The sequence below is a fragment of the Zootermopsis nevadensis genome, unplaced genomic scaffold, assembly GCF_977971745.1.
Source record: "Zootermopsis nevadensis isolate Lab colony 2312 unplaced genomic scaffold, Znev_1.0 Znev_ptg000001l, whole genome shotgun sequence".
Classification (NCBI taxonomy): domain Eukaryota; kingdom Metazoa; phylum Arthropoda; class Insecta; order Blattodea; family Termopsidae; genus Zootermopsis; species Zootermopsis nevadensis.
The window spans coordinates 6230894-6352789 of NW_028259133.1; the positions used below are offsets into that span (position 1 = coordinate 6230894).

The following is a 121896-nucleotide window of genomic DNA, read 5'->3' on the forward strand; positions in this document are numbered from 1 at the left end:
ATATGTCATGTTTCTCTACACGTTTAATATTTAGAGTGTATAATGTCTATTGGCAATTTTATGGGCTGCTGCAATATTGTTGCTGACATTATGAATTCTGGTAAAGACCTGATTCATAACAATAGGTTCTGAGGCTCTTGGTGGAGATCGTAAAAGGTGAGTTGTATTTTAAAGTATATTAAAGTATATCGAACATTCCACGAGAACTGTCGATCATGATAGGTTGTATTTTTGACATGTGTGTAGATAAAGAATTTGTAATATTTATGTCGTCTGGCAACTGAGGTTGAATCGGTATCTGTACAGGAAATACTGAGTTGGAATGAAGAGAGGGAAGAGTTCGAATGGTTCTTGAGATTCGTCGGGTTTAATGCTTTCAGTGGTGCTAAGTTATAAAGTACCTGAATACAATAATTCAGAATCTTATAAGTCTTCATTTAATACACGAAACCGGTATGTTATTACAATGTTATGATTGTTGTTGTGAGAGAAACTGGTTCATTTAAATCATGATTTGGTTCGGTGATATAAATCTGTCTACGTCACAGATATTTTCAGGTCACGACTTTCTAATTGAAGGATACACATTATGTTGTTCCCTTCATTATGTAGTATTACCGAATTCATATTATGTGCAGTTTATCTCGAAGGATGCTAAGTTCAGCTTTGTTGTTTAAGTTCTGAGAAAATACCTCACTAACATGTGTGTCGGCTTGTGTATGTATAAATTCCGTAAATTCTGTTGGTCGAAATTTTATTAATTTAATTCAGTCTACAGAATTAATTTTCTAATAGCGTAATGTTTTAAGGATTTCTTCCCCATTAATGTGATACAGCTTCATAATTCAGGAAATAAGAAACTGTACATAAACGAATATAAGAAAGAAGCATAAACACGACAAATAATTCACAGATTTAAAAATTATCAGCTATTCTCGAATACTTTTGCAACAATTAAAAATTAATATGGTCTCTCTTCAGTCTTATGTTACAAAAAACACACACACAATATGTTTAAGTGTTAATATAAATACACTAACATAACAGCCTGGAATTCAATAAAGGAGAAACACATGATAATAATATTTAAAACTTCACACAGGAAAATGATTGAAGTTTCGGAACTAATAATTATTATACTTATAATCACACGTTCTGTCTCTATGGCCGCTCCACCTCTGCCGTTTGAAGCCGAAACTCGTCAAATTAAAATCTAAACATTCAGTCCGTACCTCAAAGAAAACGATATTTCTCCATCACAAAGATCAACCAGCTAGTAACATTTCAGGAAATAATCCCTGTTTACACTGAGAATTATACGAAACCCATAAATACAAAATGCACAGTTATACTTGTAAACTCATGTGGTTTATACAGTTACCACTGGGCTTTGAAGTGTTATGAAGTCTGTGGGAAGCAGACAGTGGTGAGCAACTTCGTAGCTCTCTCACGGTTGAAGCTAGAGCCCTCTCTCTTGATCTCTTCTGAATTCTAAACGTATTCTGTGAATCATGACCTTCGCCTTTGAAGAGGAACAGAGGTCCAAACCCAGCTCATTTCTAGCGTGAATATTATTTAAATGAATTGCCTTTTCATAAGCGGTTATGAATTTAAAATCGGCAGATGGAATGATAACACTTGAACATTATACGCACGATGTCGGAACGAGCAGCGCAATTATATAAAACCTGTTCGTTCGTTTTGTGAGCAACAGAAAGATAACGCTTTCGTGACGAAGCAGGTGAATGTATCTTTCATGGCGTCACGCACTCATGCTGAATACTGGACCGCGGGAACTAAACATCTGTGATGTGATGAGATCTGAATTACCTCTCCCAAAACGACCATTTTCTCTGTTAACAGTTCATTGTACAGTAAGTCACAGGAGCGTCCGCTACCCAACGAGGCGCCATTTTAAAATTAATCTGTACACGTTCCTACACTTCAAACCATACGCAAACACCAACATTAAAAATGGTTCCATGACACTTTACCTACAGCCATATTACATTTTCAATGTCAACTTGCCCACAGTAGTTGCGATATATCTGGTTTAGCCTCTAATACCATAAATTTTGTATTCATTTATGTCTCAATTTTCTTCCAACTTACAAAATCTATATTTATTTATTTAGTGTTCTGTCTGACGACAGGTCCATATGAACAGGATCCTTCCAGCCTTTTCTCGGACTGGGACCTGTTCATATACGTTCTTGGCAGATGATCCAGAAGTGGTTTGCCATTGCCTTCTTGTGTGTGAATGGGATGCCACGGAGAAACCGGGGAAGCCCCTGGAGGAAAACTCCGTGTTGCCTAGACCACGGCCTTGCCCAACACAAGTTATAAATTCGGGCACCGCCGGGAATCGAACCCGAGACCCCAGGATTACAAATAAAACATTACCAATGTCAAAAGCCATGAGTTACACAGACTGTTAAGCACAGGGATAAAATGAAAGGACACAGTTTTGTCTTACGTAACACAAGCCAGATGGTATAGAAAAAGGCGACGGAAATGAAGTTTTTGTTGTGGTGGTGGTAGCCGTGTTGGCGTAATTGCTGTAGGTGTGATGGATACGGGTAAAGTGTACTGACAAGACAGAGAATGTCAGAAGAGATTTCTCACAATGATTTAACGGCATCACAGTGAATGTTGAACCTTCGGAAGAATTTGTCCAAAGGTTTTCCGGATGTTAACTGAAAATTGATTTTTGAACACACGACGTTTCGGAAGCTGATTCTGCTTCCGCCAAATCCGATCATCCTTCACATGTAAAAGGAATTCATGATTTGGTCAACCGAACAAAGTTTATGTCGGGTATATGTGAAGAACGACGTCATGGATGACCTTGAACTCAACAGTCCTCAGAAGCACAGATTCGCCCCGACTACAGTACTCCCCTTGAGTCAGGGATTTTTCAGTGTGTCTCGGTGGACTAGCGGTTAGCGTGCTCGCCAATGGACCGAAGGTTCGCGGGTTCAAACCCGGTCGAGGTCGATAAAATCAGTAGCACAACTTCCTTCGGAGGGGAAGTAAAGCCGACGGTCCCATGTCGTAGATTTACGGCATAAAGAACCTTACGAGCATGATACGAGGTGTTTCAGCGTCCATTTCTCACCCAAGTCTCTCCTGATTCACTACTAGATGGCTCTAGCAGACAAATCAGGATTGAGTAGATATTGTGTAGAGGCAGTGGGATTATCACTCCTTACTCACAAATGCACACTTCAAAAGTAAGAAACTTCCCACACGGGAGGAGGCCAATGTTTGGCTTAGGACTCTCGCGCCATGGAGTCAGATACAGTGTGTCTATCGCATCGAATGTGAATGTCACATGTGTTATTTTGGCGAAACAGGTAGCCCACATCGTTGAGAGTGCGTACAAAATAACGCAGACCTCAGGCAGGGTCAGATGGAGAAATCGAAATTGGTCCAGCATGAGAATGGGAAAGACTGATAAGTTGGCAGCAAGAAAATTTCTTTACAAACAGAGAAGAACGAGTAACCTGAAGATGGCTATCTTCTGGGCCGTTGCGCCAGAAATGTACCGACGTTTCAAAAATGTTTGCTTGTTCACTAACCTGACGATGGTGGTAGCAAACACCTCTGTAAAGCCGGTGAACTTCTACAAGACTACATTGCACGTTTTTAAAATTCTAAACATAAGAAATCCCTAGATACAGAGACACACGGGCAGGATTATTCAGCAACAAAGCCTTTATCTTGCAGAAAATTCGGTTTCTAAAAATGACCGCCTCTTGTACTCTGCGCCATAGAAAATTGCCGACGTCACTATTACTACTACACGGCACAACATTGCAGAAGACAATCACCTTCACTTATTTTGCATTCACAGGACATGCGTCATCACATCGGAAGTATTAAATATTTTTAACACATTGATTTTTCGCGTAATGTGCCATGCGCGTATTCTGAAGCAAATACCTTCTCCTTTTTTTATTTATTTGCACTTTTCCATCCTATTTTGAGCATAGGGGCCTCCTTGAACGAGTGATCAGCACAACACAGAAAGACGCCGACAAACATCCATGCCTCAAGCGGGATTCGAACCCAAGCGCACGAGGCCCACGCCTCAGACCGCGCGGCCACTGTGGCCGGCACCTGATCTAGGTCCACGTAAAAATTAAAAAAAATAGATTTAACTCTGTGTTGCGTATCAAATAGCCTAATTACTTCTTGGCTTGTAGCACTTTTAGTTTCATTCAGCTCAACTGAAGACGACCGTTTAAGGCACAACAGTACGTTAAAGCCACTCATAAAAGGAATTACATCTGAATGGCTACTTCCACAGCCCAAAAATAATGCAATACATTTTAAACTAAATCCGCTATTAGAGATTAGTTTCTGGTAATATCATACCTGCTTGAAACATACATTACACATATTTCCTTTTAAATGAGATTTTAAGCGATGATCTATAAATTTTACAATGAAGAAATATCACTAACGAAAATAATTATTTCAGAATGAAGTTAATCTCATAAAAATAACATAATCGCATAATTTTCGTGTTCTTTCACACATGAACACTGATGGTAGTATTTTTTGATTTAAGTAATGTGTTGTTCCCTAAGAAGCTGGATCGAAAAGGAAGGTAAGTAAGTGATCAGGGCGAAAGTCAAAGACAAGAGAAAGAGATGGCATAACACACGCGATCGATGCAGATGAGTTTGTCGAAAAAACAAATTTTGTATAAAATGTGGTACAATCTGTTCAATAAAGAAGTGGTATCGTCCTTGTTTAACAAACTCACAGAGGATGTCAGAATCGGTTTCACGAAGTGGTAAAGATGATTCGGTTCAGAGCGAAGTACAAAAATGTTAAGACGTAGGTTAACATGGTTCAAGTATGAAGAAGTTTTCTACATTGTTTTAAGTGGTAGGAGATAAAGAGGTAAAGTGAACAACTTTCCGGAGAAACGGTTTACGTTATTGAGGTATCCTAGAACAAAATGAAAATTGTGTAATAATATTTCTAATTAACAGAATACAGGCTGGCACTTAAGTACTAAGTTTAAAGTGAGACTAAAGAAGGGAAGGCTTCCAGTCATAAGAAAAAAGCTTGCATAGTTAAAAAAAGCACCATTAGAGGTAGTTAGAGTAAACATGATCGAAAAGTCACGCAACCCATATTAAAACATTTGATGGTTCAATACAATTCGATTGTACTAAGAAACAGAATACCTCTGAATCCATGCACGCAGGTCGCATCACATTGTAACCTAAGAGTCCAAATACAAGGCCGTCTCTTTCACAAGTGAAATGAATGTTCATTGTCCAACGCTACTTGACATATTTTTGTTTATCTTGCCCGAATTAGTTTAGGGATACATTTCCGAGTCGCCTGTGGGAAACAAATCGACAGTACCTCATCCGGTGAACCATTTTCGTGACACAGAAAGCGTTCAGAACAGAAACCGTTCAATTGTATGAAACCTCTGAAAACAGTGGAGATTTCCAATACTCAATATTTTTTACGATTTAATTGCAATTTATTTTTTGAAAAACACAAAATATAACCATAACACAACCAACCACTCTCAGCACAAAACAATTTATTTACAAATTTATCAAGCCACTTGCCAGTGAGAATAGCTCCATTGGGTTGAAATGCGTTTGGCAAAATAAACACTACTTAATTATAAAAGTGGTTCGTTGTGCTGTGGTTACATGCTACTAAACAGTATGAAGAGTATTAACAAATAGAACACATCTCAGGAATGTGTTGCGCGATTTTTCGATCGCCCTGTTTTAGGCTGTGGTTCGTTGTCTGTAGTAAGAACTTAAATGAAATGACTTTGAGTATGTGTAATTTTTTGTTGGCAAAACAGCAATCTGTAATTCGGTAATAAGCGACTTATAAACAAACACTTCCCTGTTACTAGACATTAATGAGAAACATGTATACAAAAACACTATTTCTACTACCGTATCACGTAACATTCGCAAAATACTTTCAGCTCGACAGAAAGTTCCTGCGTCATACAAAATTTTCTATATGTGTATGAGGCTGTTTCAAGCCGTTGCTGCTTCAGTGAATTCCGATTATTCAAACAGAGTAATGGACAAAACGAAAAGAAATATATCTTCCTTCTCCGCCTCGAAGCCCCCTAATTTGAAGGTATTTGGCTTTGTGTGCACACACCACATTTGCCCTTCTTCAATGAATAAACCTTCTGCTCTTATATTTTCATACGAAATATTGCTCAAGCTCCAATTCACGCAATACTAGAAGTCAGATTCGTTCAGTCGAACATTTCCTCGCAATGTTCATCTACTTCAGAAATCCATCGGCAGAAACGATACATTCCTTAACTGTGGGGGGTAAGAGGCAGCTCACAAAGCAGGAGAGAATTCTGCACGTAAGAAAAAAAACACCTTGCAATGAACTGGCCGAATCAGTTACTTCACGAGACATGGTCCGTGTTTTACTCAGTTTCCCAACCACCAGAAATAAAATATATAACCATAAGTCCCTCCCAAATGGCGAGTTGTAGAAAATTTGGCAACTGAAAAAAAGATCTTTTTGCAGACACATCCCTAGCGAAGCTTACTGCGATTTCAAATAGAAAGGTGTACTATCTTAAGTACATTGATATTCAAAGTGTTCTACACGCATCACGTATATCGAGACTCGATGTCATCGTTGCGATTAAAGTCATTACTGCGCACGCATTCCAAGGGATCCCTTTCCATACCACTGTTCCAAAACGCGAGAGACATGGACCAGTCCACAAGGTGGTATTCGCTCACGCTAGAGAATGAGGAACACCAAAAATCATGTAACAGGACCGGTGCACAGAATGAACAAATGGCAAACACTTAAAATGTATGTCTTTAAGAGGAAACCCCAGGTAAAGTATCGACCTATTCCATGTCGAAAATTATGCAGTGGAGCGTTACTCCTAAACAGCGAGAAAAAGTGGAAAATGTTCCTTCTGCAGTGTCATTGATTTTTATTATTCAAGAAAACAGGTGCATAAAAAATGTATACGTCGCGTCCAAGAAAAATGCTAAACATAATTTCAAGAGACTTTGAATACACTTTTCCACGTTATACTTTTTATTGAAATCAACTAAGTATTTCATAACGGTGTAGTGAGAAAATATTTCCTGCATTCCTGTTCAACTTCAACGGTCACTGCAGGTAGTAGGTCGAAACAGTGCGTCAACTGAAAGGTTTGTACAAAGTTTGGGCGGCAAGAACTGCACACCAAAACAATAACATCAACACGTGTCGACAGACGCTTACTTTTCGGAGTTTCAGAACGCACATCACTACTGCGAGCACGCAATCTTACTTCCTGTGGACTTACTAACGCGCAGACGCGAACGGCCGCCACACTACCCTCTATTCCAACCGAACGTATCAGAAACTCAAATTTACCATGTCTCTTCGCATGTACTGACTGAATCTCACATTTTCAGCGCTTCTTATAAATGCATCACAAACTGCTTTTTTGCGGACTCATTCCTGCCAATCTCAACATGCATAAAACTCAATACAAAATTTTCCTACACATCGAAAACTAAACACAGGCGTCCAGAAGAAGCCACGCTATTTCAAATTAAACATTAGTTCCGGCATAAAGCGCCCTCCTCTCCATCGCACAAATTCGTTAACATCTTACTGTACTTCGACACCAGAATTCAAACGGTAGTAAACAAATTAGTCTTCCCACCCAGAATAATATGCGAATAGTTATACCACCAATTAAAAATCTAGGGCAGGTTGGAAATTTCCAGGGGTGAGGGGAAACCACTGAAGCAGGTATTTATGTGCTTTCAAGTATTGTGATTAATTAGTGGATGTTTTTTTTGGTATTGTGTGTCATTGTTTTATTTTGAGTGTGGCGTGTTGTATTGTTCTCTCATTGTTTTGTTGTGTGAGTGCATCAGTTCATGACGTATGTAATTCATTACTGTTATTGTCTTATGGCTAGGTGGTATTAATTTTTAAGTACTTCAGGTTAGATGGTTTTGAAATCTTATGAGTTGTTTTATTTTGAGTGTGATGTGTTGTCATCTTATTGTTTTGTTCTGTCTCATTGTATTGATGTATCTTATTGTTGTTGTCTTATTTTAGGACCACTGCCACCAGGTAAAAACCCATTTGCAGTCAATAATAAGTAATAATAAATAAAACAATAAAACTGCAGAATGTAAAAAATGTTTAGAATGTAATCTACTCCATATTCACTATATCAATCTCAAACAGAACATGTATTAACTGATAGAAACAGATGCATAGTGCTTTAATAACTAGAAAACTACATCTCAAATACTCACCAAACAAGTTACAAAGTCCATGGTTCAAAACCACTTAAAGATCTATACAACACTTGTCAAATATTGACAAAATTTAATGATTTCACGATTGTAGCCTACTTAATACGAAGAAATGGGATGAGGAGAACATCATCAAAAAGGTAACCAGGAACAAAAAGTAATATGATCCAATGAAAAACAAATCCTTTAATAACACAGGAAGTGTTCACTTCAATTGTCAAATGATTATGGATCTTATAAATTAATACATATGACATTAGTACATGCACATTGTAAGTTCCAGCAATGAAATTAAATGTAATATTAGCTCCAACAATGAAATTAAGTAAAACACCAAAGCAAGACAAAAAATAAACCAGATTCCTGTAAAATGGACTATACAATCATGGGAACATTTCAATAAATAATTTTCTGGAAAAAAATTTGTAAATTCTACCATCAAAATTATAACATACAAAGAGTGGAAATAATTTAACAAGAATTCAAAGTAATAAAAATATTTCTAAAACAGGAAAATTTATTAAAATGGTGGTTCTTCCGGTTGTAGCACCATGCACGCTGGTACACTTTACCAAGGTGAACAGTCAAAAACACCCATAACCATGATGGAGGCAGCATGGCATAATACCCCACAAGACAACCAACTTCCTTGTACTCCCACTCCAAGAACCTCAAATCCTATTTTGCAAAACTAATTCCTTGTAATGTCTTTAGTCACCACTTCCTACCGCAAACACCCCTGCAATAGTCGCATGCAATACATGCCAAAATGAACACGTTCATATATTTAATTTTGTTTAGATAAACCTTTCACGTCCACAGCCACATCCCTGCATTCCCCCTCTCAATTATATCAGAAACATCTAACCCTTTTTTAACTAGTCCATGTGCCAATTTCAACAATCAACTACCCTACAATTTGTAACTGTTTACACTACGAACACAATTATTTCCTCAACATGAACTACTTCATTTTCCTAAAAATGAAGTGTTTTCTTTGCAGCAGAATGAATTTCGATTAATTTAAGGTAAATGCAGGCATAAGCTTCATCAGTATTATATTTTCTTCGCATACAAGAACAATTAGTGTCTAAAGAAACCATAAGCCTGGAACCTACAGGTCACTGGTTCTAGATTTTCTTCAATCATTACACAAACTTACAGAATATTTTATTGTGAATGGAATACTCTGAAGCTAGGGGATGTTGCAATGAAGGGAATATCAACATAGTTCAAGGTATTGAACCGACAGAAAACCCTGCATGAAGAAAGACAAAAACTGCTCAAGCAACAGCGGGAAAACAAGTAAAAACAAAATGGGCAGCCTTAAAAGAGATTGCTTACAGTTTCCAACAAAATGCAGAACTTTGAGGATGAAAGGCAAGCAAAACGTCCTCAATTTGAGTATTCACAAGTAAGGCCTACATACTGTCATTACTTGACGTAAAGCCAGCTTTTACTCAGATATCAGCTGGAATAGATGTCAAGGAGACTATGTATCATGTGGTTAAGGATGACTGTGCCAACATTTTTAAAAGCCAACAATAGATATAAACAAAATTAAATATCTGCACCAAGGAAAGTTAACAGTATAACTTGACCAAGGAGCAGGTTACTTATTGCAGTTCAAGCTATGCATGTGCATTTTCTTGAATTTGATTTAGGGGCAGCGTCTATCTGCGAATGTTAAAGCTCTTAGGTCAGCTGCATTGTTGGACCAAAACAATGCCTCATGACTGCAAGTACCTAGTTACATTGATCTATGGTGGCAAGTAAACACTCACCTTCACATGATTGTGGCACTGCAAAAAATTAAAGAATCCTCAAAGCCCAATTATTCACACCAATTTCAAATTAACAACACGTATGCTACATTTTTCTTACTGTGGCATTAAAAGTCTGAATGTCTGCTATGCTGGACAAGGTACCAGAATAAGAACAAAGGTAAACTGTAATTATACACATGTAATTCCTGCTCAGTATTAATGTTATGTATTTAATCCTATCCAAAGACAAATTTATGTCAATCTATAAAAACCAAAGTTTCAGTATTAGATGTTTACCACCTATCCTGCAAGCTGTACAAAGAGGAAAACATCCCAAACACATCTTGTCTAGCAGATATTGTTTTGCCACCATCCTGCAAATCTGTATGACAATGCACCCCTATTTGGAATTCAGTCCATACAGGTCATTAAAGTTTCTCATTCTTTTTTACGGAGAAGTTTGAATAAGCCACAAGAAGGAAAATAAGTTTATATACGGCCCATACCCTACCTTTTCTGTTAAGTGTTTTACTACAGGACATGATGTATCTGTGGCTGCATGTGTCCTGTAGTTTCCTGAGACTTCCATGCCATGTGCAACAGCTGCTGTCAGATAATTTGTAAAGTTTGATTCCAAAGCATTTGAGATTCTTGGAGACAGATTGTTTGAAATTTACCATCCTTCTGAAAGTACTGTAACTTTGAAGATGGGCGTGAGAGAGAGGAGTCATGATGCCCTCTCCACAAAAACTGGCTACATGGATTGCAACACCTGGGAAGCCATCGAGATCGAATCACATCCTGATAACTTCAACAGGGAGTATGGACTTCACCTGGGCCAGTCATGGTAGCCCCTCATACACAATCTTCGAGGCTCTGGAAGCATTCTAGAGAACATCACCTGAACCAACCGGACCACTAACCCGGCCCCCACGTCCCAAAGCCCTCACAAGGGCTACACCATGACTCCTCTCTTTCTCCTTCTCTCACACACCCACGTGCTCCCATTGGCTCGGGACAGGCTACTCCATTCACATTCCAGCACCTATAAACCTAGCCCCACACACCCTATTGGCATATTCATCGCCCTGATGACGGAGGCAGTATGACCTCTGAAATGTTGGTAAACATCGACCAGACTACACAGCACAACAACCCAGAAATCTTCATGCTCACTGCTGTGAAAACCTCAAATCTTACAGACTATAACTTTGTCCACAGTCAGATAATCATGAGCATATTATTTTGAGTAAGGGTCTGCAATTTAGAAGCATTTCTCAGATTCTATAGTTTGTCTATAGTTTTGGCCAGTTTGAAAATAGTACAGTGAAAACATATTTAATTGATGTGCCATAAAAAGGTGTAAGGGACTGTTCAATCACAACCAATAGTCTGCCAAGCTCCCAAGTATAAAATGTTCCTGGCAGAAGCATCTCAGATTCAGTAATGTCAGCTCATCAAGTGTGTTCAAGTATTGCTGATAATATATGTTGGTCTCCTCGATCAGCAGTGATAACATTCAAAATACATGAAAACACTATTAGGAGTCCAGTCCCTGATGTAGGTGGAAGACATATTCTGACAGATCCTCATCTGTTTCTCCAGTCCCAATGCTATTGCCCTTGAAACTTCAGCTGGAGCACAGGCAATGGCAGATCTTTCAACACAACTCATTCACGTGATGTGTGCGCTACAGTTCAGTTCAGGTTAGGGAGTATATCTTATACAACTCATAATTTTCTGATTTGCAACCACTCTTGTTGCTGACAAAATGTTTTATTTAAAGGCCAATACATGTGAGCAAGAAATTTCAATGTTACACACTAAAGATTAGTAGTTTCCATTTCGAAATATGACTAAAAGTGTAAAAGGAAAGTGTTGCCAAAAAAGGTTAAATAGCATTCATTTGCAAGTCTGTCTTAAGATAACGCAGTTTCTGCGTGTACTCACAAGGTTTTCAACACTGGTTTAATAGGGCTGTTTTAGTCTGCTGCCTAGCAAAACCTTCAGCTTGACAAGCAAGACCTATCCTATTATGACAAAAGTGAAGAATATCTTTCTGCAGACTTTTTTGCGATTAAGATGGCAGTGAACAATTAAGAACGTGTAAAGCCACGAAATCAACTGCATGAATATGAAACACAAAAGACTACAGCAGAATGGAATGGTAAGTGCTGAATATATGTTCTGCATACTCTCTCCACCTTGTAAGAGCAACCTGTTCCAGCATTTGCAGAGGCAGTTGCTTGTTTTGTGTGACAGCACCCTACTTTACTAGAAACTTATATTGCAAGCATACAATGACTTGATTGTACAGCGCTTCTGTTCATCAGACATCCCTTCTATAATATTAATTTTGCCAAAGTGCCACACAGCTGGAATTTAGCCCAGTAATGTTTCTACCTTGTTAACAATTTTCACTTGCACTCCTTCTCTCATCTGTTCCTGAATGAGATTTAACATTTCTTCAGTGTTATAATTGACTGCACACCGTGTGATTTACATTTTATCACCAACTACATGACTTATGGAACCCAGAGGATCATCACCGAATTAACCAAAGCCCTCCACCGGACCGTCCCGGGCCAACAAAAGCCAGTCTCCTTGAACTCCTATCTCCCATAGATCCCACCAGATATTATCCTCCTGCCTACGTCTCCCCAACGGTCTCCTTCCCTCAGGCTGCTAACCAATACCCAGTGCACACCTCTTGCCCTATCCATGCCCCACCCATCACATTTTCTTGACTTGGATCACTCTGGCAATATTGGGGTAGGAATACAAATTTTTAACCTCCTCATTACACAGTTTTCTCATCTTTTCTCCTAGGCCCAAATATTCCAAACACCCTATTCTAAATCACCTGCAATCTGTGTTCCTTCCACAGAGTGAGACAACATGTTTGGCACCCATACAGTAAAACCAAAATTATTGTTTTGTATATTTCAATCTTCCAGTTCTCAAAAATCAGATGAGAAGACAAAATATTTTGAATTGTTAAGTGGCAAGCATTTCCAGAATTTAGTCTCCTAAACTTCCTCATGAATATCATTTTGATTTGTTATTGTTCCCAAATATTTGAACTTTGTAACACTTTCAAACAATTTATTAGCCGCACAAATATAATTTTACCCGCCTGTCTGCTGATGGGATACGAACATGTACCAAGTTCTTTCTGACTTTACTACTATCCCTATCTTTCTACAAGCTTCTAGTAAAACTTCTGCATTCATCTTAATTCTGTTTATATTGTCAGCCAATAAATGATCAGCATATACCAACAGCCGATGTATCCTGTTCAATTGCAAACCCTACTGCCATTCTTGATGGAAAATGAGTCAGATAAATATTTACTTATATGAACTTTGCTACAGGTTTCACAGATGCGTAGCTTGTATAGTGACTGGATGACTAGGGTTCGATTTCCTATGAGGGCAGAGGATTTTTCCTCTAGCCTCTGTGTCTAGACTGATTCTGAGGCCCACCCAGCCTCCTATCCAATATGTATCAGTGTCCTTTCACAGGGCTAAAGCTCAACCAACGCGTGATGCTGACCACTCACCCCATCTAGTGCTTAGGTCAAGAATGAGCAGCTATAACACCCCCCCCCCCCAAGTGCCTGCATGGCACATCTTTACTAAAAGTTTCATTAAAGGACATTTTTATTAAACTCCCTACCTTCTTTAGGATGCCAAATTCAATGTGAATTTTGTGTAACATTTCTCTTAACATAGTAGGTTTTTTTAAATCTATAAACAATATATGTACGGCCCCACTGAACTCCCATTTTTTCTCTAGTATCTGACGAATGCAAACGATCTGATTTATCGTTGACCTGTTTCGTCTGAACCCACACTGACGATCCCCAATAATTTCATTCGCATATGGGGTTAATCTTGCCAAAAGAATGTTGGATAGAATTTTGTATGAGGTTGATAGCAGAGAAATTCCTCGGTAATTACCACACTGTCTTGTCCCCCTTCTTATGAATAGGAATAATTATGGATTCCTCCTTGTTGTGGCATCTCTTCCTTATCCCAAATTAACTGAATAAGCTTATGGATCCTCATATGCAACCCTTTGCCACCTGCTTTAATTAATTCGGCCGGAATCTGATCAATTCCTGGAGATTTATAACTTTTCAACTTCCCAATGGCTAGTTTATCACAAAATGTCTTACTGTAAAACATCTGTATAGCATCTCATTTGGAAATCCAAACATGAGAATCTTCCGATTTGCAGTGCAGTAAAATTTTAATAAGTAACATTTTGTTTGTGCCATTTTAGATATTTTGTTTACTAACTTAGGGTTTATGCTTAATGAAGTTAATTAAAACTCCAATTTCCTACTGCTTACAGTTCTCAACTTCAAGCACTAAAATAATGTAACCCCCCCCCCCCCAACATAAACATTAGAATATGAACTTTACTGTATTGTTATAACTCTGCTATATTTAATTTGAAATTACCAATAATTTCAAAGTTGGAGTTGATACACAAAACACTAATATGCCCTGAAACTCACAATGTATGCACATGAAGGTCAACTGTACCATGACCCATATACTAACCTTCAACCTTGAAATTTCAATATGATGCTCCGCAGTTGATAAGTCGTCCCGACCAGGACGAATGCTCAACTCCGACGGCAAACAGAAAGAAACAACACTCGATTAGTCCGAATACAAACCTTTGAATGTAATTCAAGTAATATATTTCCAAATAAGCTCAATGTCACCAATATTTTAAGACATCAAGGATGTGTACACTTCTGTAATACTTACAGTGAAATAACTGTGCAACTCCTACACATGACCAGTTTTAATTGCAGATAAAATTACAGAATTTAACCCATACTACACAAGTACTGAACCTCCTACCTAATGTTACCAGGCATCCCTTTTTTTCAGTGTAGCCAACATTCCTATAATAATCAGTACATAATTCAAACAAAAGAATGTATTAACCAAGCATGAAATTTGAGGGAGGATGTATTATTGTAGAATGCCGCTGTTTCTTGGAACATTTTAGCATTACATCTAGGATTTCTCTCTTCTACATATCTAGTTAGTATTGTTTCATACAAGACAGTACACTAAAAACACCATAACTGTAGCATTAATATAACTGACAAAACTTCTGAATTTCCGTAAAGCAGACAAAATATGTCATTTGATACAAATGTGTTGTAGTCACCTCTCAATGAATCAGACCTATGTAAGGTACTAACAAAACTGGCAGACTTTTAAACCACACAAATTGAGAATCTGACAATTCAATGGTGACAATCAGAAAACTGTAATCCTAAAGTTTCATTACCTCTGTCCAGAAATAAAATACTAAACAATACATCTTTCTACACAGAAAATCACCATACACACATAAAACTGGTACTATTTTTGACCCAGAAAACCCATATATATATATATATATATAAGTTTAATACTGATACACATCTAATTACACTACTACTAAATTATTCTGTAGAGTAAATATGTATTTCTTGGGGAATAGAAAGTCACAATCTGATTAACACAAACCTTCAAAATAATGTCACTGTATAATATGTCGATTCATGTCAAGAAACAAGCCATTTCTTTTCACTAGCGATGAAACAATGGAAGAATGAAATAAGACACTAATAAAAATCATGTGGAAATGTAATACGCAACCAACACATACATCAAATGTTATTCAATTTACATTTTGGTTTGCGTGCACGTTTACTCCTATTATTTATTGTTTTTTTTCAAGATTAACACTGTTTATGTGCAATAATTTGTTTAAAAAAACTTTAAACCACTGACAAGAATACAACACTTGTGTCTTGATGTGACTACGGGCTGTAAGGATGGCCTATATTGTGTACCCATATGCATGGGCAATGCTGAATGGGTCGGCTAAACTGCTCGCTAAATCCTGCCTTCGCCCTGTGTCTCATTTAGCCTGCCTCGTCTGCCTTCCTCACTATGCCTGCCCTGTCAGCTAGCCCTAAGGTACAGTAGCAGAACCTAAATAAAGTTCAGAAAATGTACAAAACATGTTAGTTTATACCTTAGCATAACAGATCCAATACCTAAGCCTAGTTAGCAATGTTCCTCTTAATATATATGCATATATATGTATACACACACAAAAGGAACTCCATAATTAAATATGCTACTTTCCTGCATCAAACTAACATCTATCACTTCTCCAACATGCCTTGCTGAACCAGGGCAGAGAACTTAATTTCATTAAATGAAGCACAAATTAAAATCAACACAATAAAATCCTCAACTTACCACAGTGCCAGGCAAAGTAAAATGCTTTCTGAATGGTTTAATATCGCCTTGCACCTCCGCCATATCCACCAACACCACCTCCAGTGCTGTATCCGCCGCCACCACCACCTGACAGGAGCAAAATGAATTTTTCTAATCTGATATTATACGCAATGCCTCATAATAGTCAGTGCCTCACATTCATGGGAGGTCATTATAAGTAAAAAATAAACAGCAATCATCTTGCCTACTGCCAATATTCAAGCATACACGGACATCTGAAGGTTTAAATCTGAGAAAAAAGTTCCTGTATTACTTTTAAAATGTTCATTAAAACTGCAACCTATGCCTTGTCTCAAGTTAAACATCTTTCAGCAGTTATGAAAGGCATTGGAGTAACTTAGGTCATCTCTCTGCTATTAAGCAGTATTGCAAATATGAAGAGCCTAATATGTCTCACCAAATGATTACAGGAAATATATGCTCAAAATAATTTTGATTCTCCAAGGCCCATCAATGGGAATTCCTACAGCTGTTTTTCCTATCCCTCATGAACAGTCCTGTAAATAAAGTTAAAAGGTGAAGGCTGTTCATTTTGAATGTTCTAGCCACAGAAATGCAAGTAACAATATTAAGCATGAGCACCTTGAGTAATCTGATAATGAAATGGATAAACAGGACATGGTTACGGAGATCTGCACACCCTTGCACACAGCAAGTAGCTTCACTCCTAATCTAACTGCACTGGCATTTGACTTGTTCACTGCATGACCCCTTTCTTCAATTGCCAGCTGCACTGGACACTCGCTGATTTCGGAAATGAAACACAAATCTTTGCACGCGTGAAAACATTTGCCAACAAGGTTTTTGATGATTTAAAAAACCATAGTATTCCTAGACTACTGCTGCCACCGCATTCAACTACTGAATCCACAAATAAAACAGGTGCCTAGATATTCATTAGTATATACGCAAACTTTAAAATAACACCAGCTTAGTTCTAGCTATGCTTCCCATAATAAAAAATCCCTGCCTTAATAGTACCAAACAGCATCATTACCGAGAACAGGAAAAGTAACCACTGTTTATTTCAGACTTATATTACCTCATTTTAATGCAGGTAAGTAACAATTTTATGTGATGGGGTCACCCTAAGCATGTAAGCGCACACACTTGCATACAAACACATGCGCATCATATATGATTACCAATCATAGTAACAAATTTAAAAAACTCCACAAACCCGAATATGGGCTTGGACGTCCACCGCCACTGCCTCCAAAACTCCCTCTCACTGGACCACCACCATAATTCTGTTGGTAGCCACCACCGAAACTGTCACTGCTCCAATTTCCACCCCCACTGTTATATCCCTGGCCACCACCTTGGCCCCAGCCACCACCCGCACCACCTTGATTTTCCCACGGGTCTCCACCTGCAAAACAAAACCATCAACTGCAATCTACTCATAATATTAAAGTAGCCTAAATATCTCAAACCAAGTTCTAACCACAGTGGCACACACACAAAACTGACCAATGCTAATATTAATTTCTGATACACTCATGTTAACTCAGAAAATGTCCTACATTCAACATGAACGATTTCATACAAGGGAACCATTGTAATCAATACCTCCCCATCCACCACTGTTGTAGCCACCTCCAGCATTCCAATCGCCACTACTTCCACGTCCACCCCAGGATCCTCCTCCTCCGCCTCCACGAGCTCCTCCACGACCGCCTCCGCCGCCACCACCACCAGATCTACCACCAGGGCCCTGGCCTGCCATTTCTGCCTTACTCAGAGCCTTTTTAACATCAATATGCTTCCCTCTAATTTGGTGAGTTCTTTGCACTGAAAGATAAAATCTTATAAAACAATGTCCTACAGCCACAAGAAACATAATTTGCAAATATGTGGAAAACAACAGAAAACATGTTACATGAAACAAACATCGACCTTGCAAGGATAAATACAACAGACATGAAGTCCTTCAAAGAACAAATTCATAAAATGTATACATACAACATATTTTATCCACAGGATCATAATCTTCAAACTCAACAAATCCAAAACCTCGTTTTTTGCCGGTTTCTTTGTCAGTAACTATAGCACATGAGACTATAGGGCCAAACTCTTTGAAGTACTCTCGGAGGTCATCTTCCTCCATATCTTCCTTCAAACCTCCAACAAAAAGCTTTTTCACAGTGGCACCAGCTTCTGGACGTCCAATTTCCTATGAAAACAGAATACATTAAACGCTTATGCCACAACTTGCTAAAAGAATGTATATAGTACCATACACCTTCCTCATACCTGTCTAGGAACGGCCCGCTTAGGTTCCACAACCCTGCCATCCACTCTATGAGGACGAGCATTCTGTGCATCATCTACCATATGTGCTCGGGAGTATGTAATGAAACCAAAGCCCCGTGACCTATCAAGAGAGCACATAATATATATCATATTTAAGTTTGGACATATATGTTCACAACTTGTGGTAGCAGCAAAAGATAATGCACCTTTTTGTTTTCGGGTCCTTCATAACAACAACATCAACAATTTCGCCCCACTGTTCAAAATGTTTTTTCAGAGATTCATCAGTCGTTCGGTAGTCCAGACCACCAATGAAAAGCTTCCGTATGTGTTCGGGCTCCGTTTTTCCACCTTCCTGTAAAACAAAGAGCAAACTTTCCTTCAAATAATGAACACTTCATAGTTTGAAGAAAAGTACCAATGTTAATATGAACAAGTTACAATTACAAACAATTTATGAAATTAATGCTAGCTGTGTAAAAAATGTATAGCAATTTGTAAAGATCTTTTTTTTAAATTTAGTGTTTTCTCCTTCATTAAACTGGCATGACTTTACTGTACCAACTTTTCAACAAACAGCTGATCCAAAGAACAATTCTGAACTATAACAGTAACCAAATAAATAACAAAACTACTAAATCAATATTTAATATGTAAGTGAAAATCTTGCATACTAGTGAACATTGCACCTATACAATGCTTAGTGCACCATACAGCATAATCTCTTTGCAAAATACTGCACAATCTTGTGCTGTATGATCATTCCCATAAAGGCATAATAGAAGGAGCAGTTTGAATGCTGTCTGTGTGTGATGTGGCACCAGGGCTCTGCAAGTGCAGCTAAGACCCCAAATCAAACCTGTTTTCACAAAAGCTACAGAATAGTGCACATAACTTTGAGCATATGTCCTATAAACAAAGTAAGATATTGCTGATTTCTGCAATGAAGAGGAATTACATTGCATGTAAGGTAAACTGCTGCAGGATTCAGTATTATTCTATAATAAACTACATTTCTAGCAAGTCAAATAATTTCTGGCTGTATAACAAGGAAAGGAATTGGAAAACCAACATTTTTGAAAAGTGGTATATAGGTGAGGTACACATATTTTGGAACAATACCCGACATACACCAGTAGACAGGTTTTTGCACATAATCACATCAGAAAAAACAACCATTGTTACAAACCATCAGGAATGTTTTATAAATGTATGTAGGGGTGATGCAATTTATGTAGCCTCTGTAAAACAGAACTGTGGGAGAAATTTTTGTACGGCAGCCCCAGAAACCAATGTCCTGCTAAAACTTAATGATGCTAATATGAGACATCTGCTGGTAGGTGGCTCTACCAACATGAAAGCACAGGCTTGCATAACTTTATTAACAAAAGGGAAAATAAAACTGATGCCAAGATAAAATACAGGACTCTACAAACATTTTTCAGCTGGTATTGTCAGTTTTACAAACATCTGATTCAAGGATGAGTGCATTAGGCCATATGATCCTGAGAGTAAGCAGCAAAGCATCCTGCGAATCTCTTCAATACAATAAAAAAACTTCTGTATCAACAAGCAGTTAAGATTATGGCACTGTTTTTTTGTCATGGGATAAATAACACACACACCAGGCAAAAAAAATTTCACTGCAGCTTACTATTGTTCAGTTCTCAAAAAAGATCATGAGCATCATCATAAACGACCAGAACCTGATTAATGCCAGACCCAATGTTGCAAACACTCATTCAATTTTTGAGAAGTAAAGGCATTCAGCATAATCCCCACCCTCCCTATAGCCTTTTGACTTATTTGGTTCCCTCCAATATGTGGCAGCTACAAGGACATCTCTTCCAGGCCACACATGCAGCAGTCAAATCTGAGGTAATTTTAAAGACGAAATACAAAAGTGGCTTCAACCATGTCCTTTTATGAGAGGCAAAAATATTGGTTGAGGTACCCAAGTTCAGGGGAGGCTGTTCTGAAAAATAACACACGTAAAGAATCATAATAAAGGAGGCATGTTTTAAAAAAATCATTCTGTCTTCATTATACAGCAATCATTCAAGAGATTGATAGGTTACTGGTCAGGTCTGGTAACCAACACCCAAATTCACACCTCTCTGGTGCTCACAAAGGGCTTAATTACATCAATACAAAGTAAATAGTGTATGCAGTAAAAAATTATGTCCAAGAAAAACCTCGTTACACAATTTACCGAGTACTCGTTTATAATAAACTGTCAGTCCTCTACCATTAAACAAGTTTCAGCAGTGCTGAAATAATAAATTAAAGAAATGTACTGCATGAACTATTGCACGCTGTTTAAATTACATATGAAAAGCTACTATTCTCAGCAACACACAAGGTCAAAAAACGTAAAATATCTTTCGACTCAAGACTGAAAAATATGTCTTCCGTGACTCATGAAAAGAAAATGGCGATGAGCATACGTAATTGAACCTCCCTATGCACAAGCATATCAGTTTTTACATTATAAACATGGTGTGATGCACTTTTTATTAAAACCAAACAAAACTATAAAAAAATTACAAAGCAAATTTCTTCAAAATACCCCCAACTGTACCTATTCGGAAACAAATGTACGCTTATCATTACTGGCTTCTGGGTGGCGTCACTATGCCTGCTACACAAAAGCCGGATCGAAGATTATTCTATTCATTCAGAAAATTCCACACATCTCCATGAATATTGCATCGAAGTTTGTATTACGTCTGTTGAAATGCTTTACAAACAAATGTCGACCTTACCTCGTGCTCCATCTTTACCATTTCCCCAAAAAGTACGGAAACTTTGAACCTGCAGACAAGCCAAGAAACAGCCACACAACGAAGAATCCAATACCAAAATGGCCGATGCTGTCGTGCTGTCCACCACAGAACATAAGTAAATGAAGAGGGGGCAAGTTGCCAGCGAACGTAGAGACACCAACACTTCTTTCAACAAACTACTACGATGATGTAATAAATTCTTCTCGTGCTACAAGCCGTAAATGGTGGTTTACGAAGTAAACACCGTCAACTACAGTACCCTGACGGTTCTCGAAGCGCTGTTTTCGACATTTAGCCACCTTCCACGGCTGGTAGTCCGAGAATTTGTTATACTTCATGGGCGAGAAAGCTTCAGAATAGAAATACTACGTAAATGTTAGCTCTGACTACTGCTGTTGGCAACAGATGTCGCATGAAGTCGTCGGTTGGTGTCCACAGGACCAAAAAAACGCAGCATTTGGTTACAAACGGGTCACAGATTAACACAATACCTGTCATAGATGTGTAACTCCAATGCTTTAGTTGGGAACGTAACGCCGTGTGTATGTGCTGCAACCTGTGAAAGATTCACAAATGAACGGTCAAAAATGATTTAACTACTGCTCAACTTTCAAAATTCCTCCAAGCCCTCCACAAAAACTGCAAATACAACATGAATAATTTTGAAACCCAGACATCGTAAATAATCAACGTCTCGGAGGAACTCGATCAATTTTTTGGGGTACAATTGAGTGCGTATAATTTTCACATAACTTTTATCAATCAGTTGCAGATATACCAGCAACAATCCATAATCCCCCTATTGAAATGTACCGAACCATAATATAGTCAATCTGATATTCATAAGAACTAAGGACACTTGAGGTTTGAAAATTCTCAAGAAAAAAGAAGTTTTGATGATAGAAATTTGTATTCAACTTCATAATTAGTATTCATATTTATATTTGGATCCACATAAAACAGTTTTCAGTGACTTCAATATAATGTTCTTGGACAAACCGGCGTAAATTGAATCTCTTTTATAATGTAAATCAATGGGAAGTTAATGACATGCCTTCCCAGCACCGAAACATTAACGAGTAATATAATGGCATTACATTTAAAGCTCTGAAATAAGAAACATAAAATAAAGGGAGTTTAAAAAAAATATTTTACACATTTAAAATCGGCAATTCGTTGGTCCCAGTGACTGACATCGATTCTTTCATGTGATTGATGTGTACAGTCATCTCTGCCGTTATGCGATAGTTGCATTCATCTAAGACGCCGACCTATCGAAAATATTGTAGTAAAAGTAATCCCGGTACCTCCGCAGAGATTAAATTAGTCCTTTGAAAGCTTAAAACGACAGGAATGAAATTGCATAAAAGCAAACTCGCATATGCAAATGTTTGCATTTCACAAACAGCTTTTACCGATTCAGCGATCTCATTGGAGCAAATTCGCTTTAACGAAACATATGTAAGACTTGAGGTTCTCACAGCGGTGAATATGAAGATTTCTGTCTTCTGGGTTATTGCGCTGTGTAGTCTGGTCGATGTTAACCAACGTTTCAGAGGTCATACTGCCTCCGTCATCAGGGCGATGAATATGCCAATAGGGTGTGAGGAGTTGGATTTTATAGGCAGGGAAGTGAAAGGTGTAGCCTGCCCCGAGCCAATGGGAGCAGGTATGGGAGTGGACCAATGGTAGCACGTGGGCGAGGGTGGGAGAGGGAGAGAAAGGTGAGTGTAGTTGTATGGATAAAGGCCCTGAAAAGGGCCGAGTTAGTGGTCTGGTTGGTTCTGGCGGCGCACTCTTGCTCGTTCTCGGAGTCCTCGGAGTGTGTGGATCAGAGGCTTCCAGGACCGGCTCAGGTGAAGTCCATCTTCCCTGTTAAAGTTATCAGGATGAAGTTCGATCTCGATGGCTTCCCTGATTAACCGGTCCATGTAGCCGGTTTTTGAGGAGAGGATAGCAGTGTCCTCTAGCTGTATCTTGTGCTCCAAGTTGAAGCGGTGTTCAGCAACCGCAGATTTCTCGGGCTGCCCGAGCCGGATGTGGCGTTCGTGCTCCTTGATCCTGGCCTCAACGGAACGGCCTGTCTGGCCGATGTAGACTTTTCCGCACTCGCAGGGAACTCTGTATACGCCAGGCGTCTTCAGTCCTAGGTCGTCCTTTACCGGCCGGAGAAAACTGGGAATTTTCTTTGGCGGAAGACCAACAGACTTGATGTCGTGCCTGGCCAGCAACCTGCTTATGCGGTTGAAGGTCGTCCCGACGTAGGGCAGGAAGGCAACCGAGGCTGGTTTTTCAGTAGGCGGTGGCAGCCTCGCAGGCGGATTGAGAGCTTTCTGAATCTGACGGTTGCTGTATCCGTTTTTCCTGAAGGTGGTGGTGAGTGCCTCCAGTTCACTCTGTAGGCTGTCGTGGTCGCAAAGGGCTTTAGCCCTGTGTACCAGGGTCGAGAGCACGGCCTGTTTGTTGGACGGGTGGTGATGGGAATTGGAGTTGAGGTAAAGGTCGGTATGGGTTGGTTTCCGGTACACCTTGTGGCCTAATGAGCCGTCAGGTTTCCGGTGAATGTCTATGTCGAGGAATGGGAGATGACCGTCCTTTTCAGTTTCCATGGTGAACTGGATGCTCTCGTGAATGCTGTTGAGGTGGCTGAGGAACTCCGCGAGCTTGTCAGGGCCGTGGGGCCAGATGACAAACGTGTCGTCTACGTAACGGAACCAGCAGAGGGGCTTGAAGGTCGCCCCGTCCACCGCCATTTCTTCAAAGTACTCCATGTAGAAATTGGCGATGACAGGTGATAGTGGGGAACCCATAGCCACCCCGTCGGTCTGTTCGTAGAACCGGCCGCCGAACTTGAAATATGAAGAGGTTAGTACCAGGTGGAACAGCCTCAAGACGTCGCCATCGAAGTGCCGTTCCAGGAGACGTAGGGCATCACCAACGGGTACCATGGTGAAGAGGGACACGACATCGAAACTAACCATGATGTCCCCAGGACCCACGCGGAGCGACTTGATAGTATTGATGAATTCGGTGGAGTTCTTCACGTGACGTGGAGAGTGCCCCACCAATCCACCGAGTAGTCCCGCGAGATATTGGGCGAGCCGGTAGGTTGGAGCGCCGATGGTGCTTACGATGGGCCTGAGGGGAGCTCCTTCCTTATGGATCTTGGGTAGCCCATACAGTCTAGGGGGCCTCGAACCCTGGGGCCGTAGCTTTTGGATGACCTCCTCTGGAAATGAACACTTCTTGAGAAGGAGGTTGGTCTTCCTTTCAACGGCTTCCGTAGGGTCCTTAGACAGTAGCCTGTACGTCGGGGCTTCCAGAAGGGCTCGGATCTTCCCGTTGTAGTCATCAGTGCTGAGGACAACCGTCGCGCTACCCTTGTCTGCCGGGAGGACCGTGAGGTCCGCATTATTCCGCAGTGCTCGGAGAGCTCTCCTTTCAGCTCCGGACAGATTGTCTTTCGGCTTCTTGGAGGCTCTCAGGATCCGCACGGTTTCTTGCCGGACCTCCTCGGCTGCTTCCACAGGTAGGGAGCGAACAGCTCTCTCAACACCGCTCAGGAAATCCTCGATGGGCAGCACTGTAGGTGCTACCGCATAGTTCAAGCCCTTGCCCAGGGCAGCGTAGGCAGCATCCTCCAGTGGCCTTCCGCTCAGGTTAACCACAGTTTTCTTCGTGTCGGTCCGCGGGCCTGCATGTTGAGCTCCATGCAGTCGCTGGAACTTCTGGCACTGCCTGGCTTTGTCGTCAGCCGCAGTCCGTGAAGCCCTCTCGAAGGTGATGCGGTCGATGAGGTCCCAGTCCGCGGTGGACAGCTCCGCAGCGAGGCGGAGGTGCATGCCCAACAGGTCCCGGGAGATCGCATCTAACTCGCGCCTCGTGTGGTGCACGCGCTCCCGTAATAAGCAGAAGCTCGTCCTTCGATAGATCCTCTTGGCGGCCTCGGAATGGATGTTGTGGTGGAAATGAAGGAAATGCGGGACCGTCCCTTGGTCCCTGCATCGGAGTAGGAAGGAAAGGGAGCAGAGACGTTTGGCTTTCTTGATCCGAAGAGCCTCGAATCTCCGGATGAAGCGATGAGTATCCTCCCCATAGAGGTTTACTATGTAAGACTTGAGGTTCTCACAGCGGTGAATATGAAGATGGACTTCACCTGAGCCGGTCCTGGAAGCCTCTGATCCACACACTCCGAGGACTCCGAGAACGAGCAAGAGTGCGCCGCCAGAACCAACCAGACCACTAACTCGGCCCTTTTCAGGGCCTTTATCCATACAACTACACTCACCTTTCTCTCCCTCTCCCACCCTCGCCCACGTGCTACCATTGGTCCACTCCCATACCTGCTCCCATTGGCTCGGGGCAGGCTACACCTTTCACTTCCCTGCCTATAAAATCCAACTCCTCACACCCTATTGGCATATTCATCGCCCTGATGACGGAGGCAGTATGACCTCTGAAACGTTGGTTAACATCGACCAGACTACACAGCGCAATAACCCAGAAGACAGAAATCTTCAAACATATGTAATTGCAGAGGTGACTGTATTTATAATTTTTATTCAAAATCAGAGATGTAAGAATTACGATTTAGTATAAGAATCAGTACGAGAAACATTGTAAAACGTCATAAATAATAGTAGTTTTTTTTAACTTTTTGACTTGCTGGTTTCAAAATCGGCGCAAATTGAACCGGCCCAAATCGAGGGCTACCTGTCTTCTCTATTATCTTATTATAAAAATTTGTGATTCCTTGTTGTCGTCAAAAAATGACGTCATCAACAATGTCAACTTGTTTGTTTATACTCGGCATTGTTGTGGAACACAACAATGCCGAGTTTAGTGTCTTCTATCTATTATAAAAATTTGTGATTCCTCGTCAAAAAATGACGTCATCAATAATGTCAACTTATGTTTGTTTATACTCGGCATTGTTGTGTTCCACAACAATGCCGAGTACAACACAACAATCTATCTTCTTCTCTCTATACTATAAAAATTTGTGATTCCCCATTGTCGTCAACCAATTTGTCGTCAAAGAATGACGTCATCAACAATGTCAACTATAAACTAACTCGGCATTGTTGTGGAACACAACAATGCCGAGTTTAGTGTCTTACTTAAGATTTTAAAACGCAACCAACCCCCTCGAAGGAGGGGTTGGTCAAGTGTTTTAACCCTCCATTCGGGGGGTTTAATTTAGTTTCTTACACAAGATTTTAAAACGCAACCAATCCCCCCCCCCCCCCCGAAGGGGTTGGTTGCTTTTTAAAAACTTGACCAGCCCCTCCGAGGAGCTCCGAAAGGAGCGTTCTGCCCTAGTACTTAAAAGATTCCACAAAAAATACTATTCACATATTTACCACAGCCACCTGAGGAAAGACAATTTCTTAAATAATACCGATTTATATGACATACAACCCGTGGTTCAACAAATTGGTAGAATAAACTACACAATAAAATTCCTCAAACCAGAATAAAATTATGATGATAATGTGAGACTCTTCAATATATAAAATCATGCATATAAACAAAACTGTTTACACATTAAATAACACTTTGTGCCAAATTTGTTTTGACCTCATCATTATGTAAGATTTGAGGTATTCACAGCAATGAGTATGAGGATTTCTGTCTTCTGGGTTGTTGCGCTGTGTAGTCTGGTCAATGTTTACCATTGTTTCAGAAGTCATACTGCCTCCGTCATCAGGCCCTGATGACGGAGGCAGTATGACCCCAGAAACGTTGGTGAACATCGACCATACTACACAGCACAACAACCCAGAAGACAGAAATCTTCAGGTCATCATCAGTAGCAAAAACATTAATTCATCAGTCTGTCTATTAAAATCATACAATTCATGAAACAATGGTTTGTTATAAAGCACTATAAAAGGTTGCACTTTATAAAACCACACTTCATGTAATACCACACTAGTGGACATCAATCTGAGCAACTCAATTTAGATAATACACCATCTCATGTGCAATTAAATGTTGTGTGTGGTTTTAATAGACAGACTAATGATTTCATCTTTTTGCCGCTGATAATGACCTCTTGAGGTCAAAATGCATTTGGCACAAAGTGTTATCTAATGTGCAAATAGTTTTGTTTGTATGCATGATTTTATATACCAATACACTGCACAGTATGCAAGGTTTCATGACTTCAATCATTATTAATCTGAAATAAACAATCATGTATACAATATGATCAACCATTGCAAGTGTCAAAAACAACAGAACTCATTATTAAGAACAATTTCATACTGCAAATTTTGCCAACAGGAAATCAAAATGACTCAAGTAATATGTTTGTGTATAAAATAAGACTGAGCTCGTCTTCTACATTTCTCATAATGACCATGATACCAGTTTCTTTAAATTAATAATATTGCTGCAACAACTGATTCAGTACTTCTGAAGCAGTGCAACAGAAAAACAATGAAACAAACATGCAATTTTAGCAAAAATAATGAAGTGTCACTTGGGAATCTGTTTATAAAAACAATGATACCAACAATAAGAACAGAAATATCTTGCAAACATAACACAAGTATATACATACATGCACACACAGCAGGAACAACCGTGATAATCCAACAATATAAGCACTTTACATAAAGTATTGTAAAATTATAGCAAAACATAATAAAATAAAAACAACACAAACATATTAAAAAGGCTACAAAAAATACACAGATGTTGCAGTAAAAGAGGAAACAGAAGCCTGCTATTGGTTCTAGTGGGTAGTAGGACACAAAGGTTATGTTCAGTGGTTAATAGTGAGGACCACGAATTCAAAGAAGAGTTATGTTGGAAAGGTTCAGGTTATGGGGTTTACTGAAAATAAATCTAAGCATGTGGAACTGCCACTCTGTTCAGGCATACCCTTTCAGAAGTGCAGAAACCACTTTACACAAAATGTTTGTTGCACAAAAAATATTTTCACAGCATTTGGCAGTCGATACAGCACAGCTGGCCAACCTTTACAGCCCATGCCTTGGCACTGGAGAAAAGAGACTACATTACAAATGTTTGCATAATTTCATATTTCCAGTCAGGAAAGCTGGGTCCAGAACTTAATGGCAATGGGATATGTTACCTAAGAAACGTCATCTGTTTACTCGGATTTGTTGTGTTACATTACTGCCGTCAACAAACCGCTTTCGTTATTGCGGAAAGAGCTGAGCTGTGAATCGGTTGTAGAAGTGCGTCGTAGACTAGATAATTTTGTGCTGGTAAAAACGTTTTAGAATATCACAAGTACTTATCTTATATAAGAATTATTATATTACATTACAGAGACGTATTTACGTCAGATTCTCCGGAACCGTGGTTCCACTGTCACCTTTTTCCATTCGTTTTCTCTGTTCCATTTCGTTTTTTATGCTATCCAACTTACAAATAAATATTTTCTGTAACCAATCAGTTAATAGCATGCTTCTATTTCCACAAGAAATTGTTGTAGCTTGTCTTTTTATTAAAATGTCTCTTTGAATCGTGTATATTAATTAAAGATTCATTACTTAATTATATGGTGGTACTTTGTCACGTTGCTTGAAGGGAAATATGAAACAAATGTTATAAGGTAGGGAACGATATTTGATTTAAAACAAGTCATATTACCCAGCATTCTTAGCCCGCCAAGCGCTCAGGAATATTGCCATGTTGTAGTCAGTTTAGGTTATTTTTGAGGGGATAATCAGGCAATTCGTATTTGAGGTATGCCTTATTACCACTCCTAAGTAAGTAGGGTTTAATATTAATGCAGAGTATATTAAGTAGTGAATTTCCAGAGAGAAAGGCATATGTTTGGGTTTATATGCGCTTAACAGAGTTTAACTTTCACATTTCCCTCTGTTGTTTAAGACGTTTTTGTAGGTTGGGTATGTTTATGGCACAAGGTGGCCCTACTTTCAAACGTATGGACATTTGGAAAAATGAGAAAAGTTTTATGCCCCTGTCGTCGCTCAAATTTGAATTCATACAGTGGATTTAAATATATCCTAACGAAATAGAGTTATACTTGTAACCACAACGTAAGAGAATGTATGATCATTCTTGAAATTGTTTTATTTTGCAGACGCTGTAAATAAGCAGTAGGTTATTTCGGAATTGCTTGCATTGCTGAGTGACGTGTCAAGCATCTTCGATAACTACAAAACATTGTATCAGATTTGTGTTGATACAGTACCAACTGCAACAAAATGTCTAAAAGTAAGTTTGGGAATGCTTTAAACAGTTAAGTGGAATGCTTAAACTAGTAATGGATTTTCAGTACTCTCTACTTTTTGTGATGTACAAGTAGTACTTCACCCAATAAGTGTGATTTGAATTCTCACAGTGGTGAAAATATTGATGATGGTCATTTGGGTTGTGACTCTTTGTGGCTACATGGCTTCACAATTCAGAAAATCATTGTCAACAGCAAGTGTTGATTTATATAAAGTAATTTAAATATGTTATATTAGTGGAAGGCCCTAGCAGTATGAGTCGCAAGACTAAGGACAAAGACGCACCAGGGGGTGAAGGAGATGAGGGGGAAGAGGAATATTCAGTGGAAAAGGTTCTGGACAGGAGGATTCGAAATGGCAGAGTAGAATACTTGCTCAAATGGAAAGGATATTCCAAGTGAGTTAGAACAGTAATTTCTCAAATAACATGCATGTTTAGTTTAACTAATCTTTTTCTGGTGTTTTTATGAATATGTAGCACTTCCATCATTTTGTCAGTCTATCACAAGACCATACAGTAGTCAGTATTCACTAAGTCATACATTAATAAAAATATCTGCCATTATGGTAACAACAGTCCACGACTGTAATCTTGAGACTTGTGGGGTGAGGAGGTGGGGTGAAGGAGGAAAGATAGCATCTGCCTTTAATGCTACAGACTTACTGCATTCCTTCCAAGTCTCAAAATTACAGTCGTGGACTGTATGCAGTTTGTAACTCTACGTCATTGCATGTTTGTTCTTGAGATAGCAGTGTACTTATGTCTAACCATAGTGAGATATGGTACTGGACAATGTATTTCTTTTCAAGAATTAGTGTTATACATATTTCCAACAGGCCATGCTAAAAAATTCTTTATAGGCTGTTTGGGCAAGTTTTGATGAATGAATAATCAGGGGAGAATAAGGGAATGTATTTCCTTGTCTCAATATGTTACAGCCATCTTTGGCTAAACTTTGAAGAAAGAGCATACAGAAAGAAATTACCATACCAAGCCATAAACCAGAACATGACTGGGGACTTATGAATGCTAGAGTTGATATAGTAGGCTCAGTTTGTGCTAGTTTGAAAGTTAATGAAGTACAATTTTCAGTATGCACTATTACGTGCCTATATATAACATAGGTCAGTTTTGAGGTTATTTTGTGTATACATTAAATCAGCTTCTGGTCTGTGCTATTATTAATTTATTTTTAAAATAAATATTATGAAGGAAATCACATACTAAAAAGGTAAATGTTGTAGACATAAATTTGGAGAAAAGTAAATATATACTTATGCCTTCTCAATGGACTACAGGATAAAATCTGTATATTTAATTCTGTAAGGTAATAGATTAGAATATAATTTATTTACATTCCATAGATCCTTCATAGGGCTAAGCCAAGGATGTAGAACAGGTCATAGCACAAATACAGGTAGCCCTCGATTTGCGCTGATTCAGAATAATGCCAATTTTGAAACCAGAAAGTCAAAAAGTTAAACAAAAAATTTACTATTGTTTATAACGTTTTACAATGTTTCTCATACTGATTCTTATACTAAATCGTAATTCTTACATCGCTGATTTTGAATAAAAATTATAAATACAGTCATCTCTGCAATTACGTATGTTTCATTAAGACGAATTTGCTCCAATGAGATCGCTGAATCGGTAAAAGCTGTTTGTGAAATGAAAACTTTTGCATATTCGAGTTTGCTCTTATGCAGTTTCATTCCTGGCGCTTTACACTTTCAAAGGACTAATTTAATCTCTGCGGAGGTCCTGGGGTTATTCTTACTACGCGATTTTCTATAGATCGGCGTCTTACATGAATGGAAATCACGACAGTCCAGACTACATGCCTTTAAAAAACATGACAATCCTCAACCACGGACTTCGTCAGAGAACTAATGCCGCTTCATCACACCATCGCCAATTGTAAGTGTATAAAATATATTTTTTAAATTCCCTTTATTTTATTTACGTTATTTCAGAGCTGTAAATGTAATGCCATTATATTACTCGCCAATGTTTGGGTGCTGGGAATGCATGTCATTGACTTCCCATTGATTTACGTTATAAAAGAGTTTCAATTTACGCCGATTCTGATTACGCCATTTCGTCCAGGAACACATCCCCGGCGTAAATCGAGGGCTACCTGTATAATACTTGTTTCTAGTACAAATATAAATACATAGTTATAACAGCTATTGACAGATTTTTGGAACTACAGTATTACAGCAAAATAATTATGATGAGAACCGTCACCATTATTACTTGCATGTATTTATAAATTCTTCTACTGAGTAGGAGTGAGGTAGGAGATACTCTTTTAACGCTGGCTTAAACATTTTTATATCGTGGTTTAAACTTTTTATAATAGGTGGACTATTATTTAATAACTTAATTCCAGTATAGTAAACTCCTTTTTTGATATTTACTGAGGTTAGAAATTGGCACATCAAGGTTGAATCTGTATGTTGTTCTTATATTGTGGATATCTGTATTTGTTTGAAATTTTTCCATGTTATCCACTACAAATGATAATAGTGAGAGCAAGAATTCACTGGGTAGTGGAAGAATATTAAACTTCTTAAATAATTCCCTAAAAGAGTCTCTCCTTTTAGTGCCTGCCATTATTCTAATGATCCTCTTTTGAATGTAAAATGCTTTTTTGCTGTCCGTTGAATTTCCCCAGAAAATGATTCCATATGACATGATGGAATGGAAGTAAGCAAAATAAACTAATTTTAATAGAGTAAACAGAAGCATCTGAAATAGATGTCTAGAAAAAAAAGTTTTGCAATGAGACCTTTGAAAGCTACAGACTAAACTTGTCTATATAATATATCTGATGTAATATTTTATTAGTAATTCAGCATTTGCAATGAATTCATATGTATATTCCAGTATGGATTATACATTTCCAGTGTTGTTTGTTTCAGGGTAAAGTTTCGATTCTCTGAATGTTTATGTTATTTGGATGTGAATATGTAAGGTTGCAGTTTGGCAAGACAATTTTGAACATCTTCATTGATATGGTAGACATTATTTTTAGGCATAAAATTTCTTTATTAATTTGATATGCAGGACAAATTACAAACAGATTGTCTTCAGGTATTGCTGTAATTGTTAAGGCAGTGTTTATAATTTATTCTGAAATACTAATGGCATTGCTGCCTAAATGTAAAAGAGTTAAACTGCTATCTCTAAAAGAAGCCTCTAAACTTAATACTCTTCATTTAAAATTACTTATTCTTATAGTGAGCTTTATTAAAATATATATTAGAAACTGGAAAGACCTTCTTTTGTAATTATATTTATCAAATATTATTGCTGCATTAATACACTTGTCGTTAAGATTACAAACTTTTAGTTTACAACTATTGATTGCAACAAACCACGTCAATTTGTACCTATTTCAAAGTTACGAACATTAGTTTTGCTGGACTGAGGACCAGTTAATTTCTTATCATTGATTCTTTATGATTATTATACATATAATAATTAAGCATATATAAAGTAAAATGTAAATACAATTGTTTATTTTTATTTATGTAAGTTCTTAAGTTTACTGTAACTGCTGTACTTTGTAAATATTTGATTTAACACTTCATTAGTGCTTAACATTGTTATATAGGTACTAAGTATAAGAAAAGTGATAGTGTTCTTATTTTTATATATGGGGAAAATATTGGGCGAGTTTTCTGGGAGTGAGCAAAAGAGAATTTTTTATATTAAATTAATGGGAATTATCATTTATGCATTTTCAACTTACAAACAACTTTCATAGAATTAATTATGTTTGTAAATTGAGGGATGGATGTATTTTAAATTTCCCACTGATTTCAACAGTTCTCATGTAACCAATTATCTCTATTATCTGATTGCTGATATAATATTTGGATATGTGTAGTTGGTATTTATATCAAATGCGAAGTTGGTTATCCATATAGATGAGTTCAGTGAAATCATGTCCACATGCTCTAGCCTTAAACCTTAAAAAATATTTATATCATAGGATGAAGCTCTCTTTATCTTCAGGTAAAAAGGCATAAGATGATCATTCTGTTGGATCCGGTAGCCCAGACTATTCCCGATCTGTGAGCTTGTTTTTACCTAAAGGTGAAGGAAGGTACATCCTTTGAAACATTGTAACTTTTAAGGTTTTTAAGACTGAAAAAAAAAGATGGATGAAGTCCAAAAGAAAGAATATATCTGTCATTTAGGCCCATCATACATAACTGAAAAAATTGTTAATACATGCTGGATCAAAAAAACACTTGTAGATTTTGTATGCTCTGTGCAAACGATATAAGCATATAGTTGGCATCATAATTCCAGCCTTTTGTAACCTTGTATTTGTCCGTATGTCTTTTCTCTGCCTCTATTAATTACAATTATTTATGTCACATGTATGTTCAGCAAAGACATCAATGTGTCTGCCTAATTTAAAGAAGAATGTGAATTAATGTTAATTACTTTTCTGGGTCATGTCAGTAGGATTGACAACAAAATGAAGGTGCAGTGAAATGTAGCAGATCTCAGACAGATAGGGAAAAGTTTTGAGTACTGGAGAAGTTAGAGAAGACTATTGCTGGGAAGGCAAGGCATTTATGAGAGAAGTTCTAACAGCAGTGAAGTTGTTGATATTGTTGATATCTGCGTATGAGTCCACACAGCTTCATAAGTCAGAACAGCAACACTGACAGAGTGACGCGAGTTCCATGTTCATATCACTTCACTTTAGGTCTTTTCAAAATAATTTATTGGACTGTTCCAATAAATAGAACTGTTTCCTTTCTAAGTCTTCGGTTGGTAATGACTGTCTTTTTATGTCAGTGTTTGGAATAATCTGTGGTATTACTATCACAGAAGTTTGACAAATACTGATTTTAAAAGCTACTTAGGTTTGTCCAGGACTAGAAACTGTTATTTACAGAGTTGTATTCAAAGGTGAGGCTTACAGGTTTATAGATCCCCACACTTGCCAGATATGTAAAGAAATGTAAAATGTTGCTTTCGCTGTCATTACATTTTTACGAAAGACAAAAGTTGATGACAAATTGGTTGGACCAACATTTTTATCAACTATAGTAAATTGTAAGTTTTCTGAATTAATTTATAAGAAAAATTTTCCAGTTTTAGTCCTAGATATTCTACTACATGTATACTGTCTGCAATTGACAGTATAAGATTTACAGCAAGTAGTTTTAAATTAAGACAAAGACACTTAGAACTCCAAGTACCCATAGATCGAAGATTTCTGTCTTCTGGGTTGTTGCGGTGTGTAGTCTGGTCAATGTCAACCAACGTTTCAGAGGTGATACTGCCTCCGTCATCAGTGCCCTGATGATGGAGGCAGTATGACCTCTGAAACGTTGGTAAACATCTACCAGACTACACAGCGCAACAACCCAGAAGACAGAAATCTTCATACTCACTGCTGTGTAAACCTCAAATCTTACCCATAGATCGTTTCTAATTCACAAGATTATGTGTTTGTATCCAAACAGTGAAGATAACACATGGGAACCTGAGGAGAACCTGGATTGTCCAGACTTAATTTCAGAGTATGAGGAAAATAGGAAAAAGAGGGAAGCAGCAAAAAAGGATGAACGAAAGCGGAAACCTGGCACTCCTATAGATGACAAGAAACCTAATGCCAACAAGAAAAAGCATGTTGAAGTAAGTGACTTTTAAAGTATAGTTTGTGAACTTCTTTTGTCATGAACATACTTATTTTTGGCATGCCAGCTAAAGTGGAAAAGGGTGCAGGCAGTAATAGGTAACACTGTTCAACAGCCAAAATATATCGGAGATGAAAATAACCAATTTTTAATAATTTTGAGCTGCAAAACACGAAAATGACATTCATTTTGCATGATTGGTTCACATTTCAAAGATATTCATACCAAGCTGTTTCGCTCAGTTTTCGTAATTTTGAGAATTGTAATGGACTACTTACTTCAGAAACAGCCTGTACAAGGGTGGAGAAGGTTTTATTGCTTCCTGCAGGTCTAGTGGACATCCCTAAGGGATGTTTAATAAATTGGTTCAGTTGTCCTTGTGGTTCTGTTTGGCAAACAAGTGTTTTGTGGAGTGCGGATTTTGTGTTTCACTTCGCCTTGGAATACTTATGTAGTAAACAGCAAAAACGTCATTGTGAGTACTTAAATGAGATATTTGTAACACTAAAATATACAAAATGTCACGTAGACGTGTCAATAATCCTAACAACGTTTGTTATATCTGTGGAGAAGTGACTTTTAAATCACAAAAACGAAACTTGACCCCCATCGTTAAGAAAGCGAACCACCTTTATTTTGGTTGCAAAGTGGGTGACATGGTCAGGGCATGGACACCCCATATTTGCTGTCTGAAGTGTTCTACAAATCTACGTTAGTAGCTAAAAGGAAAAATGCAATCTATGCCCTTCGCTGTGCCCATGGTGTGGTAGGAACCACATAACCATGTAAACGACTGCTACTTCTGTATATATTCCTATAGCTTATGCAGTTCATATGAAAGAGACATACGATAACAATAAACAATTTATTAACAGTGAATTATGACAAATATAAGTGGTCTATATGTGCAGATTTAAAGGTAGTGGCTATCATACTAGGCCTTCAGCAGGGTTACACAAAATATTGCTGCTTCCTGTGTGAGTGGGACAGTCGAGTAAGGAATATACATTATGAAACTAAACAGTGGCCCCTTCGACAGAACTTGGAACCAGGTACAAAAAATATTGTCCGTGAACCACTGGTAGATCAAAGCAAAATAATACTGTCAGCATTGCACATTAAATTGGGTCTGAGGAAAAATTTTGTAAAAGGAATGGACCGAAATGGAAAAGCCTCTAGGTACCTCTTTCACAAATTTCCCCGACTAAGTGAAGCTAAAATCAAAGAAGGAGTTTTCGTAGGTCCCCAAATAAGAAACCTGATTGTTGATGAACATTTTGATGGCAGAGGAGAAAATTGCATGGGAATCCTTCAAGTCAGTTGTTAGGAATTTTCTTGGAAACAACATGGCACCAAACTATAGGAAATTAGTAGACAAATTGTTGAAAGCATACAGTAAAATGGAGTGCAATATGTCTCTTAAAATGCATTTCTTCCACTCTTACTTGGACTTTTTCCGTGATAATCGTGGATCAGTTAATGATGAATATGGCGAATGATTTCACCAAGATATTTCTACTCTTGAAAGGCGTTATCAGGGGAAATGGAGCGCATCAATAATAGCTGATTACTGCAGGTCGGTGGTAAGAGATGCCCTTGAGGTAATATACAGAAGAAAGGCCAAAAGGCAACGTCTATAAGGTAGGTGAAAATTTTTAAACATTGCATATCATGTGGACGAATTTATTGGTGATATTTTACAAAGTACAAAATATCTTCAAAACGCGAAATAACTGAACTTTTTTATTGCCATTTTTGAATTTAGCAGACGAAAATACATAAGAATTGATTATTTTCATTTCTGGTATATACAACTCATTAAAATTTGTTGTCTAGTGTAATCGAACCATTGACCCCACGGTAATAGTTGAGCAGTTATAAGTCGTAAAGCTGGTGTAACATGGCAGCATAGCAGGCTTGGCATATATTAGGAAACCCAGAAAAGGATGACACAAAGGTATGCAGGACTATGCGGAGCTCAGTGGTTAAATGTCATAAAAGACCTGGAAACTAAGTAATGCAGACAGTTGGGCAGTCAGGATAGTCGGAACAATCGGGGATAGTGGAGCCAGTCTGTAAAGAGGCCCATCCACGTACGAGTCTGGCTTGCGAGTCCAGCTCTGCTCGGGTTCCATTGAGCCAAACTCGTTTGTGGGTGGGGTGTCACGAGCCAGGCTCGGCTGAGTCCGGCTGGGACCGCCAGACCCTTTGGTAGGACTCGGCTCGCTATTGGGTAGTACGCGAGTGGTGAGTCCGGAGCCAGATTTGTGTATCGACACGCGCAGACAGTGTGATTTTGCGACTTGTTCTGTGTTGTCACTAGAGGATGTCGGCTTCCATGGTGAACAAAACGTTCATGAGTCCAGACTTTGTGACAAGGTTTTTGGAAGAGTACCATGAATTACCAGTTTTGTGGAAGGTTCGCAGCGCAGATTATTCCAACAGGGCAAAGTGGGATGAGGCCTAGGATCTACTCGTGCAATTTACACGGGAGAAAATCCCTGATGCTGACTTGCAGTTCGTTAAGAAAAAAGTTGATAGTATCCGGGCCTCATTTAGGAAAGAACTGTGCCACGTTCGGGATAGTAAAAGAAGTGGTGCGTCGGAGGATGAAGTGTACAAGCCAACATTGTGGTACTTCGATATGCTTCTTTTCACGGCAGACCAAGAAAATCCCCGGAAGAGCAAAAGTAATTTGGATGTAGAAGCTGAAGATGATGATGGCGGACTAGAATCAACAGCTTTGACAGCAACAGAGGTAAGTTCATAGGAAATATTTATGTTTTTCATTTTGAAATACCGGTAGATAGATTTCAGATCAGTAATGAAAACTTGTTAAAACGTAATAAGTACCTTTGTAGAAGGGTAGGGCTATTGATAGGTTGTATAAAATAAACTGTAGGAATTAAGGATCTTCACTCATAAAATATATTATCAAATCACCATAGGAAATGAAAAGTGTACTGTAACTACTGTAAGCGTATTTTAGTGTAGTGCTCTGTTGCTCACCATCCTGTCTTGGAATGGCACCTTTCCTGGCCCGTTGAAGTACTGAACATAATTATCTCTACTGGCAGAAGCTTCAGTAGTAGGCTTCACCTGACGCACATTACAAACCATATCGAAACGTCCTTGAGGTTGCTCTTTCCTCCAGTCTCCTTCCACAACACATGCATCTTCCACATTTTCTCTGTCCAGCATTGACCCTGGTGGATACTGCGTTCTATTTCTCCTTCGAAGAAAATTTTGTAGAACGACACAAGCCATCACAATGTCATCCACTTTTGACGGCAGTAAGTTAATCGTCGTGTGAATAATACGTAAACGCGCTGCAAGTACTCCAAATGCGTTTTCTACACATCGTCTTGCGCGGGATCTTTGGTTGAACTTTTTTTTTTCGTTGGTAAGGTCTGTACGGGGGAAGGGTTTCAACAAATTTTCTCTTAGTGCAAAAGCCTAATCTGCAACGAAAACGAGGTTCATATTCCCCACAGTGTCATCATTTTTCGGAAGAGCAAGTTCACCATTCTTCAACTTTCTGTGAAACATTTTCTCTTCTATTACACCTCCATCTGAAACCCTCCCGTTGCATCCTATATCTGCCATAATAAACTCCAGGTTTGCATCCACAAATCCCAACAAAACAACACTATGGTATCCCTTGTTGTTGAAGTAGTATGACCATTCATCAGCAGGTTTAACAATAGCCACATGCTTCCCATCCAAGCAACCACCACAATTGGGAAAGTTCCACATTGATTCAAAATCTGTTGCAATCTTTTGCCATTCTTGTGAAGAGGTGGGGAACTGGGGAAAAAAAATTCAAGCTAGAAACCAGCATTTAGTTGTAATAACAATGTTAGTTCAGAAACAGTCCGTAGTTGAATAATTTGCCTTTATTACGTAATTAAAAAAGAAAAAGCAACCGGGAATGTGAATTTCACGACCCGGCTCATGCACTCTAGAGTTAAGTTTTTGTTTTCTTTCAGGATGAAGCAAGACAAGGCGAGGTGTCAGATGAAGGCGAACGAACTTCGGAAATGGTTTTGCAGCCTCCACCTCAGAAAAGGATGAAAACCTCCGTGAAAACATCTACAGCTGTCAATGCTGCAGAAGAACAGAGCCAAAACATTATTAAAAGAACAGTGGGTGTACTTAACCAACAGGATGATGAATACGACACCCTAGGTAAAACGTATGCTGCAAAACTGCGTCGAATGCCTGCCACTCAGAGGGATGTTGCTGCTGACAAGTTGATCAATGGCATTCTGTTTAAAGGTCTCATGAATCGTCTTACGGCATGCACTTTTATTTCTGATTATGGGTATACATCTGGTGACAGCATGTCAACTACACTCTCTCCAGTCTCTACCAACTACTAAAACCCAACCCCATCACCAATACCAGGTCATTCCAATTATCAAGTACACTCCCCAGAACAGTACCCGCGAGAACAGACTTGCAAACTTTATTTCCACAGGAAACTAACTACAGTCACTAGGATTTACAATTAGAAATATTTTATCCCTTAAAGAAGTGTGCTATATGTAAGTACCTCAAAGTACATAAGAATGCAAAATGTTTTTTGAGGGAGGAATTACTTTGTAATTTGTATAAATTTGAATAAATAAAAATATTGTTATTATTATTATTATTATTATCCCATCTATTCACCACTTTATGTGGTATGTACTTCCATGTACCTGAGACAGACCTTGTCCATAAGGTACATAGGGCAGCAGTATTTCCGGAATACATATTGTTTTTAACACATACTACATGTATTATATAATTTTATTTTATGACAGCGTCTTTTGAATGACGTATGAAGATCCCAAAATGGCGGTCTTCTGCAGTTCCGTGATGTGTTCGCCCGGGATGCTGGCCAAATATTTTCTGAGCGACCTGGAGACAGTTGCTGTTGCTCCTATAACTACTGGGATTACTTTTGCTTGAACTTTCCGCATTCTCTGTATTTCTATGAGAAGGTCCTTGTGTTTCAAGATCTTCTCTGCTTCCTTCTTAATCACATTCCTGTCGGTCGGTATTGCTATGTCAATTAAGAGGCAAGTTCCGTTGATTCTGATTATAATATCTGGTTTATTATTATTATTATTATTATTATTATTATTATTATTATTATCCCATCTTTTCACCACTTTATGGGATATGTACTTCCATGTACCCGAGACAGACCTTGTCCCTAAGGTACATAGGGCAGCAGCTATTTCCGGGATTATTATTATTATTTAGATTTTCCTTACCTTCAAATATTCTTGTTTGAGGGCCTTGTATATAGCCTTGCAGGTCTCTGGAATGGTTTTACCCAAGGCTTGAGGTGATATGATCGTGGCAAACTTGAGATCTTCAAACGACCGTCCTCTGGCGAGAAAACGAAGAGTCGCTGCAATACGTGCTTCAGGAGTTATAGCATTCTGCACCACAGTATCTTGTTTCAAAATGAACGGTCTTACTTTTTCGAGCAAATAATTTACGTTTTCATCAGACATTCTAAAGCAGTTTTTGTAGTCATCTTCTACATATGATAATGCAACAGGGTACTCAGTAATCTCGCCACAATCTACTCATACGATGGCATTCAAGAATTTCTATCTTTTTCAAAAAAGTAATTATGTTAATATTTTCCGTTAACATTTCATATCATTTATTCACATTTATGAAAACATATGTATATGCAAACATATAAAATGTGACATAAAAAATAAATAAATGTACATATAATTTATAATAATTTATTTAGAATTTAATAAAACCACTTACCTTGACATAATCATGAAGTCCAGCTTTCAGAACCTCTGGCAGCATTGCTGAAATGAATTGCCTGGAAACTTAAACAAATACATTAAGGACGCAAACGAATCACCGGTAGCTAAAAATCTCAGCGTTATAGCTAAGCTCAACAGGTATCACTTCTCTGAAGTGAATGTTCTTTTTTGCGATTTTCGGCGCAACTATTTCCAAAAGCGTGTTGAAGTTTACTCTGGACATTCGTGTAAAGTTTCTAAATAGAACCTCTTCATCGACTTCCAAATCCTTCAGAATTCCAAAATTCCGTTTCTTTAAATAATTCTTCATCCATATGCGTCGCCGCCGTTGCTCTTTTCTTTTTCTTGCACCTGTGATAACTAAATATGCTGCACTTATGCTGATAAGTAAAGTTGCATCTGAGTTCCTCTCTCCTGTTAACAAAAATGCCTGACAAATGGCAGCGTAGTGTGGACAGCTAGGGGCATGCCTTTGACGCATTCAACAAAGGCATGCCCTAAACGAAAGTTGAATTGAATGTTGAAGCGCAAGTTGAATTGAAAGTTGAAAATGAAAGCGCATGAGTGTAGACATGGCTTACCAGTGACTAGCTGATGCTGTGAGGCTTTAGGACAGTCCTCTGATGACATAGAAACAAAGAGTTAAGACGGTATGAGCAAAAAGGGAAGCATTTCTGATGGATGGGCCAGGTAAAGAGAGAAGGAGCTGTAAGCTAGGGAGCACCATGCAATAATGTTTAAACCAGCCAGGGTGTGGACCAGTCTGATGACCTCAATGATGATCCCTGGATCTGCAAGTAAGCTAGCCAGGCAGCTGTATTAGAGAGGGATATCAGGAGCACTTGGGTACAGGAATGTCTAGGGAGAAAATAGATATTGAGATCATGTTGGAATATATGATTGATGTCTCTTTTTTAAGGATTTGTGTTAATGAAAATGTGTCATTGAATGTAACATAGTTTTGTGCATAAAGAACTTTCATGAACGAAGATAAGATATGTTTGTTTATCGGTTAACCACGCATGTTGCTTGCTGTTTTGGAGAATTTTTTTTATCATGAACTAGTGGGAAATGTGTGTATGAATTATGTGTTGAAATAGAGCAGTTTAATACAATAGCAGCATTTTGTATGTGTATTTTGTCATGAATGTCAAAATGCATCCTGTCAAAGTTTTATTTGAAATTAATAATGTATCATTTTGCTGCAGTAGATTGCAAATTAAATTTTAATCCAAGTTCATTATGGACCAGATTTTGGACTGAACCAGTGTTAATTTGCCATTTGCCATTTCACTCCTTGGCAGATTCTGACTTCCATGGCCACTGTCCTGCTCTATTAAGCAACCAATGCCTTTCATGGTCTGCCATGAGCTCTAGTTTAAGAACATTAACCTGGCACCAGTTCTGATACCTAAGTTAGGTTTTCCAAAGCTACTTGTCAGTTTTCCTGAAGTAGCTGTTTTCTTTTATTCTTTCTGTCCAACTCGTGTGTTCCAATTTCTGCACCAACTTACAGATGCTGTCTCAATAATTCTGCACATATTTTATGATTTGTCACCTTCAGTTGCTCAAAATCATATAACACTAATAATGTATGTGATTTGAGGTTATCAGCAGTGATGAGTATGAAGATAGCTGTGTTCATGAATGTAGCACTGTGTAGTGTGGTAGATATTGACTGATATTTCATAGGAACTTACTGTCTCCATCATCATGGTATTGTGAGACCAGCTCAAAAAAGAGCTTGTGTCTTGATAGCATTTTATAGTAAAACAGCAGAATTGCCCATCATATAGTAGTGCAGAATGCTGATTGACAATTGGTTTATAGTTTTTCTTAAATAAATCAGTCATTATGAAAAGGACCTTACCACTATAATTGAAGTTTTCAGAAACAAAGGAAAACAATTTTTTACCGCATTTATGAAGCCTAGTTAACCATGGCAAACCACAGAATAATTGGCTAGAGTTGTAGTATCATTTTCCAGTTCTGTTTATAAATGACCAGTTGTATTTAAAAGAACATTTTTGAAAATTTTATAAGAACCCTTTCTTTAAGAAAGACATATGCTGTATAACTTCCTTAATGGAATTACTTTATTATGCCACTTTTTCACAATCTCCATAATTAAACTTACCATAGTGCCTTAATCATTTCAGTAGTATTTGAAACTGTTTAGAATCATTCTGAACCACGAACAGTATTGTCTCTTTCTTAACTCCAGTTACTATGACATTTTCTTATCATGATGTATGTATATATATATATCATATATTATTTTAGTATTTTAATTACAAACCAACAATGGCAACAATATTTGAATATCTGAAACAAACTTTAAATTTTATCTTTTCCGTTACCATCTTTATCCCTGTTACATTATACTATGTCATAAATATTGTGTTCATCTGCAATGTGATACACCAAACAACGGATGTCACTCATTATTAGAACATAAATAGCCATTGATTCTGAATAAGCTTTCTCGTAGCTGAGAACAGTGGGTGTTGCCATCACATGAAAGTCAAAGGAACTTTCCAAGTCTCAATGTATACTGATACAATAATACTAGGGCTTAACACACTGTATTTAAAATGCATGTAAGAAAGTGGTTGGAATGTAACTTTGCTTGCACATCCACTAGGTGTCATGAGCATCAGTTCACCTTAGAAACAACCTTGTCCGAGGAATAAGGCCCTTTCAAGAGCAGTGTCAGGCGGTCAGCATTTAGTAGCCCTACTTTTGTGCGTGGACTGATGCCATCTTTGCAGAAACAGGTATCTGTGTGCATAGAATACAAAGATGTTCTCAGCTCATTTTCGCCAAAAATGAAATAAGGCCCTTTTCAAAATGACTGATTTAAATTAAATATAGCATTATAATAAAATCCCATTAGGACATACAAAGTTTTTGTTGGTTGATGTTTTTTTAACAGTTATATGTATTTCATTTGAAGTTTATTCCTGATATGAAAATTATCATAATGTACTTATTTTTACTTACCAATGTATGCATTTTATTGGGGTAGGAAGATAATAAACCAAGAGGATTTGACCGTGGGCTGGAACCTGAAAAGATTATTGGAGCAACCGACTCAAGTGGAGAATTGATGTTTCTTATGAAGTGGTACGTTATAATTTTAATTAAAATTATTTGGATGTGTTAAGTGGCCCCTTTGGCCCATTGTTTGGCTTCTTTAGTAAAAGTTCACCTGTTAAGTATATAACTGCAAACTTTTGAAACACGTAGCTTACATCTCATTCTCTGTTGTTCACTGTGGCATGTGTTGCTTTGTGAGCAGGCAGGTTGGCAGCATATATATCTGATATATTTTATTTGCAGGAAAGGAACGGATGAAGCTGACTTGGTACCTGCAAGACAAGCCAATGGGCGCTGCCCGCAGATTGTGATTCAGTTTTATGAAGAGCGGCTTACGTGGCACACTTCAAGTCATGATGAAGACGAGCCAGTAGTAGCAAAGGAATCCACTGAATGAATGTATTTTATTATGTGTATTACTGAAGGGACAGCAGACTTTGTTACTGGTTTATTTACTCTTTTGACTAGCTTTCTTATAACTCTAATTTGGTAACTCCTTGATTTCCTCATTTTCACATTTCTTGCCATGTTTGGCAAAGCACATGGCTGCAGTCCACTTAAGGTCAGTTTTAAACATGTTTGTCTGACACATAATTCAGTGAACATTAAGATTACAAATTGCCTAAACAAACATTTTACAGTTTTTCAGTACGGAGCAATCTCTTTGGGTATGAGAAAAATAAAAACATTTTAAAGTAATATCTGTTAACTTTTATGACCCAGTGCTCATTTTGCACACACAAGTTGGAAAATGTGATGAGACTTTTGGAGTTGTCTTCCCTGTTTCTGATGCACACAGCACAGTTTATAATGCGAAGCCAAACTTTCCCACATCATTCAACTTCTCTCTTTATGATTTTCTGTGAAGCTGCAGAAGTCTTTGATGTCAGGTCATTGATGTCCGTGTTGCTCGGCTGCCACAATATTTTTCATTAACTCCCAAGCAAAGTAACTGGGAAGTTTCATGTTTGGTGAACTTGGAGGTCAATAAATGGTTGCACCATAGCCACACCATGTCATGGATTCACATACTTTGGCCTTTGATCCTGGTGACATAGCTGGAGGTTTCCAATGTGGTAGTAACATGTACCTATTTTAAACATGGTAACCAAGGTAGTTTGAGGATTGCCTACCCAATCATTTCCACACACAGGTTTTCATGTTACTGTCTTGTTTTAACCAAAATAATATACCAATTAATTTTAGTATGACTCTCAACATAAAATTATATGAAAATCCATTCATCCTTTTTAGAGCTTATACATAGAGACAGCCAGACATGGGAAAGCTTACAGTTGCAAACATGCGTGAAAGGGGGCTATACTTTGTCATGTGTCACTGTGTGCCATGCTAATGTCTTGGACTTAACTTCTTCATTATGGAGACAAGGTGCATACCACACACACGGCAAAACTCTCACTGCTCCACTGTTACATTCCAACACTTTGCAAACAGGACACAGTTTATTTGTTGCTGTGCTTCTGACATTTTCTTTAGTTTGTTTTGAGTGATATGCTGCAAGAACCACATTACAAGATCCCAAGTTCAAGTGCCATACATGCAACAGCTTTGTACCATTAATTTTATTTCCACGTTTTATGTTTATCTATACCCAGACAGATCACCCTTTAACACAAAAGTGGTAAATTGGTGTATTCCACTTTCACTGCCTTATTATCAGGTATTTTCTCTGTATTTTTATGTAGCAGCCTGTGTAGTTAATAAACTTTTTTGGCATGAACTAACTGTAAAAATTTTCATCATATTGTGATGTCGATGCCTATTATCTATTGACTATTGGCTATGGGCTCTATGTCAACCTTGATTTATTGAGAATAAATCATCTTACAGAGTCTACACACACAGGCAACTATCTTATTACAGTTTTTAAATCTCTGTCTCTACTGATATGTGACATGTACTCAGCTATGTCCACACTGTCTGTCGAGCTGTTCTTTTCCCCAAGTTTGGCGCTCTCCACTCACACACATAGCCCGCAGCACCCCACTGGACGCACACTGGCTCCTCAGCCACCCCGGTGCTCTTCCACACACACAACTGATCCTCTCTCAGCCCTCAGCGCCACACCAGACCGCTCGATGGCTCCGCACTCTCTTGCTTTGACTCTAGACTTCACACTCTTCGCTTCTAATCCACCACACAAGACTTCATTCACTCTTCTGCACTCTTTGCTTCTGTTCCACCATAGACCACCAACACTCAGGGAGGCAACTCTTTATAGCCGTCGGCAAATCCATGGAATGTTCCAGGCCAAAGATCTAGAAGATTCGTTTCTTGAAGGTTCTTTTAAGGAGGAGAATACGCAATCTGGAACATTCTATGGTGGCCACACCTACAGCCTGCGTCCACTAGCCAAGGAGGGGAGTTAAGCAGCCCCTCCCTTCCAGTGTGAACCGTATGCTCTTTCGGCACCACGTCACAATATCATACATAAGTAACAGTGACATGAGTTAAACTGCAATTTTAATGCACTTAATTTTAAGAATGACTTAGTATTACTGCAGGTGATAAGTGAATAATGTTCAGGTGTCTTACCACAATGTAATTTTGTCTTTGAATTACTTATAGGTGGATTACCACTTTCTTAACTGTGAATGATATTTTGTGATGGTAGAATTGTAACAACAGATCGTGATACAGTTATGTGTCAGTCTGCTTCCACTGTTTCACATATAGCAGTACCAGGATCTTGTAATAATCATAAGTGTATGAAATTAAAGGCCAGTGGAATATGTAATCTTCTTGTTCACACTCATTTCTTCCTTCAGTTGTGTGGTATGTAAGAGTAGAATACAAAGTGCTGTAGTATTTGTATGATAATTTCTGTTTTAGAAATGTGTGATTTGTCGTAGAGACAGGTTTCTACGTTAAATAAATATATGAAGTCCTTCATTATGTACTGTATGAATTAAGCAACTTTATACAGTTTAAAAAATAAATTATAGTTTTTATGTTTTTATTTCAATTTTATTGCATTTTCTTGCCTTCTATCTCAGCATTTTTATCACGTGTTGAAATGACATTGTAATATTAGTATTTGTACAGTTTTATTATTTCTTTCTTCATGCAGATAGGTAAATGATAAATAAAGTGGTAAGTGACATTATTCAGTAAGATAAAAATTATGTAAAATCATATTTAGTACTTCCTTGCAAAGTGCCCACCAAGTATCTTTGGGAAGTCTATGAGACAAGTTTAGGGAATTCTGTTAATTGTATCATTCGTTTTGTACAGGTTAGAAGACGAGTTCTTCTGAACTGTGAAGTTACCCTGTCTCTAATGTTAAGAACTCAACAGTTCCTTTATTTGTTTGTTAATAAAAGTGTATAAGAATAAATCTTTTAATTTTTTTTCTGTGACATTTTAGACAATACAATTATTTTGGAAATTTTTGGCCCCTTTGTGCACTTCAGTTTGTTCTATATGTAATAAGTGAATAAAGAATAATTTCTCCCTTGTTTATTGTACAGATGGTAAAGGTGTTTTATTTTTCTTCATATTGTAGCAGATACTAGAAGTTCTGAAGGTTCTTGAGAAAAGTAATCTTATTCTTTTGTCATTATCATCTCCAGTTTATAATTTGCATGACAAAAGTATGATAAAGTTTTAGGCATGCTAGATCCAGCTGTTTTGAACTGCAATTCTTACTTTGAAAATGTTTCTTCAGACTGAACACTGACTATGAAGTAGCTAACAAACTGACAGAGTACATATGCAATTCAGATATACTAGCAGGACATAATTTAAAGAAATAAATTAGAACCATGACAGAAATTGTTTTATTTTATTTGAACTTTTCTAACAAAATAGTGCTTGTGTGTTTTCCCATTTTTTATGTATCGTTTGTTACACAGAGAAATACAGTATATAACATCCTATTTTATCCAAAGTACAACATTTTCAGGTTTTTGCATAACTTGCATGTATTTTGACACAGTAAGCATATATAAAAATGATGAAGTTGGCTTATTTTGACACCTGTTTAATCACTGCCTTATGGGTTGTTATTGACCTTTATTGTATGGGAATAAGGTATTTAAACCCCGATAGCTGTACTTATTACTGCAACATGGGTGGACTGTGCAGAAGCTGTGATGCATGGCTTGTTAAAGATGTTGCAAGTTAACAGGGTGTTTGCCTTTACCCAAGAACTGATAACTTGTATTTTCTGTTGAACAAGCAATTTGCATCTACCAAGACTCATATAAAGAGTCGTTTCATATACATATATCCATTGGAGCACTCTATCACTCTATGTAGGTTTCTTGAGTTTGATTGCACTTTGTAATCTCTTTCCATAAGTCTTAAGACTAGCTTGTCTGGATGAATGAATAACCTGTCCACACATTGGGAGAATTAGGGAGGCCAAAGCCCACTCCGGGCTGTAGCGCCTGGGGAGAAGAAGATATTGCGAGAATTATGGCGGTGAATAAGGAATCTGCTTGCTGCTGAAGTAACATGCACATAAACACGCATCCCTTGGAAGGCATTCAAACCTACAACAATAGCTTTCAGTGTAACCTAAGACTAACACAACAAACCTAGGTCTTTCAGCTTGAGTTGTGAAACAACTATTCAGAATTGACCAACTGATCAAAGGAACTTGCTGCGTCCTTCATCAGTTACCTTGCAGGTAGAGACAGGAAGGAATTAGAAACTTTTACCAGACTACAGGACCCTATTTCCACGTTAAAGGGACATGTAGTGACAGAATTCATAAAATCATACTTGGAAATCCCCTGTTCCATTAATTATGTTGAAAACAAAGCCACATGTGATCATCATATGGTGTGTTCATGGCCTTAAGACACATATGTGATAGTGGAAACCTTCTAGTAAGTACAGGCTTCCGACTTATATAGTCTTTGTTCATTGCACGTCGCTCTTTAATCCCGGCCTTCAGCGATTTGATGAGACATTTCACTTTGCCTCCCTTGAGCTCATCGTTCACCTCGAGCTCATCATCCACCTCGGGGTCATCGTCCACCTCAGGGTCATCGTCTACCTCGAGCTCATTTTTGTGATCCTAGGACCAGAATGATAACATTTACACTTATGCGTCACATAATTATGATATTGGAGGAGAGATCTAAATCCAATTCAGTGTTCACAGCAATGATTTTCTTTACAATGGGTTTATCTTGGAGCAAATCCAATTTGCACCCTTCAAATTTAAGTGAGGGAGCTAAATCTTTGTATTTCAATGCACCTACTGTTGGCACTTTCACAGAAGAGTTCAAATCTAAATTCAAGGAGGGGTAGAAAGAAGAAAACATCTTTTTCAATAATTTCATCATCCCTTGGATCAGATGTTGAAGTAATTCTCAAAAAATTCCAAATAGACAACAGAGAATTGCAAAGCAGAGAAGTTACCGAATGAAAATTTCTGAGTGTATCTCTTCTGAAATGTTACCAACTCTACCTTCCTAAAAATAAAAATGCCCCTCATCGCTGCAGACATGCCATATGTGCAAGGGCGTTGTTTCGAAGTTCCCATGTATGTGATAATCTGTTTAAAAAAATTAAGCATTTCAGATCAAAGTTAAGGACAGACATTTGCAAAGTGAATAAACGGATTCCTCCAATAGTATCAGAGCGGACATTTGTGACTTGATGGAACAGAAGCATCATCAGATATCAAATTAATGGTTGCTGGTTATAAACTGTTCATATGACATACAGAAATTTAATTACACTAATGAATTTCTTCAAGAAAATATCACTTGTCTATTTGAAGATATCTGCATAAATGTTAATTTATTTAACCACTTGAATATATTGCTAACGATATAATTTATTTATATAATTGGGTGCCAAGTTTAAGTTTAACCAAGAAAGAGCACTCTACTTTGCAGTGTGGCTTGCGCGTTCCAAAGTTTGTACACTCCTGCTTTAAAAAATTCTACACTTACGGCCAATGATAATCTTCTTCCTGTCTCTCGGCCTGGTTGTCTTGAAGCTCTGTCACGTTCTTCAGGGTGGAAATCTATCACCAGAGAAAACAACATTCATAATTCTGTTACAATGAAGTTACTAGTGTAAAAATCTTAATTAAATTCAGTGTTTGTATCATAGTTGAAAAATATAGAACAGTTTTACATGTTGCTCTCCATATCTGGTTGAGTTGTGAGTGGACTGATTTTGACTAAATTTGGTATTTAGTCCTTATTACACGAAAAAGTTTGACAGAGAATACATTATAGCCACCAAGGGCTCTCCACACTTACCACTTTCATACGCAATGGTTGTTTCCTAAGTCTCCGTCCCAAGGCTTGAAGATAGCGTTTTGTGTTCGCCACCATCACCAGGCACGGCCCTTTGATGTCTGGTAGAAAATCCTGGAAGGAAAGGAAAATGACATTTACAATTGTACTCTGTCTGCTGTTGGAAAAATGAGGTGAAATGTGGTATTAACAGTACGAACAATAATATAAGGCCACATTCAGGCAGACAGAGCGACCTTGTACATACCCAGAACACGTAAAAGATGAAGAACATCATGAATACGAATTAAATAAATTTGTGTTATTTTGTTTGTATAAATTTCTTATATTTTACAATATAATGATAAAAACATGTTTTGATCAAATGCATAATGGCAGCCTTCTTAGTGGCTATAAAACATTAAAGAAATAAAGGCATGTAACGGTACAACTGTCCTTTTTCTGATTCCTGTGGCTCTACAACTTATTGGGGGTCTTCACCGCCTCCTTTTGAAGATTTCTTAGTCTTTTGAAGTATGCATTTGTGAGTAGTGAGTGACCAACTATTTAATGTGTGGTTAAATTTTGTACTGCAAAATTCAAGACCTACAAATGTTTATGAAACACACATATTTAGACGCCACTAAGAAATACGATGACTACTAGACGCTCGCATGATACGTATGAGGAACTGCATCTTGCATAATTTTGTAAAAGTAATTTACATATTATGACACAGGGCAAAACACATAACAGACAATAGAACATTTAAAACAACAAATGATGAATTTGTGTATGTCCTGGATCGTTATCCATTCTCCATCAAAGAAAACGCTGCACAAATATATCATACGAGGTGCGATCCGAAAGTTTCAAGACTGTGTCAATAGCGGGCGAACCGGATGTAGTACGAGCTTCTGCCTTTAGGGGGTGCGGCCTACATTCATAGTGAATCAGTGTGCCAGCCGGCATCATCGAATTAGAATTTGTTTCTTAGTTACGGGCGTTTTGGTAGTGCATTACACCGACCCTCCTGCGATTTCGGAATGGCGTGTGCATCAAATTTTGCCAAAGACTCGCCAAAACGTCTACGGAAACCTATGAAATGCTAAAGCAAGCATTTGGGGAGTCCGCAATGGGTCGTGCACAAACTTTTGTGTGGCATCCACGTTTTAAAAATGGCCGAACCGCTGTCGATGATGACGAGCGTTCTGGACGACCATCTTCGAGCACAACGCCCGAAAATGTTACGAAGATTCGGCAGGCCATTCACGAAGATCGACTTCGTACCATCAACGACTTGTGCGACATTGTTGGGATAGGCTATGGGACCTGTCAGCTGATTCTAAAGGAAGAACTCCACATGCGACGCATCATGACAACGCGCCAGCGCACACCGCCCTCAAATTTCGGCAGTTTTTGGCCTCAAACACCATGGCCGTCATCCCGCACCCTCCTTATTCGCCGTGTGACTTCTTCCTCTTCCCAAAGATGAAAATTCAGCTAAAGGGAAGGAGATTTGAGACGATAGAAGAGATTCAGGCAGAATCGCAGATGGTGCTTGACAGGCTGACAAAGAAATATTTCCAGGGATGCTTCCAGGCTTGGCAGCGGCGCTGGGATCGTTGTGTTCACTCCCAGGGGAACTACGTCGAGGGTGATGGATGAATTTAATACCTGAGATAAGTGTACGGGTTTTTTTATAGGCGCAGTCTAGAAACTTTCCGATCGCACATCGTATATTGCAACTACAATAGAACTGGATCCCAGCGGCACAACAGCTTCGAGGCACAAGACGTAAGAAAATCAAGGGGTTCTGTCTTATTGCTTGTATTGAATATATTTGTTGTAAAATGACGGGATAAATTATTCACTTGAAAGCAACATTTGCCAATATTTTGTGTACTTCAATACACTGCATAGAGAGATTATAATACGATTTAGAGTTGTGAAACACTGTTTTCCACTCTGTTAATGATTTGTGTACATAGTAGGCCATGACCACGCAACAATAGTTTGTTTACGTTGTCTTTAAAATACAATCAACAAGATTGCATTCCCTTGGAAACGCTTGCAGTAAGAAGTTGAAAATTGGTGAAGGCAATATTATACAAAATGGAAGACATTGATATAGGTAAGTATTATATACTAGTTTGAATTTTTTTTAATTTCCTTTAGTGCATTCTTTTAGAGGTACGTTTATTCGAACATAATTGTGTACTAGACATGACGTCATAACTGTTACAATTTCCAACAATTCCCAGCGTCTATGCAGAAATCAGAGGTACATCAAGCAACAGAATAGAATTTATTTACATTACGTTGCTATTGAGAAACTGATAGTCACTCAGCAGGTCATGAAACTTCCTACTCCTTGTGAATGACAAAGATTCACTACAGTAAATCATATTCTAAGCCAGATAAATCCCTCCCTTAAACTTAACAAAAATTAACGCCACGCGTGCTAAACGAAGAACCCATCTCACTTCAAACATTCCATATCCCACTTATACAAACTGTAAGATGTTCGTCATGCAGTTTTCTTCAACTCCTTGTTGATCCTATTAGGCAGAATTAATTTTTTCTGCACTCCTTATTGGTAGTGTGCATTAAAGTGTATGTATTTTCTATCACGCCACGTTTGTTTTCACCAAATAAATAAACATCAGCAGCGTAGACTGGAAGCTGGTGCATTTCATTCACTCTACTTACAAGTTTAACAAAGGTGCATATACAAATTCGAAATGATAGTTATCTCTGGGTAAGCAAAGACGAATCGATTTAATGTAGTTAATCATCGGTTCTTCTGTGGCCTTAGATTCTCATATACATAGAAGGCCATGACCACACAACAATCGTTTATTTACATTGTCTTTAAAATACAATCAACTATATTGCATTCCCATGGAAACGCTTGCAGTACGAAGTTTATAATTGGTGAAGACAATCTCATACAAAATGGAAGACATTGATATTGGTAAATATTATATTCTATATATGAATTATTTTTAATTTCCTTCAGTGCATTCTGTTAGAGAAATGTTTATTCCAACGTAATTGTTATTTGGACATAACGTGGTAAGTGTTACAATTCCATTCAAGTAGGATTGGAGGTTTCCACGGCATTAAGTCTGAAGATTGCTGTCTTCTAGGATGTTGCGCCGTGTAGTCTGGTAGAAATTTACCGACGTTTCAGAGGTCCTCGCCTCCATCATCAGCGCAACAACCCAGAAGGCAATAATCTTCAATTTCCAACAACCCCCAACAACTGCACAAATCAAGAGTTATATTAAGCAACAGAATAGACTAAATTTGCATGTTAGGCCTAAGCGAAGGATGTGGAATATGTCACAGCACAAATACAATACTCTGCTCTTGAGAAACTCATGGTCACTAAGGTGGTCATGAAATTTTCCACCATTTGTGGACGACGAAGATTCACTCTGAGCTAGGAGAACCCTTTCCTTCTACACTCCTATAGACTTCGGCATGCTTGCTACACGAAGCACCTATTACACAGTAATGACTTAATAATCCCACTTGTTCAAATTACTAAAAAATCGAATTTTATTGTGTAATAATCGGAGCGTGGTAAATGTTATAATTACCATCAACTCCCAACCTCTATCAACACAACAAACAGATGGCATGATAAAATGAAGGTTTTTAGTGTACGATAATGACACTGTGCATTCATTAAAAGAAGGAAATTTTTTGAGCCGACCAGTAACATTTTCAAGGGCGACTACAATGTGATGTGAGCTTACACGATTATATTGACGGTGTAATATGTTCTTTCGCAGTGTTTGGTTATTGCAACGACTGACACCAACTATCACCTTCAAGAACAAAATGCTGTCCTGGATCAAACAGATTCTCGAGCAAGTAAGCACGGCGGTCCTACCCAAAAGCTCCTGCACAACTGACGTAGTCTGCTTCGTATTCATGATGTTCTTCATCTTTTACGTGTTCTGGGTATGTACAAGGTCGCTCTGTCTGCCTGAATGTGGCCTTATATTATTGTTCGTACTGTTAATACCACATTTCACCTCATTTTTCCAACAGCAGACAGAGTACAATTGTAAATGTCATTTTCCTTTCCTTCCAGGATTTTCTACCAGACATCAAAGGGCCGTGCCTGGTGATGGTGGCGAACACAAAACGCTATCTTCAAGCCTTGGGACGGAGACTTAGGAAACAACCATTGCGTATGAAAGTGGTAAGTGTGGAGAGCCCTTGGTGGCTATAATGTATTCTCTGTCAAACTTTTTCGTGTAATAAGGACTAAATACCAAATTTAGTCAAAATCAGTCCACTCACAACTCAACCAGATATGGAGAGCAACATGTAAAACTGTTCTATATTTTTCAACTATGATACAAACACTGAATTTAATTAAGATTTTTACACTAGTAACTTCATTGTAACAGAATTATGAATGTTGTTTTCTCTGGTGATAGATTTCCACCCTGAAGAACGTGACAGAGCTTCAAGACAACCAGGCCGAGAGACAGGAAGAAGATTATCATTGGCCGTAAGTGTAGAATTTTTTAAAGCAGGAGTGTACAAACTTTGGAACGCGCAAGCCACACTGCAAAGTAGAGTGCTCTTTCTTGGTTAAACTTAAACTTGGCACCCAATTATATAAATAAATTATATCGTTAGCAATATATTCAAGTGGTTAAATAAATTAACATTTATGCAGATATCTTCAAATAGACAAGTGATATTTTCTTGAAGAAATTCATTAGTGTAATTAAATTTCTGTATGTCATATGAACAGTTTATAACCAGCAACCATTAATTTGATATCTGATGATGCTTCTGTTCCATCAAGTCACAAATGTCCGCTCTGATACTATTGGAGGAATCCGTTTATTCACTTTGCAAATGTCTGTCCTTAACTTTGATCTGAAATGCTTAATTTTTTTAAACAGATTATCACATACATGGGAACTTCGAAACAACGCCCTTGCACATATGGCATGTCTGCAGCGATGAGGGGCATTTTTATTTTTAGGAAGGTAGAGTTGGTAACATTTCAGAAGAGATACACTCAGAAATTTTCATTCGGTAACTTCTCTGCTTTGCAATTCTCTGTTGTCTATTTGGAATTTTTTGAGAATTACTTCAACATCTGATCCAAGGGATGATGAAATTATTGAAAAAGATGTTTTCTTCTTTCTACCCCCCCTTGAATTCAGATTTGAACTCTTCTGTGAAAGTGCCAACAGTAGGTGCATTGAAATACAAAGATTTAGCTCCCTCACTTAAATTTGAAGGGTGCAAATTGGATTTGCTCCAAGATAAACCCATTGTAAAGAAAATCATTGCTGTGAACACTGAATTGGATTTAGATCTCTCCTCCAATATCATAATTATGTGACGCATAAGTGTAAATGTTATCATTCTGGTCCTAGGATCACAAAAATGAGCTCGAGGTAGACGATGACCCTGAGGTGGACGATGACCCCGAGGTGGATGATGAGCTCGAGGTGAACGATGAGCTCAAGGGAGGCAAAGTGAAATGTCTCATCAAATCGCTGAAGGCCGGGATTAAAGAGCGACGTGCAATGAACAAAGACTATATAAGTCGGAAGCCTGTACTTACTAGAAGGTTTCCACTATCACATATGTGTCTTAAGGCCATGAACACACCATATGATGATCACATGTGGCTTTGTTTTCAACATAATTAATGGAACAGGGGATTTCCAAGTATGATTTTATGAATTCTGTCACTACATGTCCCTTTAACGTGGAAATAGGGTCCTGTAGTCTGGTAAAAGTTTCTAATTCCTTCCTGTCTCTACCTGCAAGGTAACTGATGAAGGACGCAGCAAGTTCCTTTGATCAGTTGGTCAATTCTGAATAGTTGTTTCACAACTCAAGCTGAAAGACCTAGGTTTGTTGTGTTAGTCTTAGGTTACACTGAAAGCTATTGTTGTAGGTTTGAATGCCTTCCAAGGGATGCGTGTTTATGTGCATGTTACTTCAGCAGCAAGCAGATTCCTTATTCACCGCCATAATTCTCGCAATATCTTCTTCTCCCCAGGCGCTACAGCCCGGAGTGGGCTTTGGCCTCCCTAATTCTCCCAATGTGTTGACAGGTTATTCATTCATCCAGCCAAGCTAGTCTTGAGATTATGGAAAGAGATTACAAAGTGCGATCAAAGTCATGAAACCTATATAGGGTGCTCCAATGGATATATGTTATGACAAATTTACAAAATATAAAATTATTTTCAGTAGTGCACTTAAACAGCTTTGAAGTCTGACATTTGAGAACTTGTTTGAAAAGTGCCTGCACATTTCCAAATTTGCTAAAAGCAAACAATAACAAACAGTACATAGGACTAATCACATCCATTTCTGCGAGTGGCAGTGACTGTGTGGGGAATATCAATGTATTCCCACAACCTTGTGGGGAAATCCTCTGTTATTACATGATTACCTGAGCAAAACCTCCCCTATGAAAAAGATCCCTCCCGCTTGCACTGAAAGCTGCCATCAGAGATGTCATATCCAAAACTGACATTCCTTGGAGCATGCATATCTTTCCTAATATCTTAGTATCTTGAAGCAGAAAATAACTCGTCATGTTCTACATATCATGCAAAATACCTCCTTCCCTAAGAGTATATATTATATTTAACATTTTTTACTACTAGAGCAACCAACCTTGGTTAGTCCCAAAGGGGAGTTAGTTTAGTGTCTCATTCGAGTGTTTTAACCCCTGAGTAAGAAACCAAATTAACCCCCCCGAATGGGGGGTTTAAACAACTGACCAACCCCCCGAAGGGGGTTGGTTGCGTTTTAAAATCTTGAGTAAGACACTAAACTAACACCCGTGTATAAACAAATATAAGGTGATATTGTTGATGACGTCATTTTTTGACGTCAACGATGGCTAATCCTTTCGGAGCGCTTCCTGTAATCTGATATTTTACTTCTTTACGTCACTGATCAGAGGCCAACAGTTCTTGGTTAGTCAACTATCTACTTCCAACCCCACCCTTGCAAATATTCTTTTTTTTCTCTTCTGTTTTTTGTTGAATAGTTCTGATGTTTTAGTTCTTTACGTCGCTGTTCAGAGGCCATCTGTTCTTGATCAGCCAACTTTCTACGTCCAGCAACACCATTGCTAATCTTCGTCTGTTTTTACTTTTTCTTTTTTCTCTTCTGTTCTTGTTGTATGCGTTTTTCTATGTTTATCAATGTAACTCTCCCTTCGTTTTTCTTTATTTGTTAAATAGGTCATCAGGGTATTCAGGCAACGAATCAAGCACAACCTTTCCATGTGCACAACAATCATAAAACGATTTACTGGAACGTTGAGTCGATTCATCAAGCCAGTGAAGCGCTTTGCAATGAATACAGTCATAGTTCATAGGTCCGAGATAATGTTGATGGTCGTCGTTGTTAAAATGTGCTGCTATTAGCAGTCTTCCTTGGTTCTTCATTACTAATTTACTTTGGTATCTAATAATTTCCTTTTCAGCGTCTTGTTTTATTTTCTCCTCTGTTCTTACCAAATAAGTTTTTCTACGTGTGTCGTTAATATGGTCTCGTCTATCAATGTAAGTCTTCTTTCGCTCTTCTTTATTTCTTAAATACGTCTGATATTTCAGTTTCTTGCGTCGCTGTTCAGAGGCCAACTGTTCTAGGTCAGTCAACTTTCTACATTTATCAATGTAAGTCTTCTTTCGCTTTTCTTTATTTCTTAAATAGGTCTGATGTTGTAGTTCTTTACGTCGTTGTTCAGAGGCCAACTTTTCTAGGTCAGTCAATTTTCTACATTTATCAATATAAGTCTTCTTTCGCTTTTCTTTATTTCTTAAATGTCTGATGTTGTAGTTCTTTACGTCGCTGTTCAGAGGTCAAAAGTTCTTGTTCAGTCAACTTTTTACGTCCAGCCCCACCCCTGCAAATCTTCGTCTTAAAATCGATCATAAAGTCTGTTTTCATAATAGTTTTCGTAATCGTAATATATCGAATGAGTATCAGTTTACCTTGTTGAAGTTGTTGGAGTTGGTACTTCAAATACTTGATAACGTCTTCTTTCACTTTTCTGATGTTTTAGGCCAACTGTCAGTCAATATTCAAGAATGCTAAGTGCTCCTTCTGGAGCAGTGATAATGCGACTGGCTTGATATTTTTTGATTTCTTTGTTGTGAAGCGTTATTTGTTTACTCGGCATTGTTGTGGAACACAACAATTCCGAGTAAACAAATATCTGTTGACATTGTTGATGACGTAATTTATTGACGACAACGACTAATCACAAATTTTTATAGTAAAAAGATTCCAGGACAATATGGTTTATACTCAGCAGAAGGCAATACACAGACAACAGGACATCATGAGGGATCTCCTAAAAATGCTGCAAAACACTGGCGGGAGCAACGTGAATGACGAACTTCTTTCCATGTCTGAAGTGGATAACTCATTACTTGGATGAAGTGGTGAAGGGGCAGGTGAATATTATGTGAGAGATCATGAGTCCGAAGTTGCTGAAGAAAATGAGGTAAGGTACGGTAAATAACAACAGACAAGGAACAGTTTCCAAGTTAAGAACAAGGCACAACCAAAATTATATTCCTTAACTGGCATTGGGGTGGGTTTCCCTCCACGTTGTTCCCTTCTTTTCCAAATCAACAGCAGCACATGACTGCTCCAGACTCTTATATTATCGGGGGCCGCTGAGAAAGGGCCCGTTATATGTCACAATTGCACAGAGAAATAGTCTCACCCGTATTTCCCGATTATTGTGTACCGATGAAATCAGCGATATCTTGTCTACTGAACCGTTGCCATGACAAAGGAACTCCTCACCGGACTGCATGAAACACGTTGATAGACTGAATGCATGTGAGCAGCTTAATTCTTTTCCTAAACCATTGCTGTGAGACGACTCGGCTGTTGCTGATGCCATTTCCAAATTTCACATTCTGGCAAATGCACAGAAAATAGCTGTTATTTGTAATCTGTACGATTGATGAAGTAGTTCCATCCACAACAGTGCTGGAATACATTTGAAACAGTTTACTGTTCTAGGTTGATTCCAACATACCTTCAGATATTCAGAGGACGAAGAGGATTATGCACATTCTTACGAATCCCCCACATCATCAATGACGTAGGACGAAGCAGAGCGAGAGAATGAATCATCACACTTCCAGTGATGCTTCTGATTTGTAATATGTTGTTGTTTCTTGGCTCTACATCCCATTCGTGGGTTTTTGCCGCCTCCCTTTTCGGAGGTTTCTTGGTCTTTAAGTGTGCATTTATGAGTAGTGAGTGACAACACCAGAACTGTTGAGGTAGGGGCACATTCCATACAAGCCACAAAATTATTTGATAAATTCTTGTCTTCAGTATAATGAATTCTTCTCGGCTACCAGCCATGTCAGGTGGTTTATAGGAGTAAACATCAACGTTTCGAGAACCGTCCTCATCCTCGAGGATGAAGCTGGTTCCTGAAACGTAGACGTTTGTCCATTAAACCACCTAACGTGGATGATAGCCGAGAAGAATCCATTATACAGGTAGCCCTCGATTTGCGACGATTCTGAATAACGCAGCTTTTGAAACCAGCAAGTCAAAAATCGAAAAGAAAAAATATATTTTACTATTATTTATAACGTTTTACAATGTATCTCGTACTGATTCTTATACTAAATCGTAATTCGTACATCGCTGATTTTGAATAAAAATTATAAATGCAGTCACCTCTGCAATTATGTATGTTTCGTCAATGCGAATTCGCTCCAATGAGATCGATGAATCGGTAAAAGCTGTTTGTGAAATGCAAACTTTTGCATATGCGAGTTTGCTCTTATGCAATTTCATTCCTGGCGCTTTAAACTTTTGAAGGACTAATTCAATCTCTGCGGAGGTACCGGGGTTATTTTTACTATGCGATTTTCTATAGGTCGGCGTCCTACGTGAATGCAACTATCGCTTAACAGCAGAGATGACTGTACACATCAGTCACATGAAAGAATCACAGTCAATCGCTGGGACCAACGAATTGCCGATTGGAAGTGTATAAAATATATTTTTAAAATTCTCTTTATTTTGAAGATTTCTGTCTTCTGGGTTGTTGTGCTGTGCAGTCTGGTCGATGTTAACCAACGATTTAGGGGTCATTTCTTTATTATTCTTTCAAATACATTTATGTGATATAAGTACTCAGACCACTCACTAACTGCACACCTCAGGGCACCAAGGGTTTGTCGTCATGATAATTTGAACATGTAATTTATTGATTAATCACTGATAATTTTTGTGTCTTATTGTTTTGTTGTGCCAGATGTCTAATTGATGGTGTTCTATATAAATATTACTTGTAGCCTATTTCTTAGACAGGCTATTTTTGTGATATTTTAGTGCCAAAACTTTTTATTGAAAATGTTTTGATGTGAGAACACAAGCTATAAATCCATTCATAATGTAGTTATTTAACTTCTGGTAATTATTAAATTGTAATCATCTAGTTGCTTGTCTCCAGAAAAAAATATTGGTGTTCCCTGATCCATGCAATTAAGTCGGTCACACTGAATCATATATATCAGTCGACTGTGTATTAATATTTATAACCTTCAAAAGCAGAGTTGTCTTGCTGTCCTTGACTGGGTACACCATGTGTATTAGTAGATCTTCCTGAACCACTTCCTTGACTTGATGTACCATATGAGTTAAATGATATTTCAGGAATGTTTCTTTGTAGTCCACGGTTACTGTTACTGCCATCCTGAAGTCTTTGATCGAACACTCCTTCCTGATTAGGGACTCTGTACTTACTTGACAGGCGTCCAAACCCACTTGGATCAGAACTTCCTCCTGATCCCGGGGATAGGTAGGTATTAGATGGACCAAATAATGACCCTCTGAAGCCAATATCATCATTACTTCGACTGACAGTGCCAGGAGACTCACAATTATTGAATGGACTATCAAGTGATGCACTGAAATTAGTGTTAGTAAAAGCATTTGGAGGTCTATACGAACCAGATCCACTGCCAACATCATTTCCTCCATGTTTTGGACCACCAAAAGTGCCACTTCCAGAAGATCCCTGATAATTAAAATTGGAACTTGGAGGTAGATATGCATTAGAGGGTCCATTAAAGCCACCTGCAATTCCTGTGAGTGTACTTGGTTCTTCAATTGGGCCACCTGCAAGTGTCGTACCAAATAAATTTGAAGTTCTCGGTACACCGAAACCACTATCATTGCCATCAGAGAATCTTCCACGTCCCCTGCTTGATCCACCTGCATTTGATGAACTGTACGTTCCTGAAAATTGTCCAGACGCAGATCCGCTGTTTCTGGATGGTCCGTGACCAAATATACCACCCGATGATGGAAGGTATGTGTTCGACGGACCATTGGGAGAACCGTTATATCCTCCACTCAGACCTGGAACTTCATGAAAGCTAAAGGGTATTCTTGAACTTTGAGTGCCAGAACCTCCAGAAAGTTGTGAAGTCTTTCCCACACCACCAGCAGTCGGTAAGTAAATATTTGAGGGATCTCCAGAACTTGAGGATGGAGCTCCATCAGCACTAAAAGGCCTTCCTCCAAACCGTTTTCCTTCATAAGGTCCACTGAATCCACTACCTCCAGAAGTTGCATCATACGTTCCTGAAGGTTCTTTTCCAGAAGATCCTTGAGCACCAAAATCACTACCTCCAGAAGTCGGTGCACCATACGTTCCTGAAGGTCTTCCTACAGAAGGCCGGTGACCACCAAATTCACTACTTCCAAAAGTTGACGCATCATGTGTTCCTGCAGGGCGTCCTCCGGAAGGCCCTTGACCGCCAAATCCACTACGTCTAGAATCTGGTGCACCATACTTTCCAGAAGGCCCTTTTCCACCAAACACGTTTCTTTCGAATGCTGAGGAATCGTAAGTACCAGAAGTTCCTTGACCATATCTCCCACCTCCAGATACTGGTACATTACCTGGTCCACTAGGAAATCCTTGGAAAGGTCCCAGACCAGCACTTTGATCAGCGAACTGTGGCGCGCCATTGATGTTATGTCGTTCTAGACTTGATGGTGTTTGGTTACCGAATTCAGTACTATGAGGTCTAATATCTCCACTGCCTCTACGTGGTGGCAGGTATGCATTGGATGGCCCCTGGGCGGAACCACCAAAACCACCGCTGATACCTCCAAATGATGTTGAGGTCCTCAACGACGGTCCTCCGAATCCACCGCCTCTTGCAGGGTCTAGAGTACTGAATGAGCCCATAGGTCTTTGGATGGAAAATTGGCCGTTTGGAGGCAGGTATGCGTTAGAAAGTCCTGTGGCAGACCCTCCAAATCCTGAATTTTGACCACCTCTAGAGTAACCTGAAAGTGCCACACACAATTAGCATCTCGCACTTGCGAACAGGCTCAAGAAAAAGCAGACTGCAAACTGTTGGTTTCTGTCGAAAATAGACAGCTCGTAAAGAAATCAGTGATTCATCGATATACGATTCTCCACGCATTCAGGTCGGGATGACGAGGTGGCAGCTCAGATCGGAATGTTGGTCCATATTCTGCTGCAATCCCGTACATGAGTTGCCGTTTTTTTTAAGAAAGAACCTGAGCTCGCAAAGTGGAATAGCAAAACTGAAAATTCCATAGGAAACGCGCAAAGCCAGACTGCATGTCGTATCTTCCACCTAAAACCGATGCTTCCAAACAATTTTACTCACACTCGACTAACTTCATATAAAATCGACACTCTTTTTCAGTCTTACAAGCAATTACCTTACTGAACGACGAAGTTGTTTTTGAACTTATTTTAGACTGAGTAGGCGCAGAAACATCATAACGGACCAGTTAATCGGTCACGGTGTACACTCTGAAGGAGCAGTAGATCCGCTGTCATTACAAAAGGAAAATAACCTCACACGCCAAGACTCGCTGCGTCTTCTGTATGACACGGTTAGACCCATGAAATCATCCACGTCAGACTTCACTTGCACAAAGTTTGTGCAAGAAGGGTTTCAAACAACTTTTAAGCAGAGTAGGCGTAACCGTCGCCTATTCAGCCGGTGTCTTTAGGAAGATGACATTCCTCTATGTCACATGTCATTGGTGAAAATACATGGATAATCCATAATGAAGGACTTATACTTACCGGTTATGTTTCTTCTTTAAAAAAACAGGCGGTATCGCGTGATTTACTTGTTTGTGTTTTCACGGTGTTGGCCCTTCTGAAACGTCGAACGAGAAACTCTTCCTTTTGTCTTGAAGTTATTAGTTTGCTATGAATTTCATTCAGTAAAGAAAACGAACATTTTAAGGATGATACTACTTATAAACTAACTAACTAACTAGATGGCTTACCGAACCCGAAGGTTCATCACCGAATTAACCAAAGCCCTCCACCGGAACCTGTCCTGGGCCAGTAAAATCCAGTTTCCTTCAACTCCTATCTCCCATAGATCCCGCCTGACATTATCCTCCCATCTACGTCTAGGTCTCCCCAGCGGTTTCTTACCGTCAGGCTTCCCAACCAATACCCGGTGCACACCTCTTGTCCCATCCATGCGCGCTACATGCACAGCACATCTCATACTTCTCGACTTAATCGCTCTGACAATTGATACTACTTATAGAGCACTTAAACATTTTCTTTCATGTGACATTGAGACAGATCCCAAACGTCTCCGACTGCGAACCGGTTTTTCTTGCAGGAAATGGGCATCATGGCGAGCTCTCGTAAACAGAACCATGAGTTTTCTTGCCGATGTAACACTTTTAGTCCTTAAAAACTTATTTTTTCCTAATTTGAGACAGGTTGACGGATGGAGAAGGCTTTCAGACATGGAGGGTAGCTGTCGAGGACGGCTGACAAGGGGCGATCGTCCAGTTCAGAGGTCGGGCAGAGGCCTAATAAATTCTTGCCAGAAAGAACGCCCATGTTTGGAAATATTGCACATGGCCTCGGAAATAGGATAGGAGGTTGTAAACTGGGTTAATCTGAATCAGGATAGGCACCGGTGGCGGGCTCTTGCGAACACTGTAATAAACCTTCGGGTTCATACAAGGCTGGGAAAATCTTTAATAGTTTAGCGATTGTCAGTTTTTTTAATGGCAATTATCCGTGGGATTAGGGTTTTGTTTCTTACGGGAATTCTGTTCTCTTTCCTTAGAATAGTAACACACTGGAATTTACAACATGATTCAGAGACCGGCAACTGCTGGTATACAGTCTTTGTGGAATTATGTTTGCCTTACTTCCTCTGCGCAAAATAAATGGCACGGATATCTCCTGGCGCATGATTCGAACAATATCTCTAAATGCAGTTTAACGCTGTTACGATATAAACATTTATTTGTATACCGCAAGTAATCCCACTTAATATTTCGTTACATACAAACACGCCGCGATATTTTACGAAAATAATTAATGCGAATATTAAGGAAGATTCCAATCATAGGCCAAGAAACAAGTAATTTAACTTAAGTCTTTGCTGTTATTGTTAGCACCTAGCTAAATGGGCTACGTCTCTGCTTGCAGACCCGAAGTGTAACTTTCCTACTGCCTGACACTGGTCAGATCTGTCTCCTTCCAGGTTTCTTAACGTTTCCCTATTAGTAATCTGTATGCCAATTAAGGGTCCGCAGTGGTCTGAGGCGTGGGCCTTCTGCCGCTTGGTCGCTGGGACCGTGGGTTCGAATCCCACTCAAGCCATGGATGTTTGTCTGCTTTTTTCTGTGTTGTGCTGTCCTGTGTACAGGTAGAGGCCTCTCGACGGGCCGAGAGGAGTCCTACCGAATGTCTATAGATCAAGACAACGAAAAAGTTGGGACCCGCAGTGCTCAGGCACTTGAAGAATGGATCGTTCCCAGTATGCCAATTATACCTTTGTATATTTTGCTGTCGTAGAAATATTAAGTGGCCTACATAATACCCGCTGTTGTTCTCTTGTTCTTATCAGGCCTTAAAGCTTTTATGGTCACTTTGTTTTCAAACAGTTGCAAATAAATTAATTACTGTTCTTTCTTCAGAGAAAGTGATAATGTCTGACACTATTCAATACAATTGGCAAACGAAACGCTGTTTATTTATCATAGGGGTGATGATATAATTTGTGAACTGAATAAAAACAAGTGTTTCCAAAATAACCCTTCTCTTAATTTAATTTCATCATGGGCCTCATTTCTGAATCAAATAATCAAAATCGTAAATTTTTAAATAATTTCACTTGATTTATCAAGTAGGGTTATGTTATGTGTAACGTGTTTGCTGATTCTGGTTTCATATCAGGCTCAATTTGTTTGCTATTGTTAATGGCAACAGAGTGCGCAGTAATTTATTAATAACAGAAAAATGCATTAACGTTTAACTTACCTTGCCTTTTCGTGCGTGGAGCATCTGCTGTAGGTGCGTTAGATGTAGAAGTTTCAGAAATACTTTTACTCTGCGAATTATCTTCTGCGAAGCAAAGTTTGGACAGTGCTGCCAAAATTGCAACAAATATCCATATCTAAAGATACAAAAAATTGCTGCTGTTATCAGGTTAAGTTACCCTAAGTTAGAACACTTCTCTTAACATGAATCTTACAAATGCATATGATAGGTAGTTTTATTATTTTTAACCTGGACAAAACATATTTCTTCAGAATGTATTTAATCATTCATTTTATTTTATATGACTTTAAAAACATTTCTTCAAATACATTTCTTCAAATACATTTATGATTAATTCATTGCACTTGCCTTGCATTTTATATATTTATTTGAAATACATGTATCTGCCCATTTCATTCTTTGTGATCTGGACAACACGAATCGCTTTAAAATACTTTTTATGCGTAATGCTACTGTTCCTGACTAAGACAAAAACGCGTGGATTCAAAATGCATTTAACGATTCGTTATACTCTTCGTGACTTGAGAAAATATATTAATTCAGTATTATTCGTTTTATTCAATTGTCTGCCAACTGATACCTGATACTGGCAGCTAGCATCACATTGCACTGAAACACTTCATTACTGCTCTACTAAGGGGTTCACAGCAGGAGCGTTAAATGTCTCGGTCCCGGTCGAACCCATGTACTGATGGGTCGTGAATCCTGCTAACCACCAATGCACACCATGCTGAATGGTTTGTACTGGATACGAAAAAAAAACTGCTCTACTTAGAACAGGTGTGCCGTATCGGTGTGATCGAAGGTTGCCAAGAAGCTGATTGGCCTGAATGATTTTCGATTTTTATTCGCAACGCACAAAGAAGGCCGAGGAATCAGTATTTACTAAGCCACAGGTTTTGATTCCACGTCAGAGATAAGAAAATTCCAAATGTTTTAACATCAGCGTAATACAAACCTGTAATACATTAAAAGAAAAAGTCCGCGAGCCGTTGGGATCGTTCAAATTATTATATTGAACTAATATAATAAGTAATTTAAATTAATCACTTAAACTGCAACCAGGAATACAGTTTAAATTGAAGGTTCGAAATAAGCTATTCGTAAAAAATATCAGAGTTTAAAAAAATATAATATGTTCGCGTGTTTTGTTTATTTTGTTCTCAACAGTCAGTACCGGTATTTTGAAATTAAAGAAAGCTGTAAGTCAACACTAAACTGAAAAAACCACTTCTGAAATTTGTCTCTACAATGACTTTGCTAAACTTTACTACGATTTCAGTTTCTGTAGTTTCCTTTTGTGTTTATTTGTAATATTTAAGAACTAAAACTAAAAAAATTCGTATAATTACACAAACAATAAATTATTTAAATCATAATCGTTACTTCAATTATCGGTCTTTATGGTTTGTTTCCAAAACTACCGAACGGATTTATATTAAATTTGATATTGGAATCTCCAATGAAATTTATAAAGTCGAATTGGTTTTGGTTCGTTTTGGCCAAATATAAAAAGTACATTACGTGAAGATCAAATCGAACTTTACCGATTCATCGAACCGGCTCATCGAATAAGACACTTAAAAGTAGCATAAGTAACAGATCTGCATAATTGTGATCGTTGTGATGAATAAGTCAGTCCGTATTAATGTGCAGTATGACTAGATTGGCAACAGGTAATCATTCTTAATAACGAAACTGAACCCCGTCACTAACTTCACCCACAGCCTCTGCGGGTAAGCTTAATTCAGTTTAATTATGTTAATAGTTTTGTGTCAGCAACAAATGAGCATCGAAGTCGGCGTGCAACATAACATAGAACGCGTTTAGATGATATGGGTGCTCCAACCTGGAGTAGCCTGTACCTTTCAGAAATTAAAACTTTTTCGTTGTCTTAAAACATCTCGTATCCGAAGCACTGCAGTTGACAGATATGGAAAATAAGACAGTTTACGTTAATTATTTTCAACAAAAATAGAAGTGTATCGCTTTCCTCAACTGTACAACATTACTGGTAAACAGTGTTTAGATACCTAAAACAATTGAATTCTGATATCAGTCGCTTGGGTTGTAACGCCGTGTGGACTTGAAGCTAGATATCAACGTTTTCAAAGATCCTACTGCCTCTACCTTCAAGAACCCTGAGTACTCCTACATTACTCAGGAACATACTGCTTCCATCTACAGGATGCGGTTATAAGTAAATCTATGTACCAGCTTAATATTGTTTACATTTGATCTCGCACAGACACATATTTTGTTTATAAATTTTCATAAACTCAATTTAAAATTATTTTAATTTCGCATATCATTCATATTAGCTTACCGATAGCAACATTAAATGTACTGAGGTACAATGCTATAAATCACTCGAGATTGTCGCGTGTTTTAACTCACACGTGTTGACCTCTCGGTTGTTTTCGCATTTACATACACACTTCGTCACTTGTGACTGGAATTAGTCCATGATAGCACGGGATCGTGCGTGTAAAATCAGCTTAAGTCACATCTGAGACGAAGATCCCATTTCACACACAGCACAGAAGATTAGCAAAAGATGATGTAAAACGTGGAGTTCGTCAAATAGTTCTGGATAATCAAATGTTAAAGGAAAACTTACCTTGCGGTTTTTATTATAGCGTATAACCATCTTTATAAGATATCATGAAAAATTTAACCCAAGAAGTCTGACACTGCACCTTGATCTGAAGAATATCTTCCATATTTCGTATTTATACATTCAAAAGGATAAAACATTTCACCTCCCCTCACTATTTTCACTTCCCCTCTGGCCCCCAAGTTCTATAAGGTTGCAAGAAGAACACGAACGCTATTTTGAAGGTGATCTTTTTGACAAGTAGTACTCGCCGGCAAATGAACTTGCCCTATGATACTGAGTTTTAGCCGCAAGTAAAGATAGACTGTTGCCGTTCATACATCCCCCCCCCCCCCTTCAAAACATTATTACTTATCCCTGGTATACATTCGTGTTCCGAAAGAAGTGAAAGTGAAGAGGAGGCCTGGAATACATAACCGAGGTGGGGACAGACAGATCTTTATACCAGTTATGTGAGTAAAGTGTTTGGAGCTGAAGAAATTTAGACCTACACTAAAAAAGATCAGCAGCTGCTTTAATCGTGTAAAATATTTTATTGCTGCAATTGAGATTATATATTTTCTATCCCCGTTTGAGATTATATAAGTTTGAAACACATTACGTTTCTAGGAACCCCATAAAATGAAATCACAATCCGAGAAATCGGGCGAACGGGCTGACCAGGAAATGTCTGCATAAAGATAAATTATTTGATGTTCAAAACACAGTTATTAAAGTGCTCATCGACTGCCCGGTAATAAATTTCTGAATAAATTAATGCCATATCACCGGCTATGTTACTACACGTAATGGTAAGTGTTATGAAAGGAGTGTCATTTTTAAGAAATAACTTTTGTTATAACGTCCCTTAGTAATGGAAAACACTTGTCTTTCAGTTTACATTCACATTCACGATGTTGGTAGCTCAGAACAGAACCACTCGAATAATTCAGTGATTAGTAAAGTGGAAGGACCATGAAATTAAGCATTTGCTTCGAGAGACTGAGAAAAAACACGAAATAACTCTTTCAAGAAAGCTAGTCTTCGAACCGGGGTTTGAACTAAGGTTCTTAAGCAGGAGTGCTAACAACTCGGTCGTGTATTTCGGTACGCTGCCTTATATCATAATAGAAACGGAATGTTGCATTCGCATGGCCAAGTGTCGTGAAAAAGTAATCCCTTTTCATTTATATAGTTGGAAAAATAATCTCAGAACATGTATCATACCACAGTTATTTCTTAGAAGATTGTTTAGCGTCTGTGAGCGTAGAAAAAGTCGAAAATGCGTTACATCTCTTTCATGTGCGGGTCTGCCTCTGATATCGATCAGAATGGACATCTTGACATAATGGGAGTTAAAGGTTTATTAACTTTTGTCACGCAGATCAATTTTTTGGTTAGATATTGGTAATATTCCAGAGTGTATAGAGGATTTACCTTTAGTAATGTGGAATGATATAATAATATATAATTTGCTGCAATTATCTTAGTGCGCCATCGAAATTATTGTTCGTGATTGACTTACGCGTCGTGCCATATTGAATATGCAAATCTTTTGGCACGAAATTCTTTAAATAATAGGGAAAGTAGCAGCATGTGTCAGCCAATACCAATATTATGAAATGCATGATTTTTCGATCCTATCCTTGTCATGTTCTCTTTAACAGAAATACACGGATTTATTTCATATTATAATGTCGACATACAAATTTAGCTTGTGGCATGTTGAAAATAGTGTGAATACAGACGTTTCTTCACTAATAATGCCACATACATTAAAGAAATACCGGTAAAAGAGAAACGATATTACTCCTTCGTAGTATGAAGATTGTTAACCGTATAAAAGTATACGCATTTTAAACAAGGAATCGCACATTTTCTTTCATTTACAATAAAATATTAAACAGCTTCTGTAAATTGATACCATGTCTAGTGTATATTACTAATCCATACGACCTCAGTTACAAAACTGCTTGAAGTGGATGATTTTTTCTTTGCGCTGTAAGGATTATAGCCTACTAAACACTGAATCAGCAAACGATTATACATTATTCTATGGACAAGTGGGCTTTTTCGTTTATAAGGGCATCATACTAGCAGCTACGAGGTTAGTATTTGTTAGTGATTGTTATACGATGCATGAGGACAATTTTTGTGAGGAACCAGAGTGTGTGTTCCATCGGTTCTCTGAGTACCTCACAAGCATGTTAGCAGACTTCGGTTCCAAAGTACGGGAGGAGTTATTGAAAATGATAAATGGGCCCGGGAGTTCACGTAAAATTAGTCATGACAGTATGATAAGGGTAGCCAACTTTGCCACATACAAAATCCACCTGTCAAGACACATTTCACATTGTAATATTCATAAAAACACTTGTACTTATTGTGGGTTAAGACGGCTGAGAATATGTCCAGTGGTGGCGTCCGGTGATCTGCTGAGGAACTGAAAACTTCTCAAGAAGGCCCCTGTACCGTGTAATTGGAGTTGTGAGTCTAAATAAAGTAAAGCGTCCCACTAACGCCATGTAGGCGCATTGGGGGAGTGGAGGTATAGCTCCTACTTTTTCTTGACCTCGGTACTAGATGGGGGTGAGTGGTCAGCATCACGCCCTGGCCGGCTTTACCCCCGGGAAAGGACTCCGGTACCCTTTGTAGAGGAGGCTGGGAGGGCCCCAGCGCCGGTCTGGACGCAGAGGCTAGAGGAAAAATCCTCTGCCCCCGTCAGGGATTGAACCTCGATCGTCCAGCCCGTAGAAGGAGTTGTAGATCTATAACCTTTAATTGAGTTTTGAAGAAAGGGGCAGTGCCATATTGAGATCCGAGTCACTGGAGCATAATACTTCCACTGGGTGCGCAGAATATTCTACTGGAAAGTAATTACGTTGGTTCACATTTGTATGTGGAGGATATTCGACTAACATAATTAGGTTAGATCGTATAAACATATACTATACAGAATATTCCACTGCAATGTAAGTAGGATGGTTCATATTTATATGGAGCTTTAAAAAAATTAAGTTAATTTCTTGTTTGTAGTTTCGCATTCGCATATAACCGTTACAGCTGCTTTTATGAAACGATCTGTTTAAGTCGACATTCAATAAAACCAATAATAAAAACTTAGTAAAATCCATGACATAAAATTGCTTAATCAAATGATGCTGTTATAATAAAATAGAAATTAAAATTCGTTGTCATAATAATTGGCTGTTAACGTGCATTACAAACATTTCTGTCGACTGTATTTTTACACAAAGTATGGGCACAAACTCTTCATGAGATTATGTAAAGTGCAGGTACTGTATTTCCTCACCAGTCTCTACTCATGTAGTGAATAAGAGCCGCCTCTCACTATTAGCCATTTCTGCTAAAACAAGAACGACCTTATGTTCAGTTGAAGACAAGGAAATTAAGAAAGCTTGCGACTGATGATGGAAGGTTTTATTGCCCCAATGTTCACTACAGTGTGACGCAAATATGTCTCTCTGTCTTCAAAGTTCGAAGACCATTCATTCTGTTTCTTCCACATGACTCTTAACGAGTTAGACTCACGACTCCATTACTTTAATGTCCTGACAACGGCTTACGTAAACACTTGCAAGATTATTTCACACAATAGTTATAATTTAATTTAAATAAAAATTTCCTTGGATATTTTCCATCGTCTAGTAAAATAATAAAATAGAAAACGACGTTTCGGAGATGGGGCTCTATCTCCGTCTTCAGGTACCCACTCTGTTGGACCCAATAGATAGGGCTAATCCCTATTTCCGGAGATACAAAGAGATCCAGGCTATTAGTTTACACAGGGTGTTTAGCAATATGATGTCCTTGGCTTATGGACGTGGTGACATCGTCCTACTCCCTACTTTTAATAATTTAAATAGTGTAGCGCCTTATAACGGCTCATCATGGGTAATAGGAAGCCAACAATTCAGATTGGAAATATATGATTTTCAACAATTTTCTCTTTTTACATTTCCCTGAAGTTTTTCAAATATCAGTTCTCCTACACCACGGAATAAGAACACTGCGACGATCCGAAACTTTAATGTTTTATCCAGGAAATTTTAATGTAGTTGGATTATGTACAGTGTACATAATCTGGTGGAAATTTTGCTACACAGATATAAACCAGTGAATTGAAAAATCAAAGAATTATGTATTTATATTTCCTGCTATCCTAGCAATGCTGAATTAAATATTTGAAGTAAAGTAGGCGTCATAAACTCTTTTGTGGACGTCTTGCATTTCTGTTGGTAAGCCTTAATGCTCCGAATTTCAGTGATGTTGGTAAAATCTCAGGTATTTATTAACGTCGTGGTAAGCAATGATGACGAAACGAAATAACGAGCTGTTATTAATGTCCGTCGATCAAGTTCACGCTAAACTCTTATTTCTCCTCACCTTCGAAAGTCAGTCTTAGACATTGAGTCATTATATACGCAATGCACGGACTTTCAGTACTGCTGTAATAACACGGCTTCTGACGCGAACTTCAATGATTTTTGTTATGAACGACAGCTCATCACGAGAGTTTTGATTAATGGCGAGAGTTTTGATTAATGGCGAGAGTTTTGTATCTTCATGCACTGTTAACTGAAATGCATATTGAAAACCCAGTCGCTGTTACAAACTGGTACCAACAGAACGTGAAGTTATCTTGGCGCTTGTCGTGAAAAATCGGTCACGCCATCATATCCGTCTTTACTTCCACGCGATTCATAAACCGGAATTACTTTATATAACTGTTAATTTAGTGTTTCTTTCGTTTGATTTTCTAGAAACTGAATATTATGTGCAGTCGTTCAGTAATTAATGGTCTTAGACAGTTTTATTCTTTTTTTGTGGACAACGTTTTTCAGTTTTAAATATAACAGATTAAGACATTTTGCAGCCATGCCGAGGTTAAGACTAAACGTATGGAATAATGGGAAATGTTCAAATGAATATCGAGTCAGACAGTTTTCTGACGCCGAAAACAATGTAACTGGTCTAAAACAGCTGGCTGCGGCCAATATGACTCCGTGCGGCTGAACTGAGTCATCGGACGTTATGGTCGATTATGTTGTCATCGCCAAAACAATAAAAATCCAATCGTTTAACGAGCAGACTGAATAGTAGCTCTGTTTACAGCGTTTACAAAAATTATAAACAAAACACAACAGTAAAGTAAACTGCACTGGCACTATGGCTGCCGAATTCAGCCGAATATAATGAAATCATTTTATTTTTGTCAATGTTCGTCTTCTGGGCAGTAACAAAGTGTGGGCTTGCATATAGGAGGCACAAGATGGAGACGGTATGTTCTCCCGAAACTTTGGTGCCTCCCTGAAAGTCCCACACGGCGTTATTTCTCAGAAGGCAAATGTCGACATTTTCATCGCAGTGAATGATTAAAACTCCTGTTATGAACAGACAACAAACATTGTGACGATGCGAAACTTTAATGTTGTATCTGACAATAGTAACATAGGGTAATAAAAATTATGAGCAGTAGTGGGCTACTAAAATGTGTTCTTTCCCTCATCATCTTAGCCTAGACTTCATAAGCTGAACGAAAGCAGAAATCATTAGTTCTTCTCAGAACTTGTTTTTATATATAAGTCATCTGGAGACTGATGTGTTTTGGAATAACCCACTGTGCTAATAAAGCGTATCACAGAATTATATTAACCCTTTAAAGTCTAGGGGTAACTTTCTGTCCCACTTGTCTGCTTTAAGAGTCAGTAACTCCTCATTTTGTATTTATTGATTTCATGTGATTCTCGTAATCAACGTTTATTTCTTTAAAAATAATGTTAACAGATTGATCTATGTAATGTAGACTCGTTTTCTTCACGGTACGGACTAGATCATTAAATATCATTTAGACTAGCTTCGGGTTTGAAGCTTAATTAAAATGAATTTGTTTTTGTCTTTTACATCAATCACTCAGTCAGGTACAGTGAATCAGTCGCAAGCCTAATTACCGAACAGGTAACCATCTGTCAGTTTCCGCGTGCAGAATTGGAGTGGTTTTATTATTGCATAAAGAATGTGCTTCGCCATCCTGTCATTTTTGCTGTTCTCGCCAAAGTTATTGTGTTTTCCTCAGTTCCTCCAAACATGTTCCAGAACAGCAAAAAAATTAGGATACAACCGCTTCCTTATTTTCTAATAATCCCACCATTCGACGCTATAAAGTCCAATTGGAAGTGTCGTTGAATGAACCAAAAATGAATAAATAAAAGCAACGGAACTGTAAACGTCATACTACGCATGTGGGTCAAAGTCTTCTTTTCATAGTCTATAGTTAATCTAATAAATACAAAATGGGACTCTTGAAACTGGAAGGTTCATTTTAACATTAATAACACACCTGGAATTACGTGCACGGACGATGAACAAGAATAAGAATCATTCTCACGATCGATAAGTAATGTTGATGTAATCCAATCCTGAGGCACAAAGAGTTATTTTCTGCCATGACTTGCATTTTCTCTACAAACTTCTCTCCAAGGTCTACTGATCTCTGTGATGTGAGACAACCCCTGTAACAATATCGTGTCTCATTTTCTTTTCATAGAAGGCTCATCCATCAGTCGTGATAATGCCCATGCAATATGGCAGAAATAAGATTGGTTCCTGCCGACTCGAGATGTGAGGTTATGTACGAGCTTCATGCTGGATCGTTCAGTTTAATGAAATGTTTCTCAACCTCCCGCATGTTGCGACACACATAAATATATTACAGTACCTCAAGGCACATCATAAATTGCCTTGGCAAGTGTGAATATGATGTACGAAATAGGAAAATAAACTAATACAAAAAATAACGCAACTAGAAACCGTTTCAACCGAAATGCGAAAAAGACCACCAGTACATTATTATTAGTATCACCGGCATGTTATTAATCAGAGCAGCAACAGTTTAAAAACAGCAACAAAGACCAATAAAGAAAGATCAAAGTCTCACTGTCATTACTCTACTCTGTGAAATATTGTAGAGAGGTGTTTGTTTCGAAATGTCTCGTCACATTTGACACTAATTGAGAAACTCTGTTCCATTGTTTCATTCTGTCCGTTGCTGGAAAACCTCCGATTACAAAGTGCACGTCTGCTTTATAGTCGACAGTTTTCCTAAAATCGAAAACTTGATTCCCTGTTAGTTATTTCTTCCATAAGTTTCCCACACAGGCATTTCTTAAACATTTAAGTATAACATAAGATACTACGTTCTTCAGATTGAAGAGATTATGAATCAAGGACAAAATAACAATAGTTTTGCAGGAACAGGTTTAGTGTCATGCAGCCAAAATACGAATGAATGTAGGTTACTTGGCTATTATTTATTCTTTATTTAAGCATGCAGTTATGGTTCATCGTGAAGTATTCATTACAATAGTGTCAGAATGTTGCTATTGGCAAATTCTTCCCTATCCTCCTCCTCAGATTATTTGCAGCATATGAAACGTGGCCGAGGAAAACAATTTTCATCACCACAAAGAGATAATATCGGAAAAGAATCCATTTTTGACTGTTGGTACCGACCCTCACCAAAATTGTAATGTGTTGATCGATTTTAGTAAAACTCCTCGGGATCAAATTTCATGAAAATCCATTCGTTCGGTTCTCGAATTGTTAGATGCAATAAACGGACAGATTGGCAAAGCTTTTTGACTCATCCTTGCAACTTCGTTTCGAACGCACTTAAAAGATGCGGACATACTTAAGAGCCTCAAGTGGTATTCGAACCCAGGATCGCAGTGTTTTAGCTGTTTAACACCGCATACGACAGTCTGCTGCATAGCCTGTTGCGCTACAATTATCCATTTACTTGTATCGTGTTAAAAATGGAACACAAGAATGACAAATTTAATACATTTATTCTTCGTTATGGTCTGGACAATTCATCTATCACATTGTCTACTAAGATAAATATCGTGCCGACATAATAGAGCCTGGTGCAGTTTCCTAAGTTTTCGTTTATGCACAGAACTTTCAAGAAAAAAAATATATACGTAAACTCTTTTATTCGAGATCCTGAATTCATGCGAGGATGATGAGACTGCGTCATTTCAAGTGAAATTTCTTTGTTAGTGTTTCAGGACAACACTGAAGTGTTTATCTTAGAACCAGTGAGTAAATCAGATCAAGATTTTGTCTTATCATGTGAATGCAGACCCGAGTAGATGAACCTGTGTTTGAAAATTCAATAAAGAAAATTTTGAGATTATAAATCCCAGCGGTTTAACGCACAGTCTGCTTCCTAAACACGTGGATATTTTATCGTTTCTTTATTTTAAAACACGATCAAGTCAGGAAATGAACGTGGATCGTATCAATTCTGACGCCTTTGCGCTGTTATTGCGAAAAGATTTTTCAGTTCCTGAATGCCGCGTTATAAGCAGTGTAAGCAGTTGTTAGGGGGACAATTTGGTCCATCAAAACCAATATCGTTTACCTCTGCGAATGGCGACTGTGACGCCAGAATTGTTAAAGGCTTTGTGCTTGCGGAAAACTGTCTGAATGGGATACGAGGTCATCATGGGGAATCCCCTGGAATTCCTCTTTACTGTTGCGTGTATGCTGTCTGACACCTGCCTGGCTGGGGATTCCCCCCCCCCCCCACAGTTTAAATTCACTTCCAGGAGCAGAAACAAACACGTGTCAGTTTCCAAACTCTTGAATTTGTCTACAAATGTTACTAAAATTTCTCTTATGTCAGATTTAATTAGAATCCGTTTAGCGGTTCAAAAGTTGTTACATGCGGACGGACAGGCATGTCGAAGCTAATAGGCGCATTTCCTTGCAATTTCGCCTAAAAAAGGAGACCTGTGAAACTATATGGGTATTTTCTACGGGGAAACAAAAACACAGAATATTTATTCCAGGACTGTTTGAAAACAAGGACGAAACTTGTTTGCCAACAACGTTTGTATGTGTGTACGAGGCCCTTCGGTAACGGTGTAGATTTGTACGCGAAAATGAAGGTGAGGAAACATCTCTGTGATTAATTAAAAACATTAGACGTTTTTGATGTAGAGGCTGTCCCAAAAAGATGTATTATAACTTTGGAGGCCGCTTGTCAGTCAGTGACTCACCGCTGTCAACTATGCCCCGAAGTTAACGGTGGCAATTTTGAACACTTACATTAGATTCGCTTATTTTTTAAGTACCAATGCTGATGTATAGTAGTTTAGTTTATTAAAATGCCTTTATTTCATTCATTGAATGTGTGTGAATTTTTTGAACACTTATATGTGAGAGTGGTGGAAAAACTCCACACATTCTTAACGTCGGTGCCAGATGGGGTTGAGTGACATGCTTTACGTCCTAGCCATATTACTCCGGAGGAAAGAGCCTCTGGTACCCATTGGGCAGGGCGCTTGGTGGATGGTGAGGAGAAATATTACTGCCCCTGTTGGGAGTCGAAGCTCAGCTGTCCAGCCTATCTATAACCAGTCATCTCATTCGACGTTACATAAGCTCTGTATACGAAAACGGGCCATTAAGCAACGTAAGATTCAATGTAAACTTAACCTCTTTTGCAATCGTAACGAGTCTTTTTTATTGCGTTTGTGACAAAAAGCTTTTGGGAGTTTCAAGTGTTATGCTGAAATGTGTCGACACATTCCAGTGGTAGTTAATCCTTTAAAGCCCAGTGGTAACTGTATATACAACTTGCATTAATAATCAGTAACTGTACATTTGCATTTATGGGTTTCATATCATTCTCGAAGAAATTATTTTCCTGAACAGCATTATGCAGTTATTCTTTGTGATGGAAACGCGTTGTTTTCTTTGCGGTAGGAACTAAAATTTCAAATATTATTTAGAATAACTGTCTCAGTGTCCGCGTCGATATTGAGTGCTTGTATATTGGGATTGTGGGTTCGAATCCATGTTAATGCATGGATCTTTGTCCTCGTCTGTCTGTGTTGAGCTCTCCTGTGTAGCCAAAGGCTTTGCGAGGGCTGATCCCTCGTTTAAAGATTCCTGTCAAATGTCTACACGAATCTATAATTTCAGAAGTAATTCTGAATTGGAACAGGCCACAAGACATTATCTGTAAAGCCTGATGATGATTCAAATGAATTGCAGGTTTTGAAGGATGAAGTATAAATCACAGTCCTACTATATGTGTTCTGTGTCTGACCCAGTTTGTATGTGCATTGCTCGCCATGCCAATTGGACTCAAGGTCGGACGTTTGTCTTCATAAAGAACAGGGGTGTCCATTTTGGAACTACATTATTTTGCGTGTGTCTTCGTATAGCTAAGGCTTAAATTTTCGGATAAAAAACTGCCTCTTCGTGGTAATACAGTTTTAATCAGGTTGATCTTTATAAATGTCATCACAGCCATGACATCTAATTTATTTTGTAACCTAACCTAACCTAACCTAACCTACAAGGCTAAAAACTGCGTCACAACCCAGAAGACTGCGTTCTAAATTTTAATTTGTATTTATGGAATATTGGCTTCGAATCTCACTATAGAAACCTATTAATGTGACTAGAGATTTTCGTGCCGTGTGTTTCAAAAACGTGTAGAAATGTGTCCGTTGTCTCGAAACATCGAGCGGCAAACAACCGACGGCATATTTATAGGCGTAGCTAAGAAAAGACAAAAGTAACTTTGTGTTGTGGACAAAATAAACCGGACAAAAAGTCCGTGAACAAAGAAAAATGTTTGACAAATTGTTCATAGAAGAAATGTCCTGGAAGCAATACTTAAAATGTTCAGAACTTCACGAATTGTTCCCGTTATCTGGAAACACTGTGTTAACTTTCACTCTTAATTTAATTGTTGCTGAAACAAAATTAGTTCAAACAACAATTTACACCCCTGTTACTCTCAGCGGAGTTAAAATCCAGTACATTCTGCACTGCGCCTCATTTACTGTAATGAAGACATGATAACCGCCGACAGGTTCTCCTGTTATTTCCATTATGAAATTTACTCTCAGTTTTAAATTGCGAAATATTTTCAGTGACGCTTGGTTGTTTGAGTATTCGCACACCTAATTATTCTGTAAAACCTGTGGCAGGTGCATACCAGGTCAGGGAGAGCTTCACTCACTCAGAGGAGGATTCATTCGTCACTACGGTCTGCGTTGGAATGCAATAGCTGCATTGCTGGGTTTACTTCATCCGTTTCACGACGCTGGACCAACTATAGGGACCTTCAACCACTGTAGCCTTAAACGAAAAGTTTGATTAAAATTAAAAAAATGTGGAAAAAGCGACGGTGGTAAATTTCAAGACATTTTCCATCAGTTTGGACAGATTAAAATCGCATACAAAATGGGAATTAGCGTAATCAGTTCTTTATTTGAGCTTTACTCGCGTTATTCCTTACTAGAAATCTTGGTTTTTTATTTATTTAACGATGTTTCTTAACCGTGTAGGTTATACAGATTTTAATGGAAGGTTGATTCTGTGTGATTTATATGCGAGGGTATGGAAGCAGTCAAAATTTTTTTCGACACATTCGAATCACTCAGAAAAACACTCTAAACCTCAACCAAGAGAGCCGACATTTGAAATGAAATACCTTCTTTGGAAGCTGATAGTTTCTCAGCTGGTCAACAAATTTAGCATCATTGTATATACTGCAATCATATTTTCTAAAGATATATTTTAATATTATTCTTTCATTCATACCTGTGTATTCCAAGTGGTCTCTTACTTTCAGGTTACCCACTATTTCGAGAACGTCTGATCACTATAATGTTCTCTTTTTTTTTTACAAATTTCTTTAATCTAATAGAACTGATAACGAATGTCACACACTGCCTTCACCTGTTAGCACGGTATCATCAATCGACAATCTGCGTATCGCTGCCAGGGCATAATTTGACAACTTCCGCATTTGTCTTGTAATGTATAATTTTTGCCTGATATTATGGTGATACGGTCGTTAATATACGAGATGTACAGAAGAAATGGATTATGTAAAATGAGGCCACACTGTGAAACATGTATACTGAACTGAAAATACACTGTTAGATGTTTTACTTCTGAAGCACCCCACTGTGTTGCTAAACAACATTTTATAATAGCATGAAAAACTGCCGGCTAGATAGCGTCGTGATTAGTGTTGAAATTAATTTAAAATATCTTATATTCGTAGGCCTACGCCACAAAAGTAAGTATGGATACTTCACGGGCGGAGAAGGAATTCAACACGTCAATAAAAGTTACTTGTGACATCAAATCTTTTTTATAAAAATCTCTCCTATTCATATTATCGCCATGTAAGTACGAGTGAATCGATTGCCTTTCGTAATGATTGTTTGTCATTCGATATCTCATTATTCTCTTCGCCACAGGTAGTAGGTCATAGATAACCTACCGAGCGGTTGAAATCGTACGAGTGACGTCACAACCAACAGTTGGTATTGCTGAAGATTTCTGTCCTCTGGGTTGTTGCGCTGTGTAGTCTGGTCGAGGTTTACCAACGTTTCAGAGGTAAACTTCGACCAGACTACACAGCGCAATAACCCAGAAGACAGAAATCTTCATACTCACCGCTGTGAAAACCTCAATTTTTACACAGTTGGTATTGCTCTTACTTTATGATCTAGTCTATGTGTGCATGCTTATGTTGTGAAAGCGGAATTGTGTGATGTCTATTTGAAAACGTGTTGTAAAATAAAGAATTTTAACACTAAAGCGGTGTTTAAAATGGGCAGTTAAATTTTCAGACACCAGCAGTAGCAGTTCTTACAAAGTTGTATATATCTCGGATTCGTTTTTGCAATGGTAATTTTAGGTTGTGTGGCTGTAAACTATAAATAAAGTTACGAGGATAAATTCTGAGTGGCCGAATCCAAAATCATGTACTTTAAAGCTATAATTTATTTTAATTGTACAAAGTTACTAATATTATTTTTATTTGTTTTTCTCAGGCCCGAAATGCTGAGAAAGCGATGTAAGTAAACGAAATTTCACTGAAGTAATAGGTGATAAGAATGGGACATGTATGATGCTTACTCATTATGAAATTTTTACTGTTTTAATGCTCAGTTCTCTTATTTGGTCATACCATTGGTTCCAGGACAACTTTGGCCCGTTGGAGGGCGGCCCAAGTAAGTGATACAGGAAAGGAAAGGGAAAGGAGACCATATCTTGCATCTGAATGTCTTGATCTGCCCAAAGCAGAGAAATGGAGAATGCAAATTATTCGAGAAACTGCGAAGAAAGTTGCTCAGATACAAAATGGTATGTGTGTCACAAAAAAATTAAGTATTTAATTTTAATGGAGTAATGCAGTGATGTCCCTTAGTATGTTCACTGGTTATTAAAGGGGAGGTCATATTCTTTACTTAGACAAGAATTTTACATGGTGCTGCACACCTGATAGTCGCTTACCTCTTTTACCTGGACAATTTTCTTCTATAAATAGGGGTGGTGGACCTCACTCCACATGGAGTAGACTGAATAGCTACAGAACAATAGTTGAACAGCTAATGATTTGCAAAATCAGGGTTATCCTTCCTGGACAGTAAGTTCAGATTTTATTGTTTGCCAGGATACCTCATCATAAAGATTTAATAAGTTTAAGAATGGTAAAACCAATTTTTCTTTAGTTTTTTCACTTCTGCAAATTAAACACCACAGCCAGAAAATTGGTACATCTTCTTGGTGTCTCAGTCAGTTGTTTATTTTTATATCTTAATTGCATCATGCTTGTGTTTCAATACAATACTTTTATTTTCCGTCGTTTACACAAGCTTATTGTTAAAATCATATAAAATTTCACATAAAATTGTTACATTTTAAAATTGACGACATGTTTCGATATACAATCTTATCATCGTCAGGTCTATCAAAATTAAAATTAAAATCTGGTGTATCTGTTGCTCTGCTTATATTGTTTTTGTTTTTACTCGTTTTTACTACATCTCCAGGCTTCTTCGATTTTATTTTTGGAGACGCGCCTGGGTGCCTATATCTGCAAAATCAATTTTAATTTTCATATCGTGATAAGGCTACCGAAATAGGAAATGGAATAATATTACTCTAATTTATAATATTTTAAGGAATTATTCAAATATATCGTATTACAAGCAAAATGAATGCAATCACAAAATATAAAGTATTATAACATACCGGGTTGTGTATGAGGTGCGTGTCCGTTGTTATTGAATGGCAGACAGTAACTGAGTTGTGAGTATCGTGTATGGCTATATATATATTGGGTGAAAGTTGTTTAGGGGGTTGGGTCAATGGACTGTAGAATGTTAAATATCGGATTGTTCGTGTAAATGTTGCTGTCATTTAATGCAAGGTTCTGTTTATGTGTTCTTTGTATATGATATTTCTCTATGGTGTCTCTATGTCGTTTATTTTGTATTATTTTTATAATGTCCAATGTATGTTCTATTTTGTTGTATGAATGTCCTGTGTTTAATATATGCTTTGCATATGCTGAATGGTCTTTATTATGTTTTATTGCTGTAATATGTTCTTATACTCATGATTTTTGATGGAAAAAATACAGACATAAAAAATGTTTTAAATGAATTTAACAACATAAATCAAAATATACAATTCACTTTAGAAAAAGAACAAAATAACAAATTAAATTATTTAGATCTAACTATAATACGAAACGAAAATAACTTCGAATTCAAAATATATAGAAAGCCCACAAATACAAGCACCATAATACATGCCTCTTCATGCCATCCGAATGAACATAAACAGATGGCTATTAACTACTTAATAAACAGGAAAAATACATATCCCATAACCACAGTAAACAAACAAATTGAATGTAACACAATAAAACAAATTCTAATAGAAAACGGATATAATAATCATGAAGTAAAACCCAAAAATAAAATAAACAATATAAACAACATAAATGAAGACGGAAACGAAAATAAACAAAACAAATGGGCCACATTCACATATATAGGAAAAGAAACCAAATATATAACAAAAACATTTAAAACAAATAACATAAAAATAGCATTTAGAACAAAAAACACTATAAAAACATCTTGAAACAAAAACCACAAATAGATACAACAAATCAATACGAAAAACCAGGCATATATAGGTTGAAATGCAATGATTGCCCATTAACCTATATAGGCCAAACTGGACGCACCTTTAATCAAAGATATAAAGAACATATTACAGCAATAAAACATAATAAAGACCATTCAGCATATGCAAAGCATATATTAAACACAGGACATTCATACAACAAAATAGAACATACATTGGACATTATAAAAATAATACAAAATAAACGACATAGAGACACCATAGAGAAATATCATATACAAAGAACACATAAACAGAACCTTGCATTAAACGACAGCAACATTTACACGAACAATCCGATATTTAACATTCTACAGTCCATTGACCCAACCCCCTAAACAACTTTCACCCAATATATATATAGCCATACACGATACTCACAACTCAGTTACTGTCTGCCATTCAATAACAACGGACACGCACCTCATACACAACCCGGTATGTTATAATACTTTATATTTTGTGATTGCATTCATTTTGCTTGTAATACGATATATTTGAATAATTCCTTAAAATATTATAAATTAGAGTAATATTATTCCATTTCCTATTTCGGTAGCCTTATCACGATATGAAAATTAAAATTGATTTTGCAGATATAGGCACCCAGGCGCGTCTCCAAAAATAAAATCGAAGAAGCCTGGAGATGTAGTAAAAACGAGTAAAAACAAAAACAATATAAGCAGAGCAACAGATACACCAGATTTTAATTTTAATTTTGATAGACCTGACGATGATAAGATTGTATATCGAAACATGTCGTCAATTTTAAAATGTAACAATTTTATGTGAAATTTTATATGATTTTAACAATAAGCTTGTGTAAACGACGGAAAATAAAAGTATTGTTTATTTTTGTGTGTTGCTGTTAATCCTCACTGAGTGGTGTGTGATTTTTCCATGTAAATTTTAATATTTTTTATAAAAATATCAGTGAATAAGAACAGGAAAGATACATGTGACAAATTGAATTTAAGAAGGCAAAATTGCAGCATTCAAAAAGCCAATGATTTTGGTGGGTGGCTGACAAGATACAAGGAGAGACACAGTATTGTTTATGTAAACCCTCATGGAGAGAAACAATTGTTATGGTTCAGCAGCTGACATCTGGCTACTACAGATTAGGAAACTATTAAACTCTTAATAGTCCAAAGGATATCTTTGATACAGACAATACAGGACTGTACTCCGGAGCTGCTCCAGATTATTGCACGATTTGTAGAAGTGCCTCCGCTTCTGCAGAGAAGATGGTTAAGGACAGAATTACAGCCCTATTCTAAAATATAACCTAATTTTTATATAGTTTATCATTATCTTTGTTTGTAAGTAGCCTAATTCCATTTCCTGGCTCAATACTTGTGAATCTTTTCAAAAAGTCCATGGTACTCATGTGGAGAACCTGACACGTGTGAACAGGAGTTAATGACTGGGTGGACATATATCATGATCTTCAGGTTAGTTGTGTGTTAACAGATGAATAAATTGCCCACTGTCTAATTAATTAATCCAGGGAGTAGGGTGAAGAGAAAAATAAGCATGAACCTGAACAAATTCCAGTTAGCAAATAGCAAACTCATGAAGCTATTATCATTCTAAGAAGAGCACTGGAAAAAAGTTTAACAAATGAATATCTGTACAGAATGTACAGTACTGACAGTTATTTAAATAAGTTATGTGTTAAGCTGACCACTCACCCCTATCTAATGCCAGGTTAAGACCTCATACTATACCTTCACTCCCCCCAAGCGCCTACATGGTGTATAGTGGGACAGCTTTACATTAAGTATGCTAATAATTAAAGAGGAGGCTGAAATAAGAGACTTTTTTTCCATGAACTGTAAATTTGAATACAAATTTTTTGTTTTCTCTTTGAATGTAAATTTGTTGATGGGTATTGTTATACTGCATCAGGCGAGTTTATGTGATGTGTTTTTAATTTGTTTTACCTAATAAGCAAAAATATTCCAGTTCATCCCAAATTTCCAAATTTGGCATATATTTTACTAATTTCCTATTTTTGGGAATATTCTCTTTAACAATTACATTTTTTAATTCAGTGGATTGTTATAACATTTCACAGGAATTAGATCCACATTTTTAGAGGATTTAAGAATGATGCTCAGTGATAAGATGAAACACACTATTAACTTCTGAAACTGGAATTGGTTCTCAGTGCCATACTGAGTATTTTTTATTTGCTGCCTCTTTTTTAGGGCAGCAGCTGTGTGTGTGTGTGTGTGGCTGGCAGGCATGGTTAAGATTTTTGTTGCGACCCCAAATGCCCTGACTGAAATGTTTTTTAATAGTTTTCCCCAGTTCCTCCTGGTGAATTACAGGATAGTACCTTGAAGTACCCCATAGTTGCATCTTCCTCATTTCTTATATCTTTCACAAAAGATCCATAAAATGAAAGTCCTAATTATGTTCTTCTGTATTTGTTTAATATCCTCTTAGTATTCCATTTCTCACTTCGTATTTACTGTCAGTAAGAGAAGATTAAATGTTTTCATGACCAAATAAGAAGTCTTGTTTCCTTACATACCTGAAATGATATGAGTATGGTGGACCCTTTCCTCTGTGCAGCTGGGCTTGGTGAGTTTAGGATCCGAGATCTAAATGATGAGATAAACAAACTTCTCCGTGAGAAGGGTCACTGGGAGACACAGATACGAGAACTTGGAGGTCCTGATTATGCCAAGGTAGGACCTCGTATGTTGGATCATGAGGGCAAGGAGGTTCCTGGGAATCGAGGTTACAAGTATTTTGGAGCAGCCAAAGACTTGCCAGGTAAGATAAATATTTTAATAAATGCCAAATCTTTTTTGAATTAAGTAATGTCAGAGGTGTTTTTGGGTTTTATTTTAAAGCTTAAGCTAATACATATACGTGCAACATAAACATTTATAAAATAATCATGGAAATTTTATCTTTTCTTTAAATTCTTATGTTTCTTTATTTCTCACAACTGTTCAGCTCCAACTTATTTGCGCTAAATGGAATAAGGAGGAAATGTCACAACAGTGGAAGGAATCTATTAATGTACCAAGTTGTCACAAAGAGGCATATCTAACCTTTAAGAATCTGTTTCCAGCAAGACAGTTAATTAATCAAAAGTGATTTTTATTGACAGACTAAATAATTATTCTTATTTCAACAGTTTCTGATCCTAAGAACTATTATGATAACATGATACTGCTCTTTCATTCATAACTTGGTATTGGTAATGTGACAGTGATCACTTATCAGTGAAAGATCAGTGTTAATGACTAGGTTGTTCATACCTCATTAGTGCCTGATTAATAAACTTAACCTTATGTACCACTAACTCATCCTTCATTCCTCTTTTCTGTTACTAGTTTGGCATTTAAATTGTGTATTTACGCACAAATGGTGGAAGAAACTATGCATGGGGCTGTTCATGGAGTGTTGAAAACATATTATTTTATGAAATGTATCATGGAATCAGGTGTTGTTCCAATCATTTGGTACTTCATTTACATGGCAAAATAACTTAATAACATGGTATTTGTTGTTAGTTCAGGAAAGTAAGTTATATTCATATCACTTGCATTTCTTGTGTATGAATATAACTTACCTCCCTGAACTAACTGATAACTAAATCTGCATTTCTGACATTTATCAAATTTTGCACTGGGCACACTTTAAGAGGGACTGCAGACTGTTACATGAACTACAGCTGAAGGAATGTTTTTTATTCTGGAAATTTCAAAAGAAGTTATTTTGTTCTACAGGTGTGAGAGAGCTTTTTGAACAGGAACCGCCCCCTCCCCCGAGAAAGACACGTGCTGAGCTCATGAAAGACATTGATGCTGATTATTATGGTTATCGAGATGATGATGATGGAATTCTAACACCACTCGAACAAAATGAGGAAAGAAGAGGTATATGCATTGTAACTGATCATGAATTTTGGATTTACATATATAATCAGGAAGTGTGGCAGCAGTTTTCTACGTTCACCACAGTGGAAGAAAGCACAGCAGATATGATCAAATGTTAAGGTCATATTGTTGGCATTTTTAAATCATACAGACATAAGTACCTTCTCTGCATCATCTGTCATTGGTTTCCCACATTTACATTATTTTGTTAGAAATGCAGAGAAACATGGGAAAATTGCACCTGACTCATTATATCCCTTACTGCTCTGCCTGGAGTTGAATGTCTGGTGGAACACAATATTTCTGTGGTATCACATCTTTCCTACTCACCTGATTTTGGGCCTTTTAATTTCCTTTTTTCATAAACTGAAAGTTGAATTTGTAAGATGATGATTGACAACAAGCAGGTCACTGAACCAGGGTAGCTCAGTCAGTATAGTGACTAGCTACGGGCTGGGCGATTGGGGTTCGATCCCAGACGGGGGCAGAGTATTTTTCATCTAGCCTCTGCCTCCAGACCAGCTCTGGGCCCCACCCAGCCTCCTGTCCAATGGGCACCGGTATCCTTTCCTGGGGTAAAGCACGGCCGGGGTGTGATGCTAACCACTCAAAAAAGAGTAGGAGCTATACCTCCGCTCCCCCAAGTGCCTGCATATACGTGTAGTGGGACACTTTACTTACATGTCACTGAAAAAACAATAATATACTGGGTTCATAGTGCATTACATTTATGAACACAGTTGAAAGTACTAGAAAATATGAGATCCACATCTTAAAGTATTATGAGACAGTGAGAAAGGATGGCTGTCAGTATAGTAACTAGGCTGTGGGCTTGATGTATGGGATATAATTCCTTACAGGGCAGGATTAGTCTCTTTGCCATAGCATCAGGACAGGCTCTGGTGTCCATGCTGCCTGTTTGTTAGACACTTGGGTACGAGGGTTCTTTGGTGGTAAAGTGGTCAGGGCTTGAAGTTAACCACTCACCACCTTCTAGTGCCAAGGTTAAGAATGCATGAAGCTGTACCTCCACTCTCCTATATGTCAGCATTGTGTAGTGCTTAGTTACACACTGGGGACAACTTTACCTTTGATTATGACACAGTAACTTTGTGAAAGAAAGAATGGCATTTCTGTCGGCTGATTATGTTCCTTATGATTTATTCCTATTTCTTAAACTTTTTCTTGTACTGGTGTGAATGTAATCAGCCTGGCTGTGTGAACTGTAAAATAACACTCGATTAGTTTAGTGTATTCAAACACCAGCATCAACAAGCAGAATGTTATCAGTCGTTATGTCCGGTGAGCATTTAGAAGACATGTCAAATGATGACTTATTCTGAAGAAAGTTTGTAGATTTGGATTCTGACAGTGACAATGAAATCAGTGTTCATGATATAGTTGTAAATTATGATAGTTATCAAAATAGCAATAGTATTCAGAGCTTCATTTATATAAAAAAATCTATTATGTGAGCCTATAATGAGAGTTCAGTGGGTACAGTAAAAGGAGAGACTGAAGAAATTAAATAAATATCTAGTCAGGATATCCACCACCAGCTGAGATTCAAACTGAGGTCATCCTGAATACAAGCTGAACATTACCACTGAGCTATAGGTAGTTAGTCCAATGAGTATGAAAGATTGGCTGTACTAAAATGTGTTTAGGTATTTGTTAATGTCTGGTTGATATTTTTTTCTATCCACCTACTTACAAGTATACAAATACTAGTCTTCATTATTTGTATCTTCTAGCCGTCACAGTGGCCGCTTGGTCTGAGGTGTGGGCCTTGTGCCGCTCGGACACTGGGACCGTGGGTTCGAATCCCACTCAAGGCATGGATGTTTGTCCACGTCCTTCTGTGTTGTGCTGTCCTGTGTACAAGTAGAGGCCTTGCGACAAGCTGATCACGTGACCAAGGAGTCCTACCAAATGTCTAATAGATGAAGCAAACCTCCAAAGAGAGGAATAAAGCAGACCCTGCCAAAGTGGGACAAATGCTAAAGAGGGGAAACAAAATTATTTGTATCTTCTGATTTATAGTAGTGGATGAGTTAATATGTTTATCTTCAGTGAGATTCTTAATTTTTAAATTGATTTGGTGTTTGTGTTACACTTTTACTTGAATTTTCACAGCAATAGCAAATGCTGTGGCTGATTGGAAAGCAAAGAAAGAGGCATCTCTTCATGCAGTGGGAGAAGACCTGGGTCAAGCCCAAGAAGAAGAAGAGGAAGAGAATATTTATGCTGTGCCACCAGAAATGGATGTAAGGGGACACTGCACAGACAACTTTGTATTTGATATCTTGCCCTGCAGCATGCAAAAAAGTGAAACTTCTGAACGTGTAACATGTTCAGTGTGTCAGATAATTTTGGTCTGTGTACCTCTAGAACTAAAGACTAGTAGTGTTAGTAACATCATGCATGCAGTTAGTTATGTTACTGTGTTTTAGTTTAGAAGCATGGAGGAGGTAATAGTTAAAGGAAATGTCTGTACTTTATTGTGGATTTTAAAGATTGTTTTTAACGTAAAAGTAGTCTAAAGGTTTAGATACATAGTGGTCTCACTTAATCAGCATAAATGGGGCCAAGTGGTAGGGTGGTTAATCATAAAGTTGGTTAATACAGAGTTACATTCTTTTGGAGAAACATTAAATAAATAAATAATAAAAATATAGTACATTATGTGTATGAAGAATTATTTCATCGTATTGGGAATTCAGGAATCCTCAGAAAATGTCAAGGCAGTTAAGCCATAGAGCTAAGAGAGAGCTGATTAATGGAGAGTCCACAGTACATAGTGTTCCTTATTTAGGCAAGTAATTATATATAAACATTTTGTCTGCTAGTCTGATGAAGATGAAAAGCAGACTTCAGAAGAAGCCCAGCAGCCAAAGTTCATCGCACACGTTCCAGTCCCATCACAACGAGAAGTAGAAGAGGCATTACTGAGGCGTAAAAAACAGGAACTTTTGGAAAAATATGCAAGTGAAAACTTAATTAATCAGTCAGAAGAAGTGAAAGACTTGTTGGGAGTTCATACATGAAAACTGTGATAAACTAATATGTCCAGGAAAACTGTGCAAGAAACTGTATGGGATGACCACTGGTAAGAACCATTGTTTGGTTTATTAATGATCACATGACTGATATACTGTCACATTCTGCTTTGGAAAAATATGTGTCACTTGGGGAGTGTTTGGCCAACTGCTGTGCCCTATGTTACGACAGCATCAGAGAAGTATATAGGATGTCCGATCATTGCATGTTAAGCATACGTCATTATTCTATGCTGAAAACTGAACAGAAAATCTACAGTGCATATGGGGCCTGATTTTCTGTTTAGTTATCAAGATGTGATGTGTTTTTAGAGTTCACAGTTTGGCATAAAGAAATAATAAACATAAGCAATTGTAGATTAAACTTCATTACTGAATGTACAGTAATTATGAACAACATTAATTGTTGAAAATTTTGACTTGTTTTCAATGCAAGCTTTGGCACGGTGCACTCATGACCATCATACAATGTGCAGTACTTCTGATGCAGTTCTCATCTCTGCTACTATGTAATCCATATGTACAGTAAACTTTAGTTTTGAGTGTGCCCCACAGGAAGAGATACAAAGGATTAAGGTCTGAGCCACTGTACCAGACCATTATGGCTTGCCCAACAATTCTCAGATGTTGATATAACAACTTGCTATAGCATTGTTGAACTGTGAAGGCACTCCAGAGGTACTGAAGAGTATGTGATGGTCATATATGATTTGAAGCTTACACGGTGGCGTAACTCAGTAAACATTTCTCGGGTGATGGCTAAATGATTAAACTGACGTTTCAGGAACCATCTCTGTCCCCATCATCAGGGTTCTGTTGTGACCAGATTATGTGGTTTCATCGTTTAGCCATCTGATCACCCCAGAAAATTTTATTGTATATGATGGTCATTAATGCATGGTGCTGAAACTTGCATTGAAAACAATGGTCACCATTTCCAACAGTTAATGTAGCTACTTGTGACTCCTATATATTCAATACTAACATTTTGTTACAATTATGCTTACACTTTCTCTTTCTTTATTACTGATTGTGAGCTCTCAAACATTTATTTCGTAGTTGGATTTGAGATTTTCACAGCAGTGAGTATAAAGATGGCTGCCTTCTGGTAGAAGTTTGTCGATGTTTCAGAGATCCTTCATGCCTCCATCAGGGCACTAATCGCCAATGTCATTTCATATCTTGATAACTGAGTCCTTCAAGCCCTATGTGCCTTAAAGCTTTTTTGTTCAGTTTTCAGTATAGCATAATGCTGTATACTTTCTGATGTGCAATTACAGGATGCCTGTATCACTGTTGTGTAAATAGTTCAGAAAATGCCTAGGTATCAAATGCTTAAATGCCTAGGTACAATGCAGTGACCTGTTCGAAGATGTGATATCCGAAACTACAGTTTTATTGTATAATAACATTACAAGTTCATGTCACATTTATTTTACTGTCAGATGGATGTGGCACAAAGGATGACTCAGAAACAATATATGAGATATGATATGGAATTTTTATTCAGAAGAATTTGTATGCTAGGTATAAAATATAAATTTGATTCATACAATAGTATATCTGTTCTCAGACACAGTTAATTTAACCCTGTCTGTTGTGAATTCATGGTTGTCCCCACAGAAAGGGTATTTTTATCTTTTGTTTTATTTAGTGGCCCTGTCAGTGGCTGAGACTACCATTAACAAAGAGGATAAGGGGAAGACATACCAGATGTTATCAAATGGCATTATGATACATCCATTTCAGAAGAAATCCTTCCAAAACTATGGGGACCACATATTCATATTTATTTAATATACCACCAGGTATACCAACAAGTTACGTATTTGTGTTCCATTCACAAAGCATTCTTCTTTGTTGGTTGTTGTACCATTGCATACATTTAACTTCACCATCCTGAATTGTGTATAAAAAGTCAATTCAATAGAAGTAAATGATTTACAAATCAGTGGATCTGATGTGTAGTTATTCATTTAATTTAAAAATTATGATTTTCTCATAACTTGAAATTTCAGGGCACCAATTGTTCTTTTGATCTTTACTACTGAGTGACATGCTCCAAGAATTGTTACTTTGGAAGTTCCATTTGAAACAACTTATTGTTTTCAAATAGATTTCTGTATTTCAACCAATATATATTGTTATCTTAATGAAATATGAAATACATCCTAAAATTAGATTAAAAACTGAAAATCAAATTATCAACTGTCTGAATTTATTACTCAATCCTGAGTCTTCACTGTTATTACATATATGAAAACAAAATATAACTTTGTTTAGTGTATGCTTTGAAGTTATTCTATTTTGATAGAACACAACATTAGCAGAATAAAAGAAATATTATTTCAGTGGAGTCTGTCAGACTTTCTTTAGTGTTATTTTTCTTAATTGCCTTCTTTGTCTGAATAATTTATGCGTCTGTTTTCATGTGCAGTGACCTACTGTGAAAACATGATGTACTAATGCTCTTATGCATAACTCTACAGTATAAAATTTCATCGAACTTGGTTTATCCATTCGGGAGTTTTTTTATTCATATGGCTAGATGGAATGATTTTAATAAGTGCTCTATACACTTGAAAATCACTTAAAACACTAATAATATTTTACTGTTGACTTGGCCTACAAGGTTATGAGACACTTAAATTGTGAATTTCAAGATACAGCAAGGTTATATGTTATAAAGGAGGAGCAATGGATAGAACATTATAAAACGTATGGTATTATCCTGGTAAGGAGAACGCACCAGAAGAAGACACAGGGAAGGTAGTAGATGAAATTAGTGTGGAAGAATTAGCAATACAAGGATTGAAGAATAGAGAAGCCCCTGGCTTGGATGGTGTTAACTCAGAACTCTTCAAATATGGAGGTACACCCTTAAAACTGAGACTTCTTCATTTGTTAAATTTATGTTGGAAATACTGCATCATACCTAATGCATGGCAGAAAGCAAAGCTAATATCATTGTTTAAAAAGGGGTAGAGGAATAGCTGTGAGAACTACTAGGGCATTAGTTTACTAGCCACTAGCTAAAATGTATGCAAAAATATTAAATAAGAGGCTTATGAATATCTCAGATGACCTACTATTGGAAGAACAGAATGGTTTTAGAAAGGGACATCTTGTATGTATGATATTTTTACCATATGACAAACTACAACCCTGATGTACTCCCTGGTTAATTTTAATATCTTTTGAATATCTTCCTTCCATATCTAAAATGATTGTAGTATTTTGGTACAGAGACCTATTGGCACTTATTAAATGTCGTGAGTAGCCTAGGACACATTTGATCAAGGACAAGAATGGGGATCTGCTCACGGACTCGCATGGCATTATAGACAGATGGAAAGATTACTTTAGTAAGTTACTAAACATTCACATAGCTGATAAATTTAAAGGTCCTTAAGTACATACAGCAGAGCCCTTCATCCTGGAACTGAGCCTTAATGAAGTTAAAATTGCCATTGGGAAATTAAAATGATATACATCGCCAGGTATCACTCAATTCCAGCGGAACTAATCCATGCAGATGGTAGGACACTGCACTCTGAGGTATGTAACCTTATGGTCTCCATTTTGAACCCGGAAGTACTACCAAAATAGTGGACAGAATCAACTGTTGTTGCTATCCATAAAACAGATGACAAAACTGAGTGCAGAAACTTCTGAGGTACCTTTCTTTTGTCAACATCATACAAAATTTCACTGAATATTCTGGCATGGTTAACTCCATTTATAAATAAAACTATCAGGGACGATCAATGTGGATTCCACCGTAATAGGTCAACTACTGATCTGATCTTTTGCATTTGACAAATATTAGAGGAAAAATGGGAGTATAATGGGTCAATTGACCAACTATTTGTGGACTTTAGGAAGGCATATGACTCAGAAGAGAGGTACTATATGGCATTTTGATTAAGTTTGGAATACCAAAGAGACTTGTTAGGTTAATTAAGATGTGTATGGATCGGGTATCTACTAGAGTTTGTATAGGTAACCGTCTGTTCCCAGTGCACAGTGGCCTAAAATGGGGATGCTTTATCCCCAGTGGTTTTTAATTTTGTTCTAGTTCATGTCATCAGGAAGGTCAGAGGGAATCAGGAAGGGCTCGAATTGAATGACTTGCACCAGGTACTTGCCTATGCTGAAGACATCAATCTGCTTGGGGGATGCGGTGGGTACCATAACCAAAAATGTAGAAATTCCCCTGTAGGCTAGCAAGGAAATACACCTAGAAATAAATGTAGACAAAACTAAATACACAGACATAATATGAGATCAACTTCAGCAACATTGGCAGAATATAATTATACATAACATATCATTTGAAAATGTTTCATAATTTAAGTATCTGGGAACAACAATAACAAATAGAAATGAGGTCCATGATGAAATTTCGAGTTGAATACATTCGGGAAACACTTGTTTGTGTTCAATTCAAAAATAGTTATCTTGTTTGCTATTCAAAACACTAAATATCAGGATATATAAAACAATAATTTTGACTGTTGTCTTGTATGGTTGTGAAACATGGTCTCTTACCTTGAAGGAAGAAATGACTGGTGAATTTAGAATATTGCATAACGAGAAGCTGCGTGAATTGTACAGGTCAACCAACATAACAAGGATATTGAAATATAGGAGGCTCCGATGGGCTGTAGCACACTTGGGGGCTGCAAGGGGTGAGTTTTGATAGGGAATACTTCTGGAAAATGACCACTGGGCAGACCAAGAAGGAGCTAGGATGGTAATATCAAGATGGATCTTAGGGAGGTGGGCTGTGAGGGTGGTAAATGGATTGAGTTAACTCAGGACCGTGTCCGATTGCAGGCTTTGGTGTTTGACCTGTAGGTTCTGCTAGCAGGGAGTTAGTTTGTAACAACTCTATTCATCCCACCCTCAGTAGTGCTCATATTGAAAATGAATTTAGTTCTTTCGATTTTCTCATTATCAGGGCTTGAAAAATATAGTCACCTCTGTCAAGAGATTTAATGAACGTTTGAGTTGTAATTCACAGTATAAACTGAAATAAATATAGTTTTGTTTCAGGACTTTTCTCTCCCAACTTGATATTAATATTTTGGTGACATTCTTCCAGATGTTTCTCTTATGTCAATCAGATGCCATTGGCCAGATAAATATAATAGTTTAAATGGCTATGTAGTGTATTAAAAATTAACATCATTTAGTCTTCATATGCTATAATGATAATAGAGTATTTATTTTAAAGGCTTTGGGGGTTGCAAATTAATTATTATTTTGGTGAGTAGAAGCTGACATTTTTCATAATAACTACCGATAACTATACTTTGTAATATTCTGTATTAGTGGCAACTGGTCCTAGGGTAACCAGTAGTCTATAAGGCCCTAATTACTGAAAAGAAACCAGTAATATAATTATTGATGCAATATTCAAGCAAAGGTATGTTACCACTTTGTACAATCAGATGGTTTGGTAATAATACAGTACTTAAATGACATTTTGGCATGTGACTAAAGATTTATTACTCTTCAACTGTAATATAGGTCTTCATCCCAACTGCATAATTTCTTACCATGTTAAACAGTATATTAATGAGTGCACTAAAATACAACCACACATATTGTGTAGTTATATGGAATATTGTGACTCCAAATGGTTGGACATTTTCTCCAGCACTGTTTGTAATGTGGCAAAGTACTTGTTGGACAACAATTGCATGTCCTTGTTATGTTTTCTGATGCCATCATATGGCATTTGGAAGACACTAGATGGCACAATGTTCAGCACTTCTTCACCTTCTTCAAATTCATGTCCATTTTTATCACATTTGAAGTATTTCTCCTGTAAAGGAAAACACGGAAATAATGTGATAAATGTAAGACCATGATAGTAGTTTGGATTATTAACTGTTCTGTTGTATCAGCTACTAACATTATACAGCACTGAAAAACAAAAGGTGGATAAGGAGAGATAAAGGAAGGGGTTCATCTCAAGGCACTAGCTTTGTATTCTTATGTAAAGACTGAGTAAAACCATGAAAACTTAGGTGGGATAGTTATTCTGTTGTTCAGATCAATTAACATTGTTAATTGTTTATTATGAAGGGTTCAACTTTGCATGCCATTATAGGAATTTGTGGCTTAAGAGTTAATGGCCATATCCGTTTCTTGTAAATTGATAAGCGCAAGAAAGGATGCAGTTGTGGTCAGCCACAAGATACCATACTCATACCATTATTCGTTCACTGCCCTTCTCCAGTTAGTAGTTCATACTTCCGAGCTCCATAAATTGCATAGACTGAAGTGTGGGATTGTACGTTGTGACAGATTTTCCTCAGATCTAACAGCTATAACCACAGTATTAATTAATTAATTATAATCATCATAATACACAGCATTATTGTAATTGGCCTTGCACATAAGTATAAGGCATTTGAACTACATAAATATACATTATGTTTTCATGTTACAAACAAAATAAATAATTTGAAAATAATATATGAATCAATCTTCTCCTACTATATTACAAAGTAGATTAGCCATTCTGTCAAGTTCTTAAAATAAATTGTTCTGAAATCATTAAATTTCTTATATGATGTGAAGCTTTTGTGGCAACTAAACTCAATAAAATAATCTTGGGAAATCAGCCACATGAGTTGGTTACATGAAGAGACTAATGTTTCAGGAACCAACTCCAGCTCCATCGTTAGGGTTCTGATGTGACTGGATACCAAATAATCTCTTATATATAGGTATATATGTTTGTCATGGTTGGACCTTAGCCAATCGGCACTGGTGGACAGAGTCAAACACTCGTACTGTGTGGCTCTGCTTTCCTATCGGTGTTTTCGCCAGACTGCTTGAGCATGTTTGTCACAGGATACCATGCCTAACTAAAGGTGAAACTCCTGTCCCTACCGAAGTTATTGGGATGTAGGCAGGTCTCTGTGACTTCTTTTATAAGGCAGTTTATGCATCCTGTTACTTTTTATAGTATTGTGATGTTGAAGTCAATCTTGTGTCCTACTACAATGTCATGTTTTGCCACACAGACTGGTTGGCCAAGATGTATATGTCTCATATGCTCTTTGCATCTGGTCTTAATGGTTCTTCCAGTCTGTCCAACATAAACCTTGCTGCATTCACAGGAGATATGGTACATGCTGGGGACCTTCAGACCCAAGTTTTCCTTGACAGATCTGAACATATGGATACTTCTCCTGGCTGGGATGTGGATGGTCTTGATGTTATATTTAGCCAGCAGTCTGCTGATCTTGTTTGTGGACACTGCTGGTATGACAACATGGCTAAACTGGTCAGCTCCACATGCTGCAGCTACAGCTCATGTTTGGGCTAGAGAGCCATTGAGATCTGCCTACATCCTAATAACTTTAGTAGGGACTGAGGTTTCACATTTAGTTGGGCATGGTATCCTGTGATAAACATGCTCAAGCAGTCTGGCGAAAACACCAATAGGAAAGTAGGGCCACACAACACGAGTGCTGACTCCACCCACCAGCTCAGACCAACTAAGGTCCAGCCGTGAGTACCAGTCCCAGACAGGCATATGTAGCAGATGATTGTAGTATCCAGTCATATCAGAACCCTGATAATGGGGGCGGAAGTGGTTCCAGAAATGTTGGTCTCTTCATGTAACGAACTGCCCGACAAGGTTGTATCACATTAAATTCGTTGTTTATTAAGAGACAACTATATATTTGTTTTGAACAAAATGAAAAAAATACCCCATTAGGGCTGAAAAGTGGTAAAATTATTTTCTATAAATTCCCATATAACAACTCTCTTTACGCCATACTTGTAGTCTGTCCACCTGGGGCAATAATGGTTACAGTGCTTGGACTGTCATCTTTTGAGCAGGCAAGTCCATGGGAGAAACACATAAATGAAAAATCAATTCTTGCATTACCCAAAGAGTGGTCCTTTACCATAGGGGATTTAAACCCCTATATATGGGGCTGGGTGGACTTCAACTCTGGGTTTAATGATTTAGTGGTATGCTAATGCAATACATGGTTACCTGACAACTTATAAGCCATGACACTCAGCTGATACAGCTTAATGGTCACAGGAAAACAAAATTTAATCAAAAACTGATGGTTAGCTTCGATTTAGTAATAACAGTACTGATGGTATGTGTAGATCAAAGTAACATCTCCTTTTGTATTAAGGCTTGGATAGCCTCCTAGTAACCAGACCAGAAGGAAACTGGGGAGACAAAGAGTTTATGTTACAGATTGAATTATCAGAGCTTGTAAAATATTTGTGTACTTATCACAGGTGACTGACATGTCAGTGCTGAGCAGACTGAAAAGTTGTGACTGTGACTGCTAGCTTTTTTCTTTGCCTTCTTGAATCCTGATAATGGGAAATTTAACACTTTAAATCCCACTGTTAACTATATATACCTCCTGCTTTCTTTAACAGTCAGGAAATTTTGCATTTAGTACTTTGTGTTTTATTTGATTGTCACCGTAAACAGCAATTATTTCCATAAATAGTATTAATCAGTTAATCTTTTTAATGGTGAAGTGTTGTGTTTTCTTTGAGGTATGGGCTGAATTCTTAAATAATGTTCAGATAAGCTGTGGCTTCAAAGTGTTAACATTTTGTATGTGTTTCACTCACTAAGTTCTAAATTTGCTTCTTGTCTATTACATCATTAATACTTAAGTTATTTTCTAACCTGCCAGTTATAAACTATTAAAGACATTTTGTTGTATGTAGTTTATAGTTGAGTAAGTTTGTTAAAATTAAGCAAATGAAGATCATGCAATGTATAAATTTAGCTCTAGAGACAAATTTCCAGTGATGCTTAAAAATCACAAAAAGTGTTTTACATGTGAGAAACACGCCAGAATGACCTTTCATTTCCATAATTTTCACTTATTCTCACTGGTACCTAAACGCGAAAAGCTGTGTCATCACCAATATCTTTGCATGCTACCATGCTGGCCAACATTATGGAATAAATATGATGGAAATTACTCAAAAGGAGTTGGGTGCTTCCAACACAACTAAGATGCACAAGAGATGGCACTGCAATACTTTGTGCACAGTGACTGAATTTACTGATTTTAACACATCATCTACTCTGTTATATGAAAGTAAGTCTAACAGACCTCAGTCCAACAGCAGTACGAGTCCCTGTACTCACTGTGAACCACCTGCCTTCAAATCAATGTGATATTTCAGCTGAAAATTTAATTTCTGAGTTTGGTTTGATTTTAAGGTCATGCCATAAGTCAGAAATTTAGATGCTGGATTCCTACCCTAAGGGCATTGGTTAAACTCCAGAGAAATACTCATGGGATTTGTGGAAGAAAAATGGGATTGTCTTTCAACAGGAATTTTCTCCCTCCCTAATGTCACCCCTAAAGTTTGCATAATTCTGATTGGTTAGCAGATTAACAACTCAGTTTTATATTTCTTCTGACCCAGCAATTGCCTCAAATCAGTGAATATGAGGCAATAAAAAATGGGAAAGTACTTTCATAAGATGAAGCCAGAGAGTAGGAAAATGGTAGAATTCATATCACATCCATGCTGTGAACGTTCTCGGTGAGTATAAGATAACATTGAAAAAAATTTGTATTTGTTGGGGGCGGGGGGGGGGGGGGGGGTAATTAACCCTTTAATACTTTGTGGTAACTGTATGTGGCATCACAGTAACTCTACATTTTGTATGTAGTGTATTTATTTGTTTAAAATGGTACTTAAAGTACACAGTGATTATTTCCCTAACAACACTGATGAATTAATTAATGTTTGTAATGATGAAGCATTATGTTTTTCAGGTAATGGACTAAATATTTAAATACTGAGATGATCTTCAGCTTCAGAGGGTTAGTGAAAAATGCCATAGCAAGTGTTCAGCCAAAAGAGATGTACTGAGTTTTTCATGACTTAAATCTTTGTCAGCTGTACACAAAACTAGTTTGCAGTGCCTGAAGACCAAAGACTGTGTCATCTTCTAGTTCAAATACTGATCTAAAACACCTTATCAGTCAGTCAATTAAAATTACATTTATATTACAATCTTTGGTTTTGTTAGCTTCCAATCAGTGGTATCCCTTTCATTTTTAGGCAACTATATCAAAAATATACCACCTGCTAGATTTATCAGAACATTTTTATTAAGCAAACATAATGACTCACTTCAACATATATGTCAATGTGTTACAATCTGTCATCAACTAAATACATTTGGTGCTCAGTAAGAAGGGCTTAAGCCAACTGTAATATGTATAGACTTAAGCCCTTCTTACTGAAGACCAAAGATATAATTCACTGTTTAAAATCCTTAGTCACTTCAGATACTGATAATATTGTTTACACATAATTTCCTGTGTTTGCATTATTTTATTACCAACACGCGCTTAACAATACTACATACAGAAAGAATTTGCCACCAGAATTTCAACTGAAAACAGTCTATATTTCTTGCCTTACATGGCTGAGAAACAGTATGTCTAAAGCAATGCAGGTTACTTTATTTGGGTGTGGTGAGGTAGACAGCTTTCTTCATTGCGCACCCAATCCAAGAACAAGATACTTCCGTTAGCTCAGACATATGACTTTCTTGATAAAACAACAAAACGAGGAAACGTGATAACACATATCTCGAGTCCCTTTACTAGTATAAGACCTTGTGTGGCTTAACTTTTCTATTTGACAGCTGACAGTGATGTTAACACTGAAATCAGAGCAACTGTTTTGTGTACAGTATGATACTGAGATACAGAGTGCATGTACAGCTTCTTGAGGTGCTTATAGCTATATCAGTTTATACTTGTAATTCGATTGAAACAATATGCAGAAAAGAGATAAATAACAACATGAAATTCAACATCACATGTACATGCAATGATAACATTAAGGTATGAGAAATTGTTTGGTTCATTAACATTAGATTAATTACACTGCAAACATTACTTATTTTCTTCTTTATAAACTGGAAACTGTAAAATCTGTGTCAGTTTAATACAATACAGAAAACATAATTTCCATTAATTTACTAAAATGGTCCGTGTTTACTACTTTCAAAAGCGTGACTTCTGAATGTGCTCTTATTAGGAGCTATGTGACAACACAAAATATGGCTTCTTGATTTCGTGCTGACAACACTGGATGAAACATAACAATGCAAATTTCTTCATGCTGGGAAATTAACAATTTTATGACTTTAGCATGAAGTATCTATGTTAGAATATCATGTCCATGTAAACAGATATCAAATGTAAAACTCAAATAGATGCTTGTAGAGTTAATATGAAAATGCTAAAACACAAAAGACCACATTTCAAATCTTCATTGCATTGAACACCTCAAATCTCATATAACAGTTCCATGATTAGAATCCCTTTGTACTACACAGTGTTATAAATCAGAAGACCACAGTCCAAATATTCTACTGCATGTTAACGAAAAGATAGTTTAATTTGAATTGCTTTTAATGAAGTAATGGTACTCCTCAGCTCTACAGAGTATTAAGTACTTCACTGCTTAAAGCATCTATGGACAGACTACTTTTTGTGTGTCCAAGTACTATACCCAAATGTATGATTTGAAGGTTTCATGGTGACCAAGTATAATAAATTCTTCTTGGGTTACCAGCTGTGTAAGGTGGCTTGATGAAGAAAATGCCAACCTTACATGGCTGGTATCCTGAGAAGAATTTATTATACTGGAAAAAACTGTGCCAATGCCTAATCCGTATCAACTGCCTTGATTAAATCACCTCATTACTAATAAATGAAACGTACAAACTATAGAGAGCCTTGTTACATAATTTTCTCCATTCCTTCGAAACAGTGAACATTTGAATCAAGTGACTGATTTTCATGGTGATGTAATGAATATTGTGCTGTCAGAGGTTTAACCTCCCAATTCTGCTTTACTTCATAATTTCCTATGACCTATGCTGTGTGAAAGCCATACAAATTTCTGTGATAACAGCAACATTAGCACCGTTTAATAAATCCAAACTGTTGTTCTTTCACGTCTCATATACAGTACCACTGTATGATGGTGACAAGTATATGAAGTTTATAGCAAGTCAAGCAGGCACATAAGAGAAGCATGTGGTGGGATCCTGCTCATCTGTTTCTAAGTCATGTGCCTCAGAATATAAAAATAGGAATGGTTGGATATATTTAAATGTATTACTTGCTTTTATTAAACAAACAAAACTCAAAATATGTTATTGCTTGAGGGCAGTAGACATTAGTAGTAATTCATAATTTAATAAAATAATAAGAAAAATCAAATTACAATGGAGTGGTGGACATGCATTTAAATTATTATGAGTAGTAAATTATCCAGATTTAAAGCATGTTTTATTAAGCATGATATGAACAAATTTTCATGATTATGCACTGGGTGCTATTAAATACAGAAATTCCTCAACAACAGATTTCAAGTATACATGGTGTCCAGTTCTGCTAGCCGTATTTGCTTTTATGTAATCATGGTCTGTAACATGTAAAAATGGAAAAATACCCATGATTTTGTTATCAAGAGATCTACATTGATTGGTTGCACAACTTAATTTTTTTCAAAACCAGTTTGTAGCTTCCAGATTATAAATGCCATGCAAATTGTATATGTTATGCTGCATTTATTTTTAAGCATGATATTGCATATTGTGTTTGGTGAATGAAAAGGTAACTTTGGCTTAGAGTAGTGTTAACAGATGCCATGGTTCACCTAATCCCCACTTCCGACAAGCTATTTGATTTTGTCAACTATAGTGATTCTCAGGAAAATAAATGCTTTGGTTGGTGAGGAACTGCTGTATTTATGTTATCCATATACATATATATATTGTACATGGGTGTGCATTATATTAGTCTGTAGTGGATACTACCACTCATGTGAGGCATAACCCTCTGAAACGTAGTCTGTTCAGCCCAAACCATTATGTCATATTTGATATTGTTCAAATTATTCATTTGAGGTTTTGGGTGAAATTTTACAAAAAAATATTTTTTCAAAATTATGTATTTAATGCAAAAATTTTCATTTAACAATATAAATGTTTCCTGATACATTTTTCAAAAAGGTAGATAATAAAGAGAGAAATTTTCAGAATTTAAAATAAGGAAGAAGTCCTGATCGGTCAATATTTTACAAATACCTAATATTGGTCACAAACTGTATTAAAATGGATTGTTGTAATCTGTCTGTAGGTATTACGAAGCTTGTCTGAATTTTCTGTAACAATATAATGTACTAAAACTGTGTATAATTTACTATTGCCAGGTTTTCCAGGTGTTTGAAGAATTATACTTTGAAGATGCCCAGTACGTCACAATCAGAAACTGTGAAAAGTTGATTCTTGAAAGTACAGATATTACATCCTCAGATCTAGAACAGCTACGGCTACACAACATACACACTGCTATTTTCAGTCTTTTCCTACCTTCGAGTCTTTCATCATTAGAAATTGAAGATGTTGGTAATCTGACAGGATTGTCATACCACATTTTTATACATGTGTCATATCTACAAAATTTAGTTATCAAGAATACAAATGTCCAGTTTGTTGAAAGCCATATATTCTCAGATATATCTGTGGAAAGCATCCATTTCATTAATACAACCTTTAAATATCTTAAATCAAGCTCTATGAATTTCACTGGTATGAAAGATAGTCTAAATTCAGTCATCCACATTGAAAAATGCACCTTTGAAAAATTAGAATCAAGTGCTATTTCGGTAAAAGGAATAAGTGCATTTCAGATCTTAGATTCAGAATTTAAGGAGATCCTTAAAGAAGGCACTTTCAGAATATTAACCACAACCACCCTCTTGGAATCCAATACTTTTACCTGCAGTAAGGGAGATGATACTTGTAATAAAGACATACACTTTGGTATACTGGAAAACTTGAAAGGATTTACTCAGCATAATTCTCAAGACATGTGCAAATTACTTCAGATGAACTATTGTAATTCCCAGAAGACAAAGTCATTGATAAGGTCCTTACAGACCTGTTATCCAAAACTCCTTGAATATGAAGGCAGTAAATCATGCATGCCTCTTGAATCAGACAAAGGTCATAATATTTACCTTAATATCAGCCTTTCTTTGGTTTGTATACTTGTTCTAAAAGTAATGTGATAAACCATATATGCTTTTGTGAAAACAGTAATGAACCTTCAGGTTCCATAAAGGGTGAGGAACATCTTGATTGGTTGAGTCACTGTTTGCTTATCCAAAAGGACTATGCTTCATAGAGCTAGTTTGTTAGTTATTTTTAAACCATAATATAAATTGAAGAAAATTTTGAACTTCCAGTATGTCTCACTTGTATCTGTTTTAGTGTCTACAACTTGAGGTTATCTGATGGTAAAATGGATGAAATAAAACAAAACACATGTATCCAAGAAATAAACACATCTCTCATTAAGCATGTAAAATCCAACCATTTTATTGTTACTTTATGTACATTGTTCAAATGGCACTGTGAAAATCACGTACCTCAGCACCAAGTGACTGAAAAAAGTGTTTTGTTACTTTAATCAGTAAGTTACAAGGATGGCACTAAGTTGTTTCATGTACTTCAGCAAGGGAAAACAGAGATGCATTTATTAAAATCTTTTGGAACCATATTTAAATCTGGTTTCTAATACTTCATGCACTTATAGAATTGCAAAATGTAAGAATAAGCACATAAAATACTGGACCATGTGATTCCATAGACTGTTTGTATGTAATTACCTCTTTATTACTTGGAGCTTACTCTTGTAGATAAAACATTCTGAACCATTATTTATTTCTTTAAAACCTAGCTGTACTATTTACAGTGTATTCCGGTTAATTGGGCCATCGGTTAATTGGGGCAGCCGCATAATTGGGCCAGTGTTCTAGTCCCAATTAACCGGAATCCACTGTATATAAGTTTTCTATGACCTCTTGGTTGTTTGTACTTTCATATATGAACTTGATTATGCTGGCTCAAAATAAAGTAGGGCTATGAAGAAACCCCTCAACATTAGATATCTGTAGGACTTTCTTTGCTTCTGCCTCATATGACAAATTCCTACAATCCTGGATACATTATGAGTACAAGAAAATTCAAATAAAGAACGTGTAAGCACATGACTATATAACTCACTTATGAACTTTTTTTAGAAGAATATTTAGACCTAAAGTTCTTTTCTCTATGATTTTTAAGCACTGTGTCATGAACACACATCATGAAGTGGATACAAAGCCCTAAGCAACAAAGGACTGAACATGATAGTAATTGAGTAAAAAATTACCATATGGGGGAAACAAATAGCACATATTTGGAAGAACTGAGAAATGCAACAAATACCGGGTCTACAATTTATGAGGCTGCGGTCGTGCTTGCATTGCGTGGTCGGCCAGCGCTCTGTTGATGTGGGCGGGAGTTGTGCCCGTTCTTCCGGTGGGCGAATCAGTTTCAGTGCCGCTAATAACAGCAGACTACGAATATTTCTCGTCACTAATACATGTTATTACATTAATTGTTCTTATCTTAAATCACAAAAGATGTTCAAAGTGACTTACTTGTGCTTGCATGCAACTTCACATCTCGTTAACATGTTTCGAAATACTTGACGAAGCTCTTCTTGGGAAATTGTCAAATATTTTCTTTAAGTGCTTCTGCAGTGTGCGGATTGTTTACATAAACTCTGTTCTTCAGCATGCCCCACAGGTAAAAAGGGTTTAAATCTGGGGAACGCAGAGGCCACTGATCGATAACTTGTTCACCAAGCACTTCTCTTAATGCTAACATCGACCGATCAGCTGTGTGAGCTGTAGCATTGTCTTGCATGAAGAAACCGTAAGTCTTTTCTTCATCGGCCATTTCTTGGAAAAAGGGTCTAACTATTAAATTTGCATAACGTTCACAATTTATCCGCACACTGCAGAAGCACTTAAAGAAAATATTCAGCAATTTCCCAAGAAGAGCTTCGTCGAGTATTTCGAAACATTAAGTATTCTCTGTAAAAATTAAAAATATCTGATGAGGAACAATCATGTATCTGAATGATGGACTTACTAGTAGAACTGTAAACTGCTGTGTCAAGAATCCAAGATTAGTATGAAGCTTGCAGTACATATCACAAAGTTTGATGTTCTCGTCAACCAATCTGCGGTTGTTGTTCTCAAATTTATTGATCACCTTTCTGTACAAGTCTTCTTGTTCTTTAGGCCTGTAACATTAAAATTAAAATTCTAGTAACACAGAAAAGTTTGAAGTGATCAGTAAATTATCAGAAAAAAGTTGTGTGGAAAGGGTCAAAATAAACAACTAAGTTTCAAAACTACAATGCAATTCATTTACCATAGGCTACACATTTCTTAATCATTTGAGCATGTGACTTGCCCATATGTACTACACGAAATATGCCTACATTTAACAATTTTTTTTAAACATGCCATTATTCAAAATTAAAAACAAATTGGGATAGGACTACTGACATAGTATTTATGTACTGTATGAAATATGCCATTGAAATTCCTAGGCAATATAATGCACCTCAGTTCTGAAAACTTGAAATTATAAATACTGAATGCACTTTGAAATGTATGGAAGAATTATTAACAAATAACTTGAGAAACTTATTCAAATAATCATGATGCTCCCAGGTTTTATGATAACAGTATATGAAGATTCAATGTCATGTTAACAAATGCTATCTTGCCTTGAGTTATTTCAAGTCAGTTCACATGTATAAACACTGACAGTTTTTAAAGAGTAGTAGTATGCGTAAGATTTTCTAAACTCAGTGACTCATGATATTCCAGGAACATATTTTAAAGGACCTTCAAAACAGATACAGGTTCCAATTCTAAAAGGCTTTGACAAAGGTAGATTACACTTAAAATTATTCATTGTCAGGAATTTTTCCATTGTCTATTCTTTACAGGTTTCATCTAAGAAAGAGAGCAAACATGTTAAATGTCATGCACTTTATTTATTTGTGGTTTATGTAACAATGCTGTTAATAGCTCAGACTGAACAGCATTGAATGATGGGTTGGAAGGGATATGGAAGGAAGTGACCGTGGTCTAATTAAGGCTCTTTCCTGGCATTTTTGTGGATGAACCAAGTAAAACAATGAAATCAGTTATGATTGCTGGTATCCAGCTGATATTTGAATTTGTGACCTCCCAGATATGAAGCAGCAATGATAATCTCTCAACTCTGATGTTTGGTAAATCTTGTTCAAAGGGCTATCATACAGCTTAACAATAAAGACTGCAAAGCTGAACATGTCGAAGTGCAGTACCCATGCTTCAGCAGTGGGGAAGTTTAATGAACACTAGATGTTCTTAGTCTTAGTATGGACAGGGAGGGGGAATTAGACTTTTGGCGGGGTAACTCTAATGGAGAAGCCACAGATAAATTCAAAAGAAACAGGTATCACACAACCAACTTAACATCACAATATGAATGTTTCTTACATAATTGTTTTTCCTCGAGAATCTGAAGACATATCAAGAGTGCTGCTGCTACTACACACTTCATGGGCTGGTTTTCCATTGTTTTCCTGCTGCTTTTCTTTCATTACTTGAAGTGCCAAAGAACAAGGCAGGCCCAATTTACGACGTAATTGTTCTTGTACATGTAGGACTTCATGCTCCTTCTTTCGCAATTCGTGGGTATGTTGACAATCATGCCAAGTCACTTGGGCCATCAGACGATGCACCTGAAATATATGTAATTTGTTTTATGTGGCTGTATAAGCAATATTTTCTTTGTAAGATTTTAGGTTTTCACAGCGGTGAGTATGAAGATTTCTGTCTTCTGGGTTGTTGCACTGTGTAGTCTTGTCGATGTTTACCAGTATGACCTCTGAAACGTTGGTAAACATCGACCAGACTACGCAGCGCAACAACCCAGAAGACAGAAATCTTCAATATTTTATTTCTATGTACTCTTCCTAAAATGACACTTCTGCTTTAACCTCACAATTTTACTCATCACAAAAATGATATAAGACTCTGCTGCCCCTGGCAATGATGAACAAGATGGTGTACACAATAGAAGAGCATTAATGAAAAGACTTTGTCAAACTGACAGTATTATTCAAGTTCAATGTGAATTTTCAACTAAATTTTTAGCACAAGAGCTCTAAGCTGGTCTCCGGTAAGCAGATATTGAAATACAGAAAATGTGGCTGACAATAAGAAGGGTTTCAAGCTTTCATGGGGATTTATTATTTATGTTGAACCTGCTTTTGGGTGCTTGCACCACATTGAATTTGGCTTCTTGCTGACATTTCAGAGGCCCTTACTGCCTCTTTCATTAGTGCTGAAGTAAGAAAGGTTGCGAAGTAGCTGGTTTATACCAGAATGAGGTCATGGGAATTGATCAGAACCATGAACAAGGAGGGGCAAGATGCAACTATGCCTGTGTCAATGAGAAGGAGCCCTTTGTGGGGATGAAGGAATGTGCCCTTTTAGGGGACCTACACGTGGGTGTGGACGACTGGCACAGGATGTCAGTGACTACATGCGGAAAAAATAGATGAGAGGAGGTAAGACAGAGTATGAAGTTACTGCAGCTGTTACTGACCATCTGGCTGTGGCATCCTCTCTCCTTAAGTGTAAGGATGGCATTCTTCCAGGCTGGACTGGACTGAATTGCTGGCAACAAGCTAATTTCTACAAAAGCAGGTTCAACATCAGGAAGGATGTGTGTACAGAGTTAGAACATCAATAAAAACTGTACATACTCAACAAGTTTGGTATACAGTTCCAAAATCTCTTTCAAGACATCACACTTTCATTCCCTACCACAGTAATACCAACATGAATGTAGCAACTCTCATCCATGAAAAATATATCCTGATTATAGTGGTGATTAGTTCCTTCATAACACTGATGACCATCTATAAGGCTACATGACATCATATCTTACAGGACCAGAATATGAACATTCACTACCGCAAAAATCACAAATCTCACACAGGCAGAACATCAAATTCTGAGTAAAGTGAAAGTTTACTGATACAATGTGGACATAAGAATTAGCCACCATGTTCATCTGAAATGAAAGCTGAACAACAATATAATTCATTTTCCCAAGACATTTTTCTAGCCCACTTTCCTTATTTTGTATGAAAAGACAAGCTTATGACACCATGTATATTCATCTGGGAGTATTGAATTACATAAAACTTAGATCAATGGAAGGAGAAGTTCATTCTCACTAATATCCTTGATTTTCCAGGTTAAGCAACAGTAACTATGACCCTATCTCTGCCTGTTATTTCCACATTGGTCTGCCCTTGAATAACGATACCAGGTTCTTTGAGCCAAGTGTATGTATGTACACAGTAAACGCCATCACTCAGTACAATAAATCCTGATGAAAGAAACACAGTCTCTGAAACATTAGCAGTTCATTCCATGCTGACATGGTTGATCATCCAAGAAAACTTCATTGCAAAATTATTATTTCTAGATTGTACATTGAAGGACGTGAATGAAGTAGGAATCATAATTTCTTCCCAGAACTTCTTGAATTTACCTCATCTTTTCCAGTTCTGAGATCACATCGAAGTTTATCACACTCAGTAGTTAGTCTTCGCTCCTTCTCACTGGCAGCAGATAATAGCCGTTCCTTGTTTGACAATTCTGTTTTCAAGCGATCTACTTGAGACTAGAAAATATATATATCAAAATAATTAAACATATATGAATGTAAGGCCTTAGCAGACTCTGAATGTGCACTACATTAAATTTCATTTTGAAAAGAATGTGGATTAGAAGTGTTTAGTTAAAGTAACTAGCTGTCCCATTTCAACAGATAGAAATATTAACACTTTAAAGCCCAGTGGTAACTATGTGTACCACCTACTTTAAAATCAGCGACTTTGCATTTTGTCTACATTGTGATTATTTCCTTAAATGGCATCGACAAACTGGTCTTTTTAATGAAGCATTGTTTTCTTCAAGGCAGATTGTATCTTCATATACTATTTGGACAAGCTTCAGATTCAAAGGTTTAAAGGAAACAATAAATTTTACACAAAGATAAGTTTATCAAATTCTGAAATGGTGAAGGATATTTTGGATGGCAGGAAGGAATAAATTGTCCAATCCAATAACCAGTTCAAAATACCTAGCAATGTTATAAACCTAACCACCAAGTGGAAGCAATACACAACAGTGACATATCATATTACCTGAAGGTTTTTATTGTCATATGCTACTCTATGCCGTACGTCTTCCACTTCATCACACTGCTGAAGAGCAGATCGGTGAAGATGTAATAAATTCCAAATTGTGTCTATTAAAGAAGATACCAAGGAAGTCACTTGTGTTTGCAACAATACACTATCTTCTTCATATTTCAATTGAGGTAGTGGCCGTAAACCAAAATATTCAAGTTCCTAATAAAAACAGAAGTAAACTGTAGAATGCAATACAAATTTTCACACTGTAAGGTAAAGTCTTCCCTGTGCTTAAGCACCGCAGAAGATGTATGCTCTGGACACTTTACCCTTAAGGAAATATTCCCTGGTATAAATTGAATAGGATCTGATTGGGCCCAGGAGCCAGTATGGACATGGCAATAAATGGAAAACTCATGCCTATGAAGAGACTCAAATCCTGGTTGTCCAGTCTACAACCAGTCTCCATACTGACCGAGGTAGAATAGCTCATGTAAGTCTTCACATTGATGTCCTTAAAAACAGATGCAGAATGTTCACAAACTTTTGCTGTGATTCCTGACACTGGTATGGTATTGACATTCTGTTCACATTTTTGACTGGCTCGGGGGCCCTCCAACCCTAATATTCACATGTATTAGAGAATATTTCCCTGCAGCAGGGAAGCATCTTGTGGTGTGGTACTTACATACTACAAAAACTTTAGTGGTCACTGAGTTATGTAAGAACAGTGATTGGTGATAAATAAATGACAAACTCAAGACATTCACTAAACAGGAAGTTCAGGAATTGGGTTACTATACATAAATGCAGAAGTAACTTAGACTATGTCACGGGCATACTAACATATCTGCATAATTAGAGATATCTCTGATTTAACAACTTGAAGTGTAGTGGGATGTATATTTAATGCCAGAAAGGCACAATGTTGATTCTGCTGTACACAGTTACATTCGGGCATATGAACACATAAAGCACATTTGTTACACCAAATAAGCAAAAGAATTTAGTCTCCTGTAAATCAGTCACTTTGTTGGTATGCCCTTGTGGCATGATGCTCTTTTAGCGTAAAATGATGGGATGATTAATGAATAACAAATTGAAGGGCATGGAGGTGGTCATGGCCTACTATCCCACTAAATTTGGCTGAAAGGAATAAGGCAAATGTCTGACCACCTCAGTTAGGTAGGTCGATCTTCAGGCCAAGATTTAAACTCTAGAGTTCTGGAATATGGGGCAGGAGTACTAACCACCTGGCCGTGACATTCAGTACACTATGCATGCAGTATACTTAAATGTGACGTACAATAACCGACTTAATACCATTAATGCGGTTAACCTTACTGTGACACACAATGACGTAGATTATCTCAATACCCAGTATACATTCAACATAAAAAAATAAATCTTACATCTGACAAAGGTGGAATGGAAGATATAATGTCATTAAAACTAGAACATGAAACTGACGAACTATTGAGCTCAAAAGATTCTTCGGAACTTAACATGATACCAGTCTCAGACAATTTTTCAAATATCATGAGCACATAAAGTACACCAACGGCATTACAAAACTGAAAATGAAATTATAACTACGCATCTACTATGCCGCTCTCACTTTCATGAAAAATGGGAAGTCAGAAACAAAATTATACATATCGATATATCGAAGAAATCAAAGTTAATCTAAAATTAGTGGCAAAAGGTACAGAATGTGAGTGATTCACTTTCCACTGTTCATTGCACTGAACGACCGTCTTCTTAACTCATAATTTACAGCAACTAACGTAATATAGCCCGTCACAGTTGACGGGAATTAAACTTTTTTGTGTTGAACAATAATACAATTTATTGCAACATTATCTTTTCAAAACACTTTGAAAGTACAAATTTTATATAATGTCTTTATAAGGTAAATTTCACGTGAAAAAAGCTTCACTTCACCTGAAGCCAGAACAGACTACTGTTTAATGTATAATTAATTCTCGGGCTACCAGCTGTCAGGTGGTTTGGAAAGTGAAAAGATGTTTTCCAGATTTTCGCTTTTCAACCGCCTGACACGGCTGGTAGCCTGAGATGAATTCATTGTATACAGTGTATTGATTTTGGAAATTGTTGCTTGGTGGAGAAGGAGTTTTTGGATTTGGAATAGTACACAATGTGTCAGAGGTAACATAAATAACAGAAAAGTTCTAGCAGAAGACGTCGTCTGTGGTACAGGGACTTTGTAACCTGTGGTACCAACGAACGTGCGTTGCCAACTGCCGATTTTATGTTACATATGAAGTTGGCAATGACGACAACGAATTAGGTTCTTTTAGTCGAGTGCCTCGTGAATATGGTAGGTATGGTAGTCGTTTAGTTAAAATATATCATTAAAGGGAATCAACATCATCTACTTTATTTGCAGTTTCAGTATCATTCTGAAATTAAATATGAATCTACCGCTTAGTGAGCTTATTAGTTGGATTATTTTTTATTTTACTGTCTCATGATAAGTTGGGTCTATATCTAACACCATGTGTAGAGGTTCTTGATTAAATATTTTGTGAGTATTAAATGAATTTTTACAAACTGTTATTAGGAAGTTGGTGTATTTCACGGCGCCCAAATTTTTTTTTCAGACGAAAGGTACGTCAAGTTTTGGTAAACGTCGCAATAAGACTCATACGCTGTGTCGGCGATGTGGTCGCTCATCTTACCATATCCAGAAATCAAAATGTGCGCAGTGTGGATACCCCAGTCGTAAATTAAGACACTGTAAGTTGGCGAAGAGTTTTTTTCTTGAAATTCACAGTGTTGGAATCACATTTTTATTGTTGCTACATTGAACTTATATGTCTCTACTTGAAAATTGTAATTACTTTTGGACTGTTGCTTCTGTAAGAAATGTACATATTTCTGAACTGTATAGTTTAATCTCAACGTACTATTACATTTTAGCATGCTTCTCACTTGTGATAAAGATAGATTTTTACCATCGTTATTTGTATTTTACCTTCAGGCCCACTATCAGGGCCGTATAGAACCAGACTTTGTCATTGTTGTTTTGTTTGTGAGTTTTGTTGCATTTTAATGTTCTGTTATGGTCTGATGTGAATGAATTATGTGTTGTTGCCTATACCTCTTCAACATTAGTCTAGCATACCATTCTGGTAGGAAGAGAATGAATCTCACCATGTTGAGATTCAGTTTATTTTTCAAATTCTAGTTTTATCCAGGCATATATAGCTGAAGAAACTGACATACCTAGCCAACAGCAACTCTAAAAAAATATGGCCAGTGATGCAGATGTTGATGAGAGCCATAATAGGTGTCTTCTGGAACTGTTGCACAGGGACGTAGTTGTGTTGCTAGTGAATCTGCTTGTTCCATAATGGCTGTTCACTATCTTTGTGACAGTGCTATTCTTTAAAATTATATTTTCTAGAAGAGGTAAATGATAAAGAACTGTGGTTTCTGAATACTGACATTGCTTGATGGTTAGAGGATGTTTACAGTTATGACACAGGCTGTCTTCCTTCTGTTTAGCCTGTAGAAAGTTTTCACAGCAGTGAAAGTAAAATGTTACAGAACATTTTACTGTTATCATCATATTGTTTTATCCACGTTATATTTGTTAAATATAACCTTGGATTTTCTTACATCATCACTATGTTCTTAATTGAGATGAGATTATCAGTGTTGAACGTTACAATGTTGCTTTTCTGGACTGTGACACTAGACTAATACGTAGATATCAGCATTTTTGAGATACATACTATCCATCTTCAGGGCTGTGGTGGGAGTATCCAACCAAAACCAGTCAAAAAGCTAACTTAGAACAGCCATGCTCAAAACATGATATCCACTGCTCTGTTAAACCATTCCTGCATAGCTGGATTTGGGGAGTAGTGTCTTGTAAAGTATAACAGGGGATGTGCTTACACCAAAGGATTTTTGTCTTGGTATAAGGCCTTGACATGTTCTAACTAGGGCTGTTGCTGTTAGTGGGAGGTGGTTTCCATGTGGTAATTTGCCCTTTGTGGGAGGCAGACCAGACCCATTTTCAATTATATCTTGCCATTTTTCATATAGCTGAGGAAGAACATACAAAACCTCAGTCACGACAGCTGAATTGTGTTAGACGCTAATTGTGTTACAGTCGACGCAGTAGATTTTGGCCGGTGGAAAAGCTAGTGGAGCTGGCGGACGGGCCTACTCCGTGTACCTGAGGTGGCACGGTCAGTGTATTTCTTTTGTTTGGGCGTTCAGTCCGATAAGCTCCTCGGTGCAGTCAGCATTATACTACCCCACAAGTGACTCGCTCCTAGCCTTCCCCTTGAAAATTCCACCGGCCAAAAACTGCTGCGCCAACTATAACTTTGCTGCTTATTAGAATGTCATTATCAGTTACCTGTGGATGGCTGCAGGCTGCACCTAGTAAGTACAATTGCCTACCAAGTTGCTGAAGTAAATGGTTTAAACTCTCATTAATGCTGTGATGTGATCAGTGACAAATGGAATTCCAAATCATTGCGAATTTGCCTGTTACTAATATACTGAGGTACATTAGTTGCACTGCGAAACACTTGGTTCACAACACTTGCAACTCCAGATTTGGCTGTTGAGTTGGAGTCGGTAAAAATGCACCGACCTCGTTATAAAATCTTAAGAACATTTTCGCTTTAGAGAGATTCATTGACACGTTGAGCCACATGGTGTGGGAATAATGCTTTGTAACTTTGGCTCTGGTACCTTAAAAATACAAATCAACTGATTTATGCAATAACCATTAAATGTGTATTTAAATATAGGTTATAAGTCTAAAAAGTATCCTGATGATTCACGTGGTGGTGATGAAATCTCTTATGGTACCATTTACCATTTTAGTAGGTTTACCATTATTAATACATATTGAGCTTTTATGAAGGAGTCGGAGGTTTTAGTACTGACTCGACAGCCCTGCTGTGAGCAACAGATTTCCAAATGGGGCATCCATAGTTCTTATTAGGTTAGATGAGTTGCTTATAAAGCAGCACACCATGCCTGTTGGACAGGCCACTTCTCTTTTCTTTTGCCTGCCTTAACATTGTATCGAAGATCACCCCAAGATACTGTGTTATTTCGAACCACTGTTTAGGTCTAAATAAACCGAGCTGTCTGGGCCTTTGGTTGCATCTCACACACAGTCTTAACAAAGAGCAATGTAGTACTCTTTCAGTCATTGGTAGCAATCGTTCAGCTCTACTGAGATAAGTCTCCAAGTAACTGACAAGCAGTGATGATTTATGGATATCAGCTATGAGAGCCATGTCATTGTGGCAGGAGGGTGTAAGCATGTTGTTTACATACAGACTGAAGAGAATGGAGAAATGAAATCCAACCCAAAACTACGCTAGACCACATGCTGCAACGTGTAGTGGCTGACTGGAGGGACATGTGGAATGTCCAGGAGTTAAGATATGAGGATATGGTTTTTTCTAATTAGGACAAGAAGTTTAGGATAGTAACCTAGTAATGGAGACCTTTTACCCATAAAGTGTTGAAGGCTTTAGCCACGTCTGAGATCCCCTCACTGGTTAGCCTCTCCTCTTGTCAAAGTTCCTGTTGACTTTTTAAATAGGAAAAGCCAGCTGCAATGTGTACAGTCCACAGATCAGTAGAAAAGCCCTGATAGGAATGCGATATACACGCACGCGCAAGATTTTGCGGTGAGTAACGAGCTGCTACTAGCCAACCTAAAAGCATTTGTTCCACAACCACTGAAGGAACAACAGACAAAAGGCTTTCATAAGTTCTAATGAGTATAGCTTTAAAATTACCTCACAGTGGCCGAGCGAACTCGGAGTCAGAAAAGTCAGTTGCTTCTTCAGACTCAACATCTTCACAAGCAGTCTCTTCGTCATTGCTACTGTCATTTGGATTGGCAATAATTATTGAGTTGATCACGTCAGCAACAACCCCGTTGCGTTCCCAATATTGTTCCAGTTCCACATGTTGGCACCTTCCCAATCCTTTGCAGTCACAGTTGCAATCCCTTCTGTTGTTAAATTCAGCAGCTGCTTCAAAGACAGATCCCCTGTCATGTTCTCGCAAACATAGTTTTTTACCTTAGACCATGCTAGTTCTATTGGGCTAAGGTCACACATATGTGGAGGCAACCTAACTACAATGTGACTATGGGCGTTTAGTAACAGATCATTTCAGATTTAACCGAATATTTTGATGGGGCTTTATCTGCTTGTACACTGTGGTACGGAGCGTTATCAAGTACTACCACTGAACTGGGGGGCAAATTCTGTAACATTTTCTCTCTAACCCACTTTTCAAAATTTTAATTTGTACTGTTCATCTGACCATGGTAGTCGCCACTTGCTGAGCCAGCTTTATATATCAGTCCCGCACCTTGATGGAAACCAGCACGTGATCCAGCATGAACCATAATCAGTATTTTTCCAGCATTTCCATCAGAGCATATCCCTTTAAATTCTGTACTTTGTCAGCACTTTTTGAAAGTTAAATTGCTGTCTACCCAGCTTTCATCTAGGTAGAATATTTGTCTTCCTTCATTGCAAAGCATCTTAATATTCACTAAATACCTCCCTCGCCAGTTTACTATGTCTGGCCTTTCAATCAAGATCTTGCACTTACTTAGACATTTCTTCCACTTAAACCCTAAGTTATGTAAAATGTTCCGTAGAGAATCAACACCCCATGGAAAGTCAATTTTTTTTTAAATATGGGCAGTAGGTCTAGGCCGGTGTTTCCCTGGCGTGTGTAAAGGTGACAGTGCACCCTTCTCATCTCTATCTATTGACTCTTGCATTACCTTCTTAATTAAAGCCTTAGATACACCCACGTATCTGGCTGCCCTGTCTGATGCACGGGTCAAGGGAAATTTGAGCTCTTTCTGTCTTGCTTCCACATCACACAGCTTCACTAGCTGGATATTACTTCCCACTCTTCCCTGTGAATAGTTTTCCCCTGTTTACGTACACTCAACATCTTTAAATCACCTGTGATTGAATATAGAATATTATTACAACACCCACAGAACACAGTACAGATGCACTCAATACACGCTAATCTCAACTGCTTGATCTTTTCAGTCTGTGTAGTAGCATAACTCTCTGGCGTGTCACACTTCCCACCAATAGCAGCCCTCTAGTCCACCAGGCAGTAAACATTCCCCCCTCACTGCACCAGAAACCACTTCCCCCGCAGGGCTTTTCTCGTGATCTGTGGACAGTACTAAGTCTGGATCAATACTCAATCTGATCATCACTCAGCAGACCATGTTCTATGAAAAATTGAGTATTGCAATTCTGAAGTTGTATGTGATTTGCCAGCAAATGTATCAGTACCGAAAATTAAGACAATAAGAATTTTAATTTATGAAAAGAATAATTGTGTCAGTTGTGTGGTTGCTTTTAATATTAATTGCTATACTTAAACATTGTAATAAAATGACTGTTTATGTCTCGAAGAATATCTTTGGAATTTTAGTGCCCTCCAAAAGGTACGCCTTTCTAGTCCCAGTTTTATTGTGTGTTTCAGTCATATATTTTGGTAATACCATTGTTTAATATATTTACTTATTTTTTAACAGATAATTGGAGCGTTAAGGCACAGCGCAGGAAGACAACCGGTACTGGTCGAGTACGTTTTCTGAAGATAGTGAGGCGCCGATTCAGGTTCAGTACATTTGATTATCTTTACACTTAATTTTGTTTGTCTCTTTACTGTAGCTTCATAGACCACTTCTATTGGATCAGAGATTGATATTTAATTTCTAGATAGTGACCTATAAAAAGTATGGATATTTATAAAAAATGTGGCATTAGGTAGATGATATGTAATTGTGTTGCAGGGTGATGTCAGTATTCTGTGTAGTGTTGTACCCAGTTGCATGGTAGTTTTTTTGTTAATTGAAGTGGCAGATTTGAGCAACTTCATGTATTCTTAGATGCTACTGGAAAACTAATAATGGGAAGAAGTGCAAAGATGTTGCAATAAGTCAGATATAGGCAAAGAGTAAATATGCTGAGGTGCTCTCTGGAAGATGTCGCAAGGCAACTGGTTGTGAAGGTGCTTACTCAGTTCACTAGAAGGTTGTTAAAACAGTTGTGAAGTTTGTGTATGTAAAGCCAGTGTTCATTACATTGTGCACAGTGCTATACCAAGACTACTGCGTGCTGTGAAGATGGTCCAGTTCATTGGTGTGACTGCTCTCTGCATGTGTGATGAAAATAAATCCTTTTTAATTGTTGTATCATTTAATGAAGCTGATATAAAACCTACTGGTACTTCCATTCAGCAAAATTTTGTTTTCTGTCCAAACATCAGTGGTAAAAACAGTTAATCTAGTAGTGATGGCATATGTTGAATGATAAAATGACTCTTGAATAACAAATTAAAGTACTATCACAGCATGGAAATAGGAAAACCACAATAAACCTCAGGCAGAATAACCAGTCTTAATGCTGAGTTTTGAACTGGGACTATTGAGAATACAAATTCGGAGTGATAACCACCCTGCTGTGGTGATCAGTGCCACTAATATCAAAAGAAAAGAAATAACAATTCTGTCAGTAGAGCCAGCTCCTGGAACATCATTTGTTTAATGTCTTCTTCCTTGGCCCTACAACCCAGTGTGGGTCTTGGCCGCCTTCTTTTTGGAGGTTTTCTGGTCTTTTTGAAGTGTGCATTTGTGATAAGCGAGTGACCAGCCCACTGCCTCTGCACAATTTCTGCTTGATCCTGATTCCTGTCTGCTAGAACCATCTAGTAGAGAATCAGGGAAACTTGGGTGAGAAATAGCCGCTGAATTTTGCTTATGGAACATCTTGTTCATGCTCGCAAGGTTCTTTTACATGCTGTAAATCTGTGATGTGGGATTGCTGACTTTACTTCCCCTCCGAGGGAAGTTGTGTTATGGATTTTTATCACCCTTGAAAATCTATCGACCTTGGCCAGGTTTGAACGTTCAAACCTTGGGTCCAGTGGCGAGCATGCTAACCACTACTCCACTGAGGGTGACGTGTTTAATATGTAGCTCAACATAATATTCAGTCGTGTACCTTTAGAAAGTCATCAGTAGTCAGTCTTCAAGAGATCATATGACCGTTTTCCTGTGATTGTTATTTTCTGCCATTATCATATGTATTTAGTAGACAGGCATAAATAGTCATAGAAGCTGACATGACTTTAAACCTGCCGCCACCTTGAAATGTTGCCGGAGAATATTGTACAATGCATAGATGAAGTGTACACCAATGAAAGGTGTTTCATTTAGCAAGGTGGAGTACCATCACATTACCACAACAGCTTGAGAAATTCTGTCAGTGCTCAAATGTGGAACAGGTGGAAATGTGTTGTATCAACACCGATCTGACCCAAGTTCAGTAGACATTTAATTCTAGTATACTTGAAAAAATGTATTATTGACACCAATAACATGAGATCTGTTGGTGCATGATACTGAATTTCTGAGTGGTTATTCTACCAAAAGTGTGTTTTCAGTTGTGCAATGGTCTAAAACAAGAATATACTTTTTAACTACTGCATTTCAACTTCTCTTTGTGATGGCATGCTAAAAGGTAATGTCTGGTGTGTTCTAAACCCCCAAGAATATATATTTTATTGAAACAAAACAGGGTACTTTTCTTGAATTATCTTCTGTAGATTTTACACAATTCTCAGTGTAATCACCGCTTCAGCCTGCACTTCAGCCAACATTCTTTAGTGTTTGAATCTTGTGATAGAACTGTGCATCTTATTGATGGAACCACATCTTCACCACTGCATTTGCTTTATAGTCTCACAAGAAACTGTGTTCTCTCAGACGTTCCTTGAGTTGTGGTAATAGATATAAGTTAGATGACTGAAGTCTGGAATGTATGGTGGATAGCCAAAGACAGCGAAACCAGGGACTTGATTCTCTATAGACATAAACTCATGTGAGGCTTTGCAGCATTAAGGAAGAAAACCGAGAGAGTTTTACTACTACAATTTGTCGACACATTCTAGTTTTGGTTGAGATTGTATTTTACATGAAGACCTACATGTGCTGTGTGTGGAAGTGACTGATGGAGAATTCACGTGAGGGGACTCCCCAGCCAGCTGCACCACTGCTTTGAGGGAATCACCTAGCCAGACATCCAACCCATGCGTTGGTCATTGATCGAAAAGACGGGTCGCTGGTTCCATTCATAGAGGTCTTATTCTGGCAAAGACACCAGAATTGTTGTGCTGTGCATACATATCCTAACTTGTAAGACTTGAGGTTCTCACAGCAATGAATAATCATATTCATCGCCCTGATGACGGAGGCAGTATGACCTCTGAAACATTGGTTAACATCGACCAGACTACACAGCGCAACAACCCAGAAGACGGAAATCTTCATATCCTAACTTCTCATGTTATAAGAATCCAAAGGTTCAACACTACCATTCATATAGGCTACCAATGAATGTGATTTGAGAATTTGTTCTAATTTCTTAATGAACCTCATTTCTTACACATTCTCAGTTCTATATATTTTGATTTTGTTGCTTATGTTTGTTACATGCCATGTTCACATATTTATATTTACTTCTAGATCAGTTTCTTTGTGAGCCTTTATGTTGTTTTAGCTTTTATGACAATTTATCCTTTGTGTTTCAGGAATGGATTCCGTGAGGGTGGCAAACCAGCACCACGCAAAGTTGCTGGATCATAAACTGGAATGCATTTATAACATGAATTTTGTTTGATGTATTGGTACAAAACAAGTTGGTAAAATAAAAAAAATCTGTACAACGAGAGAATTTCTTCCAAATATTGCCTCATAACTTCCTGGTAAGCATGCACCTGTCATCCATAATACAGTAAATAATTATTAGTAAATAAAATGCATATTTTTGTAGAATTTGTTGGTAACAATTTGCAAGCTGCACGTTTTGTTAAAATTTTATCATCTTCAGGCTCCGCTGTATTGTACACTATTCAAGTGTGTGATAAATTGATAAAATTGAGTTATTTTGGCAGTTTGTTGAAAATAAGCTACAAATTAAAATTGTCATTAAAGCATGTTTTAAATGTTAAAAAATTTCATGGAGTGCAAGAATAGTATTGTAAGATTTTTTTGACATAAATACGTCTATAAGGGAGGGTCATTCGGCAAAAAAGTGTAATGAAAAAGGGGAACGAAAAAGTGTAACAATGGTTACCTAGGGAACATCATCTGTTTACTCGGCATTATTGTTACCTATGAAACGTCATTTGTTTATTCAATATTATTGTTACCTACGAAA

The 121896-nt window shown here is 37.6% G+C and overlaps 7 protein-coding genes and 1 long non-coding RNA gene across 21 annotated transcripts; 5 read left to right on the top strand and 3 right to left on the bottom strand.

Moving 5' to 3' along the window:
• Nucleotides 1-14881: 14881 nt before the first annotated feature.
• LOC110829266 (heterogeneous nuclear ribonucleoprotein A1, A2/B1 homolog) lies at nt 14882-21578 on the bottom strand. Its single transcript, XM_022062820.2, has 8 exons — nt 21423-21578; nt 18864-19012; nt 18658-18778; nt 18367-18577; nt 17974-18195; nt 17582-17773; nt 16360-16467; nt 14882-16086 (listed from the first exon to the last, which is right to left on the bottom strand). Exons 1-7 carry the CDS (start codon nt 21441-21443, stop codon nt 16397-16399), a joined length of 987 nt encoding a protein of 328 aa, XP_021918512.1. The 5' UTR covers nt 21444-21578; the 3' UTR covers nt 14882-16086; nt 16360-16396.
• A 6984-nt stretch (nt 21579-28562) lies between these two features.
• LOC110829267 (chromobox protein homolog 1) lies at nt 28563-54403 on the top strand. 11 transcript variants are annotated; one of them, XM_022062830.2, is made up of 7 exons: nt 29088-29168; nt 29530-29663; nt 29918-30077; nt 31479-31601; nt 35180-35351; nt 44168-44265; nt 44482-47218. In XM_022062830.2, the coding sequence occupies exons 2-7, from the start codon at nt 29654-29656 to the stop codon at nt 44633-44635; spliced, it is 717 nt and encodes a 238-aa protein (XP_021918522.1). In that variant the 5' UTR covers nt 29088-29168; nt 29530-29653; the 3' UTR covers nt 44636-47218. The 11 variants fall into 11 exon arrangements, with proteins under 11 accessions (XP_021918515.1, XP_021918517.1, XP_021918522.1 ...); XM_022062823.2 differs by lacking the exons at nt 29088-29168; nt 44168-44265; nt 44482-47218 and adding exons at nt 28563-28654; nt 39343-40007; XM_022062825.2 differs by lacking the exons at nt 29088-29168; nt 44168-44265; nt 44482-47218 and adding exons at nt 28590-28684; nt 39343-40007.
• A 7-nt stretch (nt 54404-54410) lies between these two features.
• LOC147875181 (uncharacterized) lies at nt 54411-60960 on the top strand. Its single transcript, XR_015538207.1, has 4 exons — nt 54411-54437; nt 54571-54681; nt 54923-54996; nt 55883-60960. It is a non-coding gene; the product is annotated as an uncharacterized LOC147875181 (long non-coding RNA).
• On the bottom strand, nt 60603-68709 carry LOC110829276 (uncharacterized). The gene is made up of 3 exons (XM_022062843.2): nt 68465-68709; nt 65824-65959; nt 60603-62825 (listed from the first exon to the last, which is right to left on the bottom strand). The coding sequence occupies exons 1-3, from the start codon at nt 68492-68494 to the stop codon at nt 61051-61053; spliced, it is 1941 nt and encodes a 646-aa protein (XP_021918535.1). The 5' UTR covers nt 68495-68709; the 3' UTR covers nt 60603-61050.
• A 12282-nt stretch (nt 68710-80991) lies between these two features.
• Nucleotides 80992-92802, top strand: LOC110829258 (pre-mRNA-splicing factor ISY1 homolog). Of its 2 annotated transcripts, XR_015538401.1 has the most exons (8): nt 80992-81190; nt 81337-81359; nt 81486-81649; nt 86069-86272; nt 87238-87387; nt 89524-89654; nt 90237-90496; nt 92101-92802. XR_015538401.1 is itself a non-coding variant. In XM_022062813.2 (7 exons), exons 1-7 carry the CDS (start codon nt 81188-81190, stop codon nt 90432-90434), a joined length of 873 nt encoding a protein of 290 aa, XP_021918505.1. In that variant the 5' UTR covers nt 80992-81187; the 3' UTR covers nt 90435-92802. The 2 variants fall into 2 exon arrangements, 1 of the variants encoding a protein (XP_021918505.1); XM_022062813.2 differs by having other exon boundaries at nt 90237-92802.
• On the bottom strand, nt 91929-112375 carry LOC110829256 (uncharacterized). 3 transcript variants are annotated; one of them, XR_002542925.2, is made up of 7 exons: nt 112030-112373; nt 110630-110836; nt 109972-110103; nt 107901-108145; nt 106492-106645; nt 96011-96279; nt 91929-94686 (listed from the first exon to the last, which is right to left on the bottom strand). XR_002542925.2 is itself a non-coding variant. In XM_087360120.1 (7 exons), exons 1-6 carry the CDS (start codon nt 112156-112158, stop codon nt 96680-96682), a joined length of 972 nt encoding a protein of 323 aa, XP_087216246.1. In that variant the 5' UTR covers nt 112159-112375; the 3' UTR covers nt 96147-96279; nt 96670-96679. The 3 variants fall into 3 exon arrangements, 2 of the variants coding, with proteins under 2 accessions (XP_021918503.1, XP_087216246.1); XM_087360120.1 differs by lacking the exon at nt 91929-94686 and adding an exon at nt 96670-96784 and having other exon boundaries at nt 96147-96279; nt 112030-112375; XM_022062811.2 differs by having other exon boundaries at nt 91929-96279.
• Nucleotides 100142-105456, top strand: LOC110829257 (uncharacterized). Its single transcript, XM_022062812.2, has 2 exons — nt 100142-101335; nt 103719-105456. The coding sequence occupies exons 1-2, from the start codon at nt 101183-101185 to the stop codon at nt 104577-104579; spliced, it is 1014 nt and encodes a 337-aa protein (XP_021918504.2). The 5' UTR covers nt 100142-101182; the 3' UTR covers nt 104580-105456.
• Nucleotides 112376-112798: 423 nt separating the features above from the next.
• On the top strand, nt 112799-121402 carry RpL37a (ribosomal protein L37a). Its single transcript, XM_022062814.2, has 4 exons — nt 112799-112958; nt 113242-113377; nt 118209-118293; nt 121268-121402. Exons 1-4 carry the CDS (start codon nt 112956-112958, stop codon nt 121320-121322), a joined length of 279 nt encoding a protein of 92 aa, XP_021918506.1. The 5' UTR covers nt 112799-112955; the 3' UTR covers nt 121323-121402.
• Nucleotides 121403-121896: the final 494 nt, after the last annotated feature.

Excerpts from the sequence above, each read along its gene's own strand:
- LOC110829258 (XM_022062813.2), top strand. Across the intron at positions 81,360-81,485 it reads CGAAATGCTGAGAAAGCGAT|GACAACTTTGGCCCGTTGGA; the intron begins GTAAGTAAACGA and ends CATTGGTTCCAG. Across the intron at positions 89,655-90,236 it reads CTGTGCCACCAGAAATGGAT|TCTGATGAAGATGAAAAGCA; the intron begins GTAAGGGGACAC and ends TTTGTCTGCTAG.
- RpL37a (XM_022062814.2), top strand. Across the intron at positions 113,378-118,208 it reads CAGTCGTAAATTAAGACACT|ATAATTGGAGCGTTAAGGCA; the intron begins GTAAGTTGGCGA and ends ATTTTTTAACAG. Across the intron at positions 118,294-121,267 it reads ATAGTGAGGCGCCGATTCAG|GAATGGATTCCGTGAGGGTG; the intron begins GTTCAGTACATT and ends TTTGTGTTTCAG.
- LOC110829257 (XM_022062812.2), top strand. The coding sequence starts at position 101,183 with ATGATACTGAGATACAGAGTGCATGTACAGCTTCTTGAGGTGCTTATA. Across the intron at positions 101,336-103,718 it reads CATGCAATGATAACATTAAG|GTTTTCCAGGTGTTTGAAGA; the intron begins GTATGAGAAATT and ends TACTATTGCCAG.
- LOC110829267 (XM_022062823.2), top strand. Across the intron at positions 30,078-31,478 it reads AAATGGAAAGGATATTCCAA|ATCGGCGTCTTACATGAATG; the intron begins GTGAGTTAGAAC and ends GATTTTCTATAG. Across the intron at positions 35,352-39,342 it reads ACAAGAAAAAGCATGTTGAA|GATGAAGCAAGACAAGGCGA; the intron begins GTAAGTGACTTT and ends GTTTTCTTTCAG.
- LOC110829256 (XM_022062811.2), bottom strand. The coding sequence starts at position 112,158 with ATGATATTTGAAAAATTGTCTGAGACTGGTATCATGTTAAGTTCCGAA. Across the intron at positions 110,104-110,629 it reads ATGACAATAAAAACCTTCAG|TCTCAAGTAGATCGCTTGAA; the intron begins GTAATATGATAT and ends TATATTTTCTAG. Across the intron at positions 96,280-106,491 it reads AGCAGTTTACAGTTCTACTA|GAGAAATACTTCAAATGTGA; the intron begins GTAAGTCCATCA and ends TTTCCTTTACAG.
- LOC110829266 (XM_022062820.2), bottom strand. The coding sequence starts at position 21,443 with ATGGTAAAGATGGAGCACGAG. Across the intron at positions 18,196-18,366 it reads TCCTGTGGATAAAATATGTT|TGCAAAGAACTCACCAAATT; the intron begins GTATGTATACAT and ends TTTATCTTTCAG. Across the intron at positions 16,468-17,581 it reads ACGTCCAAGCCCATATTCGG|GTGGTGGTGGCGGCGGATAC; the intron begins GTTTGTGGAGTT and ends TGCTCCTGTCAG.
- LOC110829276 (XM_022062843.2), bottom strand. The coding sequence starts at position 68,494 with ATGGTTATACGCTATAATAAAAACCGCAAG. Across the intron at positions 65,960-68,464 it reads GCTATAATAAAAACCGCAAG|ATATGGATATTTGTTGCAAT; the intron begins GTAAGTTTTCCT and ends TTGTATCTTTAG. Across the intron at positions 62,826-65,823 it reads TCCACGCACGAAAAGGCAAG|GTTACTCTAGAGGTGGTCAA; the intron begins GTAAGTTAAACG and ends TGGCACTTTCAG.